This window comes from Leptodactylus fuscus, chromosome 6 (assembly GCF_031893055.1).
Source record: "Leptodactylus fuscus isolate aLepFus1 chromosome 6, aLepFus1.hap2, whole genome shotgun sequence".
NCBI lineage: Eukaryota > Metazoa > Chordata > Amphibia > Anura > Leptodactylidae > Leptodactylus > Leptodactylus fuscus.
The window spans coordinates 99,632,518-99,740,387 of record NC_134270.1 but is presented as its reverse complement, the minus strand read 5'-3'; the positions used below and the strand labels follow the sequence as shown (position 1 = coordinate 99,740,387).

The 107,870-nt window shown below is 43.0% G+C and overlaps 1 protein-coding gene across 2 annotated transcripts; it reads right to left on the bottom strand.

Moving 5' to 3' along the window:
• Positions 1-20,000: 20,000 nt before the first annotated feature.
• Positions 20,001-102,207, bottom strand: CASS4 (Cas scaffold protein family member 4). Of its 2 annotated transcripts, none has more exons than XM_075276847.1 (8): positions 102,128-102,207; positions 35,727-36,152; positions 31,562-31,672; positions 28,341-28,472; positions 26,659-27,978; positions 26,224-26,298; positions 25,038-25,118; positions 20,001-21,068 (listed from the first exon to the last, which is right to left on the bottom strand). In XM_075276847.1, exons 1-8 carry the CDS (start codon positions 102,158-102,160, stop codon positions 20,652-20,654), a joined length of 2,595 nt encoding a protein of 864 aa, XP_075132948.1. In that variant the 5' UTR covers positions 102,161-102,207; the 3' UTR covers positions 20,001-20,651. The 2 variants fall into 2 exon arrangements, with proteins under 2 accessions (XP_075132948.1, XP_075132949.1); XM_075276848.1 differs by lacking the exon at positions 102,128-102,207 and adding an exon at positions 49,946-50,034.
• Between the last annotated feature and the right edge of the window lie 5,663 nt (positions 102,208-107,870).

Here is a 107,870-nt window from a genome sequence, read left to right as displayed (position 1 = left end):
TATCCTTTATTAATACAATTAAAATCTATAAATCAGAGCTAGGTCTAGGAAAGTGTAATACATGATGTAGGGATAATAGGATAGATGCAATCAGATCTCTATATCATAGTTTGGTTCAAATCCTAGATTTTTATGAACCATGTAATGTCTAAACATCAGCTAATCATTTATTGGTCAATCCATAGACCTTAAACTGAATGATATAAAGAGATAAGTGATATACAGCAGGAGTAATGGGTATAAAGAGAGAATAAAACGTTGGATAAGGCAGAAATGGCCTAGATCAGTGATGGCGAACCTTTTTGAGACCAAGTGCCTAAACTGCAACCCAAAACCAAATAAATTATCACGGAGTGCCAACACGGCAATTTAACCTTAAAACTCTGTGGGTCCACAATTGCGGACCCACAAATTACAGTCATGTGACTGGGGCTTTACAGATCTTGTACTGAAAGGTAAAGGTCTCTGCATTCTGTACTTTTAAACAATTAATTTTCACTATTTACATCGCACAGGATCTGTTTTATAGTTACCGTGCAATGTTATTACATCCTGTACTAATTTCACGTCTGCTATAAAACAAATACTGTGTGATATACATAGTGAGGGGACCCCACACAGTACAATCTGCCCCTCAGTGGCCCCCACACAGTACAATCTGCCCCTCAGTGGCCCTCCACACAGTACAATCTGGCCCACAGTGGCCCCCACACAGGATTATACCTGTATACTCCACAGTAGCCCCCTCCCACACAGCATGAACTGGTCCACAGTAGCCCCCTCCCACACAGCATGAACTGGTCCACAGTAGCCCCCTCCCACACAGCATGAACTGGTCCACAGTAGCCCCCTCCCACACAACATGAACTGGTCCACAGTAGCCCCCTCCCACACAACATGAACTGGTCCACAGTAGCCCCCTCCCACACAACATGAAATGGTCCACAATAGCCCCCTCCCACACAACATGAAATGGTCCACAGTAGCCCTCTCCCACAGAGCATGAAAGATCCACAGTAGCCCCCTCCTACACAACATGAAATGGTCCACAGTAGCCCCCTCCCACACAACATGAAATGGTCCACAGTAGCCCCCTCCCACACAGCATGAAATGGTCCAGAGTAGCCCCCTCCCACACAACATGAACTGGTCCACAGTAGCCCCCTCCCACAGAGCATGAAAGATCCACAGTAGCAGCATAAAATGGTCCACAGTAGCCCCCTACCCGCACAGCATGAAAGTCTACAGTAGCCCCCTCCCACACAACATGAAAGGTCCACAGTAGCCCCCTCCCATACAGCATAAAATGGTCCACAGTAGCCCCCTACCCACACAGCATGAAAGTCTACAGTAGCCCCCTCCTACACAACATGAAATGTCTACCGTTGCCCCCCTCCCCTGACAGTGCAAACAAACACAATATAGTTACCTGAAGAGCTGCCGGGTGTTCTCTCTTCTGTTCACTGCGCGCGCTGATGACTTACGTCATCACGCCCGCGCTTGTTCAGAGGTCACACTCTGTAGTCAGTGTAGGCCGCGTAGTACGCGTGGCCTACACTGAGCTACACTGACAGCTTTCAGCTGGATGCGCATTTGCACAACCAGCTGAAGGCAGCGATCGCTCACTAACGGGGAATCCTGCATCGGATTCGCCGTTAGTGAGCGATCAGGGCGACAGCACGCGTGCCAGCAGAGGGGGCTCTGCGTGCCCTCTCTGGCACGCGTGCCATAGGTTCGCCATCACTGGCCTAGACTATGACTACACACTGGTGGTGATGTTCTGACATGAAGTCTTTGTATATTTCACTAGTCAGAGAGGGTAAATAATACTCTCCTCCCTGACATTTACACCAGGTACTGCTCTCAGTAACTGTCAGCTGGTGATTACCGTATATACCTCGCTTATACTGAAGTCAATACGGTAATTTAAAGAGGACCTCCCTGTGCAAGACAGCTGTGGGAGGCCGCTGGAGCAGCGCTTCTGCAGATAGGTGAGTGGTGAGGCAGCGATGTCTTCTCTGCCTTGGAAACATCTTAAGGCAGTCCTGGAGACAGCGCTACCTCACCACCCACCTATTGGCTGCAGTGCTGCTTCAGCGGCCGCCCACAGTCAGCAGCGGGCCTCCGCTCCAGTGCCGGCCCCCTCCCCCGGCTACATCGATGACGCGTGTGTCGATGACGTCTTACTGCATCTCAGCGCAGGCGGCGTCATCACTCCCCCTACGCTGAGACGCAGCGTAATGCTGGGAGAAGAGGAGGCGGCGGCGGCAGGGGGAGCAGCGCGAGGTTGGTACGTAAAAGCACTTTATGTTTGTTTGTTTTCTAATAGGCCGCTACCTGCTGGAGTACTCCCAGCAGTTATCGGCCTATTTACCAACCTCCCCAAGCATTATCATACAGGCCCAAAACCTTATGGTAGCAGTAACAGCCTGATGCCATACAAGCCCAAAGCCTGTGCTAGCATTTAACAGGCTATTACTACTAGCACAGGCTTTGGGCCTATATGGTACTGCTAGCACAGGCTTTGGGCCTATATGGTAATATCCCAGACCATGTGACGTCTGGGACATTGTCATACAGACTACAGATGAGCGAATACTATTCGAAACGGCAGTTTCGAATACCACTCTCCCATAGGAATGAATGGAAGGGGTTGGCGCACAGGGGATTAAGCGGCCGGACGCCGGCTGCGTGCCGACTACGTCCATTCATTCCTATGGGAGCGTGCTATTCGAAACTGCCGTTTTCGAATAGTATTCGCTCTTCTCTAATACAGGCCCAAAGCCTGTAAGGATTAACATGAGCACAAACAGAATGTCATGCATTTTCCCCCCTCAGCTTATATTCGAGTCAATAAGTTTTCCTGTTTTTGTGGTAAAATTAGGGGGGTCGGTTTAAATTTGGGTCGAATAGAAAGGCTATTCTTCTCTTATCTTTTATTGTCTTCTCCGCGCCGCCATTCCATAGGAATCCCGGTTCTTGTTGGTATGCAAATGAGTTCTCTCACAGCACTGGGGACGAGTCCCAGCGCTCAAACATCATTGGGGTCGTCCCCATTGCGGCGAGAGAACTCTCTCCAACGCCGCCTCCATCTTCCTCAGTAGCATCCTCTTCTTCCGGCGCAGGTTTCTGACTTCTAGGCCTTGGGCAGAGCAGGCTGCACATGTCCACAGGCTACAAGAAAATGGCCGCTTACAATACTGTGCAAGCGGTCATTTTTCTCGTGGCCTGTGGGCATGCGCAGTCTGCTCTGCCCGAGGCCTAGAAGTCGGAAACCTGCGCTGGAAGAAGAGGATGAAGAGGACGCTGCTGATGAAGATGGAGGTGGCACTGGAGAGAGTTCTCTCGCAGCATTGGGATGCCCTCAGTGCTGTTTGAGCGCTGGGGCCCGCCCCCAGTGCTGCGACAGAACTCATTTGCATATCGACAAGAACCAGGATTCCTACGGAATGGTGGTGTGGAGAAGACAACGAAAGGTAGGAGAAGAATAGCCTTTCTTAAGGCTATTCCGATGTGTTACTCACAAAAAAAAAGGGTTTCTATGATAGGATCCCTTTAATGGTTGTTAGATGACAAAAGTATTGGAACATTACACCTACAGAACATTACATTACACTTACAGAAGCAACAAGCAAAAAAAATAAAATAATGCACAGCATAATAAATGACATATTGCTTGTATTTATGTGACCACTAGGGGGCAGTGTACACCAGTGCAAAAGATTACACTGTTGTACTGTCATGATCTGTGTATGGAGAGCACATTAAAATGAAATTCTCAGCATTAACTAAGGTTTACCAAAGTTCATAGTAAATTAAAATTATTGCATGGTTTTGTAGTTTTTTATGGGATATGCAATTAATGCTTAGAATAGGAATATGATTGTGCAATCAGAAATTCTTAACACTTTAGTGATCACCAATACAACTTTATACTGTGGTCACTTAGGGCCTTAAATCTTCCCCTATACCTTTTTATGGTGCACCATCTGAAGCCTGGAATAGCTCTATAATCTAAGGAAGACTCCTGCTCTAACACACAGATATGGATGAATCTGCAATCTGGCCATTTAACCTCTCAGATGCCCACAGTCAATAATGACCACAGCATCTACATGGTTTCAATAGGAGGGGGCTCCCTCTGTACCCAATTGGTCCCCTGCCATAAGATTGCAGGGTGCTCATAGTTTACCATGGCAGCATGACTGTGGAGTTGGAGTCGAGATCAGTTTTGGTTGGAGTCTGATTTAAGAAAATAGTTATCAACTGTGACTTCAAAATAAGATAATTATGATATTGTACAATTATTGGTATTGTATGATTACTTTTATAGTTCATTGCATATTTACATATAAATATACATACATATAAATTCAATCACTAGATTTTTATGAATTAGAGGAGCCTTACTGCTTCTGACTGACTGTGGCTGTCTGTATGAAGGAGTCAGAGCAGGAGTTAGAGTCAGAATCAGTGTTTTTGGCCTACCAACTCAACAGTTCTAATGGTAGCCAGAGGCCTCATAATTCCTCCTGATCTGCCATGTATGGTAGCCTACCGTACCGGTATACTGGGATCTATCCACAGTTCTTTCTGGCCTCTGCGGGCCACCATTTGAACCATTGGAGTTGGTGGATCTTAAGTTTTTGGCTTTTAAATCCTCATTTTTCACCTCAGTAAAAGAGTACAAGAGTTACAGGCTTTTCTTCTGAAGAGCCATATATACAGAAGAGCTATATGTACAGAAAAGGCCACAGCAGGCTCTACCTGCTCTGGAGGCTGATGGCCTTTGGAGTCCAGGGGGCACTTCTTAGGGTCTTTTTCAATTCTGTAGTGGCATCAGCCATCTTCTTTGATGTGGCCTGCTGGGAGAGTAGCATATCAACCATAGATAGGAATAGACAAGACAAGCTGATTAGAAGGGCCAGCTATGTCCTGGGGAGCCCCCTGGACCAAGTGCAGGTCGTGGGTGGCAGAGGGATACTATCCGTGTTGAGTTCCATGCTGGAGAATAACTCCTACCCCATGCATGAGACCGTGAAAGCACTGGGCAGTACTGTCAGTGACCGACTGCTTCACCCCAAGTGTGAGAAGGAGCGCTATCGAAAGTCTTTCCTCCCCGCTGCGGTTAGGCTGAACAACCAACACCGGGCTAAGCGTAGGTCACTCCATACAGAGAACTGAAAGATCCTTAAGTTGTGATATCCCCCCTCCTATTTTTTTTTTACCTTTTATCTTTTTATCTGTACCTATTGTCACTGTAATGCCTCTACCATGGAGCTTTTGTATTTATATTTTGTATTATTATTGTATTATCTGTGCTGCTTTAACACACTGAATTTCCCCATGGTGGGACTATTAAAGGATTATCTATCTATCTATCTATCTATCTATCTATCTATCTATCTATCTATCATTCATGGGTTTAACCCTAAGGCAACCTCTTGGGCGAATATTAACCAGGTGGTTTCCTTACCAGTTTTTCTTTCCCAGCTCCATCTTCCAAGGAGGAAGGAAAACTCCATACACTGGATGTAGTAAGGTGTCTCCAAATGTATCTTCTGTGTACACAACCCTTCAGAAGATCGGAGAACCTTTTAATTAATACAGTATATGATAGAGACAAAGGTCTCAAGGCTTCCAAACCCTCTTTATCAAAATGGATTAAGGAAGCATTTAAAACTTCTTTTTTGCTCAAGTTAACACCACCCAAGTTCATCAGAGCCCATTCAATCAGGGATGTGTCGGCCTCCTGGGCTGAGAGTCAGTCTTGCCTTTTGAGCAGATCTGTGCAGCTGCTTTTTGGTCATCCCAACTAACCTTTGTTAAACACTAACAGAAGTCCATAGTTCAGAGGCTACTGCCTTTGGACATTCACACTGTCTTAAGCACTGTAGTGCGAAAGAACCCTCCCTAGGGGATCTACATATTTATTTCTGGTTGATCTTCGGTTTTCTGACTTTGACTTGTGACTTTGATTCTGATTTTGAGACCGTCCTTATCGGCTGTATTTCCATGTATGACTTTTGGCTTCCTATGGCTCTGCCTGTTCCTAAGCTTTGGACCAGACTACGGTTTTGCCTGATCCTCTGGTGCTTTGGGTCAGCTGCCACATACACTGGAACTACTCCTAGAAGTAGCAACCTGGTATTGGTGGTTGGTGAGATAAAGGGTAAAAAACAGGGGACCGCCTACACAATGTCCTCAGGAGTAGCCCAAAGTCAAACTGGTTAGGTTATACTATCCGTTGCCCATTACAGTCATCCTGCAAAACGTTCAAGGTGTTACCTGGCTATGTTGACGAAAAATAAAAAGTCATGTCTCTTACGCATGAAAAACGGCTTAGTCATTAAATAGGTTTTCCAGGAATTTTATACTGAGGACCAGACCACACTGGAAGACACTGGAAAAAGGTGATTCTGGGTTGTTGTTGAAGTTTTTTTTTTTTTTTGTTTTTTTTTTGGGGGGGGGGGGGTTTGGGTTCACCTTTAATATGAAAAATCATTTTTCAAAAAAAAAACAAAAACAACCACACTGGCGCCTTTTGGTGAATTTATTGAAGATTATTGATCATGATTGGCAGTAACATAAGGTTTTCCTCCAAAAGGCTACTGCTCCTCCCAGGGACCACTTGATACATAGATCAGTGGTAATATGATAATGGGTAAAGTAAAAAGCCAAAAAACTGGGATCAAAAGGAGCACTGCTAGTTTCAAGATAATGTGGTATAGTCAACAGACAGATACATAAGAGACAGAAGGGAGAGGTGAGAGCAGGGAAGGCTGATGAATCATCATCATCATCAGCCTTCCCTGCTCTCATCTCCCCCTTCTTTACACCTATCACTCAAGCAGTGCTCAGAGAGAATCATAGAGACATTCAGGAGTGCACCGTGGTGGCTGGGAGGATTAAGGAATAAAAGCTGTCTGGAATAGCCTTTCTAAAGGCTATGCAAATATATGCTTAGTTAAAAATCACTATAGCCAATAATAGACTCCCTTTAAGGAGAGTTGCTGGGGGGGGTGGCATAGACACAAAAGTCCAGTTTCTTTAGTCCAAAACAAAGGTAGAGTTTATTTTTACTCAAAAAGGTAGTGCAGCTGGCAGTTTCTCCCGTTCGACCACCCTCTCAAACACAGTCAGGAAGGCCTCTACGTCGTCATCTGGGGTCATCTTTTGCAAAGCTCTTTGCACAGCCCACTTCTCATCTCTGTGCTCCACAGGTCTCTGTGGGCTAGTGACACCAGTGTCTTTAAGGAGTGTAATCTGCTCCAACAGCAAACGGTTGATTTCTTGTTGCTGCACATTGGACTGTACAAGATGCTTCAGTATCTCCTCCATAGTCCGGGTTTGTATAGCAGCAGCAGTTTTTACCCATAAAAAAAAAAATCTCCAGAAAGGAGTGGGCGTGTCGTTGCCCCTAGCAACCGCTGTAGGCCCGCGTCCTCCACCAATTTTCAGGGTCGGGGTTGCTAGGTTGGGTGGCATAGACACATAAGTCCAGTTTCTTTAGTACAAAACAAAGGTAGAGTTTATTTTCACTCAAAAAGGGAGTGCAGCAACAAAAGGAAACAATACAAAAATAAATACCTGCCCGGCTAGGCTCTAACTACACACCTAATTAGGTTACCTCACCTAGACTAGCAGATTCAATAGCAAAATTAAATGGTACAAGACAGCTCCCACAGTGTGACCTTCCAGCTGGCCCTGCAGCCCAGCTCTGTCCAAAGTCTTGCTGCTGGAGCTGACCTTTTAAACCTCACTGATGAGGACAATCCACAGCAGCTGACACGCTGTAGAAACATCCCCAATGTTTGAACTGGATGGGATGTGGAATGACAGGTCCCACTGCCAATCCTACCTGCCATTCCTAAAAAAAATCCAGCCTAATACTGAGCATGTAACAAAATGCTCAGCAGACAAAAGCTGTCTGCTGAGAAGTCATTCCTGGACTTTCTCTCATCTTGCCCACCTGAGTAGTCTGGGTGAGATGTACACCCCCTCCATTATTTTGCCTGCTATTGGCTTACAATATGTGTGTGTGTGTGTGTGTGTGTATATATATATATATATATATATATATATATATATATATATGCAGTACAGACCAAATGTTTGGACACACCTTCTCATTTAAAGAGTCTGTACTTTCATGACTATGAAAATTGTAGATTCACACTGAAGGCATCAAAACTATGAATTAACACATGTGGAATTATATACTTAACAAAAAAGTGTGAAACAACTGAAAATATATCTTATATTCTAGGTTCTTCAAAGTAGCCACCTTTTGCTTTGATTACTGCTTTGTACACTTTGGCATTCTCTTGATGAGCTTCAAGAGGTAGTCACCGGAAATGGTTTTCACTTCACAGGTGTGCCCTGTCAGGTTTAATAAGTGGGATTTCTTGCCTTATAAATGGAGTTGGGACCATCAGTAGTGTTGTGCAGAAGTCAGGTGTATACACAGCAGTATATGCAACAGTCCTACTGAATATATAGTTACATAGTAGATGAGGTTGGATAAAGACATTAGTCCATCAAGTCCAACCTATAACCCTACAATCCCTACAGTGTTGATCCAGGGGAAGGCAAAAAATGCCAATTGCCCAATTTCACTTGAAAAAAAAATTCCTTCCTGACTCCAAATCTGGCAGTCAGTATAAAACCCTGGATCAACGTGTCCTTAAAATCTAGAGACCATAACCTGTTATATTTTTCTCTTCAAGAAAGGCATCCAGGCCCTCTTTGAACTTGTTTAATGAATCCGCCATCACCACTTCCCGGGGCAGAAAGTTCCAGAGCCTCGCTGTTCTTACTGTGAAGAATCCCTGTCTATGTTGCTGGTGAAACCTTCTCTCCTCCAGACGTAGAGGATGTCCTCTTGTCACTGTCACTGGCCTAGGAGTAAAAATATCCTTAGAAAGTTCTTTGTATTGTCCCTTCATGTATTTGTACATTGTTATTAGATCTCCCCGTAAACGTCTTTTCTCTACACTGAATAACCCCAAGTTTGTTAATCTATCGTTTTACTCCAATCCACCCATTCCCCTAATCATTTTGGTTGCCCGTCTTTGCACTTTTTCAAGTTCACTTATGTCTTTCTTGTATATCGGGGCCCAAAATTGCGCACAATATTCTAAGTGTGGCCGTACCAGTGATTTGTATAGAGGCATAACTATGTCCTTGTCATGAGAAGCTATACCTCTTTTGATGCCTCCCATAATTTTATTTGCCTTGGCAGCAGCTGCCTGACACTGGTCATTAAAGGTAAGCTTGCTGTCCACCAAAATCCCTAAGTCTTTTTCATTGGCAGTCTTACCCAGTAATTTACTATTAAGTACATAGTCATATTTTTTATTAGGTCGACCAAAGTGCATTACCTTACATTTGTCAACATTAAACTTCATTTCCCAAGTCTCCACCCATGCTTCCAGCTTCCTTAGATCCCCTTGTAATATTCTACTATCCTCCTCATTATTGATTACCCTACAAAGTTTAGTATCATCTGCAAATATGGACACCCTGCTTTGTAAACCCTCTACCACAGGGGTCCTCAACCTGCGGCCCGAGGGCTACATGCGGCCCACCAAGCACTTCTGTCCGGGCCCGCCAACAACGCTGGCAGGCGTGCATTTATAATGAAGCTCCTGGGGAGCTCGGGCCAGGCCATGGAGCACACTTCACTTTACCTATTGAAGGGCACCGCTCCCGATGTCTGTGCGACCTGCTCTGCCTCCGGCCCACTGTTTAAAAAGTTTGAGGACCCCTGCTCTACCAGGTCATTAATAAAGATATTAAACAAGAAAGGACCTAATACTGACCCTTGCGGCACCCCACTGGTGACTGTGACCCAGCCTGAATATTTACCATTAACAAGTACCCTCTGTTTCCTATCAGTGAGCCAGTTGCTATCCCAAATGCATATGTTTTCCCCCAGTCCCAACATTCTCATTTTTGCATACTAACCGTTTGATTTTTGCATACTAGCCGTTTGTGTGGAACAGTATCGAAAGCCTTTGAAAAATCCAGATACACCACGTCTACTGCATTACCCATGTCCAGTCTTAAACTGACCCATGCTATTGTGGTGTTATAAGATTATTTACATTGAGATACTCCAGGATAGCATCTCTTAGAAAGCCCTCGAATATCTTTCTCACCACAGAAGTTAAACTTACTGGCCTATAGACTGTTAGAATTTGTATTATGGCAAGAAAAAAGCAGCTAAGTAAAGAAAAATGAATGGCCATCGTTACTTTAAGAAATGAAGGTCAGTCAGTATGAAAAATTGGGAAAACTTTGAAAGTGTCCCCAAGTGCAGTTGCAAAAGCCATCAAGTGCTACAAAGAAACTGGCTCACATGAGGACCGCCCCAGGAAAGGAAGACCAAGAGTCATCTTTGCTGCGGAGGATAAGTTCATCCAAGTCACTAGCCTCAGAAATCGCAGGTTAACAGCAGCTCAGATCAGAGACCAGTTCAATGCCAAACAGAGTTCTAGCAGCAGACACATCTCTACAACAACTGTTAAGAGGAGACTTTGTGCAGCAGGCCTTCATGGTAAAATAGCTGCTAAGGCAAACTTGTTGGGCTAAAGAACACAAGGAATGGACATTAGACCAGTGGAAATCGGTGCTTTGGTCTGATGAGTCCAAATTTGAGATCTTTGGTTCCAACCACTGTGTCTTTGTGCGATGCAGAAAAGGTGACCGGATGGACTCTACATGCCTGGTTCCCACCGTGAAGCATGGAGGAGGAGTTGTGATGGTGTGGGGGTGCTTTGCTGGTGACACTGTTGGGGATTTATTCAAAATTGAAGGCATACTGAACCAGCATGGCTACCACAGCATCTTGCAGCGGCATGCTATTCCATCCGGTTTGCGTTTAGTTGAACCATGATTTATTTTTCAACAGGACAATGACCCCAAACACACCTCCAGGCTGTGTAAGAGCTATTTGACCAAGAAGGAGAGTGATGGGGTGCTACGCCAGATGACCTGACCTGAACCTAATCGAGATGGTTTGGGGTGAGCTGGACTGCAGAGTGAAGGCAAAAGGGCCAACAAGTGCTAAGCATCTCTGAAAACTCCTTCAAGACTGTTGGAAGACCATTTCCGGTGACTACCTCTTGAAGCTCATCAAGAGAAGGCCAAGAGTGTGCGAAGCAGTAATCAAAGCAAAAGATGGCTAAGTATATAACGCCACGTGTTAATTCATAGTTTTGATGCCTTCAGTGTGAATCTACAATTTCATCAATCATGTTTAATGTGCATCCAGGAGGGACGAAGAGTATGTTCATATATAAAAGATGCATAAGAGTAGCTAACCACATGTGAAAAGATTGGTGTACAAGAAAAATACCTCCATAAATATACAAGGCATATAAGTATAAAAAAAAAATGGTTCTGAACTATGCGGACATAACGATTCTTTAGAAGCAGGATTCCACCCTATTATTTAAGCCATTAGAGCTTATTGTTTTCAGTTTATAAAGTCAGAAAGATTCTCATTGTTGTAATTTCAAGTGACGGTTGACGCTTAATGTGGGAATCTGGAATAAATGGAAATGCACTTGCAATTGCATTGATGTTTCAAGACAAAACGCAGGAATAGGTTGTGTTTTTGGAACCCATTAGATTGATCTGCCTTACCACCTTCTTCATTTCTCCTTCTATTTATAGCCCTTCTTGGCTCCTGTTGTACCACTGATATCTGCTCTGAAACATCACCAACATTGTTAAGTCCCTTATAACCAATATAAATGAAGTAAACCGCTCCTTATCCATAACTGGTTACTTTTTTAGAAAATATATGTTCTTTTCATCTTTCTTCCCCTTCGCTGCCTTGATACAATATAGCTACATTAAGGTTATATTGCCATGTTGGCACCTTGCGATAATTTAGTGGGTTTTGGGTTGCAGTTTGGGCAAGGTTATCAAACAGCATTTGAGTCATCCTACAAAACTGATTTATCACAAAATCCAAAATCACCTTCTACAAAACAACTTCTGATGGAAAACTTCACGCTAGAGATACGGATGAATATGCTACAGCAAATTCCTGTAGCCCTAAGAAGGTTAGGCGTTTACTCAAGAATGTTTGTGCCCAATCTTTGAGGTAAATTGAGGGCTATCATTGATCTACAATACATAAATAGATACATCAGAAAGAAGAAGTTGAGGATAGAAAACATCAGAAATATTTTTCCTCTTATAGAAGAAGGGGATTTCTTTGCAATATTACACCTGAAGGTGAAACTAGTGTATCTATAAATGACCGTCCACAAAAGCACAAAGCAAAAAAAGACAAAAAACTGGTCAGTATTGCCAGACAAGGTTAACGAGAAGTGTAGATGGTAGTCTAAGAGAGTTGTGAATAACAGTAGTCCAGTGGTTCTCAACCTTGTCAAGCAAAGTACCCCCTCTCTCAACAAAGTACCCCCAAAGTAGTGATCACTTATAAATGTTAATAACATAAGCCATAATTGATATGCTAATTAGTCACCTCGGAGCACTCAGGAAGTTCAATGAGTACTGTGTGCTATGTGTAAACGGGGAAGTGAGAGCAGGGAAGGCTGATGAGTCATCATCATCAGCAGCCTTCCCTGCTCTCACCTTCCCCTGTATACACATAGCACACAGTACTCAGTGAACTTCCTGAGTGCTCCGAGGTGACTAATTAGCATATCAATAAAAGCAGGCTAATTCAAAAACAGCTGGGAGGATTCATGAATAAAAGGTATGTGTGGAATAGCCTTTCTAAAGGCTATGCAAATATATGCTTAGTTATAAATCACTAGAGCCAATGATAGTCTCCCTTTAATGTTTGGCTCCCTTGTCTTATCTACAAGGATCAGATAGGTTTTAGGGTTGAGCGATCGGGATCAGAAACATTCGGATTCTGATCAGCAATCGAGTAAATTTCACGATCGCAATCGGCATTCCGATCCCGATCTTTTCCGTCGGGATCAAGGTCGGAGGTTATTTCCCACAATGCTTGGCTACTGGCCAATCATTGTGGGAAAAGCTATAGTATCAGATGAGTGAGTACTATTCGAATAGCACGCACCCATAGGAATGAATGTAAGCGGCCGGCACGCAGACTTTGAGCGTACTACTCTTCTGTTTCCTCCCTGCTGTGCCGTATATTCGGCTCTGCTACATCTCAGATGTAGCAGAGCTAAGTATACGGTAAAACAGGGAGGAAACAGAAGAGTAGTACGCTCAAAGTCTGCGTGCTGATGTTTTTTGCGGCCCGCTCTCTTAAAGGATGGGAAAACCGCCTGGAAGCGTTTTTTTTTTTTTTTTTTTTTTTTAAAAAAATGCTCCACAAAAAGTGTGCCAAGGTAAAAAAAACGCTTCCTAATTAGGAAGCGTTTTCTCCATTGCCAAAATATACCACACGTTATGTACGTGTGAACTAAGCCTAATGGTGATGAAGTGCTGAAGCCAGGGGGCCCCTTAAGCTGTCGGAGCCCTGGGCAATTGCCAAGTTCCCCAACCCCCCTAACGCCGGCCCTGGCTTCAGCCAAATAAGTTAGTGACTTACTAGCATTTGCAGCAGCAGATTCCTATTTAATTAATCTTCAAGAGTGTGTTCTTTTGAGTACACTTCCCTTCTTTGATCTGAAAGTACCATGTTTTAAGAACAAAAATCTTTCTATCCAGACCCTTCTTCTGATGAAGAAAGAAGACTTAACTCACTAAATGTTGGGCCCCCAGGATTTATGTAGATTATACAGCAGAATTCAGGAAAACAAGACTTCTATTTATTTTTTATCAGGGAGTAAAAAGAGGTTTAAAACTGTCCATTCTATTTTTTGATAGATAAGAGAAACCATCACTATCTTTTATGGAAAAACACAATAAGCCCATTCGACCCAAGTCATGTGTACATGGTGGGCTAAGAGGAGCTGGAGCTGTATTCCGTTAGATCATATCTACCTTTGGCAGAGCAATTACCGGTACTCAGTCTGCAGTTTCCTCTATCAAACCCTCAGTGGTTATTTCCTATATCCAATGGGTGCTGCAACTGTAACAGGACAAGAAAAGTGTCATTTTTCCTCATCCTAAATTCTCTTTCCTTTAGTCTGAAGCAGCAGCACATACTACCACTCATATTAAATATTTGATCAGCAGTTCTTGAGGGTCTGTCTTTTATTCATAGCTAAGTTAGAACATATACAGTGCATATTAGGGTTACGGGCTAGTTATAGGCCACTTGATTTATTGATATCACTTGTCCTACAGTTTCTAGGAATACAGTATCTTGCCATAGATACTGCTGGTTCAAACAAAAGAAAAATAATTTGTAGTGAATAAAAATCATACTTTATTGTGTCTTGGCCTATAAAATCACACAGGGCTGATTTAGGGGGTGGCACTTTACCATGGTGAACGTCCATTGCTGTCATTCATCTGTGTCCATTCCCACAGACTCTAATGTAGACAACATGGCGGACACTTTCTTCTGTCAGGTTGAGTTACTTTTTGTTCCATCAAAAAAGTAAAAAATATGACTGGCAAAAGCTTCTGATAAGTTTCTTTAACATGAGATGAATGCATACTGACACCAAATGGAAGGTTTTCTGCCTGAATTCTACAATTAATGCCTGTTGCTTTCATCCCATGATAGATATCTGCAACAGACATTAATAACGGTAGTGTGAACTTACCCTTATCGCGACTGGCACACTTTGCAACTTTTAAGACTTGCTCCCCACACATTTTTGTTAAAGTGAGTGTAGCGGGGTCATCAGTCCCACAGAATACTCCCTTACTCCAGGTTCACAACTGCATTTGGGAACCCACAAACAGAAACCTAATCCGCTTAAAAAAGCAGATACCCATGGAATTTTGTGGAGCCCATAGACTATAATGGGGACTATAATGGGGTCCAACGGGTTTCAGCACAGTGTTCGCCCAAAAAAGGTAGAAAGATGCAGATAGAAAAGTCATGCATATTTTTTAAGCGGAAGATGGATAGAAGACCCGAACGGACAACGAGTGCACATGTGAATCCAGCCTTAATTGTATTGTATACCACTCTATAAGGTGATCTCTTTATTTTACTGTGGTAAAACTATATAATGCATTCTTTATTTTATGGAATGCTATTTGTATTACATAAAGGTTCACAGAATAATATTTATGTAATTTTATATTCATGAATAATATCACTTTAAGTGCTCCTTATAATAAGTGCTAGTCCATGGACCCCAATGTTGGTGTCAACCAAAACATTTCAAAGACTAGTGCCTCATTGGGAACTCATTGGGTTGTGTGTGTTTTGTACTACTGGCTCTGGATTTGACAAGTAACCTGCATAGAGTATGCAAGTTCTCGTGATGTTCATTTAGGTTTCTCCTACATTGCAAAAACATACCGGTTTATCTGCCCTTTCAACTAAAATTTGATTGTGAACCTCATGGGGGACAGAGAAGGATATGATTGAGGATAACCTTTATACAGCACTGTGGAAGATGTTGATGCTATATAAGCAACAGGAAATAAATGGTGCAGGCTATATTCTCTGTATTGTTGTTGAGGAGTGCCCTCTCATTAAAGGGGATCTGTCTCCATTCCTAACATTACTAATATGGTGAATAGTTACAGTCCTATGAAAAAGTTTGGGCACCCCTATTAATCTTAATAATTTTTAGTTCTAAATATTTTGGTGTTTGCAACAGCCATTTCAGTTTGATATATCTAATAACTGATGGACACAGTAATATTTCAGGATTGAAATGAGATTTATTGTACTAACAGAAAATGTGCAATATGCATTAAACCAAAATTTGACCGGTGCAAAAGTATGGGCACCTCAACAGAAAAGTGACATTAACCCCTTCCCGCCGATGGCATTTTTTGATTTTCGTTTTTCGCTTTTGACTCCCCTCCTTCTAAACCCCATAACTTTTTTATTTCTCCGCTCCCAGAGCCATATGAGGTCTTAATTTTTGCAAGACAAATTTTTCTTCATGATGCCACCATTAATTATTCTATATAATGTACTGGGAAGCAGGAAAAAAAATTCAGAATGGGGTGGATTTGAAGAAAAAATGCATTTCTGCGACTTTCTTACGGGCTTTGGTTTTACGGCGTTCACTGTGCAGCCAAAATGACATGTCCCCTATATTCTGTGTTTTGGTACGGTTCCAGGGATACCAAATTTATATGGTTTTATTTACATTTTCACCCCTTAAAAAAAATCCAAAACTGTGTTAAAAAAAATTTTTTTCTAAAAGCCGCCATATTCCGATGGCCGTAACTTTTTTTGTACGTAAGTGTACGGGGATGCATAGGGCGTCTTTTTTTGCGGGGCCAGGTGTACTTTTTAGTTCTACCATTTTCGGGAAATGTTATTGCTTTTATCACTTTTTATTCAAATTTTTATCAGAATCACTTTTGACTATTTTTCCCGCTACGGCGTTTACCGAACAGGAAAAATATTTTTATAGATTTGTAGAGTGGGCGATTTCGGACGCGGGGATACCTAACATGTATATGTTTCACAGTTTTTAACTACTTTTATATGTGTTCTAGGGAAAGGGGGGTGATTTGAACTTTTAATACTTTTTATATTTTTTTTATATTTTTTTCCACTTTTTTTTTTTATTTTTTTTTTGCATTTATTAAACCCCCTAGGGGTGTTTAACCCCAGGGGGTCTGATCACTAATGCAATGCATTACAATGCTAATAATCAATAGCATTGTAAATAAAAAATCATCCTTTCTTTTGCAGGCTGCATAGACCAGCCTGCAAAAGAGAGAATTTGCAGACAAGCCTGGGAGCCATGACGGGAAGGGGTTAATATTTAGTAGATCCTCCTTTTGCAAAGATAACAGCCTCTAGTCCCTTCCTGTAGCTTTTAGTCAGTTCCTGGATGAAGGGATTTAGGACCATTCCTCTTTACAAAACAATTCAAGTTCAGTTAAGTTTGATGGTCGCCGAGCATGGACAGCCCGCTCTCAAATGATCTGAAAACAAAGATTGTTCAACATAGTTGTTCAGGGGAAAGATACAAAAAGTTTACCTGTCAGTTTCCACTGTGAGAAACATAGTAAGGAAATGGAAGACCACAGGGACGGTTCTTGTTAAGCCCAGAAGTGGCAGGCCAAGAAAAATATCAGAAAGGCAGAGAAGAAGAATGGTGAGAACAGTCACGGACAATCCACAGACCACCTCCAAAGAGCTGCAGCATCATCTTGCTGCAGATGGTGTCACTGTGCATCAGTCAACAATACAGCGCACTTTGCACAAGGAGAAGCTGTATGGGAGAGTGATGAGAAAGAAGCCGTTTCTGCAAGCACGCCACAAACAGAGTCGCCTGAGGTATGAAAAAGCACATTTGGACAAGCCAGCTTCATTTTGGAAGAAGGTCCTGTGGACTGATGAAACAAAGATTGAGTTGTTTGGTCATACAGAAAGGCGTTATGCATGGCGTCCAAAAAAAAAACAGTATTCCAAGAAAAACACTTGCTATCCACTGTAAAATTTGGTGGAGGTTCCATCATGCTTTGGGGCTGTGTGGCCAATGCCGACACCAGGAATCTTGTTAAAGTTGAGGGTTGCATGGATTACACTCAGTATCAGCAGATTCTTGAGAATAATGTTCAAGAATCAGTGACGAAGTTGAAGTTACACTGGGGATGGATATTTCAGCAAGACAATGATCCAAAACACCGCTCCAAATCGACTCAGGCATTCATGCAGAGGAACAATTACAATGTTCTGGAATGGCCATCCCAGTCCCCAGACCTGAATATCATTGAACATCTGTGGGATGATTTGAAGCGGGCTGTCCATGCTCGGCGACCATCAAACTTAACTGAACTTGAATTGTTTTGTAAAGAGGAATGGTCCAAAATCCCTTCATCCAGGATCCAGGAACTGATTAAAAGTTACAGGAAGCGACTAGAGACTGTTAGCTTTGCAAAAGGAGGATCTACTAAATATTAATGTCACTTTTCTGTTGAGGTGCCCATACTTTTGCACCGGTCAAATTTTGGTTTAATGCATATTGCACATTTTCTGTTAGTACAATAAACCTCATTTCAATCCTGAAATATTACTGTGTCCATCAGTTATTAGATATATCAAACTGAAATGGCTGTTGCAAACACCAAAATATTTAGAACTAAAAATGATTAAGATTAATAGGGGTGCCCAAACTTTTTCATAGGACTGTATATTCTTCATACTCCTATTCTTCTTACTGTTGTAGTGTCCTTACGCAGATTGGCACTGTCAAAACACTGCTAACACTCATGCGCACTGCGGAAAAAATCTAAATTGGGTGTTTTTCGCTAGGTGGACCTAGGGGATTGGACTGTAATATAGTCCATTCCATACAAGTAAATACAACCTGTTTAGACATGAGAAAGTTAAGAGGAATACGAGGCGGACTTCTGGCTCATGGTGCAGAGTATCAGCATTCTGTTGTGCAAATGAATGAATGAGTCTAACTAATGAATGCGTCTAACTAGTGGGGAGTCTCAAGCTGCGGCCTCTGAATCAGCTGCAGAATCTGTGATAAAAGCAAGCTGGACACTTTTTTCCAGCTTCCTGCTCCAATTGGTTTCAATAGGAGGCAAAATGAGGGAATAATCTGCTGCTAATTTAGGGGCGAGATCCATTGCAAAATCAGTGCTAGATTTCACCGTGTGAACAGGGCCCAATACTGTTAATAGTGCATCTGTATTAATGGAAGTGCTCAATGCAGAAACTGAGTGGGCCCCCATAATACATATATTGTGAGAAGGTGACAGGCAGAGTGCTGGAGTCCCGATATATCATCCCCAGGTTTCTGACATATGTGTGATCCAGGGCAGGTCTTGAGTAGGCCTCAGTCCAGGAGTGGGTTCTGGGCTCGTTACTGGGCCCTAAAAGGCTGCATATCCTGGGAGAAAGAGGAGGCGCCTGAGTCTGGTGAGACCTAAAGGTTGGGTCACATTTGGTTTTGTATTACGTCCAGGGAGAGTCTGCATGGAGACCCCTTCCCCCCCCCCCCCCCCGAACGGAATACAAACGGAATACTGAACTTCCATATATATATATATATATATATATATATATATATATATATATGTTGTATGTAAGTAGGACCCGTTTGGCTGTCACTTGCTGTAATCTCATCATGTATTAAAAAAAAAAAAAATAGCAAAGCAAAAAACCCACAATAACAAAAAGAACAAAAAAACAAAAAAAACAGCTGCAGTCAGCACCCGGCAGCCAAGTGGGTGTAGGAGCTTGGAGCCCAAGCACTTGCCCGGGAAAGCCGGGTGCTGACGTCAACCCTTACTGTAGGAATACACCCCTCTGGAGGCGGCAAAAAATGGTAATTCAGTTTTCATTGTATTCATACATTTCTTAGAGAAGCAATAGAGAACCAGCGCAAAGTATGAAGAAAATGTGCTACTAAATTATATAAAGGGGAATAGAAGTAGAGAAGACTGGTAGTCTTTAAACCCATCTAAGAAAGTTATAGCATATTTCTAAAAAAAATCCATCATTTTAATTGTCAGCAAAATGACTGTCATGTTCCCCCATTGTTATTTTAAAATGAATAGGCCACAGGACTATTTTAGAACTGAGGTCACTTTAAAGTATTTCCTAGCACAGGGGCTCCCTGGCCAACTGGTGTACATGGAAAACTCCACTGCACTGCCAATCAGTGTATAGAGCCAATAGACCATGAGTGCCTCTATACATATTATTGGGTGTTCCAGCTTGTAATGACTATCCCAATAATATTGAGTGACCCTGCCAGGAAGTGACATTTGACATCAGCAGACATCAGTGTTTTATATTAAAATGCCACCTTCACTAACCATCCCTATTGGCTTCAATTAAAGTGCACATGAAATCATCTTTTAAATATTATTTAATATTAAATACAAATTCTGTCAAAATACACATAAAAAGATGAATCTGTACAAATTTCCATTTAAAAATAAATTTACAGTAAAAATAAACTTGAGTAAGGATGTTCTAAGCATTTCCATGTCACCAAAGGCTGGACATGGAAGGGATACGGCTTACTGTGGATCATGATTTTAAAAAATGACTCTTCTATGTATAGATTGTCCTTATATGAACTTGTCATCTGCCCAAAGACGGCATTCTTCAAGATAATGAGGTTCCTTATGACTCGAGTCTTATCAAAGTTTTCAAGGGAATTTCTTTCTTGCACAACAAAATTCCTATTGATGACATGTATACTAAGTATACATAGGGTCTAATGTATTTTCTTTTCTATAAATCAGTAGCCTATTGGATATGGCCCCTCCCCTCATTAGAATTTACAGCTCATGCAACTGTAATATGGCACGTAAGGAAAGGCACCAGGTTAAGTTGGCTGTATCCTCCGTTCCCATGCACAAAGCTTATCTTTCTAAAAGCACTGTACCATTAGGAAACAGAGGATGAGTGCACTGCTCTTGGGTTCAGAGTAGGGTGTGATGTCATGAACTAGCACCATAGTCACTATCTTCATTAAGAATAGATGACGAAGAGACACTATAGTTAATGGTAGCAGTAAGTTCTCTGTCCGTTTCAACTCCGTGAGTATGCTTGTTCTTTGACCTTGGGTCTCTATTATCTACAGTTTATAACAATCCAACAGGCATCCTCATGACTACATCTTCTATCAGTCTATCATTGCCCGAAATAACTGCGCATAATTTGACAGCTCATTTGTCCTACATTGAAGTTCCTGCATGCTGGCTATGTTTGGGTACTGAATGGCAGCAGTCTTGGTTGCCATGGCCAAGTTCTTTAAAAGACTGCAGAGCTCACTGCTTTTGAGTAAAATGTCATTGCGGGCTTCATTAGCCTTGACATCTTGGCAGAGAAGGTCCACAAGCTTCTGTCCAACCATAATGATCAGTTTTCCATGGGTGATAAAAACTTCAGGCGTCTCATTTTTTGCAAGACTGTCTTCAAAAACACGGATTGCCTTTTGGAGAGCTCCAAAGTAAAGGTAGCAGTTTTCAGAAAGTGCAATTTTCTTTACAGGATCTCTTGATCTGGTGGTGTCTGGTTTGGTTGTGGGGACTGTGGGCTCCTAAAAAATACAAAGAACGAACTAATGTTATGTTTTGTTATAGTTTCTAAATGTTCATTACAACCACATAATGGGTTATGGCCTCTAATGAAATACTATCAAAGAAATTAGAAAGACATTAGTCAGGATGAGCCACAGATATCAGATTGGCGATGGTTCCACCAATATAGAGCTGGAAGCTAATAATGGGTGTGATGCTGGAGGAAAGGGTAGCGCTATTAAATGCTTTCTTCTCTACTGTATTTACACAAGAAAAATCAATAACCAAAGACATAATTATCCGTAATGTAAATGCTCTATTAAATGTCACCTGTTTAATCCAGAAGAAACTGTGGTGCTGTCTTCAAAATACTAAAATAGACTAATCACTGGGTACATGTGGCACATACCCTAGAGTACTAAGGGCATTATGCATGATTATAGACAGACCTTTTATCTAATATTTAAGGATTCCCTTAAATATTAGACTCCTGTTCCACAGGAGTGGTGCATAGACAATGTGGTGTCAATATTCAAAAAAGGAGTCTAAAAGAGTCTGGAAACTATGGGTCAGTACTAGAGATGAGCGAGTACTGTTCGAATCAGCCGATCCGAACAGCATGCACGCATTGAAATGAATGGACGTAGCCGGCACGCGGGGGGTTAAGCGGCCGGCCGGCGTCAAAGCGGAAGTACCAGGTGCATCCATTCATTTCAATGCGTGCGTGCTGTTCGGATCGGCTGATCCGAACAGTACTCGCTCATCTCTGGTCAGTACATTTAACTTCCAATATTTGAATGCTTTCTAAGAGATGCTATCTTGGGGTATCTCAATGTAAATAATCTTATAACATCCAATCAGCATGAGTTTATGAGGAATCGGTCCTGTCAGAATAATCTGATCAGCTCCTATGAAGAGGTCAGTTCTAGACTGGACATGGGTAATACAGTAGATTTAGTAAATCTGGGCTTTTCCAAGGTTTTCGATACTATACCACATAAAAAGTTAGTATACAAAGTGAGAATGTTGGGGAAAACTTATTCATTTGGGGGTCACAACTAGAGATGAGCGAGTAGTACTTGATCGAGTAGGTATTCGATCGAATACTACGGTATTCGAAATACTCGTACTCGATCAAGTACCACTCGCCGTTCGAATGTAAAAGTTTGATGCGGAACTAGCATTGATTGGCCAAATGCAATACAGTCGGCCAATCGATGCTGGTTCTTCTCCTACCTTTAGAAGTCTTCTCCATGCAGCTTCCCTGCGGCGTCTTCCGGCTCTTCATTCACTCTGCCAGGCATCGGGCCTGGGCAGAGCCGACTGCGCATGTCCGCTGGTAGTGCGGGCATGCGCAGTCGGCTCTGCCCAGGCCCGATGCCTGGCAGAGTGAATGAAGAGCCGGAAGACAGTGCGGGGACACTGCACGGAGAAGACTGCTCACAGGATCCGGCCCAACCCTCACTCGTGGACTTGGTAAGTATAATTTGATCGAATGTTGCCTACCGCTGAAACGAGCATTTTCCCCCCATAGACTATAATAGGGTTCGATATTCGATTCAAGTAGTCGAATATTGAGGGGCTACTCGAAACGAATATCGAACCTCGGACATTTTACTGTTCATCTCTAGTCACAACTGACTCAGTGATAGGAAACAGGGGGTTCTCTGCTTTTTTATATGTTTATTAATGACCTAGTAAACAGTTTGCATAGCAGGTTTTGCACATTGGCAGATGATGCTAAACTCTGTAAAGTAATCAAACCTGCGAAGGATAGTAGAATATTACAGGGAGATCTAAGGAAGCTGAAAGCATGTGCGGAAACTTGCAAATGAAGTTTAATCTAGACAAATGTAAGGTTATGCATTTTGGCTGAAGTAATGAAATACACTCACCGGCCACTTTATTAGGTACACCTGTCCAACTGCTCGTTAACACTTAATTTCTAATCAGCCAATCACATGGCGGCAACTCAGTGCATTTAGGCATGTAGACATGGTCAAGACAATCTCCTGCAGTTCAAACCGAGCATCAGTATGGGGAAGAAAGGTGATTTGAGTGCCTTTGAACGTGGCATGGTTGTTGGTGCCAGAAGGGCTGGTCTGAGTATTTCAGAAACTGATCTACTGGGATTTTCACGCACAACCATCTCTAGGGTTTACAGAGAATGGTCCGAAAAAGAAAAAAACATCCAGTGAGCGGCAGTTCTGTGGGCGGAAATGCGTTGTTGATGCCAGAGGTCAGAGGAGAATGGCCAGACTGGTTCGAGCTGATAGAAAGGCAACAGTGACTCAAATAGCCACCCGTTACAACCAAGGTAGCCAGAAGAGCATCTCTGAACGCACAGTACGTCGAACTTTGAGGCAGATGGGCTACAGCAGCAGAAGACCACACCGGGTGCCACTCCTTTCAGCTAAGAACAGGAAACTGAGGCTACAATTTGCACAAGCTCATCGAAATTGGACAATTGAAGATTGGAAAAACGTTGCCTGGTCTGATGAGTCTCGATTTCTGCTGCGACATTCGGATGGTAGGGTCAGAATTTGGCATCAACAACATGAAAGCATGGATCCATCCTGCCTTGTATCAACGGTTCAGGCTGGTGGTGGTGGTGTCATGGTGTGGGGAATATTTTCTTGGCACTCTTTGGGCCCCTTGGTACCAATTGAGCATCGTTGCAACGCCAAAGCCTACCTGAGTATTGTTGCTGACCATGTCCATCCCTTTATGACCACAATGTACCCAACATCTGATGGCTACTTTCAGCAGGATAATGCGCCATGTCATAAAGCTGGAATCATCTCAGACTGGTTTCTTGAACATGACAATGAGTTCACTGTACTCCAATGGCCTCCACAGTCACCAGATCTCAATCCAATAGAGCATCTTTGGGATGTGGTGGAACGGGAGATTCGCATCATGGATGTGCAGCCGACAATTCTGCGGCAACTGTGTGATGCCATCATGTCAATATGGACCAAAATCTCTGAGGAATGCTTCCAGCACCTTGTTGAATCTATGCCATGAAGAATTGAGGCAGTTCTGAAGGCAAAAGGGGGTCCAACCCGTTACTAGCATGGTGTACCTAATAAAGTGGCTGGTGAGTGTATATGATTAAGTGCTTAATAATAAATTACTGGGTAAGACTAACACTGAAAAAAGATTTTTGGTGGACAGCAAGCTTACCTTTGGCGACCAGTGCTAGGCCATTGCTGCCATAGCAAATGAAATTATGGGATGCAATGAAAGAGGTATAGATGCACGTGACAATAGCATAGTTATGGCTCTATACAAATCACTGGTACTACCATATATAAATTAATGTGCGCAATTTGGGGCCTCAGTATACAACTATGACATAATGGAACTGAAGAGAGCAGAGAAATAGGGGAATGGGTGGATTGGAATACAATGACATTAAGAATCTTTCAGTTATTCAGTTTAGAAAAAAAGACAGCTGAAGGGAAATCGAATCAAAGTGTACAAATATGTGAATATTTCTAATGATTTTTTTACTGCTAGACCAGTGACAAGGGGACATCCTCTATACCTAGAGGAAATAGCATTTCACCAAGAACACAGACAGACTTTACTGTAAGAGCACTGAGGTTATGGAACTCACTCCTACATGATGTAGTTAGTGATGGTGAATACATTGTGCAAGTTCAAATAGGGCCTGGATTCCTTTCTTGAGTAGAAAAGTATTGCTGGTTTTAGATTTTGGTATAATGCCTTATAAATAGCCGTTTGAAGTGACTCTCCCCCACCCTCGTACTCTGCGCACAATGAGAACAGGGACACCTCTCAATAGAGAAGCATGGGAAAGAGTGAAAAAATGCAGGATTTCACAGAAAAGAGCCAAAATGTGTTAATAAGGTATATTATAACATTTATTAATGACACAAATCCTGCCAGAAAATCCGTTGTCTGAAAGCTTAGTTACACTTGTAGAGGAATTGACTGATTTCATGCAAATGAATGACACTTACTTTTAAGAAGCCTGTGCTACTTTTCTTTTCAGGGTCATTGCTTGAAGATATTGTGGAATCAGGTCTCAGCCATCCTTTTCTCTAAAATTAAATGGAACATAAATAAGATTAGTTTCCGAAAAAAATGCCGATATGAAATATATTTGAATTGTGTCAAATTTTTTGTTCTATTAGCCTACAGCCAGGAGTGGGATTCAATTTTTTAAACAACAGATTCTGTGGGAAAGGAAAGGCAGGGAAAATGTCTTTAGAGAAGGCAAGCACAAGCAACACACCATAAAAATTTTTAAAACCCTTCCTTTTATCACAAAATGATGCCCCTTTTTTAAACCCCCTCCCCTACAGTGCCTGCTTTTACCCAGAGTGTTCACATAGTATAAATTATTAAATAGGTGATTAACCTTTCTCATACTTGATAGGTCATCATTATTACATCAGCATAGGTCTAACAGCTGGGACCTCCACAGATCAACTGTATCAGTAAATAGCATGTCCCAGTAATAATATGCTTGGATCCGTGTTGCTCACCTACCACGATAAGTCAGCAGCACAGCTTCCAGTATGTTGACAATACTGGCAGCCACACTGTCCCAGAAAAACTGATCTGCAGAGGTCCAGGCTGTCGGATCCCTTTAGATTTTAATGCTGACGGCTTATTAAGGATGGGCATCAGTATTAGAAAGGTGAATAAACCCAGGAATTGGCGCAACCCTTGTGGTGTCTGGGAAAGTTGTTAAAAAAGTGGTTGTTCATTGCCAATGTTCATAGTTTCTCGTGCCAGTGCCTTGTTGTCAAATTCCCTGCCCCTGTGGCGGCTGAGACCAATTAGTGGCCTCATCGGTTGTGGGTAAGGAGCTGGTGAGAAGGTGAGTAATGTCACCAGTCTCTCTCCAGTGACCCCTGAGGCCACTATACTGAGTAGTCCTATGAGATACAGGACTTTCAGCAACAAGCTGTCGGTGCTCTAATATCTCACAAACACTATTGGTCTCCATACAACATGATGACCCTAACACTAGTTCCCCATATATGTGAGGAACCAGTGAAGGGGCCAAATGGATATTTATGGTAGTTCACCCTTCTAAAATGTTGCAAAAACTTTTCAAAGAGAAATTCCTCAGCAGTAGGAATATGGAAAAGAGCACTTCCTCATAATTAATATCTACCAAAAGAAACAGATCTTTACCTTTTCTTCAGGACTTGTCTTATTTTCCAGCTGGTGAATTGAAGAGTTCTGCATTTTCTCAAAATCCTCTTTTTTCTGTATTAAAAAAGGAAAACACATTATAAAATTATTTTTAATGTGCTTCCCACCAAAAAAAACCCTGATCTCTGTGACCTTAGAAATTGCTTCTAGTTTACACAGAAGTATATCTTCAGCATCAACTAACTTTACAGTATGAAGTTAGCAACAGCTCTAGCCATCAGTCAATTGCTGCAAGTTGTAAATTCTCATCTCATGATAATCAATTGATCACTGGTTGTACAGAAGTAGAAAAACAAATGAGGCTGAGCTGCAATACCACATATAACCTGTGGACAGGTATGGCAATGTTTCTAAAGAAGGCAACCGTTTTCTTAATTTTGCACAAAACATTTAACTCTAGAAAGCGAAATTTACCTGCAGGTAGACATATCCATTATCTTCCATAGCTTTCTGCCTGGGGAACTTATGTTTTTCATCCTTATTGATGCATGACTCCCGAAGGACCCAGGTTTCTTTGCGGAGGGGAACCTGTGGCTTTGGGCTCACTGTATGTTCCTTCACAGGTTTTGGCTTTATTTCCTTCTCAGGCTTTTTGAATAGAAGTTTTCCATTTGCTATGATAATAGACACAAATCGCTTAATGTCATCTGGAATTGTCCTAGCCACCATGACAAACTGGTCAAGGTCATCAGGTCTTGTAAGAGGTTTATTAATGACCAAAGCCTGCAGTGACCAGTTGCAAAAATTTATAGCTTCCTGATTTTGAGAGAGGGTCTGGAAGGAGTCTGTAAGGGTTTGTAGTTGGGTATTAATCCTCATTTGGATGTTTGTGTCCGTTAAGTGAGAAGCGTTGACTTTGATGCTCTGAGCAAAGTCTAAGAATTGTTCTAAAGATGAGATAATGCTGTTAACGGCTCTATGAATATCCTCTAGGTTGGCCTCCATGTTTTCATGGAGCCTCCATTTGCTGCTGACAAAAATCATAAGGCTAGCTATGGAGCTAGATACTCGTTCTTGAAGTTCAGTAATCTTCTTGGTAGCTACTTCTGGTTCTAGTGTAACCTGGGTGGTGCGCTCATCTGGAATGGATAACATAAGGGACTCACTAGAAGCATTGGACGAAGTAGATAAGGTACTGGTGCGACTTTCTGAGCTCGATATAGACAACCTATCTTGCTCAAGTCTCTGTAGAGAAGGTTTGGAATTCCTTGGGAGTGGTGGAGGAACATCATATATCCTCTCATTGCAAGATAGACTACTCATCTCAGACTTTGGTGGAGACCCAGCACATGACCCCCTTGGGATGTCATAAACATTTTCCTTAGAATCTATGTTCTCCAAACTTTGTATCCCAAAAGCAGATGAGCCTTTCCTTAAATTTCCATTTTGACTTGGAAGTGAAAAATCTCGGGATGCTGGGACATCATAGAGACTTTGATTAGCTATTGGTGATGGTTTAGTTTGCTGTGGTGGAACATCATATATCTGCGCTGATGCACAGTTAGAAACAACTGGTCCATATCGTGTTGGAGGCACATCATACACCATACCTCTGTCTATGGATATCTTTCTACAACCACCTTTTAAGTGATTTCTCTCTGGGGAGAGCGGGATGTCATATATCCAGTCTGACTTCCGAGGGTTTGGTAAAGTGTTGTAATGAGGACTGGTAGGTGGCGTTTCACCTCTGTTCTTCTGAAGAGCCAAGGTACCTGTTGGAGGGATGTCATACACCTAGAATGGGGAAAAAAATGGTCATTACATGGGATAGAATAGAGAGAGAGAAAAAAAAAAAATACAGTAGCTCGTCTGTATATCAAAAAATATTGTGCTCAAAAAAATTCACCATGGCCAATAAGTGGCCTTAAAACAGACCTAATTTGTTAAACAGCCTTCAATCTATTTCAAAATCTCACAAATTTATGAAGTGTCTTGCAGAAAAAATTTCCTAAGGAGTAATTTAAAACTTATAAAGACTTATAAAATTACATTAATAACATTGCAACAGAGAAAGTCAGAGAAGTCATACAGACGATACTGTGGCTATATGAACCCTTAGTAGGTGGGATATTTATGGTTGTAGGCACCAGACGTACATTTGAAGCTTTTGAAATCTTGACTTTGGTTCTTTCTGGAGTATCCGGACTGGATGGAATATCATAGATTTGCTGCTCAGATGAGGTGAGAAATGGAGAACGTCCATTAACTGGAGACGGGGTTGTGCTGCGCTATAAAAAAAAAATTACAATAATTTTAGAAAATTATAGAATCCTAATGCAATTTTGACCAAGATAAAGACATGACAATTTTTTAAATATATATTTACATTAAAATAAATACTTTATTTATTTGTGTATAGTGGGCTGTAGTTAAAGCACTATCTGAGGAATGTCTTACCTTTGAGAGACAGATGAAAGGTTAAAGGGGTTTTCTGGGATACGCCTTTTTTAAAGGAAGATCCGAAGCTCCGATGATTTCCAGCGTGGTCAGGCCCTGCTGCTCCGGTGTTTTCTGCCAACGGAACTCCCCACCATACATGACTGCTGAGGCCAATCAGTGGCCTACGGAAAGAGAGTCACAGAACGTCACAGGTAATGACATCCTGTGCCCTTTCCTTATGCCGCTGATTGGCCTCAGCAGTCATGTGACCTCTGAGGCCAATCAGCAACCTATGCGATGTCACAGTGTGGCAGGAATTCTGCCAAAACAAGACAGCAGGGCAGCAGGACTGGACCATGCTGGGAGACAACGGCGCACCGGCCTCACATAAAAAAAATGTGGCTATTGAGGGGCATTTCCTGGCATGGGATCCGATTAGACACATCTTCACTGCCGCAATCGCCCTTTCGGTTAGTGGATGGTTATACTGGTCCACCTTGAGATATATGCTCACTGACCTTAGTCACAGTAAGGGCAGATATACGGCTCTTTGTTCTTTTCCCTCTCAGCTACCTAGCTTCTTTCCCCCCCTTTTTCGCTCTTCTTTGTTCATGATTTACCTCACTTTTCTTTTGCCTTGCTACCTATCCTTTTCTTGCCTTCCCACCCTTTAGTTTTTCTCCACATCCTGGTTCCTGATGGCAGAGTTCACTGTATCGTCCCTCAATGTGAAAGGCCTGAATATACCAGATAAATGATCCCAGGTACTTTATGACTCCCACTAGCATAGAGTTCATATATTATGCTTACATGAAAAAAGTTTTTATGAGTGGGGCAACAAACTTGGTCTCCCTCTTGCCCGTCTTTTCACATCATGTCTGTCAAAACACCTACAGGCCACACTTCTCACCTCACCCCGGACATCGCCTCTGCCTTTAAAGACTACTACCATTCTCTTTAAAACTTGCCCCCCCACACACACACAAACACACACTTCCAACCAGAAACCTGACCCCCTGCGAAGCCTACCCCCAATACATCCACTCTACTACCTTCCTATCCCTCACAACAAATAATGCAAATTAGCTAGAGATCCCCTTCTACCAAACAGAACTGGAATCAGGTGGATATAACCTCTCGGTAGATAAAAGCACAGGCTCTGATGGCTACACAGCTTGCTTCTACAAAACTCTCCTCCAGAACTCACTCCATACCTTCTAAAAACATTTAATTCCGCTTCTCTTGACACATAATGTCCCTTACTCTTCTCTTCATGCCTATATCACAGTCCAACCCAAAGAGGGTAAAGATCCCTTACTATGCCCTGATTAACACGGATGCTGTAGTTTGCCAGGCTTATCGCAAATCGATTGGGATACCATATGGGCACCATAGTTCATCCTGATCAAGTAGGATTAATCCCTCGTAGATAGGGGCATGATAATACTCTGAAGGCCTTCTCTGCTATCCATCAGGCTCGCAAGCCTCATGCGCCTTTGATGCTTCTCAATTTGGACGCAGAGAAGGCCTTCGACAGCCACTCTCCAACAAATAGGCATAGGCAACCATCTCCTCCCCCTTGACTATCCACAATGGCACCTGTTAGGGATGTCTACTCTGTGTCAAAGACCACATCCTTGTGGCTATTTGTCATAATCCTAACATTCAGTGTCTGAGGTCAGGAGATTTGCACCTTAAGATTTCAGCTTTTGCAGATGATGCTATGCTTTTTATTTCTCAACCAGTAACGACCTTCCCTACTGCAAGAAATAGACACCTATAGTTTTTGTAAGGATTAGAAAATCAATTTTTCCAAGAGCACCGCACTTAACGTTTCCCTCCCTGACCCCCTGGTCCACACATTTCACGCTTCCTTTCCAATCAAGGACTTGAGGGTGCTAATACCCAGCTCCTTCTCTAACATACACCCTGAACTTCCTCCCACTTCTGTGCACCTTTCAAGCTGACTTGTCGAAATGTGATACCAAGGGACTTTTGTGGTTAGGCTGCATAAATCTCCTAAAAGTGAATGTCCTCCCCAGATTACTCTACCTCTTCCAGACTATTCCTATTATTCTCCCAAAGGAATTTTTCAACTCCACCTGGAAAGCCTTCACTAAATAAATTTGGGCCTCTAATCCACCAAGAATATCCAGATGTACCATCTCCACACGCAAACAGGCAGGTGGCCTAGCAGTTCCAGATTACTGCCAGATAATATTGAGTGCAGTTATGGCTTGTATCCTCGACTGGCACCACTCCAACTGTTCTAAGTTCTAGGTTGCCCTAGAGAGTTCTTTGAGCCCATTACTTCTCACATCCCTTCCATGGCTCTATAGACACAATTGGTAGGGAAAACTGTCTCTGATCTTTCTTATATTGCTCAACAGGTTCTCAGAGTGTGTTGTGAATACTGCATAGTTGCTTGCCTCTTTACCAGTAATGATCCGTTAACTACTGTCTCGGGCAACCCAGACTTTCCCATGGCCTTGCATCCCTCTTTCCTTTCCCATCATACTGGCCAAGCGCCCCCAAGTTTTCCACACTCTTGTCCCCCACTTCTCTCATACCCTATACTGACCTGGTGCCCCAGAAACACAGGGACCTGGCATTCCATTGGCAATACATCTAGCTACAATATTTTTACTTGTCTTTAAGGAATACTAATAAACTTCATAGACCTCTCATTTGAGGGCCTATGTGTCTGCTCCATCATGCCGCTACATCCAATCTAAACCATTTATGAAATTTTCTCCTCTAATATGGATGACCCCATACCAACATTTGTGGCTAGCTGGGAGAGAGAGATTGGGTCTACTTTTCCATATGACATATGACTTTCTGCCTTCCGCCCCTGCCATAAGTTTTCTGTCTCCTGTAAGGCACAGAAAACTAACTACAAAATCCCTTTCAGATAAGTTATCTACAATGTATTTACCTGGGAGACAACTGGAACATTCAGCTTGGAAGGTGGAATATCATAGACTTCTGGATGGGTTATGCTGGTAGGATTTGAAGCCCGTGATGCTCTTGGAAGGGTGAAGAGATGCTAGAGAAGAGAAGATACAGAAATTACATCTTATAATTGAAGAAGCCAATTCTAGATACAGTGTAAAACTATGTGACTTAATAAAACCTCTGGTTTACAGTAAGGTTTTTACAATAATTGCATAGTACATAGTCCTTTTTGATCATTCTGGTACAGTTTCCCTCATTCCATTTACTGCTTATGTCTGAAAATGGACACCTGGTTCTCAGATCAGTATACTGTATGCACACTGTGCTTTGGTATTCTGAGAAACTCTCACAAGCTCTTTGAGTTAAGGGGCCCCAAAGCATTATGGCAGCAGTCAGGAAAAGGCAGATTCCCCAAACTCTGTTTCCCTTGTAAGGATAATTCATCTCTGGCAGCACAAATCGGCACCATCCTCTCTGCTGATGGTGGAGTATTATCTTTACAAGGGAAATAACAGCCCGGGTACTCTAATAACCTGCTATTAATGACATATTCTCAGGCTATGTCATCAATGAGGGGGGGGGGCTTAATTAGTCAAGACTGGGTCCCATAGCAAACATTTGACTTGGTGGCCTCCACATCCACACGGCATAGCACCCCCTTTTCTGACCCCAACATGGTAGAATGTCCCATTTACACACATTATAATGTCCCAAAGTTGCCACAGAGGTGAACAGGGTATTATTACATTGCATCGTCTCCATGTGCAGTGTAAAGAGTGAAAGGATCACAGCACTTATGGTCTCACTGCGGTCTCTTCAAACAGCTGATCTGCAGGGGTCTAGCTGTTGGGACCTGCTCTGATCTCTTATTTATAACCTATCCTGAGAATAGACAAATAATACTAAGGAACTGTCATAACGCTTTAAATGGGTTACACACCTTTAACAAAAAATTGATGGCCTGTCAATTGTTTCCCAGAACAAGCAGCTCTCAGCATTGTTTATATACCGAGCACTGTGTGGCTTACTGTTTTCTTGATAACCGTGGGCCAGCGACAGAACCCAGCAAACCTGGGCAAGTCCAGCAAACCTGTGCCCACTTGTCTCCCCCAGTCTTGTACTCCAGCGGATGACAGGTTGATTGAATACATTGGGTTGTGTGATCAATGTCTGGCTCAGTTCCAGGTACATGTTCTGCCTTTTGTGTGTGTAACATACAGGGACTGTATATACAGGCTTCAGAGGCACTGTATATTATGTACATACACAGCATCTGTGAGAATCTACTCAGTTCCTGGTTTCTACAATGAGTTCATCCATCAATATAGATCAAAGCGTTCATTGTACTGTTAACAGTACTAATGGTGGAATCTGGCGCTGATTTTGTATTGGATTTCGCCTCAATCAATTTCAGCCCTCCTTCTGCTTCTCATTGTTTTCAATGGGAGGCAGAAATCGGAGCATGACACTGTAAAAATAAGACTGATCTTGCCGCGGATTCTGCAGCTGATTCAACCGTGGAGTTCATGACTCAAGACTCCCCATCAATTAGGCCCATTTATTTGGGTGAAAAGCTGGTGGGTAGAAAACTAGGAGGAATTCCTCTTCATGTTCTGACGTCTAAACAGGCCTTAACGCTTCCATACTGCCTCTGCGTTGCAGATATATACGTTTCTATTTACTTCTAATCCTCTGTACTCTGTATTGCAGTCCATTCTAGCAGGCCTGCCTCGGCCAAACAAATACACCCAATTTCGGTATTTTTTTGCTGTGGTGCTTTTAGACAAAAACACCACACTCAGTGCACCACAAAGGGGCCCACTGAGGCTCTATCATTCGAGGATGCACACAAACCTGGAGTCGGCCCTGAAAAGGAAACCGTTTTGCTTTACTTTAAGGGAGAGCAGATATTTCACTTCTAAAACTTTTCTCTGTGCTGGGGTTCAGAAATGGTTAACCCTGTAGTCTTTACATAAAAAAATATACAGCAGACATCTATAAATAACATGTTTTGCTGACGGACAGAAAAAGCGACAGTCTTGAGGATTTGTGCTGGATATGCAGCCTATGAAGCAGAGTGCTCTGCTTACTGTCTTCTCCGAGGGACATCACCCAGCTGCTGGCAACAGCTGAATATGTTGAAAGCTTAAACATTTGTGTTGCACAATATCCCAAAGGGTAAATTAAAGAGCACTCGGAGATCTGTATTTTACAGCCCAGTGCTGCATCTTTTTTTCCATTTTCATTGCATTGCCATAAAAGGTACAAGATGCAGTACAATTCCTTTAAAGTGGTTATGCCACCAAGAATATTTATCCTCAAGCCATAGAATAGAAGACCAATAACTGATTAGTGGGACTCTGCCTGCAGAGACCCCACTGATCCTGAGAACAGTTATCTCTGGTGCTGCCTTTGGGGAGAATGGGAATGCAGATGCTTTCCATCCTCAACAGGTGCACCTATATTCAACCACGCTGTGATCAGCCTGTATTCACAATGTTCATAAAAAAAAAAAAAAAATTCTCAGGATCAGTGGGGGTCTCTGCAGTCAGAGCCCCACCAATTAGAAGTCGGTGATGAAACGGAAGATAAATATTCTTGGTGGCATAACTCCTTTAACACTGTACAATCTGGTCTGGGATATCTAGCCAACATCCCTTGAAAAGTGAAAAGTTTTAACTCAGAATCAACTGACATTATGGCTGAAATTTCAAGGTTTACCCAACAACATCATAAAGTTGCGACCCCAGAATTCACTGTGATTTAGCATTTCCTGACATTCCCCATTCTCATTCTTCAAAATGTATTGTACAAAGCCCCTGTAAAGCGGATGCAAGTACACTTCCAAAAAAATTGTCAAAATAAAAGGGGTTTTCCCAACCTGCCTGCTCACCAACTTGGAGGCTGTAAGCTCTGTTCCCTTCCTAGTTTTCTCAGTAAATTGGTGGGCGGGGTTTCACTATTATACTACACGGGATGGGAGAGAAAAACAAACTTACATGCCACAGCACCAAGAGTCAGCTTGCAATAAACTGAATTTTTGGTCTGCGTTTACATAAAGAGGTAACAGACTCCCTGTCTCAGCCCTTATCAGCAAAGTTCAATTAGGAAACTGGAAGAGTCGGAGATAAACAGCTCAGAAATAGCAGCTCACTCCAAGCACTCAGCTCCCCCTCCCTCCAGAGAGCAGTGAGCTACTCCAGAGAGCAGTGAACTATGTCAGTTGTCCTGGGCTTGTGAGATAAAATCATCCACAGGTCAGTGGTTATGGAAATGCTGTGTAAAAAATTAAGTGAATAATCTCAGATAGCCAAACAAAGCAGTTTTGTTGAAGCAATGTATTTAGGAAAAGTCTTGAATCCACATAAACTAGCAGTCTAGATAGGATCCTTGAGATGGGAAAACCCCTTTAACACTAGAATGAGTTCCACCCATTTGGCTTCTAAGCTGACTAATTGAGGGGGCTCTTCCTGTTTCTGATGTGCAGGTTTCCCTCCCCCCCCCACCCCTTTCTATTGGAATTTTAAGGTAAACATATTTTGCAAACTTAAAGTATTCTAGAATTTGGCAAATGTTTGGCTTAAAATCCCATTGAGGAAGAGTTGTGTTTTTTTTTCCTTTTCGTCAGTTAGTTTCCCATACATAACCCCTCCCCCCTCCACTCGGTCCCAATACCGCTACACACATATGTAGGAAACTGTTGTAAATGATTTATCTTTTTACTACTGGAAACCTTAAACTGAAGATTTGTATTTTTTTCTTTAAAGCCACTCTGACCATGTATGTCTGTTGAATTAATTATTGCATTTTTTTTCCATGAAATAAAGTGGAGTTGCCTTTTTCAGTAAGGAGGAAACATTTTGCAGATGCTTGTGATTCTGGAGATATCTTTATAGGGTTGCCAAACAAAAAGAAAAAAACATTGGTAAAAGGGCTGAATTCAAAGCAGGTTCCTTAAGAACTTCTAATAAGTAGGGAGCCCTTTTGGGGCAGACCCTCTTCCATATAAAATATAGAACTATTCTAAATGGCCTAGGGAAGCTGGGGGACCCATTACATATTATGCATTGGGAACACAAGCTTTAAGTTATGCCTTTAGACTCAATTCATTTGATCTTTTCTTCTTATTTTCAAACAAGACTTACCTGGCTGGATGAACTGTTGGTTCTTTCATAGAATACTTGAGCAGGAGAACAAACAGGAGTCTGGTAGATGTCCCCAGTTACAGGCTTTTGTGTTGTCGGTGTGATGTACAGGTTTTCCATCCTCTCGTACATAGACCCGGCCTCGGTCTTGGGTGCAGAAGGCACTTGGTAGATGTTCTGCGTAGACTGTTTTCTTCCCAGAGAATTATAGTTGGACTGCACCAATGGGGAGTCATTTTGGGTTATGGTGAACAGCTGCAAGCGGTTTGCAGGAGCAAGGCCCTGACGTCCATGTAGATAGCACCTCCACCAGCCGTCACTGCCAAAGATATTCTGATCCAACACGGTCAGGATGTCACCCTTTCGGAAAGCCAGTTCGTCTGAGCATTCTGCCTTGTTGTCGTACAGAGCTTTGGCCAACATGTTCTACAACACAAAGATGAAATGAAGATTAAGGCATATTTTATAATACCGTACACATAGCTAGTTGAATTGTGGCTGCTACTGGTTCTTATGTATGGTTGTTCTTAAACCATAGTACATCTGGTTGAGTTACTGTCCACAGTTGTAATATATATTCTTCTCTAGAAGGGGTTGTACTGTAATAGCTATATTCTTGTACATAGGAGCAGTAATATAGTAGCTGTATTCTTGTATATAGCAAGCAGTATTATAGTACTTATATTATTTTACATAGGGGCAGTAATAAAGTTGTTCATAGGAGGCATTAATATAGGAGTTATACTGTTGTTCATATAGAGCAATATTCTAGTAGGTACATTTTTCTACATACAGGCAGTATTCTAGTAGTTATATTCTTACATACTGAGCAGTTTTGATCCTGTGAGTATTACAGTATTATAATGATCCTGTGAGGATCCTGATCCTGAGAATATTATAGCCTAAGGGCTCGTTCACACGTGAACAAAGGGGCGGATTTCGCTTCAAAATCCGCCCCTCGGTAACAAAAAGAATAGTGAAGACTCACAACTTTGCCACCAGCTTCACCCCTTGCCTTGTTTAACCACTAAAGAAACATACTACTGCTCACTGCAAAAAATCCAGGAGATGCAAAAATACGGACTTGTGTTATCAATATAGGAAGACCCCAGCCGTGCATTCCATGACCAAAGGCTATGATAACTGAAAGCAGACATAGAATGTGTGGACACATGTGAGCATCCTACTGAATCCGGCCCCATGCACTGAAGAAATAAAGAATTATTAACAGGTCTCCTTCACCGTGAAAAGGAAAGAAATGCCATTCCAAAGATCCCTGCAAAACTCATCAACTTGGAACTACATTTACCTGCAGTGACAACTACCGAGCCACAGCGGGTATTACAGGGTATATAAAGAGGTAGTAGTATAGTAGTAGTAGTAGGTTGTAGTATAGCAATGTACCTAGCATCCATTTAAAGAGAAGGCTCAGCTTTAGGGCCATTTAAGAGATTATATAAGGGAATTACATATGTAACAATTAAATTATGATATATTGGAATAACTGCCTAAAGAAATGCAAGCAATCCTATAAAAAATTCCAAAGCTATAGGGGGATTTCAGATGGGGAGTTTTTTGTCCCATAATTCGGCTTGAACTGACATTACCCCCCTCTTTCCATTGATAACTTGTTTTTTATAGGGTGCAGTTTACACTTACACTTATTTCCTCTCCTATCTAAGGTAATCCATTGTTCCCTGTTATCAGCCATTTCTGGCTTCATTTAATGACTGTATTGGACTTACTAGAAAGCTTTCCTCTGCTAATACTTTGATAATTTCCTATTTCAGTAGCTGACGTCGGCCTGTCATCAATAATAAAAATAAAATGAAAGTTGTTTTCAGGAACCCGGAATGTAACCGGAGTCCTAAGTATTTATATCCTGAGCATATGCTGGAAAGAGCAGCTGGTTTAAAGGGACACGAACATGCCGGCTCAGCTGATAAAATGGTCTATGCATCCAAGTGAGAACAATGAGCCTTTCATAGAGGCTGCTGAGCCAGAACAGGTCCTGCAACTGCAGCTGTCACATATACACAGCAACAGTGCCACCAACGTGATGCTTGGCATTGCATTCACTGCCCTACACTACAAGATGTCATACACAGCACTGACAACTTGTCCAGTCACCACCATGTTCTGCACTAAATAATCTTAAGGGATAATTGCTGCCGGGCTTGTGTATCTAAGGCAAATTGTGTTTGATACGGTTTGCTAAGCCACTGTATCTAAGATGCCTGTGCTGTGTCAAATGGTCTGTTAAGCCGCTATGTGATACTGTATGGTGAACTTTGATTCTAAGCATAGCATGTGTGATATTTTTGTAGCACTGTGTATCTGAGGCCTGGTTCATATCTGCGTTCGGTATTCCATTCGGGGAGTCCGCTTGGGGACCCCCCAAACAGAATACCGAACACATTAAAAAGCGGTTAGCTGAGAAACCACATGGATCCCATAAACTATAATGGGGTCCGTGTGTTTTCTGCGGACTCCCCGAATGGAATACCAAACGCAGATGTGAAACAGGCCTAAGATATCTAATACTGTCTGCTGAGCTCTGTTTCTAAGCATATTACATGGGATACTGAGCCAGTACAGCTAATGATAATCTCTTTTACAACTACAAGGTTAGTCATCTAGCTTTCCCAGAGCCCTGAAAGGCAAATCTGCTTAGTTAGGCAGTGATATGAGAGCAGAACATTTTTAATTTATTCAGGATCCTAGAAAAGTTTTTTGACTAGCAGAACTATAATGATGTTCATAGCTGTTGTTACTCAGCTAATAAGAATGTGTTATTTTCTCAGAGTTCCTCCAGTCCTCCTTAAAACTTGCAGATCCAAGAAATATAACAAGAGGTTGGAAATGTTCTGTTTGTTCTCGTGTCAGCAGAGAGGGAATACAATGTCCTGCAGCACTATTTCTGTATCCATTGAAATCTGTGCCGACTGAGACGTTAAAGGACATAACAAAGGGAGTGAGCTGGGCACAAACATGAAGAGGAGAAGAACTCGGCCTGTACCCACAAAGGGATGATGAGGGGGGTACTGTCACATCCCAAAATCCCTTATAATCTAAACATCCCCTGTTAGTTCTGCGGCCTAGAGGTCACATTCTTCTGGATGTGTCAGAGAAATGTTTTAGTCTAATACATAAACTGTAAGTGTAGCCTGACATCACACATGGGCCTCAACTAAAAATATTTTCTTTTAAAAGGGTAACTCTGCCCCTAATAAATCTTTTCCCTATTTCTTTCTAAGGCGAAGTTCACATCTGCAGACTCCACCAAAAATCAGCAAAGAGAAAAGTCCTGCAAATAAGACTATTCTCTCCACCAGCTTCAGTTTTGAAATACCGGGCACCCAGCCGACCCCATTATAGTGTCCATGTGTAACCGCTGAAACAGTGGTCCGTCGATCCATTTTTTTGGGTCCCTAGCCTTAAAATACTTTTTTGTCTAAAAATTTTGAAATCCACAGCAAATAAAAGCCCTAGAATCAAACTTTTTGGTCAAGAAGCTCCTGAATTTTATCTGTTTGTGAAAGGTGACAATATGGACACCATCACAGCTTCCATAGTGGTAGTCTTTCAGGATTTTTTTTTCTTTTTGAGTTAAAGGAGGGATCTCATTCCTAGTCTGCTGGTTGTTTCACCACCATTTGTAGTAGAGGTTGAGAGTACTAAAAGATACAGTATTCAGCCGCAACAATTTTTATGGAAACTCCACTGGTTTTTGCAAGATGTGGCCTCAGCTTTAGTTTTCTTAAATGTTGAGAAACCCAATTTTTGTAGGATTGTGAGCTTAAACCCTCACCAACTTCCAGGACCAAGGAGCCATACTATTAGAGCAAATACTCAAACTCCTTTCAATAGACAGTGTTTTTTAGCCCACTATGGCTTCTAAGGGTGAGTTCACATGGGGATTTCTGGACTGGATTTTGACGCGGAGGCCGCCTCAAAATCCGATCCAAAAACCAGTTAGCTGCGACTGGATGCCGGTGTAGTGCACCAGTCGTGGCATTCCTCTCCGGATTAGGCCTAAATGAATGGGCCTAGTTGGGAGGGGAGTGTCGCGCCGCAGATGCCGTGGTGGATTTAGCCGCAAAATCTGCAGCAATAATGGTTATGTCGCTTCTTTTTTCAGCTTCCTGGTCAATGGGAGCCAGTTTTGTCAGTGGATATTGAGGCGGATTCTGCCTCAAAATCCATTGCCAAAAAAACTCTGTGTGAACTTAGCCTTATGGGTATTTTGGCTGTTCCACTAATGGAAAATACTAAAAGAGGTTATGTTCACATCTACCTCAGAGACTCCATCACAGATCCAGCTAAAAATGCTGTGCTATATTTTACAGTCAAATAACAGACAGCATGACAGATACCTGACAGACCCAGTTGTAATACAGAGACTTAGAACATCATATTTTTTTATTACATGAACTATATGTGATTCTCTTTTAAGAACCCCCATCCACCCCAGAAATGTACAAAACAATATATAGAGCTGAAGTTCATTGTTTATGTTGGGGTTTCATCAGATGAGCGTTCCTCAGTGCCGAGTGCACAGCTGACATCTCCAGAAACATGTGTGTTTGTATAAATATCCCATCTCTCACAGGACTCTGGAGCTGGGAAGAATCGCTGCAACTTCCTGTGTCCTATTACCACAAATGTTCAGCTCCCGGGGTCCTGTGTGAAACTCCGCTCACCCTGACAATCCCACAGTCAGAGCTTCCCACAGATCATGACATTACGCCCTGCGGCTGTGAAATGCTACATGACCAGAAACCAATATGTGTCTATGATACTAATGAAATGTAAGGCGTAGAGTCACCCTCTGTTGGGGTAGATGACATCTATGGTTTGGCCAAGGCAATATCAACAGCGAATTGTGTTGCTGAAAACGCTTGCACTTTAATAAAAAGTTCTGTATCCTTCCAAGGCTACAGATACATGACGTTGTACACATAGCCAGGTCATGATTAAACGGCACATGGATGACATCCATAGGCTGGGTTTTTTTGGTCCAGAACCTGAGGTGGAGGCCGCCTCAGGTTCCAGTCCAAAATACGGGTAGCTGCAACTGGATGCCGATGCAATGCACCAGAAACCAGTTGTGCACTCTACTCCGGATTAGGCCCAAATGAATGGGCCTAGTCGGGAGGAAGGAGTGTCTTCAGGCGGACTCACGGGGCAACTCCGCCTGAAGAATGAGCATGTTCATTCTTTTTTCCGGGAGCCGGAACAAACGGCTTCCGCAAAAAAGAACTGAACAGCTCCCATTGATTTCAATGTGAGCAGTCTTTTTGGTCAGGATTTTGAGGCAAATACAGCCTCAAAATCCTGACCAAAATACCCCGTGTGAACTCAGCTTAAGCGTCCACAGCCCCATTCACTGATCTCTGAGCCCAGGCCACAAAACAGACAGGAATCGGAACAGTTCTTGGTTTTGCCCCAGGCTCATGGCCCCATACAAGGCATACATGTGTATGGAGCCATTATGGCTTATGGCTAATTATTATTATTTATAGATCACCATTAATTCCATGGTGTTGTACATTTGAGGGTTTACAAACAGTACACTAATTGCACAAAAACAAGTTCAATACTAACAGTGACAAACTGGTACAGAGGATTTTAGGGCCCTGCCCGCAAGAGTTTGCAAGGTGTGATCTTCCTCTTGCTCAGGAGGAGCCAGGGTAAAGCTCATATTATGCCACTGCTGCTATGAATGATATGGATGAGAGGAATATCTTGCTATTATGCTTATTTGCCCCAGAACAACCCCTGTGCACATTTAACTTTTGCATAGGAATAAAAAGCAGTTTTATGTCAAAATCAAGCAGCCATTCTACAAAAGCTATGGCACTGTGCACATAGCTCTGAGCATTATACAGCACAGAACCTGATATAATAACATTTTTGATGCAAACCAAGACTCCCTTTAATTCACAGAAAATCCCAAACTGCTATAAATGTATCAAACCCTTTAAGCACCACCAGGTAAGGGTGAGTTTTTAGCCTTCATAAGTAAACAGTGTATGTCACCATTGATTGTCAGCAAGCATTGATCTTAAAAATTGTCAGAAATTCAGACTATTTGAAATAATTAGTAATCTTCTGCTAATCATTCTTTCCTGTAGGTCCGGAAATCTGTTCACACCCCAAGAAGCTCAGGATGAACAAGCTTCTCCACAAACAATTGTGATTCCAAAACTAATAGATGAAAAATTGTCCATATCGGGTCCCAATTGTATATGGGGCTGAAGATGTGAACCCCTGCGTCGTTCCTTAAAACTATAAAGAGAGGGGTTATGGAATTAGTATTGAACCCTGAGCCGACAGGCATGCATTGTTCTTCCAGGTAAGGTGATGTACAAGTCATTAGCTGTAATGTCATTATCTTTGTGCAGGAAATAGACCCAGTAGAATGAGCTACCAGATATGTGGTCCCAGTTCTTATGCACAAGACATAATGAACACCTTCAACTCAGCAGGTCACGCGTCCCTCCAGGCCTGTTTCAATGCAACAATCAGTGACTTTGTGCCAGTGACTACCCAGGGCTCCCAATCCCTGTATGCTGTCTCATTAGTCAGCCTTTGTCCCTCATTAATTAGCCCCCACGTGAGCCTTTAATCCCCTTGTCATGCAGAATAGCCCCTCTCCCCACCATAATTACTACTGCCAGTATAAAGACTTAATCCATGCAGATTTCTAAATTAAACCTAAGGAAATGAAAAAAACTGTGATTTAATTGGATAGGTGATCAGGAGAATATACGCCATTAAAGGGGTTGTTCAAGGCCCCAAATGTTTCATATACTGTTGACCTATCCACTAAAATGTAACAATAAAAAACTCAATGAGGCAGATTTACTAATATTGTCTGAAAATTTAGGCTATATTCACATTTGCAGAGTTTCATACGGAGACTATTGCAAGGTCTACATAAAATTGGATGAAAAAGTCCTGCATTTACGTTTTTCTCGTCCATCACTTTCAATTAAAAAAAACCCAAAACAATAGCCCCCCATTATCATCAATACGTAATTTTAGTTGTCCATTGTTCTGGTCCTTTGGAAGACCAGAACAATGGGCAGCTGATGCTAGCGTGAACCTAGCTTCATACTACACAGTGTAAAAAACTGTGCCAGATATATAATAGCTGTCTTACGCGGTTTGATCAAGATGTCCAGTTTAATTTTGCACATACTACTAGTTGGTTTAGTTTACGCCAGAAAATTGTGGTTGCAAGATAGGCCACGAAGTCACGTGCCTTTTTTCGGTACAAGTTGTAAAAGTGTCTAGAACACTTGATAAATGTGGTGCAAGGTATGTTTTTGGGTGCAAACTAAACCAGCATTTAGGTACATACAGTATATTAAGATTGACATTTCATACTCCAATCTTAATAAAGGCCCGGACTCGCGCAAGGCTTGTCTGAATTATCAAGAGTTTCCAGCCGCTACATAAATAATCAGTGAGCCACAATGGAGATCTACAACAATCAGGAATCCATGAAGAATCCCTGTTTTCTAGTATGAGTTATAATAAATAAGTCTGACCAAGGTGTCCTGGTCCATATTCATGAAAAATGGCGAGCAAAACGCTGATATGTTATGCTGTAAAGCATATATTTATTTATCTCTCTCTTTTTATGTGTGTGTGTGTGTATATATATATATATATATGTATATATCATATTTATATAACTAACAGCAACCATAGTACAGACACAAAATTCATAAAGCTTTGACATCCGCATGCTGAAAATTCTATAGCATCCTGTAGATGTTTTATGTTATCGCTTTTATTAACCCCTCATTTATGAGCTGAAAGAGAGAGAGAGAGAGAGAGAGAGAGAAAGAAAAGAAAAGAAAAGAAAAGAAAAGAAAGACTAAAAATGCCCCAAGAGTATGAAACAGTGTCACTGAAGTATCAGATCCAAACAGTAGTCGGTCACAGAGAACCTAGCATACTTTTTTGTGTATATGCAGATGAGCTCTTTGGAGATACGAGGGTATCACCATTGCTCCAAAAAGGTAAGCAATAATGCCCTCATTGCTCCAAAAAGCTAATTTGCATATTTACTGAAAAGGCAATGTCTCAGCAACGAAAGTAAAACACAGTTTGATTCAGGTGGCCCGAACCTATAAATATGCAGGGCTGTGTTGATATGGTGGGCTCTGGTAACAGACCCCCTTTAATCTTGCTTAACTGGGCAATTCCAGAACAAGGTAAAAATCCAATCCGTCAGTTTCATGCATCACCCTAAGGTATGTTCAATCTAAGGTATGTAAAGTCTGTTCTAGAAAACCTGTCCTCTTTTGCCACCAATTCTCCATCAATAATGCAAAATCCATGTTCAATATCAGATATTTCTCCCAAACCTCATAGAAAATAGATTGTTGATGTTGATAGATCTCACAATATTGTCACAATGCACCATCATCAGTCTTGTCTTTGGTGCTTTCATGTCTATGTGTTTATTGCTGCATTGTATTCAGTAGAAGGTCATTTAGATTGTAAAGGCATTTTGGTTCAGAAGATACCTCCCCTCCCCCAAATCCACTGCAAAAACTGGAACAGACCAGTCCTAGTCACCTGAGGTCACAGATCTGTACATCACCAGAGGATGCCTTTAACAGCTCTGGTGACAACTTTATCTCATCACAACAACCACAAGAAGGTCATGGTGTCATTTCTGCAGTGACAAAATAGAGTCGATTTCCCCCCTAAAAATTGGGAAAAAAATTCTCCATTTGTCTCTATTCAGCACCTTCCGTTTTTTGGGGCCCAGATCATACTTTATGCCAATTTCCCAAAATATTCCTGACATTTGCCCATAGTGGAGAGAAGCCACAACGACAGTGCTTAGCAATTCATCCTCTACTTACTATAATGTTGTATTGCTAGACTAGATATGCCTTACAGGGCTTTAGGAAAGCTGAGTGACTACCTCTTTAGGATTTGTAGGGGTGGCCATATCGGTTGTCACCCAGCTTTTCCAGATCGTGGAGAGTTGATGCTAGAAGATAACTTGGGAGATGTATATTTACTGGAAATCTTGGGACTTTACGTTTTTTTGTGACTTTACACCTGTGCAGAGGTAAATAAGAGGTCAGCCCCGGTTATTAACTAACAACCCTGGACCATCAAGCTGACAGTCTATTGCCTTTACTGGAACAATGACTTCCTGCCCCTTTAAATACACAGCCTAATTTATGGTGCCTGAGGAATGACCAGGAAGTTCCTCTGAAGATCACAGAGTGCTGCTGAAGGAGTGTGTTGGTTTGCGCATACTCAGGGGAGTTCACAATTAAGTGCCGGAAAACAAAGCCATGAGAAAAAAGATGGGATTGAGATTTCTGAGGATTTCACATTGGACACAGTGTTTATCAATAGAGAATAGCCATAAACTGGGGTACTGTCTAAAACTGGCCTAGGTCACATAGGTGGCCTGCCTGCCCCTGGTGTATATGAGAGGTAAAGGAGGCCACACTGCCAACTATCCAGTGGGGATTATGGTAAATATAAGGACAGAGCCACAATGGCAGCTATATATAAGCAAAGTGCCTAAGCAGGTTATAGCTATCATCATCTTCAATGGCAACATAGTATAACAATCACAATACATCAAATCCCCTTGTAGCCACAATACACATATACAGGTCACATAGCCACCGTAACAAATAGTTCCAAGTAGCCACAATGCACAGACCTCATTACCATCTCCAACTAGCCGCAGCTCACATCATTTTCTGACAACAGAGCGCACACCTAACATCTCAAACCTGTTGTCAGCTAAGTCACAATGATACCCATACGTCATTACCAGCTGTCAGCCCTGTGACTCCCAAATGCATCAACTCTTCTGCCAAATGGAGCGCATTCATTGACCCCAACTGGCAGCTCAGTTGTCCCAAAACTCCAGACCCCAATGACATATATTTATTGCAATTCCTAATGCAGGGTACACTGGGTCACTTAGGTAAGACATATCATCAAAGCAAGGCTAAGATGGTATCTGTGAGAATTAGTGCATGTTCCCCAATGGTAAAATATGCTTCGAAATCTGTCGCAGAAATAAAACTGGAATGAACTGACACTCCAATTGTTTTCTAGGTTTTCAAGGCAAATGACAACCATGTTTTTTATTCAGAGCAATGGTATGAAGAGAATACAGCTGTCTGAATTATACCTATGTGGGATGTCTACAAGCAACAGATATGTTGTAAGAAATTTTTCACGCAGCGCTTTTCTTCTTCCATTATACCTATACGGAAATCGCCACAATTGACATGCTGGGATTTGAAAAAACAAATCGCAGCATTTCTGCTGTGGGTTATTTTCTGCAATGTGTGGATGGGATTAGCCAGAATCCCATCTACTTTGCAGTAAATGCAAAACGACGCGTTTTTATGCACCATGGGTGCATATGCTACGTGGGGCCCCACGTAACAGATTTAAGAAACGCATGTACTTTCAAGCAAAACAAAACTACTCAGACTAACAAAAGTGATTTTCAGTCACAGAAATGTGTGCAAGTCTACCACATATGAATATCCTATTAATATTATAATTATATGAAAGTTTGTGAGTTTGGATGTTTGTGGGTTTTTGTGTTTGGATGTTTGTTCCTCAATCATGCAAAACCCGCTCCACCGATTTGGCTGAAATTTTCCACAAACATAGTTACTACACAGGATTGCGCAATAGGCTACTTTTCATCACAATAGCGCATATACGTTTTTCCCAGGACCCCCACAAAACCCAAACTCACATCACTATCTCTGCAATCTCACACACTTTGGACCATAGCAAGCCACAAAATTCATATTACCCTCTACAGCAGAAGTTGCCAACCCCTGGCACACATGCCAAGAGTGGCACTCTTGCCATTTTTCACTGGAACGCCAGCAGCACAGGACCTGCAAGAGTTAAGTGAAGTCGGAGCGTCCCTTCAGTGCTCTGCTAGAGCTGAGGCATAAGGACACTCCCCTTCTCTCACTGCCCTCCAATGAGAGGGGTGCAGGAAACCCAGGGGGTGGAGCTTAATCGCTCAGGTCTCTGCCTGCTATAGTGATAGCTCCTGCCGCCTGCACCCTGCAAAGATTCCCTGAGGAGGAGAGGAAGCTGTTAGCAAAGTGAAAGTGAAAAAAACACAGGTCCCTTCCTTTAGTTCCTATTCTCATTAATGTCAGGCATTTGGGGTTATTAGCTTAGTGTTAGTAACTCCATGTGCCTCACATTAATAGGAATAAACCCCATCATGTCCCTCATATTAACCCCTGTGTGCCTCATATAAAGGTTACTAACATGTGAGACATATGGAGGTACTAATAAAAGACCCCAATAATGAAGATACTTAATTATTACCTCCAGTCTCTCACATATCAGTAACTCTTTACACAAGGGTTAATGTGAGGGACATGATGGGGTTAATTGCTATTAATAAGAGGCACATGGAGTTACTAAACTGTCATGCACAGGGACAGACTTTTATCTACAATTGTGGATAAAACTATGGGCCTGTACATTTCAATGGGCCTGTACACATAGATCCTGTTTTTGCGGCTGTGTGTCCGGGACAAATTGAGCTGTAAAATATAGAGCAGCAATCAACACAAAAGTCTCATGTATTCTCAGAATTACAGGAAAAACAAGATACAAAGTTACATTTCATATCCCATCCCTTATACACAGTACGAAAACATTACCGGCGCCTGTATATACCTACTTCTACAATCACCGCAGACGAAGTCGCGGGTACCAGCTAGTATACACATATTAGGAGCCCACAGTCGCCATGTCACTGCCTGACCAGATATTGCACAACCCGAAATCCTGAGAAACAGAGAGATTTCCTCAGCTAATGATCTAATAATGCTTTCCAGCTGTGCCGACTTCCCACATCCACCTGGTTGCATAGAGGGAGCGTGAGGCTGGGTTTACACAGGGCTTTTTTGCTGAGGAACTGCATGCGGTTTTTAATTACAGTACAGAATATACATTACTATGCATGTCACCTGGATGCTAACTATCATTAACATGAATAGCTATGGTGTACCTGCTGTTAGCATACAGGTGATATGCATAGTAACATGCTCTATTCAGTACTGCAATTAAAAACTGCCTGTAGAGCTTTAGTAAGGCTGTGTTCAGACTGTGCTTATTTGTTGAAGAACTCCACACTTTTTTTTTTTTATTGCAGTAATGAGTAGCAGATCTTACTATACATCTCATCGGTATGATAACAGCCAGTACACCAAAGGTTTTCAGTTTGGTAGTTGTTAGCATACAGATGAAATAACACGTGGTATTCCTAAAACTAAAAACTGCAGTTCTTTAGTAAAAAAAGTGCCATGTAAACCCAGCCTGACATCTGACCTAGACTGTTATATGACAGCTGTACAGCGGTGACACATGTGACTGCATAGCCATGTCACCTTTTAAAAGGCTGCTCTCCCATGTTCTCCAAAACATCTATATACCTACATACTGTACACACTTACCGGTCCAGTAACCCTAAGGTTAGCAGCATAGAAAAGTGCAGCATGTTAGTTACATTTCTAACCATTCGCATGATATTATAATACAGAATATGAAAGATGTCCTTAAAGGGCCAGTTAAATGATGAGGGGAAAAAATATCATGGCAGGGCATTTTCTGCACATCCCATGCTACAATCTGCCCTATACAGCTAGTAATGGCTGATAACAGAAAGTAACAGATGACTGTGATTGTTTTATAGAACTGCCAAGCATGTCCTACCTACAGGATGTAAAGCATCAGCACATTAATCCCAATGAACCGTCCTAGCTGTGGATCAGAAATGAGAACACTGAAGAAAATCAATGTATGAATGCATTAGAGTGGCGGATGACGTTTATTGTGAGTGCCCAACATCACCCTCCAGTGAGTCAGCCTTTGTGCTCACCACTCAGGTATGAGGCAGTTTCTCCAGGAACTAGTTGTATGTGTCACAGATCTGCCCTCAATCCTCAAGTCTAAATATAAAGAAGTTTCTGCTTCACTTGCACAAAAAAAGAGAAAATCTTCAAATCTGAAATCTTCATTTTCAAATATTGCTTGCGCAACAAATAGGAAAGAAAAACACTTGAGTCGTTCAGGGAATGTACTGACCATGGAACCTTGGCTCATTCTATCAGATGCCTCCAGTGTCATATTCATCCAAAACAATCCAACATCTGTACAGAATATACAAAAGGACAAGCCATTGCAAGAAACACATGACTGTAATACAGGTAGTCCATAGGTTTATCACTGCGCATATATTAATTCATACAAAATCTGTTTGTATAACATTTTGGTCCCCTCACAGACCAGGGCTTGGGTATATGTGTGAGCATTTCACCCCTTCTAGTTACATTAATGCCTTATTAATAATGTAGATGATACAGGACACTATGGAGACAATATATTCTTTACAACCAATGGAAATCTGCCCTTTGCCTGTTGGTCAATCACATGGGAAATCTTTGCATTGTGATGATTTGGTGTTACAGTCAGGGGTTGTAACCTTTAGCTTTCCAGCACCAACTCCAATGATACTTGGTCTGTCACGATATGCTGGGTTATTATTTATTATGCTTACTTATATAGCACCATCATATTCCGCAGCGCTTTACAGATATTGTCAGTCACTCTCCCATATAGGGCTCACAATCTACATTCCCTATCAGTATGTCTTTGGTGTGTGGGAGGAAACCCATGCAAACACGGGGAGAACATACAAACTCCTTGCAGATGTTGCCCTTGGCAGGATTTGAACCTAGAACTCCAGCGCTGCAAGACTGCAGTGCTAACTAACCACTGAGCCACCGTGCTACCCTGTGCTGGGTTATACCAATGCAGTATAATACAGAAAAATATATATTAAAATAAAAAAAATTTGTTCCAAATCTTTAAAATAATAAATGTATCAGGAAAACAGCATGTAAATGAAATAAAATAAATAAATACATGCAAAAATATTTAAAAATACTCCAAAATTCAATAATAAAAACATAAACCATAATAACTATAGATGTAATAAAACATAATTAAAATACATATTTACTATTTAGCACAAAATAAATAATACAAATCTAATCAGCTCTGAATACAACAGGACTGCAAACAATTCTTCATCCCTGTAGTAAGTAGCTATTGGCTCCAGCACAACAATTGTTGATATAAAGTATAAAGTTTTCAGCTCTTACCATAACCTTCATCTTCAGCCCAGGGGTTTTAACACTCCATGCCAAGTGTGGTAACAGTATCCAGAACTTCACAGAGCTCTGAGTGTGAGACAGTGTTTGGAGCTGCAGCTTTGTCCTGACTGAGACTCACTCACAGATGAATGGGATAGAATTCCAGCATCCCCCACCCACTGTTCGCTATTGGCCCAGGCCCCTGCACATGAAAGCCCTTGACTATGGACACTGGCCGGCTATCACACACACTCACATTGGTGTGCAAGAAAAGAAAAAAAAAGCTACATTATAATACACAACTGTATCTACAGCAGAAAAAGTACAACATACATGTATGCAGCCTTACTTAGTGGTGAGCAGATGATACAAATATCATGTGAACCAAATCTAAGGGTATGACTATGTAACTTTGGCCAACACTCCTGTCTCATGACCAAAGATTACCATGTTGCCCTGTGACTCCTTCATTAATGTAAGTGCATGGTGTCCAGGAGAATGATGCAACTTGTAGTCGAAAGAAAAATCTATTTTTGTGTCTGGAAGTTGCAGTCGCAGGCCCCGAGTGAAGGAGTTGCAGGGCAGCATGACAATCTTTGCTCACGAGTGAGGAGTCACAGCCAAAGTCGCTGCTTAGCCTTAGCCTCAATTCAGCAATGTGGAAATCCGAAATTTGTATCCATTAAACTTGCAAAGGAAAATGTGTTTGTTTATGATCCCTTTTATATACCGGTAAGTTTGTATGACATTAATTCTGAAAATGTGATAATCTAATGAAGGAATAATAATAATAACTTCAAAAATAATAACTCTAATCTCTATTTACATACTTGGATCTGACCGCATGAGTGCACTGGGTGGCCTAGTGCTAGAGCACCAATAAAAGATGTTACAAATACAAATCTTATTTAGATCAGACCCTGCGTTGCAAAAACAACAGTACCTGCAAAATGGATGGGATTATGGCTAATTCAATCCACACATTGCAGAAAAAAATCTACAGCAGGAATGTTGCGATTTCAAAAACCGCCACGTTTCTGTAAATCTCAGCAGGTCCATTATACCTACGGAAATGCTGCCACTTTCCATGTAGGTGTAATAGGGAGTCAACATATGCTGAGAAAAGCTCTACGGATTTTCTCTCAAAAGTGGTCTTTTCCTGAAATTGGTGGTATTATCTGAAAATGTCCAGTGCAAAACATACAAAAGTGTTATCTAAAGCAGTGAAACCTTTAAAGAGGACCTTTCATGGATTTGGGCACATGTGGTGTTATATACCGCTGGAAAGCCGACAGTGCCCAAATCCATGAAAGGTTCTCTTTAATCAATTGGGATATTCATCATTCAGGACTATAACAGATCTGGCAGACAACCCGTGCTAGAGCTGTACAGGCGATAAAACTCATTGTCACTAAGCTTGAACATACTAAAACATAGTTTAGGCTAGATTCACATCTGCGCTGGGGTTTCTGTTTAGGGGGTCCGCTTGGAAACCTGCTAAGGAAACCTGCAGACCCCATAGATTATAATGGGGTCTGTATGGTTTCTGCACAAAAAAATGTGGAGAGAAAAGTGCTGCAAGCAGTGCTTTTCTCTCTGCATATTTCATTCGGAGAGGGAAATAGAATCCAAGAACGCAGATGTGAACGGAGACTTACAAGGTTGCATACTGATTAGCATTAGAGATGAGCGAACAGTGTTCTATCGAACTCATGTTCGATCGGCTATTAGGCTGTTCGGCATGTTCGAATCGAATCGAACACCGCGTGGTAAAGTGCGCCATTACTCGATTCCCCTCCCACCTTCCCTGGCGCCTTTTTTGCTCCAATAACAGCGCAGGGTAGGTGGGACAGGAACTACGACATCGGTGACGTTGAAAAAAGTAGGCAAAACCCATTGGCTGCCGAAAACATGTGACCTCTAATTTAAAAGAACAGCGCCGCCCAGCTTCGCGTCATTCTGAGCTTGCAATTCACCGAGGACGGAGGTTTCCGTCCAGTTAGCTAGGGGTTAGATTCTGGGTAGGCAGGGACAGGCTAGGATAGGAAGGAGAAGACAACCAACAGCTCTTATAAGAGCTAAATTCCAGGGAGAAGCTTGTCAGTGTAACGTGGCACTGACGGGCTCAATCGCCGCAACCCAGCTTTCCCAGGATCCTGAATGGAATACACTGTCAGTGTATTCCCGTATACCCGATATATACCCCCGATACCCGTTCCAACGGTGTGCCCCCCCACCTTCACCCCAGAAATACCCTGCAAGTCCCCTAGCAATAGAATTGGGGCTATATACACCCACTATTTTTGCTACTGCCATATAGTGCCATTGTCTCACTGGGAATTCAAAGAATATATTGGGCTTACATATAACTTCAATTCCAGGGAGAAGCTTGTCAGTGTAACGTGGCACTGACGGGCTCAATCGCCGCAACCCAGCTTTCCCAGGATCCTGAATGGAACACACTGACAGTGTATTCCCGTATACCCCATATATACACCCCAAATCCCCGTTCCAACGGTGTGCCCCCCCACCTTCACCTCAGAAATACCCTGCAAGTCCCCTAGCAATAGAATTGGGGCTATATACACCCACAATTTTTGCTACTGGTATACAGTGCCATTGTCTCACTGGGAATTCAAAGAATATATGGGGGTTATGTGCACCCACAATTTTTAATACTGCTATACAGTGCCATTGTCTGACTGGGAATTCAAAGAATATATGGGGGTTATGTGCACCCACAATTTTTAATACTGGTATATAGTGCCATTGTCTGACTGGGAATTCAAAGAATATATGGGGGTTACGTGCACCCACAATTTTTAATACTGGTATACAGTGCCATTGTCTGACTGGGAATTCAAAGAATATATGGGGGTTATGTGCACCCACAATTTTTAATACTGGTATACAGTGCCATTGTCTGACTGGGAATTCAAAGAATATATTGGGGTGACGTGCACCCACAATTTTTGCTACTGCTATACAGTTCCATTGTCTCACTGGGAATTCAAAGAATATATGGGGGTTATGTGCACCCACAATTTTTAATACTGGTATACAGTGCCATTGTCTGACTGGGAATTCAAAGAATATATGGGGGTTATGTGCACCCACAATTTTTAATACTGGTATATAGTGCCATTGTCTGACTGGGAATTCAAAGAATATATGGGGGTTATGTGCACCCACAATTTTTAATACTGGTATACAGTGCCATTGTCTGACTGGGAATTCAAAGAATATATGGGGGTTATGTGCACCCACAATTTTTAATACTGGTATACAGTGCCATTGTTTGACTGGGAATTCAAAGAATATATGGGGGTTACGTGCACCCACAATTTTTAATACTGCTATACAGTTCCTTTGTCTCACTGGGAATTCAAAGAATATATGGGGGTTATGTGCACCCACAATTTTTAATACTGGTATACAGTGCCATTGTCTGACTGGGAATTCAAAGAATATATGGGGGTTACGTGCACCCACAATTTTTAATACTGCTATACAGTTCCTTTGTCTCACTGGGAATTCAAAGAATATATGGGGGTTATGTGCACCCACAATTTTTAATACTGGTATACAGTGCCATTGTTTGACTGGGAATTCAAAGAATATATGGGGGTTACGTGCACCCACAATTTTTAATACTGCTATACAGTTCCTTTGTCTCACTGGGAATTCAAAGAATATATGGGGGTTATGTGCACCCACAATTTTTAATACTGGTATACAGTGCCATTGTCTGACTGGGAATTCAAAGAATATATGGGGGTTATGTGCACCCACAATTTTTAATACTGGTATACAGTGCCATTGTCTGACTGGGAATTCAAAGAATATATGGGGGTTACGTGCACCCACAATTTTTAATACTGCTATACAGTTCCTTTGTCTCACTGGGAATTCAAAGAATATATGGGGGTTATGTGCACCCACAATTTTTAATACTGGTATACAGTGCCATTGTCTGACTGGGAATTCAAAGAATATATGGGGGTTATGTGCACCCACAATTTTTAATACTGGTATACAGTGCCATTGTCTGACTGGGAATTCAAAGAATATATGGGGGTTATGTGCACCCACAATTTTTACTACTGGTATACAGTGCCATTGTCTAACTGGGAATTCAAAGAATATATTGGGGTGACGTGCACCCACAATTTTTGCTACTGCTATACAGTTCCATTGTCTCACTGGGAATTCAAAGAATATATGGGGGTTATGTGCACCCACAATTTTTAATACTGGTATACAGTGCCATTGTCTGACTGGGAATTCAAAGAATATATGGGGGTTATGTGCACCCACAATTTTTAATACTGGTATATAGTGCCATTGTCTGACTGGGAATTCAAAGAATATATGGGGGTTACGTGCACCCACAATTTTTAATACTGGTATACAGTGCCATTGTCTGACTGGGAATTCAAAGAATATATGGGGGTTACGTGCACCCACAATTTTTAATACTGCTATACAGTTCCTTTGTCTCACTGGGAATTCAAAGAATATATGGGGGTTATGTGCACCCACAATTTTTAATACTGGTATACAGTGCCATTGTCTGACTGGGAATTCAAAGAATATATGGGGGTTATGTGCACCCACAATTTTTAATACTGGTATACAGTGCCATTGTCTGACTGGGAATTCAAAGAATATATGGGGGTTATGTGCACCCACAATTTTTACTACTGGTATACAGTGCCATTGTCTAACTGGGAATTCAAAGAATATATTGGGGTGACGTGCACCCACAATTTTTGCTACTGCTATACAGTTCCATTGTCTCACTGGGAATTCAAAGAATATATGGGGGTTATGTGCACCCACAATTTTTAATACTGGTATACAGTGCCATTGTCTGACTGGGAATTCAAAGAATATATGGGGGTTATGTGCACCCACAATTTTTAATACTGGTATATAGTGCCATTGTCTGACTGGGAATTCAAAGAATATATGGGGGTTACGTGCACCCACAATTTTTAATACTGGTATACAGTGCCATTGTCTGACTGGGAATTCAAAGAATATATGGGGGTTACGTGCACCCACAATTTTTAATACTGGTATACAGTGCCATTGTCTGACTGGGAATTCAAAGAATATATGGGGGTTATGTGCACCCACAATTTTTAATACTGGTATACAGTGCCATTGTTTGACTGGGAATTCAAAGAATATATGGGGGTTACGTGCACCCACAATTTTTAATACTGCTATACAGTTCCTTTGTCTCACTGGGAATTCAAAGAATATATGGGGGTTATGTGCACCCACAATTTTTACTACTGGTATACAGTGCCATTGTCTAACTGGGAATTCAAAGAATATATTGGGGTGACGTGCACCCACAATTTTTGCTACTGCTATACAGTTCCATTGTCTCACTGGGAATTCAAAGAATATATGGGGGTTATGTGCACCCACAATTTTTAATACTGGTATACAGTGCCATTGTCTGACTGGGAATTCAAAGAATATATGGGGGTTATGTGCACCCACAATTTTTAATACTGGTATATAGTGCCATTGTTTGACTGGGAATTCAAAGAATATATGGGGGTTACGTGCACCCACAATTTTTAATACTGCTATACAGTTCCTTTGTCTCACTGGGAATTCAAAGAATATATGGGGGTTATGTGCACCCACAATTTTTAATACTGGTATACAGTGCCATTGTTTGACTGGGAATTCAAAGAATATATGGGGGTTACGTGCACCCACAATTTTTAATACTGCTATACAGTTCCTTTGTCTCACTGGGAATTCAAAGAATATATGGGGGTTATGTGCACCCACAATTTTTAATACTGGTATACAGTGCCATTGTCTGACTGGGAATTCAAAGAATATATGGGGGTTATGTGCACCCACAATTTTTAATACTGGTATACAGTGCCATTGTCTGACTGGGAATTCAAAGAATATATGGGGGTTACGTGCACCCACAATTTTTAATACTGCTATACAGTTCCTTTGTCTCACTGGGAATTCAAAGAATATATGGGGGTTATGTGCACCCACAATTTTTAATACTGGTATACAGTGCCATTGTCTGACTGGGAATTCAAAGAATATATGGGGGTTATGTGCACCCACAATTTTTAATACTGGTATACAGTGCCATTGTCTGACTGGGAATTCAAAGAATATATGGGGGTTATGTGCACCCACAATTTTTACTACTGGTATACAGTGCCATTGTCTAACTGGGAATTCAAAGAATATATTGGGGTGACGTGCACCCACAATTTTTGCTACTGCTATACAGTTCCATTGTCTCACTGGGAATTCAAAGAATATATGGGGGTTATGTGCACCCACAATTTTTAATACTGGTATACAGTGCCATTGTCTGACTGGGAATTCAAAGAATATATGGGGGTTATGTGCACCCACAATTTTTACTACTGGTATACAGTGCCATTGTCTAACTGGGAATTCAAAGAATATATTGGGGTGACGTGCACCCACAATTTTTGCTACTGCTATACAGTTCCATTGTCTCACTGGGAATTCAAAGAATATATGGGGGTTATGTGCACCCACAATTTTTAATACTGGTATACAGTGCCATTGTCTCACTGGGAATTCAAAGAATATATGGGGGTTATGTGCACCCACAATTTTTAATACTGGTATACAGTGCCATTGTTTGACTGGGAATTCAAAGAATATATGGGGGTTACGTGCACCCACAATTTTTAATACTGCTATACAGTTCCTTTGTCTCACTGGGAATTCAAAGAATATATGGGGGTTATGTGCACCCACAATTTTTAATACTGGTATACAGTGCCATTGTTTGACTGGGAATTCAAAGAATATATGGGGGTTACGTGCACCCACAATTTTTAATACTGCTATACAGTTCCTTTGTCTCACTGGGAATTCAAAGAATATATGGGGGTTATGTGCACCCACAATTTTTAATACTGGTATACAGTGCCATTGTCTGACTGGGAATTCAAAGAATATATGGGGGTTATGTGCACCCACAATTTTTAATACTGGTATACAGTGCCATTGTCTGACTGGGAATTCAAAGAATATATGGGGGTTACGTGCACCCACAATTTTTAATACTGCTATACAGTTCCTTTGTCTCACTGGGAATTCAAAGAATATATGGGGGTTATGTGCACCCACAATTTTTAATACTGGTATACAGTGCCATTGTCTGACTGGGAATTCAAAGAATATATGGGGGTTACGTGCACCCACAATTTTTAATACTGGTATACAGTGCCATTGTCTGACTGGGAATTCAAAGAATATATGGGGGTTATGTGCACCCACAATTTTTAATACTGGTATACAGTGCCATTGTTTGACTGGGAATTCAAAGAATATATGGGGGTTACGTGCACCCACAATTTTTAATACTGCTATACAGTTCCTTTGTCTGACTGGGAATTCAAAGAATATATGGGGGTTATGTGCACCCACAATTTTTAATACTGGTATACAGTGCCATTGTTTGACTGGGAATTCAAAGAATATATGGGGGTTACGTGCACCCACAATTTTTAATACTGCTATACAGTTCCTTTGTCTGACTGGGAATTCAAAGAATATATGGGGGTTATGTGCACCCACAATTTTTAATACTGGTATACAGTGCCATTGTCTGACTGGGAATTCAAAGAATATATGGGGGTTATGTGCACCCACAATTTTTAATACTGGTATACAGTGCCATTGTCTCACTGGGAATTCCACAAATAATTTGGGGATTCATTCACCCTACATCTCAGGCTCTTGCCATATTCACCCAGGTTGTCAGTGCTGCACCAGCTCGTTCCCAGACAGCTCGGCCCGAAAAACACGTTACCTATATAGAGGATTTGGACAATGAAGACAACATGTTCTAAATCTAATGTCTGCACCTTCTCCAGAATTAAAATAAAGGCAGCGTTTAACTTTCAAATAGCACTGCACAAAGGAAGAGCTTATCAGCTTGTCTCATGACATGCTACTGAAAAGTTTCATTTGTGTATCTTAATGTAAATATAGTTGTATAAGCTTTTTGGGTTTTAGGCACTGCCAAGTTATTTATTACCACCCGCTCCCTTATAATGATGATGACGCCAAAGTCACTGTGGGTGTTCAGAGCTCACAGCTTTGGGTGACATTTGTCTTGCTCTCTGTCGGTACCAGCTGTCTTTTTGGATACCGTAAAGTTATGTTGACTTTATTAACAGCTATAGAAGCTTTAGCCAGGTTGTGACGGTGTGTAACCCTAACAACACTAAGTGGGATACACATTAATAGTCAGTCTATGTACGCTAAACGTATCACTGAAGTAATTTTTTTTCCCTCTCCCCTAATATAAGAAAGGAACAGACATTAGACCTAGACCGGGGTTCGAGGCTTGAAAAAATCCAGTATTATTTGTTCTTCATGATGTGAAATATGTGTTGAAAAGCAACCCAAGATGAAGTCAGCCATGTGTGCCAGTGTGTTACTTGGCATGCCTTTGCTGGCCCCAACTGTAAGGGTCACTCTCCATTTCCTCCATTTTCCACTCCCCTTCACACCATTTGTGGTGAAGCAATGGGATGCACTGAAGTGCACCCTCTAGCCTCGTGTGGGATAGGGACATCAGATGCCACTCCAACCCCCTCGTCTTCCTCCGCCAGCCAACGGTGCGAAGATGAGAGGAGTGTGCTCTGAATGTTTTCTGCCTAGCAGAGGCTAGTTCTCACTTACGAAAATGGCCCCACTTTGACCTGTATATCAGGCACAATGGTGTAGGTTTCAAAGAAACATGGCACCAACAAGTTGGAAAACGTGGGCCATGCGTGGACCGTGTTTGAGTCTGGCAAGCTCCAGATCTGCTACCAGGTTCCAGCCATTATCACAGGCGCAAAAATGCCAGGCCCCAGGTGTAGCAGGGAAAAAAAAATGCCATCTCAGCCAGGATGGCATCCCTGACCTCGGAGGCACTGTGCTGTCTGTCCCCCAAGCTGATCAGTTTCAGCACGGCCTACTGACATCTCCCCATGCCAGTGTTACAGTGTTTTCCGCTAGTAGCTGGGGTGGAGGTTGCAGCTTCGTAGGGTTTCAGTCTACTCCTGCCATGAATTTTGGCCTGGGAGAGGAGATAGGCCACCCCAGTTTGCACCCGGGGAACAGACTCCACCACATTCACCCTGCCTGTCATTAAAGATAAGCACTGCAGCATCCCTGACCACAGGCGCTTGTCCATGTGTCGGTGGTCAAGTGGACCTTGCAGCAAAGCGCAGAGCTCTGGGCCCGACTGATGTTATGGGACACATGCAGGCGCAAGGCAGAGACAGCACACCAAGAGAAGTAGTAACGGCTAGGCCCAGCATAGGGAGGTGCCCCAGCTGCCATCTGCTGACGGAAGGCCTGGGTCTCCAGAAGCATAAACAAACACCAACATCTCCAGGGCCAGCAGTTTATCGATGAGGCTGTTACAGGCTTGGGCATGGGGGTGGGTTGTATTGTACTTCTGCCTGCAATGAAAAGCTTGGGAAATGTGGAGTGGCTGGGAAGAGGCGCATGATGGTGCAGGCCAAAAGGGCGCATGAGGGTGAACTCCCCAATGTGTCAGAGATAGGTGTGTAGGTGTCCTTGCATCATATACTTGCACCATATTTGGCTTTGGAAGTTAATTTTGTGCCAAAAAGTGGTTAAGACAGCGATCCCTCAGCTACTCCCGTTACACTGTCTATTGAAGTTACCATCTGTGGAAGTGGACCACCATTTCTAAGATCCCAAAGGAAGCAGGCAAGAGATGTGCAGTTCAGAAAAAAAGATGAGAAAATAAGTTTAGGCTGTAGAGCACAGAGGGATCGGAGAGGACAGAGCTGGTGTCGGCCAGGTATTCCCACAACATGCGCCTATACTTGTCCCTCCTGGTGACACTAGGCCCCTGAGTGGCAGTAATTTGTCCAGGGGGGCCATTAACGTGTTCCAGACCTAGGAATAAGTCTTCCAACAGGGTAGAGTTTTGCATGCCTTTGCTTCTACCCACTGTTTTTGCTGCTTAGCTTCCCTCCACATCTACTCTGCTTTCACCCCTAAACATCACCCCAGTTTATGCCTTTGCTTCTACCCAGGTTTTTTGTTGATTTAGCTTCCCTCTACATCTACACTGCTTTAGCCCCTAGACATCACCCCTGTCCATGTGGGGTCGGTGGCCTCGTCATCCACCAACTCCTCTTCCAATTGCGCACTGCCCCCTTACTGCAAACCGCACATGACCACAGCTTGCCTTGATGGCAACTGTGTCTCATGATCCCCACTTAGGTCCAGACAAGTCGGTGGCGGGTCCAAAACCCCAAAATTGGAAGGAAATGGCAGATGCTGCAGTATTTCTAACACCTGTTCCTGGTGCTCGGGCCTGGTCTGTGTTGTACCCTGCACCCTGCTTAACGCATCTGCCATATCCGAAGTTGTGCTGAGCGCATGCTAATGTTTCGTGTCCAGTGCAATGGATGGGATGGGATTTCACATAAGTCTGCCACCCATGGCCACTCATGGTTGAGCAACTGAGGGAGTTGACTTTGACGAACCCGAGGGTTTTGGAGTTGGAACTACATCAAAGGTCTGTGCTGCTCACACACTCTGCTCAACACATGATATGTTTAGTGCCAGCAGTGTGGAGACGTCGCACAACAGCCGTTGTTCCAGCAGGTACAGGCGTTGTAGGAGTGCATAGAGGCTAGCAGCGGCAACTATACACTTTAAAAACTATCCGCACAAGCGCCACACTTTCACCAGTAGCTCAGGAACATTGGGGTACCTTTTTCAAAAGATTAGCAGCAATGAGTTAAAAACGTGGCCCAGGCATGGAATATGTTGCAGGCTGCCAAGCTACAGAGCCAATCCCAGGTTACGGCCATTATCACACATGACAACATGCCTGGGCCCAGGTGCAGTGGCAAAAACCACATTGCCGTCTCATCGAGGATGGCATGACTCACTTTGTAGGCAGTGTGCTGTCTGGCCCCCAAGCTGATGAGCTTCAGCACGGCCCGCTGACGTCTCCCCACACCAGTGTTGCAGCGTTTCCAGCTCGTAGCTGGGGTCAATTTAACAGCGGAGGAGGGTGGTGTTTCAGCCCTCCTCCCAGGAATGTTGTGTGGGGAGACAAGTCAGGCCACCACATTTTGCGACCCGGTCCACGCCTCAACTACATTCAACCACTGTGCCCAAATTGAAAGGTAGCGTCCCTGTCCGCATGCACTTGTCCATTCGTAACTGGTCACATGGAACTTTAGGGCTAAGCGCTGAATTTAGGGACCGCCTCATGTTTGGGGGAAAGTGCTGGTGTGGACGGCACAGTGCGGTGGCGCAGTAGACACTCTGCCCAAAAAGGGCAGAGTGTCCCCCAGCCGGGATTCCAACATCTCCTGGGCCAGATTTCTTGAGATGAGGCCGTTGAAGCCTTGGGCATGTGGGTGGGTTGCGCTGTACTTTAGCATGAAATGAAAGGCTTGGGAGATGGGGAGTTGCTGGGAAGAGGCGCATGATGGCGCGGGCAAAAGGAGAAATGGCAGGAAAAGGTGAGGATAAGGGTGAACTCCCCAAAGTGTCAGAGGCAGATGTGGAGGTGTCCTGGCTCCTGGTCTGGACTGCAGCGCCAGCCCTGTCAACAGTGGAAGAGGCAGTGGCCGCCAGGCCAAACGACGATTATCCTGCGCTTGCTCTCACCCACTGAGCCCAGGGCTTGCCTTCCAAATGATGGCACCCGCAAGAGGTGGTGAGATTCCTCTCCGCAGATCTCCAAACCATCTTGGACTTGCAAATTGCACTAAATTTGTCATGTAACTGACATGTATATGATGAGTCTATCCATTGTCTGTTCATTTTGGTGAAAGTCAGCCTGTCAGCTGACAGACAGCTGTGCTTGTCAGTGATGATGTCACCGGCTGCTTGTACCCCCAGTTTTTGCTGCTTAGCTTGCCTCCACATCCACACTGCTTTTGCCCCTACACATCACCCCTATCCATGCCTGTGCCTCTAGCCATAAGTCTGCCACCCATGGAAACTCATGGTGCAGAAAGTGAGGGAGCTGACTCTGAGGAACCCTTGGGTTTTGTAGCTGGTACTCCATCAAAGGTCTCTGCTGCTCACACACCCTGCTGAACATACGGTATCTAGGGTTAGAGCGTGTGGTGACCTCGCACAACAGTAGGTGCTTCAGGCAGATGTAGGCCTTGCTGGAGTGTATTGCGGCTAGCTCCAGGTACTGTAGACTTGGGAAAGTGGGTGTCCAAGTGCCGCACTTTCACCCTTAGCTCAGCTAATTTGGGGTATGTTTTTAAAAATCATTGCACCACTACATTGAACATGTGGGCCAGGCATGGAACGTGTTGGAGGCTGGCAAGCTCCAGAGCCCTCCAACAAGCTAAAAAACCTGGCCCCAGGGGCAGCGGGGATAAACAAATTGCCATCTCATCCAGGATGGCATCCCTGACCTCAGAGGCAGTGTGCTGTCCATCTCCCAAGCTGATGAGCTTCAGCCCAGCCTGCTGACGTCTCCCCACACCAGTGTTGCAGCGTTTTCAGCTCGTAGCTGGGGTAAATCTAACAGCGGAGGAGGAGGAGGGTGGTGTTTCAGCCCTCCTCCCAGGAATGTTTTGTGGGGAAACAAGTCAGGAAAATTCTTGAAACGGGAGAGTTTTGCATCTTTGCCCTTGCTGCCTATGGACATCCCTTTGCCTCTAGCCACCATTTTCCCTGCTTTGCTTGCCTCCAAATCCACACTGCTTTTGCCCCTAGACATCACCCCAGTCCATGCCTTAGCTTGTACCCCCAGTTTTTCCTGCTTAGCTTGCCTCCACATCCACACTGCTTTTGCCCCTAGACATCACCCCAGTCCATGCCTTAGCTTGTACCCCCAGTTTTTCCTGCTTAGCTTGCCTCCACATCCACACTGCTTTTGCCCCTAGACATCACCCCAGTCCATGCCTTAGCTTGTACCCCCAGTTTTTCCTGCTTAGCTTGCCTCCACATCCACACTGCTTTTGCCCCTAGACATCACTCCAGTCCATGCCTTAGCTTGTATCCCCAGTTTTTCCTGCTTAGCTTGCCTCCACATCCACACTGCTTTTGCCCCTAGACATCACCCCAGTCCATGCCTTAGCTTGTACCCCCAGTTTTTCCTGCTTAGCTTGCCTCCACATCCACACTGCTTTTGCCCCTAGACATCATCCCTATCCATGCCTCTTCCCCTAGCCATAACTCTGCCACCCCTGGAAACTCATGGTGCAGAAACTTTGGTTGCTGACTTTGAGGAACCCTTGGGTTTTGTAGATGGAACTCCATCAAAGGTCTGTGCAGCTCACACACCCTGCTCAAGATATGGTATTGTAGGGTTTCAGCGTGTGTGAATGACGGACAACAGCCTGTGTTTGGACAGATGTAGGCCTTGCTAGAGTGTTTTTAGGCTAGCAGCGACTCCTGTGCACTTGCAAAAGTGGGCGCACAAGCGCCGCATTTTCAACAGTAGCTTCGGTACATTTGGGTATGTTTTTAAAAAACTTTGCACCACTAGGTTAGACGTGGGCCAAACATGGAACGTGTTGGAGGCTGGCAAGCTCCAGAGCCGCTACCAGGTTCCAGCCATTATCACAGGCGTAAAAATGCCAGGCCCCAGGTGTAGCAGGGAAAAAAAAATGCCATCTCAGCCAGGATGGCATCCCTGACCTCGGAGGCACTGTGCTGTCTGTCCCCCAAGCTGATGAGCTTCAGCACCGCCTGCTGACGTCTCCCCACACCAGTGTTTTAGCGTTTGCCGCTAGTAGCTGTGGTGGAGGTTGCAGCGTCGTAGGGTTTCAGTCTACTCCTGCCATGAATTTTGGCCTGGGAGAGGAGATAGGCCACCCCAGTTTGCACCCGGGGAACAGACTCCACCACATTCACCCTGCCTGTCATTAAAGATAAGCACTGCAGCATCCCTGACCACAGGCGCTTGTCCAAGTGTCGGTGGTCAAGTGGACCTTGCAGCAAAGCGCGGAACTAAGGGCCCACCTGATGTTGAGTGACACGTGCTGGTGCAAGGCGGGGACGCCACACCGGGAGAAGTTGAGACGGCTAGGGACGGCATAGTGAGGTGCCACAGTTGCCATCAGGTCCGGGAAGGCGGGAGTTTCAACAAGCCGGAACGCCAACCTCTCCTGGGCCAGCAGTTTAGCGATGTTGGCGTTCTAGGCTTGCGTGGGTGGGTGGTTAGCGGTGTATTTCTGCCGGCGCTCCAATGTCTGAGAGATGGTGGGTTGTTGTAAAGAAGCGCCTGATGGTGCCTTTGATGGTGCAGGAGAAGGAGATAAGACAGAAACAGGGGAGGATGAGGGAGAAGTCAACAAAGTGGCGGAGGCAGATGAAGTGATGTCCTGGCTCGTCCTCTGGAGTGCATCGCCAGCACTGTGAGCAGAGGCAGTGGCATGAACGGCGGGCGACGTTTGTCCTGCCGTTGCTGCCTGCCACTGATTCCATTGCTTGGATTCCAAATGACGGTGCATTGAAGTGGTGGACAGGTTGCTCTTCTCAGGGCCCCTACTCGATTTCGAGAGGCAAATTGTGTAGACGACACTATATCTGTCCTCGGCGCATTCCTTGAAAAAACTCTACACCTTCAAGAAACGTGCCCTCGATGGGGGAGTTTTTCTGGGCTGGGTACAAAAGGGAACATCTTCGGACATTCCGGGTCTGGCCTGGCTTCGGCAAAGCAGCTGACCTCTGCCTCTGGACATGTCTCTGCCTCTAGCTACCCTTTTTGGTGCTGCACCTGCCTCAACATCCACACTACTTTCCCAGCTTGACATCTGCCTTGTCCAGGTGGGGTCGGTGTCCTCGTCGTCCACCACCTCCTCTTCCAACTCCTGTCTCGCCTCCTCCTCCTGCACAATGCGCATGTCAACTGGCTGCCCTGACAGCAACTGCGTCTCATCGTCGTCGATGAGGGTGGGTTGCTGGTCATCCGCCACCAAATCGACCGGAGATGGAATGGAGGAGACTCTAGTGTTTGAGCATCTGGACACAGATACTCGTCTGTTAGGTCCGTGGAATCGCGAAATGGAGGGGCAGGTTGCGGTACAGTCAAAGGAAGGGAGAACAGCTCTGGGGAGCAGGGACAGTTGGGGTTATTGTTCTGAGAAGATTGGGAATTTTGGGTGGAAGGAGGACAAGACTGTTGGGTAAGAGGAGGTAGAGGCTGACTGGCTGGTGGACAATGTGCTTTAAGCGTTATCCGACAGCCATTGCAAGACCTGTTCCTGGTTCTCGGGCCTACTAATCTTTGTACCATTCAGCCTAGTTAATGTGGAACTTTTGTGCAAAGCGCAGAACTTAGGGCCCGCCTGATGTTAAGGGACACACGCTGGTACAAGGCTCAACTCACCCTAAGTGCCAAAAACACTGCTGGTGCAAGGCTCTACTCATGCCAAGGGCCTCAATCTCTGCTGGTAGCTCAGCTTAAGGTCATGTAACTTTGTTTGGAAGGGCTCATGTTAAGGGCTAGAAAAGTGAATTTTGGAAGGTCTTACCACATCACACACACACACACACACACACACACACACACACACACACACACACACACACACACTCACTCAAAATGACAGTTAAGGGTGAGGGCTTTTGGAATTCCCATTGCCTATTCCATTTGTGGTTGTCATGGGGAACGTGATTTAAAGGGGTGGTTGTTACTGTTTGTTGAGCTTAAATTGGGGTTTGTGTCCATCCATTTGGGGAGTAAAGAAGGTTTCCAGGTATTTTCCCACTTTGATAGAGGTTTTTTTGAATGTGGAAAGTGTGTAGTTGTTAGGCAGTGATGTTGGGGTAATAGAGGGTCTTTGGTGTGTTAGATGCCCCCAGGCATGCTTCCCCTGCTGTCCCAGTGTCATTCCAGAGGTGTTGGCATCATTTCCTGGGGTGTCATAGTGGACTTGGTGACCCTCCAGACACGGATTTGGGTTTCCCCCTTAACGAGTATCTGTTCCCCATAGACTATAATGGGGTTCGAAACCCGTTCGAACACACGAACATTGAGCGGCTGTTCGAATCGAATTTCGAACCTCGAACATTTTAGTGTTCGCTCATCTCTAATTAGCATCACTAACAAAGCAATTCAATAATTCAAAGTACCAATAAGGCCTGCGTTTCCGCCCAGTTGGGCCTTAGCCTTACACATGCGTAGTGATTAACACATGCCGCTATACTCACTTATATACTAACAGTCAGTAATTGTATTAGCATAAAAGTGAGATGCATAATAAGATTATTACTGCAATAAAAACCATGCACAGTAAAAAAGCACTGTGTAAACCCAGCCTTATTAAAGAACTGCGTACGGTTTTTACTTGCTAAAATAAGTAATAGATTTCTACCATGACAGTAAACCAGAGGACAGCAATTTATTAGTTACATGAAGAACATCTGCTACTTATTACTGTACTTAAAAACTGCATACAGGTCTTCAGTAAAAAAGTGCTGTGTAAAGCCGGTGTTATGGGTTGTCACCCAGTTTTCCCTAAAGGAGTTTATCAACTTTCTAATATTGATAGCCAGTCCTTAGGATAGGTTACCAATATTATAATCTGTAGTAGTCTGACACCCAGGACAACATTACTCCCAGTAATGTTTACACACCAAGGGCCACGCTGCTTTACAAAGGCCTACGTAAAGACTTACCTAAAGCCATTGCTGCAGTTTGTGCAGAGAGTGAGCAGCATGCTCCCAGCATGGAAACATTACAGGGATCGAGAGCTGCTAATATGCAAAGGTCCTGAGTAATGAATCCTCGCAGATCGATTAATGATGGGCTATCCTAAGGAAATCAGATAACCCCTTCAATTCATTGTTGAATGGCAAACGTGTCTGCTTATATTGTGATTTCTATGGGACTTCACTAGTTGTACAGTGCTAAATTTGGTTAATTTGCCATTCAGACATTGGAAAGCTGAGTGACAGTAGATATGGGGGCTCAGAAAGATGAGGAACATGATGCCCTGCGTCCTTCAAGTTTATAATTTGCTCTAATAATCCAATTCCAATGTGACATCTTTCCACTCAACCACAAAAAGTGTAGCTGGAGGGCACAAATTGTAAAACAACCTGTTCCAATATGTAAGTATAACTACCATGTCTGCTGTGACCCTAAATACAAAATGGGGAGTTGTTAGACCCTAATAATTATAGAAACATACAGTGGCGACCAAAAAAAACCTGCACCATTTCACAAAATGTAATGTCTTTTTCCATTTCTATCCTCTTCTCTCCTGGATGACGAGTATTTGGCAATTTTCTACATGTCACGTGACATTTTTACAGTCGATGTCATAGTAGGAGGTGTACATATCATCTGCAGGGACTCAATTTATACGCATGATCGGTGATTGCCATACAAGGGTGAGCATTCGATTTCATGCACAGGCTTGGACTGGCCCACCATGGTACCAGTGTGAGGTCCCGCACCTTTAGGGGGCTCTATTGGACCCCTACTGTTTTTCCTAATAGGCAGTGGTGGTTCAGTAACAACCCCTATTAATAGAGATGAGCGAGTAGCATTCGATAGAGTAGGTATTTGATCGAATACTACGGTATTCAAAATATTGGTACTCAATCGAATACTACTCGCTATTCACAGTAAAGATTTGATTCAGAACCAGCGTTGATTGGCCGAATGCTATACAGTGTATAGCATTCAGCCAATCAATGCTGGTTCTGCAGCAGGCTTGTCTTTGCTAGTTGGGAGAGCTGGAAGCTTGCGTTATTGGTAAGCTGACTTTTTCTCATAGGAATGCATTGACCAGCGTTGATTGGCCGAATGCTATACAATGTACAGCATTCGGCCAATCAACGCTTGATCTGCCGGAGGATCGTCTGTGACGAGGCGGAGTCTAAGATTGGACCACAGACGATCCTCCGGCAGAACAAGCGTTGATTGGCCAAATGCTGTACACTGTATAGCATTCAGCCAATCAACGTTGGTCAATGCATTCCTATGAGAAAAAGTCAGCTCCCCTATAGTGCAAGCTGCCAGCTCTCCAATCATTACGAATGATTCATGTGGGCAGTGTGCGGCAAGCACACGGAGCCCATTATAAGCTATGGGGTTCGTGTGCTTAACTGTCCAGAGATTGCAGTTGCGCTGATATTCCGTTAGGGGGGGGGGGTGTGTCCTCCTGCAGACTCCTTCTAGACGGGAGGCAAGCGTTAATGTGAACCGGCCCTAGAAGCGAAGTGGAAGGAGTAGGACACAGCGCAGGGAGAATGATAGACCTGCAGGATAGTATTGCAGCATCCCTCCTGCAGAACCAGCGTTGATTGGCTGAATCCTATACAGTGTATAGCATTCAGCCAATCACCGCTGGTTCTGCAGGAAGCTCGTCTTTGACGAGGCGGAGTCTAAGATCGGACCACAATGTAGACTGCATATTTAACAAGCCATGTGCACTTTGCCTCTTTTTGTTTACAAAAAAAAAGCACAATTGCCCCCTTTTAATGCTCTCTGACCTGAGTGCATTTTGCACCTTTTTTTGCCCCTTTTTAAAAAGGTGCATGTTCTAAATTGAGTGTAGCCATTTAGGCCACACCTTCTTTTCACAACAGAAAGCCAAAGTTGCAAGGGCAGCATAACCTCTAGAAAAAATGCTCTATAAATAAAAGTTTAGCTCAGAAAAAAAACACAAAAAGGCGCAATTTACACCTAAAAACCCCACAAAAAACGTAAGTAGCTTAAAGGGAGTCTATCATTTCAAAAATACGTTTTTATCTGAAGTCATGTTAGAATAGCCCGAACCAAATGGAAGAGCGGACAGGGAGTGTGGGGGATTTCGATCCCAAGGAACACTGCGCTGGCTGCTTATGCAGCGATGAGGAAGAGAAGAAAGGAGGGGGCAATCCGATGAGGATGATGGTGTGCTCGGACCAAAGGAGGAAGGCACCCTGTGCCAGGGGTGAATCTAGGGTTTGTGCCGCCTGAGGCAGACGTCAGAAAGCGGAGGGGGCGGGGCGGAGTGGAGCGAGCGTCTTTAGCAGGCAGGGAGAGGACCTGCTCTCTGCTAAGCATGAGGGGCGGCCGCTGGAGCAGCGCTGCGTATACAAGGCTGCCCCAATCCACCGCTCGCTTCCTGTGCTGGGCTGCCGCCCTCCCTTGGGGCCCCGGCATAGCGCCGCCTGAAGCGGTCGCTTCAGGTCGCCTCATGGGAGGTGCGGCGCTGCCCTGTGCTCCATGAGCATGATTTACATATGGGAATAAAATGTATTTTTTCGAGAATGGTGGTGAGCAGAAGATAAATAAAGTTAGGAGTAGAATAGCCGTTATAAAGGCTATTCCAACGTGGCTTCAGTTAAGAGTTTTTTTTTCAATGATAGACTCTCTTTAATAAATGTGTCCATAGTATAGCTTTGGCCTAAAGGGAACCTATCAGGGGTTTGGTTTTTTTTCACCCTAAACTAACCCCAGCATTGGTAGCATCAAGTACTCCTACACCTCAAGTAACCCTAACTTTACATCAGCATATGCAAATTTACCTTATCTAGTCACAGGGACTGGAACAACTTCATCAGGCTAAATCACACCCTGTGTGGCATGACTAGCATGTCCCTCACTGTCGGATGGTAGCCACATGACTAGATAACGCTTCTCCCCAACACCTCTGACTGGTAAAAAGGGCCATGAAAGGTATTTATCCGCTATCCATAAGGTAGAGGATAAATACCTGCTTAAGGCCCCGTTCATACGGGGCAAGAGGGGGCGGATATTGGCACGGAATCCTCCTCAAAATCTGCCCCCTCACAATATAGGTCTAGGTAAACCACTAGCGGTTTGTTCCCACTAGCAGGAAAAAGAATTGAGCTGCCCTTTCTTCCGGCGGATTCCGCCTCAGGAAATCAATACAAGTGAATGGAAGGCGGAAAACCACGTCACCTTCTCTTGCCAAAAACCGCAATGCGGTTTTTTAAGGTCCATTCACTGTGCTGGAGGGAAAAACCACTTGGCAGTTTTTGAGGCTTTTTTTTTTTTTAACCAAAAACCACTCCAAAAACCGCCTCAATGTCAAAAACTGCTTCCTAATTCCTGAAGCGTTTTTTTTTCCAAACCAAATTCCGCCACACCCAATTCACGTGTGAACTAGCCCTAACTCCTAGCAGAAGTTTCTACAGAAACTATAGAAAAGGCCATTCCTTGATACTACACACTTGGGTGATGGTTTCCCTGGTTTTGGGGTTATAGGAAAAGTGTTGTATTAGTAAAGCACAAATAACAATGTCCACACTTCCTGTGCGCTGTATCAGCATATTTTATGCATTCATGGAGAACCGAGGGCAATTGTCTGGTCTACATTCAATGGTGATTTCTTAACCTTGAGGGGGATTCACTATGTTTACTAAATGTTATTTATGGTACATTTCCCATTTCTACATTTCTTCTTTTTAATAATGTGGAAAACCTGAAAAAGTCCCGGAAAGTCATGTGAAATCTAATGTCTAGTAATAAGAAAGAAATAGGTGGAGCCAACATTACTGTATAGAAAGGAACAACATCTAGAATACAGAAAGTACATGTGACTGGGTGACAACCAATATGGCCACACAACATGTCTGCTGTAAAACATCATGATGCTGTATTACGATGCTGTTTCGCTGTCGGGCTGTAGAAGATCAGTTCCTGCACTGAATATAATGTAACATTAACTAGAAGGAGCTAGAGGCGCAGAAAGGAGCAAGGTTACTGCATGTCTATGAAGCCTGGTTAACCCTGTGACTAAATCATCACTTTGTCGTTTCTGAAAATGGCAGATATAAAGAGGTCCTGGGGTGGGGGTCACACTGTAATAATAATAATAAGAACAACAATCTCATCCATATTTATACCCATCGTCCTCAGTCCTCTCATCACGTTATATCTCTTCCCTGTGACCTCTCCATATTTGGCCCCTCTGTTTGTCTTTATATACTCACACTATTTCTAAAGCTAATCTCAAATGTTCCTGTACATTATAAATACTCCAGTGAGGCTGTGGCTTTCCATCATCTGCTCAGTTATGGCTGCTACCCATATATAGTGGAGAATGGGAGTCAAAAAATAACCCAGATGAATAAATAGTATTAGGGATCTTACTACCTCAGCAGTTTGTTCAGCCAGTGCATGTAAGCCTATCATGTGTGATAGTGACTGTAGAACTAGTATACCTAAACTACCATGTAAAATACTGTCTGCTAAGATGGTTTGTCTGCTGAAGTGCTATATCTAATCCTATCATGTGTGATACTGTGTACAAAGCAGGGGCATACACAAGTTTTTCCAAAGGTAAGGGTATACCTCCATACACTATAATGTCCCCTAAGTACCCCTCACCCCCACGAAGTACAATTTTCACAGGTTCTACTCCCCCCCCCCATGGTCCTGACGCCAGAGTGATGCTGGCGCACACAATCGGAGAAGCCCTAGAAATGGTAATTACTGCAAATTGTACTGTAATGTTTAATAATGCCTAATCCATGTATCTAATCCTACCAAAGGGTGTTTGTAGAGTCAAGATTCTGCAGTGAGGTCTATAAAGGGTTAAGAACAGGTTGCTGGTTGAAAGAGGTGAAGTTCATCTAGTTCAAAGAAAAACATCTTGTAAGGGGTGAAATCCAGCAAGTGGCCACAAGGAAATTCAACTCCTTCCCCTGTGGCCATTTACTATCTGCAGCAGGGGGTTCTGGGTAGATGAAGAGTGAAGCTGATCACATGCGGGAGGATTTGCCTCTGAATATGTAGCATTCTGTTTATAACTATTGGGGTGCTGATCAATAAAGGGATACAATCCACCATAGCATAGAAAGTATCATTGCTACATCTAGAGGACCTGCCACCAAGATGCCAAATGCTGCACCTCATTTGGTAGTGGCTGTGCCCCTGAACATCTGCCATTTGCCAGTCACCTGTTGGAAAGCTATGACCCCTGGAAGGTTATATGTAAATTAGCTCTTACTCTTTTGTATTTCTCAGGAAAAAAAAAAGGTTCCCATCCACTTGGAATATCAGAACTAGAATACATGTATCCTACCAGGGGCAGCCATATGGAACAAATGGATGGGTTAGAAAAATAAACAAACAGCAAATTAATCAGGGGTACAATGAAATGAGGTATCAGATTTGGCTTTTTGTACTTGGTGACAGGTCCACTTTAAGACAATTTAACTAAATTTAATAACAGTTATTTAGCTAGTGTTGTCCCCATTACCAAAGAAAGGGCATCACAATTCCCCCCCCCCATGTTTTATCATTGACTTTTGTGGATAACAAAGAGGGATGTTCAGCTGTGGCTGGTAGTATTATATGGACAGTAATATGAAAGGCCGCACTGTATTATGTGTACACTGGCTATATGGTTATCAATATGGCTGGCACTGCTCTGAGCAACAGAAGGAAATAAACACTAATATAACTGGTACTGGTATATAATATATATATATATATATATATATATATATATGTATATATATGGGAATGGTTGGTACAATTACTGGGCACAGTTATATCTGGCACTGGTATAGGGACATCATACAACATTGTCTGACCTCTGTATAAGCAATGCCGCCCATGCTACCTCTTGTGTCACCCCCTCTACCTCATAGATTGTAAGCTCTTGTGAGCAGGGCCCTCAGTCCCATTGTGTGAAATGACTTTCTTTGTTATGTATCTTTCTGTCTGTATTTGAACCCTACAAATTGTACAGCGCTGCGGAATATGTTGGCGCTATATAAATAAAATTTATTATTATAGGGACACTAATATGTTGGGCTTTGCTAGGACTGCTGCTGTTCAGATTCTGAGAAGTAGTTGCAGCATACTGTACGGACATATACCTACATAGTATGCCTAAGACATATTATACAGATACTTTTATATAGTTGAAACATGGAAGAGCATGGATATTGCTGGTAGTTTTTTAAGGAACTCTTAGGACTACCATTACAATATATACTTATATTTGTATGTTTGCCTCCTACTATTGTTATAACTGCTAGCAGGGGTCATTACTTTGTCAGAAGTGCATGGAAATTGCTTGTATCACTTGTTCATAGAAATGATGCTAAATGTAGATTATTGGAGATACCAAACTCTCTGCATTTTCCCCTCCCCTCTCCCCATTATGGTCATATCCTAGCCACTGTACTACTGTCTCTTTATAGTCTAGGAGCTTTTGTACCACCTTAGGAGCCAGCACATTGCTACAACTTTGCATCCATTACATTTACACCACAACCTATCAGGGATATCTCTCTGCTTCCCTTCAGCTCTGTGTATGGAGAAAGGCAGGTACTCAAATAGTACCCAGACTAATTCTTACAATTTTGCCTCAGGTACATACATAGAGGCGTATAAGGAGTTGTCTATGATGTAGGTATGTCCATACACACAACTGACACCACACACAGTGCCAGGGCCTCTTTACATGGTGCCAAGTTTCTCATAGTAGAACATGAATAAATGATTAGATAAAATGTTTGTTTCCGAGGTTGTTTTATCTCCTCTGTGACACACAGCTTCAACTTTATTATTAGCCTATGTAATTTCCTGTGTGAGTCTGCAACCAACAACAGTGTGCAAATAAGCAGATATCTCCAGGGTCCAAAAAGAAGAAAACCGCTAAATGTTCTATAAAGGTCCAGAGACCCAAAGAGAGACGCAAAACTGATGATACATCTACGGTTGCATGCACATGTGCAGCCAAGACCCTTCCGATGTTCAGTTCTGATAATTTATAAATATTGGAGCATTGGAATGGAGCTCAATCTTATGCATGGGGGCCTTAGCCATCATCTGTATTCAGTCTGAGAATACTTCTATTCTTATACAATGTAAATATTATTATAATATACTTTATACATATTGCACCTAGAAGTATTATAGTAGGTATATTCTTGTACAGAGAAGGCAATTTTATAGGAGTTTTATTATTGTAAATAGAGGGCAGTATTATGGTAGTTTTATTTTTGAACATGGAAGGCAGTAATATAGTATAGTATATTCTTATACACGCAGGGTAGTATAATGCTTATATTTATATATGGTAGGCAACAGCGCCGCACCTCCCATGAGGCGACCTGGAGCGACCGCTTCAGGCGGCGCTATGCCAGGGCCCCAGGGAGGGCGGCATTTTTGCTTACCTAAGCCAGTCCAGGACGTTATTGTACGTAGGGGCAGTATTATAGCAGTTATATTCTTGTATTATTATTATTCAGACTGCAGAGTCTTAGATGAACTTCTCACAGCCCCACACCATGGCCGCTTCTTCAGGATACTTCGGAGGTTTGAGAGACGGCATCTTATTCTGCCTGCAGGCTGGACGATAGCTCCACCCACACAGTCGCGCCAGCCAACTCGGGAGCAGCTCAAGGCCCTGGAATGACGTCAGGTCCTTGAGTGGATCCCGAACATCGGCGTCAGCAGCCGTGAAGTCCGGTTGTCTACATGGATGGTAAGTAGCCTATGTTTTAATCCGGGATCCAAGGTATGTATGTGTGAAATTTCAGGCCAATCTGTTTGGCTGTTTAGACATGATTGAGGAACAAACATCCAAACACACAAACATCCAAACACATAGTAGGATAGGATAATAGGCAGCATTATAGTAGTTATATTCTTGTACATAGGATAAGTTTTTTAGTAGTGATATTATTATACACTCACCGGCCACTTTATTAGGTACACCATGCTAGTAACGGGTTGGACCCCCTTTTGCCTTCAGAACTGCCTCAATTCTTCGTGGCATAGATTCAACAAGGTGCTGGAAGCATTCCTCAGAGATTTTGGTCCATATTGACATGATGGCATCACACAGTTGCCGCAGATTTGTCGGCTGCACATCCATGATGCGAATCTCCCGTTCCACCACATCCCAAAGATGCTCTATTGGATTGAGATCTGGTGACTGTGGAGGCCATTGGAGTACAGTGAACTCATTGTCATGTTCAAGAAACCAGTCTGAGATGATTCCAGCTTTATGACATGGCACATTATCCTGCTGAAAGTAGCCATCAGATGTTGGGTACATTGTGGTCATAAAGGGATGGACATGGTCAGCAACAATACTCAGGTAGGCTTTGGCGTTGCAACGATGCTCAATTGGTACCAAGGGGCCCAAAGAGTGCCAAGAAAATATTCCCCACACCATGACACCACCACCACCAGCCTGAACCGTTGATACAAGGCAGGATGGATCCATGCTTTCATGTTGTTGATGCCAAATTCTGACCCTACCATCCGAATGTCGCAGCAGAAATCGAGACTCATCAGACCAGGCAACGTTTTTCCAATCTTCAATTGTCCAATTTCGATGAGCTTGTGCAAATTGTAGCCTCAGTATCCTGTTCTTAGCTGAAAGGAGTGGCACCCGGTGTGGTCTTCTGCTGCTGTAGCCCATCTGCCTCAAAGTTCGACATACTGTGCGTTCAGAGATGCTCTTCTGGCTACCTTGGTTGTAACGGGTGGCTATTTGAGTCACTGTTGCCTTTCTATCAGCTCGAACCAGTCTGGCCATTCTCCTCTGACCTCTGGCATCAACAACGCATTTCTGCCCACAGAACTGCCGCTCACTGGATGTTTTTTCTTTTTCGGACCATTCTCTGTAAACCCTAGAGATGGTTGTGCGTGAAAATCCCAGTAGATCAGCAGTTTCTGAAATACTCAGACCAGCCCTTCTGGCACCAACAACCATGCCACGTTCAAAGGCACTCAAATCACCTTTCTTCCCCATACTGATGCTCGGTTTGAACTGCAGGAGATTGTCTTGACCATGTCTACATGCCTAAATGCACTGAGTTGCCGCCATGTGATTGGCTGATTAGAAATTAAGTGTTAACGAGCAGTTGGACAGGTGTACCTAATAAAGTGGCCGGTGAGTGTACATTAAGGGCAGTATTGTAGTTATAATCTTGTACATACTGTAGAAGATAGTGATATAGTAGTTATAATCTCCACATTAGTTAGTATGGACCATATCTACATTTATCCATTGTAGTATATTGGTTGATGTATTAACAGCACCAACACCACTTACATCAGCTATTCCCTCTTCTTTTGTATATGATGAGATAAAGAGACCATTTTGTATTTCACTTTAGCTCAACTTTAGTCTATTGAGACAGTATCTTACGTTTGGGTTTCTGTCCTTTAGGTCCGCAATAGTTGTTATATTCTTGTACCTATAGGGAAGTATTATAGTATAAGAATATGTTATATACTGAGACCTCCTATTAGCGTTCTTGAAGAGCCCTTTTGTATGAGTGCTACAGAGAGGTCTCATTTTCCTGAATGTATTTCTTTCCTTCATAACAGGAACCTGCAGTCTTTGTTTGGAGGAGAACTAAAGCAGCCATCGTCAATAACTGGAGTAATCCATTAATACTTTACAATTGTTGTACTGGGCACAACTAAACCAGGTGAGCAGATTATCCACCTACTATCCAAAAGAAACACTATATACAAGATATAATAATTTTTTTCTATGCTTTCCCTTATGTATTATCCTTTGCTGTGAGAAATACTTTTATTGTAACTTCAAGAGGACCTTTCACCTCCTGGGGCACGTGCTGTGTAATATAATACTAGAAAGCCGACAGTGCACTGAATTCAGCGCACTATTGGCTTTCACGTACTGTGCCCCCGGTGAAGAGCTATCGGTGCTGGTACTGTAGCTCTTCACTGTCAGAAGGGTGTTTCTGTCAGTCAGTCAGGAATGCCCTTCCTCACAGCAGCGCCTATAGCGTTGTACTGTGAGAGAGGAACATAGACAAGTACTGGGGGGGGGGGGGGCGTTCCTCACCACTCAGCATCATTGCTGGGCAGTAAGCAACAACCTCTCTCATACTACAGCGCTGTAGACGCTGCTGTGAGGAAGGGCGTTCCTGACTGACTGTCAGAAATGCCCTTCTGACAGTGAAGAGCTACGGTACCGGCACAGATAGCTCTTCACCGGGGGCACAGAACGGGAAAGACGATAGTGTGCTGAATACTGCGCACTGTCGGCTTTCTAGCGGTGTATTACACCGCATATGCCCCAGATGGTGAAAGTCTTTTAGTATATTCTTGTGAATAGAGACAGTATTTACAGGTACAGGTAATTTACAGGAAATTCCTCTACATAGAGAAATCAGTATTATAGTAGTTACTGTATATTCTTGTACACAGTTTTACAGCAACTACACTCTTGGACATAGTCAGTGGCGGATCCAGGATTTGCGGGGCCCTGGGCAATTGACTTTGGCGGGGCCCTTCTTACTGGGGGGTCTCGCACTTCTAACCTGTACTTCTCAACTGTTGAAGACTAGAAAGAGGGAATAAAACGTGCGGCGCGCACAGCGCGCCGCAGCAAATTAGGCCCCGCCCACTTTTATGTTGACTCCACGCATTCTCATTCAATTTTCATGTGATTCCACACAGTATAATCCTCCTACAGTCACCCGTAAATTATATGTCCCCCCTCCATCTCTCCCCCCATTTTCATATACACCCTTCATCTACCCCTAGTTTCATGTCCCCCCTCTATCTCTGTCCCCAGTTTCATGCCATTCTCCCCCTTTATCTGCACACAGTTTCATTTCCCCCCGTCTCTGCCCCAGTGTCATGCCGTTCTCCCCCCTTCATCTGCCCCAGTGTCATGCCATTCTCCCCCCTTCATCTGCCCCAATGTCATGCCATTTTCCCCCCGCCTTCAACTGCCCCAGTGTCATGCCATCCCCCTTCATCTGCTTCAGTGTCATGCCGTTCTCCCCCCCCCTTCATTTGCCCCAGTGTCATGCCGTTCTCCCCCTTCATCTGCCCCAGTGTCATGCCATTCTCCCCCCTTCATCTGCCCCAGTGTCATGCTGTTCTCTCCCCCTTTATTTGCCCCAGTGTCATGCTGTTCTCCCACCCTTCATCTGCCCCAGTGTCATGCCGTTCTCCCCCCTCCATCTGCCCCAGTGTCATGCTGTTCTCTCCCCCTCTATCTGTCCCAGTGCCATGCCGTTCTCCCCCTCCATCTGCCCCAGTGTCATGCCATTCTTCCCCCCTTCATCTGCCCCAGTGTCATGCCATTCTCCCCCCTTCATCTGCCCCAGTGTCATGCCGTTCTCCCCCCCCTCCATCTGCCCCAGTGTCATGCCGCTCTCTCCCCCTCCATCTGCCCCAGTGTCATGCCGTTCTCCCCCCTCCATCTGCCCCAGTGTCATGCCGTTTTCCCCCCTCCATCTGCCCCAGTGTCATGCTGCTCTCCCCCCCCTTCATCTGCCCCAGTGCCATGCCGTTCTCCCCCTCCATCTGCCCTAGTGTCATGCCGTTCTCCCCCCTTTCATCTGCCCCAGTGTCATGCTGTTCTCCCCCCTTTCATCTGCCCCAGTGTCATGCTGTTCTCCCCCCTTTCATCTGCCCCAGTGTCATGCCGTTCTCACACACACACACACACTCACCATTCCTCGTTCCCCCGCAGCTCTCTCCTCTCTCTCCCTCATACACATATTGTAGCCGCGATGTGATGACGTCATCACATCGCGGCTATAAATGCCGGAGGCCGGAGCTCAGCGTTAATGCTGGAGCTGAGCTGTGACAGCTCCTGCTTTAAACGCCTATGTATTCAGCCGATGAGCTGAATACATAGGCGTTTAAAGCAGGAGCTGTCAGCTCCTGCTTTAACGCTAGGCTCAGTTGGAATCGGGACATGCCGACCGGGACCATTTTGTTAGGACCCGGCCGCGCCGCGGGGCCCCGCTAAGCGCGGGGCCCCGGGCGTTTGCCCGGCTCGCCCGGCCCTGGATCCGCCCCTGGACATAGTGTGTAGCAGGGGCGTAACTACCGTAGAGGCAGCAGAGGCAGCTGCCACAGGGCCCAGGCCATTAGGGGGCCCGGTGACGGCCGCTACTGCTGCGTTTTTTTGATTTTTTTTTAATAGGTCGCTACCGGCTGAAGTTACTTTAGCCGGTAACGGGCCCTATTTACTGTAAAGACCCCAGAGTATAATAATTGTCTATGGGTGTCCACAGTGGGACATAATACTGTGTGCAGGGGCCACTAAGGGACATAATAGAGTGTGCAGGAATGCGGAGGAGGGGGTCAGTCATGGTCTTCGGGGGGGGGGGGGGATGTCAAAAGTTCGCCACGGGGCCCCGCCATTCCTAGTTACGCCATGGTGTGTAGTACTATAGTACTCACGGTAAGGACACACAAATGCTGCTGAAAACATTGGATAAAAGCTCATCAAAACAGTTTTTTGTTTCTGTGGGGTGTTTTTGATCATTCAGCTGAAAGCTTCCTCTTCTTGTTCTGATTCAGACTTTGACTCAGAACTTTATTAAACTTGCATGTTCACTATGGAATTGACCGCGTTTTCAATGTGAAAACACAATACAAATCGCTGTCAGCGTCTCTTGCTCCCCATGGTAGTCAACAAAATCAAAGGATTTCTGCAAGCAGCCATAATTCACATGCCGCATAAAAAAAAAGAAAAAAAAAAAAAATACACAGCAGTGAATTTTCCACAGTGAAATTTTTCCAACAATCTGTGGATGGAAATGAGAAATTGAGAAAAGTATCATACACTTTGCTGGGACTGTGAGTACTTACCACAAGTCACAAATAGTATGGGCAGTCTTTGTTGATGGGCATCATCAGGCAATGAATGAAAGATTGGAGAAAGCAATAGAAGCAATTAGAACCACGTGACCACATTTCCAAGGCTCCATGACCATTCCATGACCTCCTTCAGTGGATATCAGAGAGGCACCTCAAGGGATGTAGAAGCCTAATGTGCCAATCAGGACAAAGAGATTGCACAAAGTGACTGATAGAATGTGGATACCCATGCTATGTACTTGTAGCTTCAGCTGACCACAGCTAACATTTTCCAATCTAATGGATCACGGACAATTGTCCACATTAAATTTATAAAAAAATGGATGGTTGAAATAGTCAGAATCAGCCATTTGGCCAACTTTTGTCCTGAATATATGGACATTGGGCAGTTTTAGTAAAGAGAAGATTAGATTGTACATTAAGGTTTGTTTGCTATAACAACCACTTCTGTGAGCTAGAAATGAGCTGCAAGTTGTCACTTCCTCTGCTCACACATGAGATTACACATCCGGGGTGAGCTCAGAAGAATATGCGCACAGGGTAAAGAGAAAATGAAGCCTGTGCTCCACCCTGAGGCAAGATGGAAGGAAGATTTACAATATGCCAAAAAAAACAAACAAACAAAAAAAAACCAAAACATACCAATAAATGAATTAAGTTTTGTGAGACATATTTTAGTTACTGCACATTAATTACATTTTTTTTTTTCCCACTGCTGAGTCACTCCATCCCTAGTACATGTATTTTACAAGGTACATGCTGCTTTCTGTGTTACGCTCTCTTACATAGCTTCAGGTTCAGTGAGAAGGTTCCTGGTAGGAGACTTGCATTGGGGGTGCATTCCTGAATGTGAGACCCTCCATGACCTCCACTCACTTCCAGGAACTCCTGTAACTTGTCAGTCTGCAGCCATGTGTTTGTAATTAGCTGGGAATTAGCAGTGGGTGTGAGAAGGATATATAATGCCCAATGTGGTATTGTGGTTACAAGCAAATAATCAGTGGTTACATGATCAGCCTGTATACAAGCATGGTGGCTCAGTGCAGCGCTGGAGTCCTAGTTTTGAATGCGACCGAAAGACATCATCTGCAAGGAGTTTGTATGTTCTTCCTGTGTTTGTGTGGGTTTCTTTGGGTACTCTGGTTTCATCGCACACTCCAAAGACGTACTGATTAGAGATGAGCGAATACTGTTCAGATCAGCCGATCCAAACAGCACGCTCCCATAGAAATTAATGGAAGCACCTGGCACATACACTTTGCCGGCAGCCGGCCGCTTAACCCCCCCGCGTGCCGGCCGCTTCCATTCATTTCTATGGGACCGTGCTGTTCGGAACGGCTGTTCCGAACAGTCTTCGCTCATCTCTAGTACTGATAGGTAGTATAGATTGGGAGCCCTATACAGGACAGTGACTGACAATGTCTGTAAAGCACTACATGATATGATGGTTCTATACATATGTAAGCTAAAGAAATATTATTGTTGCTGGCGTATCATATGATATTATTAAGGTACTGAAATGATCATGGAGGGCATATAGTTGGGAATAACATTGTTTTTTTGTTAAATCTGGTTAAAAATAAATCAATCAGATACCATAAAATACTTGTAATAATTTATTAAATTATTCCCTTGAAGAAATAAGATTCTACACGGTTTCTGTAGCACTCATTCACTTGTACTGGAGTTACAGAATCAGCATAGAGCACCAGGCCACTGGTTATACATCTGAATTACTACTGGCGCTGTACATATCAGATGCCATCTAGTATATGGACTGTTCAGGTCTTCAAGAACAATCTTTATTAGTTGGGTGTCTTGAGCAGTGACTCAGATCACGACTCCACATGTATTTCAAACACTCATGGTCATCCATACAAACTGTGTACATATTCCAATAGATCAGTAGATTGCTATAAACAGGCGGAACTACACAGAGTCAGACATGTTTTAGGCATTAATGCATATTAAAACACTGAATAAATTTATGGTAAGATAGTTCAGGGAATATGCATGTGAGCAATGCACAGAAAATCATCTTTTTATAGATATGGCAATCAGACTGAATGCATCAGGGACAGGCCTGACTTGTCAGATTTACTTACAGACAGCTGCAAGTACAGCCCAGCCTCTGCCGGCATCAACACGGTTCACAGACATATGTCCTAAATAAGGCCCCAGCCCGGATACATTTACAGGTTGCATACAAAAAAAAATATGATTATCTCTGCATTGCTTCATCATTTTGTTGCCAAAAGTTGCCCCTACTAAAGGTCCCTACATGGCACTATTATTAATTTATTTTTTTTTGTACTTCACAGATTTCTTGTAAGGTGTATGTTAATGTGTATGTTATGCCTGAATCGCATGGCTTCTTTGTAGGTTAGTTGTGTGGATAGGAATAAATTATAAGGGTTCTCTGGGATCAGCATATTAATGACAAAAGCAATCAATGTCAGATTAGTGGTGGCCAGATTCTTGGTACCTCGCTGATCAGCGATTGATGGAGCTCCAGTACTAATGTGAGTGCTGGCTGCACCCTTTTTAATGTTTACTTTAGTCTCATACCTTCACTTGAATATGTAATTTTCTGCATTACTGCTATTATACCCCTTCACACAGCTGATCGGCAGGGGTGCCAAGAGACTAACCACCACCAATTTGATATTTATAGACCATTAATAAAAATCCAATCAATATATGCCTATACATAGAACTTAAGAATCCATATGGAATTTAGGCACTTATGACATACACATTAAAAACTAAATATAGCCATAGAAACGCATTTCAGATCAGTCCAAAATGTACTTAGAGTACTTAAGGAGAACCTATCACCATCGCCAACAAGTCCAGTTCTTTACATCAAAATAAGCACTGCTCTGGCACAGTTGGAATTTTCTTCCTAGCCTTCACCGTCCCCGTGCAATCAATGTGGTTAGTTTTGGTGCCTGATGCTATGTAGGCTCTGTACTGTCAGGAGGGCGGTGTCAGGCAGGAGCAGGAAAGGGGTGCGATTCTGAACTCTGACACTGGCTGCCTCTGAATGGAGATCTGAATCACTAGTTGAAAACAGTCAGAATTGGGATATTTATAAATATATACTTACTAGCAGTACTCGCGACTTTGTCCGCGGAACCCTGACACCCTGCGCGACCCACCTGTAGCACCGCGCAGGCTTCTTCCTTTGCCTTGTGTCCACAGCAGCTCCCTTTTCCTCATCTCCTCCCTGGCGCCCGCCACCCCCCTTTTTTTCTGCCCAGGCCCCCCCATTCCCGCGTCCCCCACTGGACCAGCAACCTCCTCACTCCCAACACCCCACCCCTCTCCTTTCTCAAAGTCCCCTAAATCACCTGTCATCACAACCCTTCTCCCGCGGCCGAATGACACTGTAGATAGCCCTGAGCAGACATCGGCGACATCCCCGATGGACATGAGGCCAGAGGCCGCAGCCGCCACGGGACAGCAGGCCGAACCGGCGTTCCAGACCGTGGCGCAGGCGACCCCCTGTCCGGCCGCGGCAGAGCACTGCGGTCCTGTGGTAAGCCCACACAGGCGGGGCAGCATACGCACTTCTCGCTGCCCCAGAGTACGGGCGCTGGTTCAGGACGCTCTGGACCTCTGAGAGCCGCCATGTTCTTGTGGACGCCGGCCGGCCGATAGCTCCGCCCACATAGAGAAGCGGCACCCATCCAGGTGAGCTGCTGATGGGGCTGGGATGACGTCATCCCAGGTCCTACAGCGTCCCAGGTCCTGCAGCGAATTCAAAAGTGAAAAGCATCGGTCATGGGAGGAAATTGCGGTGGTGTACGGGAATTCCATGTAGCCTATCGTTCAATCCGGGACCCAAGGTATGTATGTGTGCAATTTCAGCCAAATCCGTTCGCCCATCTAGGTGTCATTGCGTTCCCTTTCCAACCTCGGCCTCCTCCCCTGCCTGGGGTTAGGAGCTAGGCCCGAGAGGGCAATAGGGAGTTTGTGGCTTGCTATGCTAAAAAGTGTGTGGGATTGCAGAGCTGGTGGTATGAGTTGTGGTTTTGTGGGGGTCCTGGCAAAAACGTATGTCTGCGATTGTGACGAAAAGTAGCCTATCGTTCAATCCTGCCTAGGAACTATGTTTGTTGAAAATTTTAGCCAAATCGGTTGAGCGTTTTTTTCATGATTGAGGAACAAACATCCAAATATCTAAACATCTAAACATCCAAACACACATACTTTCACATTTATAATATTAGTAGGATGAGGAAATAAATATCCTATTCCCAACTGTGTTTGCAACCAGTTATGTCACTGAAATGATTTTCTGTGATCTCACTGATTGAAAACACAATGATAGCACTGCAACCTCCTTTTTGATACCAAAAGCAAGTTTTTCCATTTTATATTGTCCGACATATAGCTGTTTGAAGTGATCCTCCCCTACCCTCATTTTGTCTACTTGTTACACAGCTCTGTACTCCAAACCTGGACTCCACACATAGTGACAAGGACAGCGCTCAATACAGAAGCAAAGGGAAGCAGGGTGTAAGATTTCACAGAGATGAAGCAAAATCTATTAATACAGTATATTAGAAAATATATTAATGATACAAATACTGCCAAAAAAAAAATCAAAAACTGTCTGAAAGTTTAGTTACACTTTAAGAAAAACATACACACAGACCTGCGTGCATTCCAGGCCTCCAATTACCTGGAGACCACTAACCAGATTATTAAATAATCTACTTTCTAGGTATCAGCTTTACAAACAGGAGACTGAAAGGACAATAATGAGATGTTAAGAACATTTTAGAACAAGCTTCTGTAGATTGCACTTCCAGACAGACGGCTCATGATCTTACAATCAGGGAGATCATAGCAGTTTATTTATTGTCTATCAGGTGCATTGTGAGCCCTGGACACATCAGATAAATGCCAGGGATGAGACTTTGAAGTCTGGTGCTCACCAGGAACATTCTTATTATACTGCTTTGATAAAACCTGCGACCACTGATAAATCCTTTACTAGAGGAGACAGAAGATCCAGGTCAGGTATTCATGTGTATCAGAGGTATACTGTTCCAAATATGTCAGACTATAGATAGACAGATAGATAGTTTGTGTCATTCATGTCTGTTGCTTATAGTACGACTTTCCACCCCTACAGTCACCAATTACTTTCATAGACAATAATGCAGCAATGAAACAATATACTGTATATGTCAAGTTTAGGTTTTACAAAAGTCTTTGCACCGATTGGCAGGCTTCTGATCATCTTTAAAGGTTATGTAGACTTTTGCAACCAATTTTATTATTAAACCATGGCATCTAAATTTATAGTAGGCCTTGGTTAAAAATCTCCTACCATTCTATGTATGCAGTCCTTTTACATACCTATGTGTCTCCAAGACTACAAACTACTTACATTAGGTTCACACTAACGTTCGGCCGTCCATTCTTTGGGTCCACTTGGGGACTCGAAAAACAGAAAGCTAACCCACTTAAAAAGTGGTTACCCATGGAAACCTGTGGACACCATAAACTATAATGAGGTCATTTTTTTAAGCAGGTTTGGGAACGTAAAGCCACAAAGTTTCATAGTAAAAAATAAACATGTGCCATAGGAACTTTTTATTATATAACGTGGCCTGTAGCTCATGCAGAATGGATCTCTGCTCAGGCTTCTTATATTTTTTTCTTTTTGATGCTTTGGAGGAATACAAATGTGGTTGCAGAAATCTATATACCCTTTAGAATGTCATTGTCTAAGACGGCTTGTTAGCTCTTAAGAATATGAAACAAATCTTGATGCAAATTGCACATATTATAAATAGAAGTTTTCTGAGAACTAACAGGAAGTATTTTGCGATTATTGATCAGAGACCTCATGATCTTGTTGTGGGTCTGTTTGTTAAGCCTCCCTGGGTCAATGATCTTTTCCCATGCATCTGTTTCCTAGATTCCCATATTAATCATTTCTTAGGTCTGTGTCTTAAAAATGAACATTTACAAAAAGATGTTAGAAAACCTGCACACAATCTTCTGAGCTGACTATGATAAAGACGGGATTACTGTAGATGACAGCTCTGTATCTCCCAGCTCTACCTGGTTTTCTTACAAGATGTGGTGATCTGGAATGTTGTGGGATTCGGCAACCCATTCCTCACTTCCCACAGCCCTCCATTCTTAGTTGCATACTTGTATTGTAGTTTTTGTAGTATTTATTTGTTATATAAAAGAATGATGTTAACTGTTATTTTGTGTCATTGCTAAAAACTAATCCCTGGTGGTTAAACTAAGGTCGAATGTCCACCGATGTCTATCTAGAACATTGATATCCAACTACTGTAGAATTTTAAAGTACAAACAGCAAGGTAACACGGAACCAGTACAAATTCTCAGTGACAATGTGCTGGTGTGTTGGTGTATCCAAACCTAGCATGATACTGTCTAACAGCTGTATCCAAGCTTATCAAGTGTGACACTGCCTACAAAACCACTCAATCTAATGCGGGACAGTGTGTCTAAGTGTCATGTATACTGCTATCTGCCTATCCTCTATATTTAAAAGGATTTTCACACAGAAGCAAGACATCTAAAGGATAGGAGATAACTTGCAGGTCAGTGGGGTTCCAACCACTCAGACCCCTGCTGATCAGGAGAAGGTAGGACTTTTGTGCCCCCACACCCCTTCTGAATGGAGCAGTGATTAGACAGCACACTCCACTTCATTCATTTCAATGGGAGTGCCTTAATCAAACATTGTATGAATGGAGTGATGTCTGACCACTGCTCTGTTCAGAACTGGAGACAAATGTCCCCTTTTCTCCTGATCAGTGGGGTGTGATTTGTAGTTCCCTCCTGTCCTACAGACAAGGAATAACTGTTTTTTACAGGAGAATCTTTTGCAGTCATTAATACTTTCTGCTGAGCTGTATATCTATTCCTGCCATGTTTGATACCACGATGCCCCTGTATTTAAATTGTAACTCACATTTTATTTGATCTTTTCCTATTGTGTTTAGGGTTGTTGAAGTATATTCCAAAAATGATCACCAATCCAACTTTCACTGAAATTCTGCCCAGCTAGCTTCTAACTGAGCTGTTACCCAGGAAATCTGTACACGTTTGTATTACCGACTTTAGCTATAAAATAACCTGAGATATCAATAACTGAACACACAGTCGGTACTTTGAGCTTTATATGAAGCAGTTCATTTTAGCATATAAAAATAACATTCTCGACTGTGTTTTTAACTAGGTTAAACTAGTTTAGGTTAGGTTTAACTAGTTTTTATCTCAGGTTATAGCTTATACTGCTGTCTTGGTAGCATATGACCCCTTTGTTGTATAAAAGTGGAGATACAGCCATTTCAAGTGACCATCCCCCTGGCAAATGCTACAGCTCTACATACTGCATTGAGTACATGTGTACGGACAGAATCTCACTCACAATGCTTAGAGAAACTTTACAACCTGGTTTCCATTAAAAGGAAGTTAGATAGGTTAACTAAGTATATTACAAAAATACACACTAATCCCCCCTCCTCAAAACAATAGCTAAAATAAAAACATTAAAAAAAAAAAAGGTACACTTTAGGCCTATCACATATATATGTGCTCACCTTCTGTATCTAACCCCATGTGTTATAATGTCTGCTTATATGATACTGGCTGCTGTATGTAAACTTATCATGTTAAACTGTGCTGGACTGTTGTATCTAAGCCTATCGTGTGTCTCATAGGTGAATTAATAAAAGTTCCTGTAATATTCCACAGCATATTGTTTGTGGTAAACTAATTTTTCCCCTCTGCTATCAGCAGAACTTGATGGATGGTGGTTGGCTGACATAACAATGCATCAGATTGATTTTACTGCAACCTACGCATTTCATTCCAGGAGCCTGACTCCTAGTGAGATTCCATGTTAGCTCTGCAGATTGCAGCTTTCATGTCAATGTTTGAAGGCTAGAGATAAGGAAGCAGTCATTCCTCAGTGGTCTGCTGAAGAATAGAAGAAATTCTGGTATGGGAGGAAAAGACTAAGTAAATAGAGTGCTGGCCTCCAGAGGTGTAGGCATGGCCAACCCTTCCCCACCACTGAAGGATGGAGATGAAGAATAGGGTTATAGGAAGTTTGCAGGCCTCAAGCTTTTATTTAGCACTGGGCATTGGAATAAGGATCAATATTTCTAGTTACGCTAGAGGTGAACATCCATACATTGATTTTCTCCATTGTTGCCTCCAGGTCCCCATAGTGCTTTGAGAACAGGGTGATGAAGCATGTTTGATGGCAGACAGGATCTTGTAGATGTTGAACTGCTACTGAAGGATTCTGACATCTAATCCAGATATTGCAGATAGGGTGCCAGATTATCCATAAATGCAAAGGATAGGGCTGGGTGTTCTGGTTACAGACTCCCTTTAAGTTTCATATAAAGGAACAAAAACGTTTTCAGTTCCAGAGAGATTTTCAGGAATTTCAGGAGAAGAGGGAGTATGAGTTCTTCCCAAACCAAACGGATACCAGAAAGTTAGAGGGGACACAACTGACTGATATTTAGTCCCTTTCTTGATGCCTATTACTTAGGGAAGAGAATCAGCAAAAAGTGAATCAAGCGCTGTAGAACCCCCCCCCCCCCCTACAATACTGTGTAAGTGGCCATTCTGTTGTGGCCGGCAGGCATGCGCAGTCGGTTTTGCCCTAGGCCCGAGTCCTAGAAGTCTGAAGCCTGTGCCGGAAGAAGACGTGTGAAGAGGCCGTTGCTGAAGAAGATGGAGGTGGCGCTGGGGGGGGAGTTCTCTCGCAGTATTGGGGACGCCCCCAGTGCTGTTTGAGCGCTAGGGCCCACCCCCAGTACTGTGAGAGACTCATTTGCAAACAGACAACAACCAGGATTTCAAGCGAATTGCAGCGCCAAGAAGATAACAAAAGGTAGGAGAAGAATAGCCTTTCTTAAGACTATTCCGACATGTCAACGAGAAAAGTTGAGTTTGAATGATAGGATCCCTTTAATCCATTCATGCTCTCTTCATGATAAGGTGAGCTTAGAGTTCTGAAGGACTCTTGACATCCACTGAAATCAGTAGATACCCATGGATGCACTAATAACAACTAGTTACATGAAAAAACACCATGGTTCCAAATAGGGTCAAGATGAACTGAGCAAAATTGATCTGGTTTTTATTCAAATGTGTCTTAAGAGACCATACACATTACACTAGGTTCACACTAGCGTTCAGTTTCCATTCTTTGGGCCTACTTGGGGACCTGAAAAATGGAAACCCTATCCACTTAAAAAGCGGTTAACCACAGAAAACCACGGATCCTATAGATTATAATGGGTTTGCTGGGTTTCTGCTGATTTTATACTAAATTCGGTGGAGAGAAAAGTCCTGCTTGCAGAATCGGGAACAAAGTACCTGAATATTAGTGTGAACCAATCCTTAGATGATTCTCAGCTAGACTTGCTAATTCCAGCTAATATGCAGGATCCCTGACAGAAGATATCAGGGAAAAGGAAGGGTCAGACATGCAGGTAGCTGTGCATGTATATGGAGGAGTCAGAGGGAGTAGCTGTTGGTAGAAAGAACATTTGGCTAAACTAATCCTTTACTATACCCAGTAAATATTTTGTGTCTATAGGAATTTGAGATATATGATATTCTGTCAACATGTTTAGTTTTTCCAGCTTTATCTTGCATGTAAATTCAGTGCATAAAAATGGTTGGCAAGTCATTTTCCTACATTAAACCCATAGAACAACATGTTATGAAAAAAACTGTTATATAAAAGATTGGTAAATTTTCTTTATTTGTTACCTTGGATTAACTCTTTCAGTCAGGATGAAAGGACAGTCCTTTTCCAACTACACCACAGGGGTTAGGCATATGTTGTAAAAAAAAAAAAAAAATATATATCTTATAGTGTTATGCGTGAAGTGCCAGCACTTGGGAGGGCGTGGATGTTGCATGTGTCACCCAGGAGGTCACACTTTAACACCTCCGCACACTTCCAGGTTTACCTTGCAGCCACTATCCTAATCTTTACTGATGCCAACTTTATTCTTGTACTGTGCAACAATACAAATGACTTTTAGAATGAAATCAATGTAAAACTAAAGAAGAAAAAAATATCTATTTATGGTTCTCTCGACAGGGGTCCCGGTGACCATCCACTGCCATTTTGTCACCAGAGAATTTTGTCATCTACTGTCATTATGACACTGGTTTGTGATTTAGTACCTGGCTCAGTTCACCTTCCTGGCATTGAGATGACACCAGAGATAAGCGACTTAATCTCCCTACCCTTAGAGAAGCGGTTTCCTGCCAATTTCCCACAATGCTCTGCTGTTCACACTTACATTTAGCAGCATCTCAAATCATGTGACTTATCAATTGCTTAACCACAAACAGATCTAATGTGGTAAACACAAGCCAGGCTGTGAGCCCACACCATGCACAACCCTAGAAACACAGCCTGGTGTTTACACTTCACATAATCAGATTAGGAGGAGGATTTTACATTTCAGTGGAGAACATAAACACAGGCAGCCCAGATTATGAGGCATCACTGTGGTGTAAAGTTACAGCCATGGAGGGGGGTGTAGATGTTCACCCAGGGAGTCACACTTTAACGCCTCCTGTGCCAATGTAGTCACCTACACACACACACACACACACACACACACACACACACACACACACACGTCAGTACAACACATTAGAGGTCCTGTATCCGCCACTCTACCTTTTGTTGATATGCCGAGCTCATTCTATCGGGTCACTCAGATAAACACAGGCCAAATATAATTATAGCAAATGAGTGACAATGGTGGAAGGGGTGAAGGGTAGACGGAGTCTATGGGTTGGGAAAAAGCATCTGTGATTTTATAACTATGATAAACTCCTTTAGGCTAAGGCCCCATGAAGCGATATGCAGCTAGAAAACTAACCAAAAAAAAAAAAAAAAAAAAAGCTGCAGAAAATACTGCGGCAGAAATGCATGGTGTTTTTTCCCCTACTACATTTTTATTGCATTTTCACAGAGTTTTGCTCTGTCATTTTTCTGTCCCTATTATACCTATAAAGAAAACGCCAGCGTATGGCAGGTATAGCTGACATGCTGTGATTTTCAAAAAATGTATTAAAAAAAGTTCAATGCACCGAGCTGATCCGTATAGATGTTCTGATATCGTCCCAGATAGAAAAAAACAGGTATATCCAGCAGCAGCTTTTGGCCAACCCAACAGGGAAGTGAAGATACAGACAATAGGACCAATGCGTCACCTTTAGGTGACCCATTAGTCCTATTGTCTGTTTCAAAAAAATGTAGGCGTTTTTGTAAATGCAGCTTTTCCGCTGCAGATTTTTTTCTTCAATGTGTGGAAGGGATTAGCCAGAATCTTATAAGGGTCCATTCACATGGAGGAAAATGGTGAGGAATTTGGTTGGGAATTTCAGAGCTGGAAAAAAGGCCTCTCTTCCTGCTAGCAGAAAAAGGAACTCATTGAAGGCAATGGGAGGCTTTTTTTTTGTGCTGAAATTCCACACCAAATTCCTCACCATTTTCCTCATGTGAATGGACCCTAACAACTTTGCAGGTACCGTAAAATGAAGTGTTTTTATGTTGCTGCATTTCCAACACTGCCAAAAGACTTCATTTTCACAAGGTGGGACCCCAGTTTTACGTTAATGGCCGACGAAATACTATGCTATTGAATATAGATTCTCATTTTGGCCTAGCATAGCTTTCTCCATAACTTTCACATAGCACAATAGACAAGTTTGTTATAGAGTAGGCAATTCTGTGAGAGCTAAACATAAAAGTACATGTTTCCCCTCTCCTGGTCTCTCCTGCTCTCTTGGCTGATACTACTGACATGTACTAGACTGTAATCTTAGAATATTCCAAATGAATTAGTAGAAAATAATAATAAAAAGAAATGTATGAAACAGTCACCCAGACTCTATTTTTGGCTGGGGATGCTCCTGTCAGTCACCTATCAGCTAGTCCCCTGGGCACCTAAAAGGGGTTGTCTAAAAAGACTTTGTCTTGAAGTGAATGTAGCTTAGAATTGAAAATTATGAGCAATATACATTACTTGTAAATTATAGTAAAATATCTGGGTAGTTCTAGAATTCTCTCTCCTCATTCCACGGATCTGCAGCTACTTCTTTAGTGTTGGCTATGTGCTGCACTTCTTCCTGTCTAACACCTTTATTGTGGTATTGTGTTTTGAAAGCAAGACAGTAGTAGTAGTGCAAGATGTAAGAGGCAGAAATGTCTGTACATACCAGGCAGTGTCAGTCACATAACATGTATGAGTATATAGTAGATGAGGTTGGATAAAGACATGAGTCCATCAAGTCCAACCTATAACCCTACAATGTATATTAGAAGTATATAACTGTAACTTAGTATCAAAATACTGCATCCTATGTACAAGAATATAACTACTATAACACTGCCTATTATGTACATTATTTAACTATTATATTGCACCCACCATATGTACTGGAATATAACTACTATAATACTGTTCCAATGCACAAGAATATAACTAATATAATACTTTAGTAGTTGATACTTTTTTAATGGCTAACAAAAACGATGACAGATTGCAAGCTTTTGAGACTACTAGGTTTTTGTTAGCCATTAAAAAGGTATCAACTACTGAAGACTCTCAATCTTTATATTTCATATCTACTGGCTAATACGGTACAAAGATAGATTTTTCCTTATACTATAATACTGTCCATTTCGTATAATATTTAACTATTGTCACCCCATATGCACAAAAATATAACTGCTATGTAAACAAACAAGGCGATACCACAAAAGCAATAGTAATAAATAGGGGAGTTATAATTCCAGCCATACTAAAAAAAAAGCACAAAGACCACACGAGCTTACCACAGCCACAATGCAATATATAAAAGTACACAATCTCATAACAACACATAATACCAAAAAAAAAAAAAATAGAAAACAAAAACAAGTAAAAAAGAAACCAAACGAACGAGTGCAAGGCCCCGGCCTGCCAGTGTCCGGAGATGATTCTCAGCCTGCGCAGACACTGATCCCGCGATTGACCCATACGTCCTTCGTGATCGACCGGTAGATCGCGATCGACGTATTGGGCACCCCTGCTCTAGATACTACAGACAGCGGTAGTGGTTGTTGGAAGGGATAAATAAAGTTCGGCCCCACACCTATGTGGCTTTCTCCAACCTTGTGTGGTTTTCTTCAACAGCAATGCTGAGAGTATAAAGAGAATTGTGTGATCCAGGAAAACATCCAGTGAAAGGGGAACCTGTGTTTGTAAATTACTTGTCAAAGAAATGGGTCAGAGGATGATGTCAAGAATAGTTCTGAGGAGCAGGCCATGCACAGTACAGCAAATTGCAGTTGAATACAACACTGGTGCTCCAACCAACTTGTCTGACTACACAACTCGCCCTTCCTTTGTACAGCCTAAACAGATGACCAGTCTGAGTGCCATTACTGCCTATGGGGACCAGTAAAAAAAGACTCTAGTGCACAAAAACCCCCCCATTGCAGCTCAGATTTATGTTGCGCCAAGCAAGTAGAGGATAAGAATTTGATGCAGATGGCATCAAGCTGCAGGCTGGCCGAGGTGGATTAGGTCTAAGACCGCACATGGTGGGTCGACAGTATTCATGCAGCGGAAATCCCAAGGCAAATCCAGCTGCGGCAGAAAACAGCCAAAATCACTGAGGCTTTCAGTAGCAATTCCCAGGCAGCTTGTTCTACGTTCAACCTTTGTATCAGACCAAAGTTGAAAACAGCAGCTGAACTTCCAGCAATAGTTGACATGATACAGTGCAAGATAATTTCTGCTGCGTTTTTCTATAATGTGTGGGTAAGATCTGTTTAAAGGGAATCTGTCAGCAGTAAATACAGTTTCTACAGTTTCCAAATATGCCTCTCTCTCAAATTCATATGAATAAAATGTCAATTTACATGAAAATTGGGCTTCAATGCTGAATAACAAAGGCATGTTTGGAAACTGTAAAATCATCTACTACACTACCTCTGTACATTGCAGTAGGTTAGCAGCCAGCGATTCTCCCATGACTATCACTGCAAACTCCCTAATATTGTTTCGAGGAATATTTTCTTTTTGCACATTTAGGCTGATCTTACACAGCCGTAATGATTTTACGGTCCACAAGTTGCTGATCAGCAACATAGACTCCGCAGATGCCCGTAAACTGCCGCACTCGCCCATAAAGTCCGTGCAGTGCTGCAATTCATGCCCATTACGGACATGTTCTATAAATTGCGACCACGGTTGCGGTGCGGCCACACCACAGATAAAATATCCGGTGGTGTAAGAGGCTGCATTGAATATAATGTGTCTGCAAATGGTCCGCAATTGAAAACATTCAATTGCGGACTTACATTACGGCCGTGTAAGACCAGCCTTAGGGTCCTCGAATTCCTATGGATGTCACAACGAATTGCTGTGGTACTGAAGGCTAAAGAAAGTATAGTGCACTAATGGATGGCTTTTGTTCAGTTTTTTTTAACCATAGTGAGAATTGGATCTAGGAGAAATAGAAGTACTCTCATTAAATGTCATTTTTTTTTAACTGCTTTCTTTGGCTAAAAAAATGCTGTATTTGAAATTACCCTAAAATTGCTCCCTTTCTGGACAAGAATGTAACTAGTATAATAGTGCCCCCTATAGGAAGGAATGTAACTAGTATAAAACTGCCCCCTATAGGAAGGAATGTAACTCGTATAATACTGCCCCCTATAGGAAGGAATGCAACTAGTATAATACTGCCTCTATTAGAATAGAACTACTATTATAATGTCCCCTTTTTGTACAAGAATATATCTACTATAATAATGCTCCGGATATGGAGAGAAACTAGTAGCAGAATTTTGAGATGTAGCACTCATTTCATAGAGTAGCATGTATGCCTCATTACATATAATGATCCTGTATAATGGCCCCCTCCTCTAGTGTTCTCTACTAGTACAGCCCTTTGATCTCCTTCTGCTTCTGCTACAGATATACAGTACTTGGAATGTATTTCTTCCTGTGTCTGACTTTCAGCATTGAGTCTTGAGTATGGATATTTTTACTCTCATGCACTGATTTGTGTTAGATGAAAAAATGGGATTTTGGGTGATGTGGAAATGGTGCTGTGTGGACACGGGAGCGGCTGCCAAGTATTACTGCTGTTTTCTATCTACGCCACATGGTGTTATTGAGAGTGAAGCCTGTGCATAATAAACTACAGACAGCAACTGAGATGACAAGTTCACTCCTAGCACAAAACAATGGCAAGAACTATGGAGAGGATTACGTGACACGTACGAGCGAGTCAGACAAGAGGCATTAGAAATAACAACATTATAAAAATAGATGACATTTAAAGGGAGCTCTAACCCTGCAGACTACCTGCTCTCCATTTGTATTGTGGTTGAATGCAGTATCTAGGCCCAATTTACTAATCATGTCTAATTTATAGATAGAGAAAAGTAAAACTAGACAATCTTAAATTGTACCAACTTTATCACAGTGGCTGATGCTGGATGATAAATCTGTTGCATTTTTAGGACTCTATTACACCGCCAGATGTCACCAGAAGAAGTGCTGATAAATGAGAGCATATTGATGGATACTTGTTTACTTTAGCCTAATTACACAGCATGGGTGATCTTTTCTCATTAATTTGGCTGTACTGGTCATTGGCAGCTCTGTCTATATTACACTGGCGATGTGCCGCCAATAATTTGCATCTCTAATCCCGAATACAGAACAATTGCTTGTTAGCTGATCAGCGGCACTATAATGCTAGTTGCACGTGACCGTGATTGAACAGCGTGGCTGGTGGACGAGTGGCGCACTGATGTCATCTGTGTGCCGCCTGTGCACTGGCCATACTTACACAGCCCCTTTCAATCAATGAATAGAAGTTGTGGAAGCATGGCTGCAAAACTGGACAGGAATAGGACCTGTCCTGAGATGCAGTTAGAAGGGTGGTGACACACTATGTACCTGGATGTAGTTATAAGGAGGTGACACACTATGTACCTGGATGTAGTTATAAGGAGGTGACACACTATGTACCTGGATGTAGTTATAAGGGGGATGACACACTATGTACCTGGATGTAGTTATAAGGGGATGACACACTATGTACCTGGATGTAGTTATAAGGAGGTGACACACTATGTACCTGGATGTAGTTATAAGGGGGGTGACACACTATGTACCTGGATGTAGTTATAAGGGGATGACACACTATATACCTGGATGTAGTTATAAGGGGGGTGACACACTATGTACCTGGATGTAGTTATAAGGGGATGACACACTATGTACCTGGGCAGGGTCAGACTGGCCCACCGGGTAACTGGTGAATCCCCCGATTGTCCCCGAGCCTTGACTATCAGTACTTATTTTTCCAATGCAGATGCATTGGTCAGGGGCCCTATCCATCCCGATTGATGGATAGGGCCCCAGACAATGCATTTGCATTGAGAAAATGAGGACTGATAGTGGCAGGGGCCAGATCGGTAAGCTCGGGGGCCCTAGGCTGCCGGCAGCACTGTAATGACTAAAGATGGCCGGCTGCCGGCAGTTGCTCAGTGTCCTGACACATACAAGGGCCTCCTTCCAGTAGAATACTTTCCTTATTAATATAAGGAAAGTATACACTGGGAGTACTGAGGACACCAGAAGAAGCAGCTTCACGTATCGCTGCCATCTTCAACTCTCTTTGCAGCCCGGCGTCCCCCTCCCAGCAGTGAGTCATCGATTACATCGTACTGTGTGGGGACAGAGACAAGTCTGCTGTGATGCTGCACTTTCTTCTTCACAAATGTGAGTACATTCTTTTTTTTTTTTTTTGGTAAAATGTAATATTTAATATGTATTTGTGTACATTTGTTTAACCTTTAAGTACTATCATGGTGTCTATCATACACCACTACCATACACATATCATTATGATAGACACCATAATAGTACTTAAGGGTTAAAGTATGTGTCTTGTATACTGTATGTTTTAGACTGTATGTATTTTGTATGTAGTTTGTTTACAGGTATGTGTGAGTATATACAGTATGCTATAATAATGTGTATGTGTGAGTGTATGGATATATGTGAGTATATATAGTATTCATACATTCATATAAGTATATATTTGACTTATATATGGTATATGAATGTATATAAATGTATATATGCTATTATATATGTGTTAGTATATATGAATGTATATCTATGAGTGTGTAGGTATATAGTATGTACAATCCCATCCACACATTGCAGAAAAATACACACAGCGAAAACGCTGAAATTTCTAAAACTGTTGCAGTTTTGGAAATCGCAGCATGTTACTTATACCTACAGAAACACCTACAGTGTCCCTACAGGTGTAATGGAAGCAGAAAGTCCTCAGAGGAAACTTCTGTGGAGTTTCTGCAAAAAGCGCTGCGGGAAAAAACTGATCCGTTGCCGCTGGGGGGTTTACTGCAGCGCTATTTTGCTGCAGCACGATTCCCCCGCCATATTTTTAGAAGCGCACACATTTTAGAATTTGCAGCATCTTCCACATCTTTTTTTCCTGCAATATGTGAATGAGGTAAATTTGATTAAATTTCATTCACTTTGCTTGTTTTGTAAAACACATACATTTTTCTTCTGCTGTAGCCAAAAACGCTGTGTTTCTGCAGTGTGGGGTTAAAGAGCCTAAAGAGGTTGTACACAAACTGGAGCGATCACTGTGGCGGCCACCAGGTGGGTGTAGAAATAAGAAAAAGAAAAAAAAAAGCCTTCTCACCTGTCCCCAGAACCCAGCGCCGCACCTCCCATGAGGCAACCTGAAGCGATCGCTTCAGGCGGCACTATGCCAGGGCCTCGGGAGGGCGGCATTTTTGCCGACCTAAGCCAGTCCAGGACAAGCTGTCCTGGACTGGCTTAGTGTCACCGTGTCTGCAGCTGACACGGGAAGCGAGCGGTGTATTGGGGCGGCCCTGCTGGGCGCAGCGCTGCTCCAGCAGGGCCGCCCCTCACAAGCAGGCAGAGAGCAGGTCCTCTCCCTGCCTGCGAACGCCGCTCGCTCTGATAGGCCCCGCCCCTTTACGCCACCCCCTTTCCGATCGGTACCGCCCTCTTTCTCGTGGCCCCGCCCCACTCCTCGGGGAGGGAGGGGGGCGGCTTTCTGACGTCTGCTTCAGGCGCCAGAAAGCCAAGGTTCACCACTGCCAGAACCCCATTGTTCCCTGTCTGTGTCTGTTTAATCTCATGGCCTCATTTCTGGAAATCCTGCACCTAATTAGTCTCAGCGATCACTTGAGGTGCAGGACTCCCAGCAAGAAGGCGCCGGCACGAGACTCAATGGACACTGTCAGCGGACAACGGATTGCCGGGAACAGATGAGTATGCTTTTTATTTTTTTTATTTTTATTTTACACCTCTCGCCCGGCGCATGGGTTGCTCCAATTCCTGGACAAATTTTTAAAGGATTTATCCTTGTTTCTAATATTGATGGTCTGTCCTTAGGATAGGCAATCAATATTACATCTGCGGTGATACAACAACCAGGACCTCTGCAGATCAGGAGCATGGCTCCCGACATGTTATTACTTTTAGCCGCCCTATGCCTGTATCGCTGGTCAGCAATGATCCTGATGGTGGGCCCCTAGAAACAATTCCACTGGTGGTCCTTAGATACCCCAGTCTGACACTGGGAGAGGTAATATATATTATGGGGGGATTCATCAGGAGGAGAATATTTAAATTCAGTTTTGCATCACACAATGTTTGATAAAACTAGTAAGGGAACCTAGCACTTTAAAAATACAATTCGACCTGTGCTCAGCATGATAAAGAGCTGGAGTAGATGAGCAGATTGATATTAATATCAATCTGCTCAGCTCCAACTGCTCTATACATTTTGCCTACAGGTTATACTATACGCTGCACATGACATGTTCACACGGAGGTATTCCTCTCCTAGTTTCAGCCCTGTGGAACCTGTTCACGTAGATTAACCTCACACACAACAGGCGTGCGAGTGTGAGCTTTGTGTGGCAGATTCACCCACAGAATCTGTGCCAAGATTGGGCAGGATGCGTCTTTTGTTTCAGTTACATCACAGGAGACAGATTCTGTCTTTTTTTCTTTTGAGCCTACTTTTAGCCTCCTCAAATTCAGCTCCAAATTCCTCCAGATGAACCTAGTCTAGCCCTCCTATCCTGAGATGTTACTACACCCCATAGTGTAATTTCAATTATTTTTGCAACCTTTAAAGTTACGTTTGATAAATCTGACAGGCATCAGATCGACAGGCTAACAATTTCGTTTTTCACCCAAAATTGAGTGAGGGATTGAAAAATGAAGCAAAATATCCCCAAAAGTTGCAAAACCATTTAGTGACTTTTTGACTGCAAAATTCTGGGTTACAGGTTTGGATAAATTCCCCCATATGTGTGAGTGATAGCAGTAGCTCCTGTAAGGGCACGTTCACATTTGTGCCCTGTGTCATTCTGCCAGGTTTCCATCCTAAGCCCTGGTGAATCTGCACAGGGGACGGCTTCCCTGCGGTCAGTTTTAAAACCCATTCATTTGGTGTCTGTATGCAGCCTCTCCACAGGGAACCATTTTTTTGGCTGGACACAAAGTCCTGCATGTCCGACTATGTATCAGGCCAAAAAAAAATGGTTTCCCCCCAGAGAGGCTGAATGGGTTTTAAAACTGACCGCCAGGAAGCCGTCTCCTATGCAGTTTCGCCAGGGCTTAGGACAGAAACCCAGTGGAATGACACAGAGCACACAGGGGCGCAAGTGTGAATGCCGCCTTATAGTGCAGACTGGAGAGATTCTGTACAGAAGACATGTTATAATGTTTGGGTTTGTTGTATTACGCCACTCTTACCACATATCGGTTTTTATTCTTCTTCATTTTGTTTTTGAGGAAGAATAACAACACCTGCTGCTTAATGTGACAAACAAGTAACATTGTATAATATATATATAACACAAGCTGTCATCCACATACAATATATATGATACATATAGACAGACAGACAGACAGACAGACAGACAGACAGACAGGTAGATAGATAGATAGATAGATAGATAGATAGATAGATAGATAGATAGATAGATAGATAGATAGATAGATAGATAGATAGAAAATTTATTACTCTAGCACAACTTCTAACCAATAGACCAGTTTTAATATTTACTTAGATATATGCTAAATTGATGAAGACAGACAGCTAGCTGAAGAAATACATAGATAAGATAGAAATGCACATATACAGTCCTATGAAAAAGTTTGGGCACCCCTATTAATCTTAATCATTTTTAGTTCTAAATATTTTGGTGTTTGCAGCAGCCATTTCAGTTTGATATATCTAATAACTGATGGACACAGTAATATTTCAGGATTGAAATGAGGTTTATTCTACTAACAGAAAATGTGCAATATGCATTAAACCAAAATTTGACCGGTGCAAAAGTATGGGCACCTCAACAGAAAAGTGACATTAATATTTAGTAGATCCTCCTTTTTCAAAGATAACAGCCTCTAGTTGCTTCCTGAAGCTTTTAATCAGTTCCTGGATCCTAGATGAAGGTATTTTGGACCATTCCTCTTTACAAAACAATTCAAGTTCAGTTAAGTTTGATGGTTGCCGAGCATGGACAGCCCGCTTCAAATCATCCCACAGATGTTCAATGATATTCAGGTCTGGGGACTGGGATGGCCATTCCAGAACATTGTAATTGTTCCTCTGTATGAATGCCTGAGTCGATTTGGAGCGGTGTTTTGGATCATTGTCTTGCTGAAATATCCATCCCCAGCGTAACTTCAACTTCGTCACTGATTCTTGAACATTATTCTCAAGAATCTGCTGATACTGAGTGGAATCCATGCGACCCTCAACTGTATCAAGATTCCTGGTGCCGGCATTGGCCACACAGCCCCAAAGCATGATGGAACCTCCACCAAATTTTACAGTAGGTAGCAAGTGTTTTTATTGGAATTCTGTTTTTCTTGGAAGCCATGCATAACGCCTTTTTGTATGACCAAACAACTCAATCTTTGTTTCATCAGTCCACAGGACCTTCTTCCAAAATGAAGCTGGCTTGTCCAAATGTGCTTTTACATACCTCAGGCGACTCTGTTTGTGGCGTGGTTGCAGAAACGGCTTCTTTCTCATCACTCTCCCATACAGCTTCTCCTTGTGCAAAGTGCGCTGTATTGTTGACTGATGCACAGTGACACCATCTGCAGCAAGATGATGCTGCAGCTCTTTGGAGGTGGTCTGTGGATTGTCCTTGACTGTTCTCACCATTCTTCTTCTCTGCCTTTCTGATATTTTTCTTGGCCTGCCACTTCTAGGCTTAACAAGAACTGTCCCTGTGGTCTTCCATTTCCTTACTATGTTCCGCACAGTGGAAACTGACAGGTTAACTCTCTGAGACAACTTTTTGTATCCTTCCCCTGAACAACTATGTTGAACAATCTTTGTTTTCAGATCATTTGAAGCGGGCTGTCCATGCTTGGCGACCATCAACCTTAACTGAACTTGAACTGTTTTGTAAAGAGGAATGGTCCAAAATACCTTCATCCAGGAACTGATTAAAAGCTACAGGAAGCAACTAGAGGCTGTTACCTTTGCAAAAGGAGGATCTACTAAATATTAATGTCACTTTTTTGTTGAGGTGCCCATACTTTTGCACCGGTCAAATTTTGGTTTAATGCATATTGCACATTTTCTGTTAGTACAATAAACCTCATTTCAATCCTGAAATATTACTGTGTCCATCAGTTATTAGATATATCAAACTGAAATGGCTGTTGCAAACACCAAAATATTTAGAACTAAAAATGATTAAGATTAATAGGGGTGCCCAAACTTTTTCATAGGACTGTATCAATAGATAATGAAATACATGAGTACATATTAAATAGACATTGATAATGAGATACTAGCTAGGTAACTAGAGAGATATAGGAGATAGGAGCATATTACATAGATAACAGATACATTGATATATATTAGACATATAGATAACATATGTGGCTAGAAAAGTAGCTAGATAGAAATGAGTTAGAGAGGTCGCTGACTGATTCATTGAGACAGACTCTGAGCTCTACATGTAACTGCAGAGGTGTAACTAGAAACTGGTGAGCTTTGATGTACAATCTGTAGTAGAGCCGCCACGTACCATGTGCCATGTAATACTGGTGACTTATTATTAGGCCCCCTCAGCTTCCAGAGCCCAGTAGTGACTGCTCCCTCTGCACACCCTATAGCTACGCCCCTGTGTAACTGTTATTTTCCACCCCCTGGTGTTATACTGCCATGTTAAAAAGATAAGTAGTAATAAAAATTTGTGCCACATGGCCAAAGAACTTTGTGAAAGACTTTGTTTATTGGCTTATTATTGTCAAAACTGTTAAAAATGAAAACTCCACCAATCATTGATGACAACACAACCTCCCTGTTATCAGGATGGTCTGCATTTACCCCCACTGCTTCTATATAACAGTGACCAATACGACCTGGGCACTACTAAACTGCCTCCCTCCTCCATTATTAGGACTCACCTTTTTTGCTGGGCCTTGGATAGTGGGCTCCATGCCTGGGCAGTCTTGCCAGAGTCCTCCTGCACAGACCGCTGCTGACTCTTCCCCACTTGTGTGAGCTTTGCACAGTCAAGACAAGCTCAGCTGCAGCACATCTGGCTGACACACAGCCCAGGAAGTTCCTGGCAAGGTGAAATTGTCTGTGCGAGCACTGATAAGAAGAGAAGAAAGAAAAAAGGCTAAACACTAACCACAATTTTATAAAAAAAATAATAAAGTAAATGCAGTTTCCAGAGAGAATCCGTACACGCAGTGCATTGCCTCTATGTACAAATACAACAGTTGCCAAAGGGGTAGATACGTTTGGATATTTGTATCTTCCACCAAGACATAAAAAAAGAAACAAAAGATATCACTCACTAGTTAAAAGCACACTTGGGGAGTCTTACCCCTTGAACTTTAGCAGTCAAAATATGTTGGGGGGAATTACTTTTCAGCTCAGCACTGTGACTTCAATGTTTAATTCACATTGAGAGCCTAGGGGTTGTATAAAAAATACATTATTCCATCTAGTGCCTCTCTATAAGGTTTATAGCACTAGGAATGGATACAATGACCTTACTCTGTACTTCATACTCTGTGAGACTCTTAATAGACGCTATATTAGAAAATGTGGGCACATTTAATGTCCATTCTCTACAGTCCTGGCCAAAAGTTTTGAGAATGACACAAATATTATATTTTCACATGATTTGCTGTCCTCTGGTTTTTATGTGTGTTTGTCAGATGTTTTTATCACATACAGAAATATAATTGCAATCATATTATGAGTAACAAAAGCTTATATTGACAGAATGAGTTAATGCAGCAAGTCAATATTTGCAGTGTTGACCCTTCTTCTTCAGGACCTCTGCAATTCTCCCTGGCATGCTCTCAATCAACTTCTGGACCAAATCCTGACTGATAGCATTTTGCTTGCATTTTGTCAGAATTTGTAGGTTTTTGTTTGTCCACCCGTCTCTTGATGATTGACCCCAAGTTCTCAATGGGATTAAGATCTGGGGAGTTTCCAGGCCATAGACCCAAAATCTCTATGTTTTGTTCCCTGAGCCATTTAGTTATCACCTTTGCTTTATGGCAAGGTGCTCCATCATGCTGGAAAAGGCATTGTTGATCGCCAAACTGCTCTTGGATGGTTGGGAGAAGTTGATCTTGGAGGACATTCTGGTACCATTCTTTATTCATGGCTGTGTTTTTAGGCAAGACTGTGAGAGAGCCGATTCCCTTGGCTGAGAAGCAACCCCACACATGAATGGTTTCAGGATGCTTTACAGTTGGCATGAGACAAGACTGGTGGTAGCGCTCACCTCGTCTTCTCCTATTAAGCTGTTTTCCAGTGTCCCAAACAATCGAAAAGGGGATTCATCAGAGAAAATGACTTTACCCCAGTCCTCAGCAGTCCACTCCCTGTACCTTTTGCAGAATATCAGTCTGTCCCTGATGTTTTTTCTGGAGAGAAGTGGCTTCCTTGCTGCCCTCCTTGAGACCAGGCCTTGCTCCAAGAGTCTCCGCCTCACAGTGCGTGCAGATACACTCACACCTGCCTGCTGCCATTCCTGAGCAAGCTCTGCACTGCTGGTAGCCCGATCCCGCATCTGAAACACTTTTAAGAGACGGTCCTGATGCTTGCTGGTTTTTCTTGGGCGCCCTGGAGCCTTTTTGCCAATAATGGTACCTCTCTCCTTGAAGTTCTTGATGATGCCATAGATTGTTGACTGAGGTGCAATCTTTCTAGCTGCGATACTCTTCCCTGTTAGGCCATTTTTGTGCAGTGCAATGATGACTGCACGTGTCGTGTTTCTTTAGAGATAACCATGGCTAACAGAAGAGAAACAATGATGCCAAGCACCAGCCTCCTTTTAAAGTGTCCAGTTGTGTCATTCTTATTTAATCATGACAGATTGATCTCCAGCCCTGTCCTCATCAACACCCACACCTGTGTTAATGGAGCAATCACTGAAACGATGTTAGCTGGTCTTTTAAGGCAGGGCTGCAATGATATTGAAATATGTTTTGGGGGATAAAGTTCATTTTCTAGGCAAATATTGACTTTGCAAGTAATTGCTGTTAAGCTGATCACTCTTTATAACATTCTGGAGTATATGCAAATTGCCATTAGGAAAACTGAAGCAGTAGACTTTGTACAAATTAATATTTGTATCATTCTCAAAACTTTTGGCCATGACTGTATATGCCAATAGAGGGATAGGCTTACTATATACAAAAAAGTCAGTATGGATAACATAGGCTGGTAACTTTAATCAGCTCACTTTTAGTTTTCTGTTTTCATGGCAAATAAAAGTTGCATCCTAATGTAATGAATGTTTTTGGTTTTTTTTTGGCCAATAGGCAGAGATAGCTGTTTCTGATTCATGAGGGTCAACAATATTGATGATCTTTATATGCAGCATGAACAGCAACCTTGGCAGCATATGGGTTAGTTCACTCTTGGGCCAAAATCCGTCTGCCACGACTGTCGCGGCTTCCGACAGTCGCGGCTTCTCCCTCCGGAGTAGGCTCAAATGAATGGGCCGACTCCGGAGATTGCTGCTGCGAGGAGGACGCACTGCCTCAACGAGCTGCGGAATCCGCCTGAAGAAAGGGCAGCTCGCTTCTTTTTTCCGTTAGCGGCAACATGCCGCTAGCGGAAAAAGAATGCTAGAGGACTACATAGACTACCATTGTGATGGGGAGGATTATGACGTGGATTCCGCGTCATAATCCATCCCCTCTGTGCCCGTGTGAACTAGCCCTATGAAACATTAATCTAAGCCTTCATCTAACACCATAACCATTGATCTATGTGGTATAAAACTGGAGATTAAGGCTGTATTCACACAGAGTAGCGCCAGCCGTTTTTTGTGTGTTTTTTGCACTTAGCGCCGCATTAACGCCACGTATACGCGACGTTAACGCCGCGCTATTATGCGGTGGCATTGCCCGGCGTTAACGCGGCGTATACATGGTGTTAACGCGGCGCTACGCGGCGTTAACGCGGCGCTAAGTGCAAAAAACACACAAAAAACGCCTGGCGTTACTCTGTGTGAATACAGCCTAAGATAGTTTAAGTGAATCCAATCCTATGGCCAGTGGCGTTGCTAAAGTCTTGTGGGCCCTGATGCAAATTTTTGTTAGTGACAGTTACAGTGCTACGCAATATCTCAGATACTTGAAATGGATACAAGTATAGTACCCACAACTGCAGTTATCAATAATATGAATGAGCAACGCAGCACCTGGCATGTAATCAATACAAGGACAGTATTACATCCTCCGCAGTGGGCCCACACAGTATTACAAGCTCTGCAGTGGGCCTCCACATAGTATTATATGCTCCACAATGCCCCCCTTCCTCACCCGGGCCCCTTTCCATTAACAATATGTATAGCTGTCAAAGAACAAGGCTTTCCCTGACCATTATCATGGTGGTCCGAGGCCCCGGCCATTTCCAGCTGGCTGCAGGCCCTGTACTCCTCTGGTCGCGGTCACACCCCCTGCGACCACGATCGTTAGGCCACTGTGTATGGCAACTACTATATCTGTATATACTGCCAATACAAGTGTGAACAAAATTCCCTGGCAACAGGTAAGTTAGAGGGTTTTTAGAGACTATTTTCTAATAAAAGGAAGTAAAATAGGTTAATAAAGTATATGACAAAAATGTTCTCCAAAAAACCTCTGTAAGAAATAACAAAATAAAACTGCACATACACTGTAGAAATAAATATATCTCTGAATAATGGAAAGCATAAAGTTTTCACCTGAGTTGTCCATTTAGGGAGGTAAGAGTGCTGTGCCTTCTGTGGCATGTAAACCTCTGTACATTAAACATTTTCTAAGCAAACCGTAAATTCAGGCACTTTCATCCAGAAATATTTCTTCACCTCTTTAGCTTAAATTTTAGAGAACACAAACTTCTGTTTTCCTGTTCTTCGGAAGTTGCTCTTGGTTTTCAGCATTTGCCATCTATGGGAGTGATGAAGGCTACAAACCCAAGCGTGGTCAGCAGAGGAGTAAAAATTGAGGTAAACCTGCGATCTCCCCTGAAAATATCCAAAGCGTTCACTGGTCACTGGCCTTGCCATATAGCAGGTGTGGAACTGTGGAAACCAAACAGGTGTCAATAGTGACATTGTAATGAGGACTGCAGCTTGGCCACAACACTTAGTGCCTGTAGTTTGGTGATGCTCTTCAAAAAAGTCCAAAACATTGATATCTGATCCAGAAGCAGTTGCTTCAAGACTCATTTCCAGGTGACATTGAGGGACTTACACACTGCATAACGGACTACATTAATTTCTGTGTGGACAGCACGGTATCAACTAGAAAGGTGAAGTGTTTCTCCAATAACAAACAACATTGATCAACTCTGAGAGTAAAGCCCTTCTCAAGCAGAAAAAGAGAATCTTTAGGTCTGGGGACAAAAATGGCCTGGTCTAGGTGCAAAAACAGTTGAGACAACTGATCAGAGAGGGGAAAGCCAACTACAGGCGGGAGATGGAACTACAGATGGGGGAAGGTAGGGTCTCCAAGGTGTGGAATAGCCTGAAGGCAATATCTGGACACAAGCAGGCAGGTCCTCAGATAGAAGGTGACAGGAAGTTGCTTAACAAGCTTAATCTATTCTTCAATAGATTCGACTCCAAACAAACTCTCCCTTCACCAGCATGTCAGTCAACCCCCCCTTCCCTCACACACCAAGACTCAACCACCACAGACTTGCAGTCAATTGCAATCTGGCTATCTGATCCTCAAGGAGTCTCAAGTGTGTAGGGAAATCAAGAGGATTAAAGCAGACAAGGCCGGAGGACCCGATGGGTTAAGCGCAAGAGTTCTTAAAATGTGCGTAGACCAGCTGTGTGGCGTTATTACGCACATGTACAATATGAGCCTGAAGCTGGGAGTGGTACCACAACTATGGAAAGCATCTTGTGTTGTACCAACCCGATGGGCTACAATGACTACCAACCGATAGCACTGATATCCCACATGATGAAAGTCCCAGAGTGACTGGTCCTGACACACCTACGCCCTCTAGTGTTCTCTGCTCTGGACCCCCTCCAGTTTGCCTATTGGCCGGACATTGGGGTAGATGACACCATCATCCACCTTCTTCACAGAGCTCTCTCTCACCTGGAGAAACCTGGGAACACTGTGAGAATAATGTTCTTTGATTTCTCCAGTGCATTCAATACCATTCAGCCAGGGCTATTGAGGGAGAAGCTGAACCTTGGTGGAGTGGACCATCACCTGTCCTACTGGATACTAGACTACCTCACAAACTGACCTCAGTATGTGAGAGCCCAGGACTGTGTGTCTGACACTGTGATCTGTAGTACGGGGGCACCACAAGGTACAGTTCTTGCCCCATTTCTCTTCACACTGTACACTGCTGACTTTAGGCACAACTCATCCAGCTGTTACCTACAGAAGTACTCCGATGACTCTGCAATAGTAGGCCTTATGACTGATGGTGACGATAGGGAATACAGAGATTTAAACCAGGATTTTGTTGAATAATGCCAGCAGAACCAGCTCAGGATTAATGCTGGGAGACCAAGGAGATGGTGGTGGACTTTAGTAAACGGAGAAGTGCTTCGATCCCCGTGGAGATCCAAGGAACAGGCATTGAGATAGTCAAGACCTATACTGTAAGTACCTGGGCGTGCTCCTCAATAATAAACTGGACTGGGCTGATCACCTG

Excerpts from the sequence above, each read along its gene's own strand:
- CASS4 (XM_075276847.1), bottom strand. The coding sequence starts at position 102,160 with ATGGAGCCCACTATCCAAGGCCCAGCAAAAAAG. Across the intron at positions 31,673-35,726 it reads CCAACAGTTCATCCAGCCAG|CATCTCTTCACCCTTCCAAG; the intron begins GTAAGTCTTGTT and ends TCTCTTCTCTAG. Across the intron at positions 25,119-26,223 it reads AGACAAGTCCTGAAGAAAAG|AGAAAAGGATGGCTGAGACC; the intron begins GTAAAGATCTGT and ends ATTTAATTTTAG.